Raw genomic sequence first — 119,124 nt, 5'->3', positions numbered from 1 at the left:
CAAATTGAAACACCAAGAAAGACAAGAGATCACACCAAAATTTCTTTAGTAGATGACATGTTGACAAGTATCAAATGATTAAATTTATACACTTCTGTGAAATATGGTTCCTTCCAGAATCAGTAGCCAGAGTAGCCGCCATTGTTGGAGATTACCGCTGCCACACGCCTCGGCATTGATTCAAAGAGACTTTGGATGTGTTCTTAGGGTACAGCAGACCAAGCAGCTTCCACATGTTGCCAAAGTTGACCTGTAGGGCAGCTTGGGATGTAATCTGGGTCAATCGTTCAGCAACCATGGACCACATGTTTTCTATCGATGAAAGATCCGGAGAGCGAGCTGGCCAGGGAAGCAATTCAATCTGGCGATTGACGAAGAACCCTTGGACAATGCGTACCACGTGTGGTCGCGCATTATCCTGTTGAAATATGGCTGTAGGCAAGCCTTGAAGGTAAGGAAGGACAACTGGCTCCAACACCTCGGAGATATAGCGCTGGCGGTTTAAAGTACCGGCAATGCATATTAGAGGAGTGCGAGAAATGATATCCAATAACGCCCCATACCATAATACCCGGAGCAGTATGGCGGTGCATAACGCAGCTGTTCAGCATCCTCTCTCCACAGTGTATCCAGACTCGAATCCGACCATCGTGGTGTTGCAGACAGAAGCATGATTCGTCAGTAAAGACAATTTCATTCCATTCTGCCGTCCACATCCTTCTTTCATCGCACCATTGGCGGCGGAGACATCTGTGGTTCTGCGTCAAGGGTAGACCACTCTGCTGTAAACGGCGTCGAATGGTACGCGCAGACACTGGATGATGCGTCACAGACTGAATGTGCTGTGCTAAGGTTTGCGATGTGATTGAGCGATCCGTCACTGCCATGCGCGCTATGTTCCTGTCATCACGTGAAGTGGTGCACTGAGGTGGATGCGATCAAATACGTCGGTCCATCGTACCCTCCTGCATCCAACGGTCACATATCCGCATTACAGTTGTGTGGTTTCGTCCAACACGACTACCGATTTCCCTGAAAGACAATCCACTCTCAGCAGGCCACTAGACTGTCGAACTCGGATCAAACAATGATTGTTGTTTACTACGAGATATAAATGACCATTTTTTTGAAAAAAAACCACAAGAAAACACAATTGCCGAATTTGAAATCACCGAAAACTCCAAGCCTTAAATAGCACTTTGAAGGCGCACCTGATGTGCATTTGCGCTGAAATTCTAATCATTTGCATCTTTCACCTCCGCTAATGCATGTTGTAAATTTCATGTTATTTCCAAAACAAAATCCACATGGAGCTGAACTTTTGAGTGCCAGTTTTACAAAATTTGATACTTTTAGCATAATTTTAAGCGTAGAATCTAAATATTGAGGATAAAGGGCGAGGAATCTTGATTAACAAAACATAGACACATTCACTTAGATCTTCCAGAGCCTCGACTTAATGCATCGTTCCCAAAAAGATGACACTCCATAACATAAAAATCTAAAACTGCTATCAAACCGCACAAAAGTTTCTCTTAATACCTTGTCAAGCTATCTTTGCTGCTGGAGAGACTTCCCATTTACACTCTGGGGCAACTTGTTTCTAAGAAAAGTTATCTACTATGCTTCACTTTTGTAAACGTAATAATACGGTTTTAAAAATCAATAAGTTGCGCTTTGAGTCAAGAAAAATATAATTTTGTTCACAAGAACAGGGCTTCTCAAACTCTTCCACTCGGCGACTCCTTTCACAAGATCAAATGTTTTTGTGATCCCCAGTATAGAGGTACACTGCGAAAAAAGGGGGGGGGGCAGTTTTATATCTCCCATTCTACTTGGGCTATTGATGAAATACAAATTGCTTTTTCCATGGCACGAAAGTGCGCCTTAGAATATATATATTACATTTAAATATAGCATTGTTCTAACGTAGGTATTTTGACACAAAATCGGACTTTTTCTGAAATGACATGCCAATTTTTTTTCCATATTTCGATTCTACGACCCAAATTATACCTAAATATTAAATATTGTAAAATTTGGTGTGAAATTTATTAAGAAGTTTAAAAATTTATCTTGGCCATTTTTTTCAGTTGCGCCATGAATAATTCACTTGGCGAACTTCTTAATTTATAGCAACCTATTTTCCTTTCATTGTAGATGAGAGGAAAAAAGTCATCGTTCATACTTCCAAAATAATTTTAACAAAGTGCGTAAACCACATTCGGCATTATTATGGCCTACAACAAATACCGTATACACTCGTGTAATGTCCGCACCCCAAAAACTAAAGAATTTCTTACTTTAAAATATATTTTTCTTAATATCACCTTTGTCCCTTTAGTCAATAAACATCATTAAAGAAAGAATATGCATTTGTTTTGTCTTTGGTTGGATCCAGGATGGAAAGCAGAGACTTTCCTTGCGTTCTGGTGCAGCTGTTATTCAGTCATAACATCAGAGTAAGCAATCCACTCGGCAGACGCGATAATAAATGAAGGCAGTCCAAACAGGTTTTCACCACACTGGCTTCCAGGAAATACTGTTTTGTAATGAAATTACTTTTCCCTCCTGCCTCCGAACATTTGCACATTTCAAGCTTTCTCTTTTCATTCATTTCATTCATATCATTTGGAATTCGTGGTAGTTAGCAAGTAGCGTGCTTGAAATGGAAAAATACAGCAGCTTTTAAACTGAAATCGTAGAATTTGCGCAGGAAAATAGAAAAAGAGCAGCAGCAAGAGTACATAAGGTGGACGAAAAATGTGTGCGCAATTGCAGCAAACAGCTTGATCAACTGGCGGCAACGAACAAAATAAGACATGCGTTTCGTGGTTCGAAATTTAAGTTTCCGAACTTAAAAAAAAAAAAAAAAAAAAAAAAAAAGTAGTTGCAGATGTTTGTGATATGCATGCTCAAGAATACGCAGTAACGGGGGAAATGTGCCAAGTAAGAGCGCTTGCAGCGGCACGAGAGGACATTCCTACATCGCAATTCAAGGTGAGTGAAGGCTGTTGTGGCGAATGATGAAATGAAATGAATTTTCATACAGTGCGTCATAACGGAATTTTTTTCACAGTGTAAATAACAATAAGAATACAAAACATAATAAATATATCTAGAATACATCTAAATTGATCCGGGGTTCCGAACCTTTTTGTTCCTAAGCGTATATTCCAGAATATCTGTTGGACGGCAGGCACCATTTACATTCTCAAGGTGAATTTATAAATGAATAGAGGTTGGTTACATGCACATAAAAAAATCTGATGTGTACACCACGACTTCCTTGTACGGAATATTAAATTATACACATTTTTTCTTGCATTTCATTTAACTTATTAGATTGAATTAAACCTACTTCGCCGACAGCGCATAAACTTCAATAGAATAAATGCATTCTTTAAAATTCACTTTGTTTACCATAGCGACGCTCTGGCGCTAGGTTCACTTAACAGTATTATATTTTGTTCATATTATAACTCAGAATGCACAAAATTTATATCATTTGAAGAATTATCTAATCGTTGCCACATGTTCTATTCAAATACTATAACCAAGCTAGAACAATGTATAAAAGAAATTAAGCAAACAAAACAAAAAAGAAACAGTTTTTCACAGACGATTGAGTATTTCTCATTGAATTAATTCAGTTTTCACTTTGCGACAAGGCAAAAATACATAAAAACTCAAAATATCTGTATTAAAAATTACGAAGTAAATCTTAAATACTTATTTCCTCGAAAAAATTCCAGAAAGGATTAAGCATGATTTAATTTACTTATAATGAATGAAGGCATTATTTTTGTGTTGTGAAGCTTAGTCTCTCTAGATTGGCAACAAATCTACAATTCTGCTGTTTCAAATGTAAACAAATATGTTCAACATGTTATTTAAAACTTAACCGCACTTAAACAGCTTTTAAATTGTTGATAATTGTACAAATATTGCTTATGGAATTACGAAAGGCATAAAAACTTTAACCGGAAGATAAAAACAACATAATTCAATCATTTTTAAAGCAAAAAATGTACAATTTACAAACATATAAGAGTAAAGAAACTGAGATAATTGAGCCAGGTAACAGAGTGGATATATTTATAAATATATTTATATACATTTGGCGCGGCCGATTGAAACCAAAATACGAGGTGCACATCTACATGTTATAGTAGTCTTATATACAAATTTTCAACGTTCTGAGGCTACTCGTTTTTGAGTTATGCGAGATACGTACGTACGCATGTACGTTCAGACTGACGCCACGAAAAATTCTCTTCAGAATTCATTTTAAAGCAGTTTTTTTGGAAGAAAAGAGTCTTTTATTCTGTCCTTACGTATAGATATCACACAAAAACATCGTTAAATTGCATTCGAAAGCGGTCAAAGTGGATATTTTTGTTGAAATATGCTGCCTGAAGCTTTTCGCGATTACAACACTTCCTTTTTACTTCGTACAAGGAAGTAAAAATAGATGGGTCGCATTTCGCTTTGTGTTGGTATTTGTGTTGGACGCAATTTCTATTTCATTAGAAATGAGAAAACTCTCAAATAGAATTTTATGGAAAACTAAAAAAGTGTTATTTTGATCGCACAGTGGCGGGAATAGGGTTGGGAACCTGTGGAATAGACAAACAAATTACAAAGCGTCTCTTTTCACTGACGCAAATATTTTCGCAACCCTGGGTACAGAAGTACATAAACTAAGAACACAAAATATACAATACGATACATCTGCTAGTAAATCCTAAAGTTTTTTCAAAAACATTTCTTTGTTATATATATATGGATATGTCTCCATGTATTAAAGACAAACCCTAATGAGTTGGGTGTGCTAGTTTACTTTCACGTAATGATTTGATTACTTCCAGTTGAACCTCTGGATACTCCTGGCTTTAAACCGTTCTGGTCTTGCGGCGAGTTATTGCCAACAGAAATATTCGAGTCAATCAATACAAAATGGAAATTTCACTCCCCCCCAAAAAAGCAACCGTAGTTTGGCGTAGATTTTTAAATAAAATCTCAAATTTAAATTGCATAATTTCATATGAAATATTCTCATTATAGTAAAAGCTAAGAATTAAAAACTGAGAGATTTTCTTTAGTTTACTGTAATACTTGGTACAAAGATGTAGTTTTAATCTGGATTGCTCTATCATGAGCCAAAATGTTTATTATAAATTAAGCATGTATTCCATATCACTCCGATTAACACAAGAAAACCCATAGGATCGAGAGATCATTCTATTTTCTTATGCCGATGTAGGTCCCACTTTCTATGTATTAAAACTCCTGTCAGCTACTAAAGAGGAACCTGCTGCAATATCATAACAATTTTTCTCCTTTCTGTTTAAATTTAGCCACGTATGCGTACACAAGTAAAAACATTTTTAATATTTTCTTTGCAAAATAAAAACATTGTAATAAAAAATATATTAAAAATATTATAATTATTAAGTTTTTTCACAAATTAAATTTGTTTTATTCAGAACCTACAAGAAATTTTTTTAACAAAGAAAAAATTCTTGATCTTTATATATTGATGGAAGGGGAATCGGGAAAAAACTGGCCCAAAAACCCCTTTAAAAAGAAAAAACGAATTTCCAAAACACTCATGCAATTGATTATTTCACTTGAAAAATATCTGGTTTTTATTTATATCTGGAAACAATAAAACTATACAAGATAATATTGTAGCAAATGAGAAACAGAACAAAAATATTTTTTTTCGTCCATGAAATAGGTAAAGGAGCAGATATATTAATAGTTCTGAATAGCACTTTTTTCTCATAAAAGAAACAGTTTAGCAAAAAAGAACTAATAAGCTCTGAAAAGCCTTTTTCTTTCCCAACAAAGCAAATAGATAATAGTTACGTTAATTTGAAACCAGTGCCAAAAAGAAAGTATACAAGTTTAGCATCTCTTGTTGGAGATAAAAACGTGGTGCACTGTTCAGTAAAAAATTTACTAATCGGAAGCCATCCATAGCCATCCCTGATATGAGTCCTGCTCCAATTCTATCTCAACAGAAATCTCACTCTTGGGACTATTCACGATGTCAGGGCCTTAACGAAGTTCCTTCCGGCTTTTGGCTAGAGCAGATAACTCTTTCTCTATGTATGCCAGAATAAACAACTGAAGTATCACTGATTTCAGACATTAGTCAGTAAAGGCATAGTGATCATCTCCACTAGACAAGGCGCAATACTCTTTCATTATCATCATAAACTCAAAGGCAAATTATACATGTTATATTAGCAAATTGGTTTTTGAATTGATTTTTGGCCAATGCTTGTCCAGAACTTTTTGGGGGGGGAATGGGGGGGTTACAATACCTGCGATCCTCAAATTTAGTTAGGCAACCCCACATAGGGTTGGAATCCACACTGAGAAGCACTAGACTAGAAGAGGGGTTACAAAATTACAAAACTGCTCTTATTTTCCCTCTGTGTACCTATATTTTACTGACATCACATAACACAACATTTATTAGATTAAGCTGTTTTTCCTCCATAGTATTATAAATAAAGAACTATTATTTATAAACTAACAATTCAGTTTTAAACAATGAAAGAAAATGGTCACTTTTAATGAGATAACATATATAACTGTTTCTAATTAATTTCAGTGGCTTACACAACTATTTTTATGTACGCAACTCATAATTTAACCTATATTTACCAAATAGGATAATAAAAATATATGCATCAAAGAAATATTTTAACTATTTTATAGCTTACAATTTCAAAGAGACTTTTCTTTCATAATAAATTTTCACAACTATTTTATAGCTTGCAATTCCAAAGATACTTTTTTGAAAAATTATCTTCAGAAGAAAGAGAGGAGAAAGCATGAATTCGTACTAATCAATGAAAGATGCAGGCTAAGAGAAAGAAAATGCAGTTTCCTTTATTGATGGATGTAAATTTACTCTGTTCACCAAGCTCAGAAATTACTAACAATGAGAATTTATGTAATTTTCCTGTTTGAATTTGTTTCTTTCTTTTTGAAAGCATACACCTTTGGCTTTGAACAAATACAGGTTTTATAGTTTAAAAAAATATGCACAATATTTTAGCAGTTTCATGCTATTTACTTGTGTAAATCTTAATGCGCTTTCCAGCAATTAAAAAAATATATAAAAATAAACGAAAAATAACCCAAAAAAACATCAGCTGAGAGAGCTTATAGAATAAAAGAATTTATTAATGAATTATTTTTGGGAATATATTATTTTGCTCTTAAACTTCTTTGGATTGATACCATATGCAGCCAACCTTTCATCTGATACAGCAAGTCTTTTGTCTCCTACAGGCAGCTCAAAATGTCCTTTTTTATTAGAAGAATGATTTCTTTGAGAAATGTTCTGTTTAAATAATACATTATCAGACTGCTGATGAAACTTTTTCTTTTTCTTACGTTTTCGTTTCGATGATTTTGTGTTATTCTGATTTTTCTCATCATTTAAGTCCCCATTCGCAAATGAAGTTTCAGTTTCTTCTTTTTCATTTGATGAAACAGGCACAGATTCACATTTTTTGGAATTATTTTGATTATTCTCTGTTTTGATTTTCTTTTTCTTTCTACTACTACTCTCATTTTCGGAACTAATTTCACCAGTTTCATTAATTGAAGAAATATTATGTTCTTCATTTGAAGCAGATGTTTCAACATTATTTTCACACAAATCTTTCTTTCTTTTCTTAGATTTTTTCTTCCTTTTATTACTAGTATTTTCATTCTCAAAACTGACTTCACCAACTTCAGAAGTTGAGGGAACATCATTTTTTTCATTCAAACATGATACTTCAACATTGTTTTTATCCAAATTTTTCTTCTTTTTCTTAGATTTTTTCTTCTTTCTATTATTTATATTGGATGCTGGTTCTATTTCTTTTTGATCAGGTTCTGAATACACACTGGCTAAAACCTTTTGCTTTGTGGACATATTTTGTGCTTTTTTCTTGAATGCCTGCACATCATAAAGTTCTTCATCTTCATTTCTGTATTGGCATGTTTTTTTGACAGAACACCATTGATTTAATTCTCTGTCATTAGCTGTAAGAATTTCATCAACTGTCAGTCCAAAGTCATTTGGCACTACCTTCCTATATTTGAATCTGACTGGCATATCACCAATTATATCTTCATAATCTAACCTATAATACTCGTCCAAGTAGTCATCAAATGTTTTGCCATCAGGATCAAAAATTGGTTTAGGTTTAGAAACTACTTTAGCGAATAAAGATTTCTTTCTAACCTTTTTCCTTCCTGTGTGAGTTGACTCAATCATTTCTTTCTCAAACTCTGATTTAGAATCACTTTTAGAATTTGTAACCTCAACATCTGATTCTTCAGAAGCACTTTCTTCAAGCTGTTCTTCTCCACACTCATCATTTTTACTTGGTCCAGTCCAATGGTCCCAATCTTCATTATCAAGTTCCTCATCATATGGAAAATTTGGACGTTCTTCTTCTTGAACAGCATAATAATCATCATTAAAGAGCTCTTTCATTTTCTGGTCATGTTTTTCAGGATCAAAGTCACTCTCTATATCATTTTCATCAAGGTTCAATTCATCTTGTCCAGACACTTCTTTCAACTTTAAAAATTTTTCTTCAAGTTCTTTTCTCTTTAAAGCTTTTAAACGTTTTAATTCTTCTCTTTTCTGCTCTTTCTCCTTTTTTTTCCTTTCAACGTATTCTTCACGCTTCTTCTTTCTTTTATTATCAACACGTCTGAGAGAATCTCCTATTGTCCTTGGATAGCGTTTAATGAATTCTGAATCCGGCTCTTCAAACCGAAAATTATACTTATGTTCAAACAATTCTTGCTTTTGCATATCTTTTTCATCATCACTGAGCATTGCAATATCTGTAATTTCTTCATAAGTAGGAATCTCATCATTTTTATCTTCTTCTTTATATTTCTTATCTAAAATAAAATCTCTCAAAAATTTCTCATTTTCATCCAGGTTTGGATCATTCCAAAACTTCCTCAAAAAAGACATTTCTTTCTTAATATCTTTTGGTACCTCCTTTTCTTGGCCTTTCAACCATTTTAAATAAGCAGCCTCCTCATCTTCCTCTTCTTTCTCAGTTTTCTGACGGACTTGCAGTAAATCACTTGCATCATCCTCTTCCTCTTCATCAGAACTTCCAACAGCTGCTTTAAAACTTTTTTTTACTTCTTCCAGTTCCTCTGTATAAGTAGGACCTTTAGCTGGAATGTGTTCTTCATCTTCACTAAACTGCCCATGTCTTTCCAGTACAAGTTTCCTTTCATAATCCTTCATATACAATGGTTTCGGTTTTTTAGATTTAGGTTTTTTTTCAACCTGTTCTTCTTCAAAGAATTTGGTATTCTCATCATATATCTTTGGATCTTTACTTTTTAGAAGACTCAGATTCTTTAGGAAAACTTCATCATTAATATCTGGAACTTCTTCTTCACTTTCAGATGAAGAAGTCTCACTGATATCTTTTTGGAGATCTTTAAGCTTTTGCATTTCTTCCTTATTTCTCCAGACATCATAATTATCAGCATAACTTTTATTGATTTTAATATCAAGATCTGAGTCTGAAGAGTCACTTAAAAGAGATAATTTTTCTGACATTGTAAAATCAGAGATGATTCAAATATTTAACTACAAGCAAACGGATATGTTTACCACACAAAAGTTCCAAAGAATGAGATCTCTTCACAGTTCCTGTTGAGAGAGCAAATATTTAAAGTTAGGTAAATGGTAAAGAAATCTGATACATAAATTGAAAAAAAAAATAAATAAATAAACAAACTTTATTTAAGAGAAAGGAAAGTTTCTATAAGATTTGAGATTTTATATAAAAAGGAAAGGTACAAAATACATAAAAAGTCATTCTGGGCTGTATTACAGAAACAATCTTTCATAACATAAATGTTTTGACAACTTTTAATTAAAATAAAAATCTATAAAATTACAAAATGTGGTACAAAAAGTACGACAACTTAAGCCTAGCGAGGCAGACATATCACAATAACTAGTGTGTTGTTTCTTGTTTTGTTAACAGGTTCAAAGCTCTCAGTAGGTGACTGATTGGAACAACACACATGTACAGACACGTGTAGCTTCTCACACACAACGTCGGTAGCCATGTAGCATAGATCTAATGAACACATGTGTTTGCTGTTGAGTGTTCTTTCAAGAACAAGGACTCTACAACAATATCATAGCATAAGTTCAAGCATTATTTCGATTTTAGAAGAAATAGGAAAATGCCAATGTGACAAATTATTCTGAATTCGGTGAAGAATTTATGAGCAGCTTCTTAAGCCACAATAAAGAAATCACCAAGTCACCCATGTTCTGTGTGCACTCAGGCTAATATAGAAAGGATGTAAGAGGCAATACTATGAAGTCTCAAGCATTCTGCACATCACTATGCCATGCCAGATAGAAGTGTGTGAAGGATATTACACCAGGACTTAAACTTTCATCCTACAAACTGCAATTAGTTCAATCAGTTGTAGCCTCAAGATTACAATGTAAACATTCTGTTTTGTTGATTGTTAATAGAACTAATGGAAGAGGACCCAAGCATTTTGCATAAGTTAATCATGTCTAATGAGGCATACTTCCACATCAATGGATGTGTCTATAAGTACAATTGTTGTTATTGGGCACCCCAAAACACAAGTTTGATTCATGAGGTGGCCCTCAATAAGCCAAAAGTAACAGTGTGATGCATGTTAGAATAGAGTTTTTAGACCACATTTTTTGCCAAGATGAAGATGAACATGCTGTGAATGCTGCATCCACTTAGTATGTGTCCATGCTGGAAAATTTTCTAATGCTACAACTGACAAAGTACCATCTTAGGTTTGGTTTCAACAAGATAGTCACATAGCACACAACCAATGCAACCATGATGACACTTCACAGCATGTTTCTAGGGGGGGGGATTATCTCTTGTAACAGTGATGCATAGCCAGTACATTCATCAGGTTTGTCAGCATGCGGTTTCTTTAACAAAAAAAATTCTATGTGACAATACCTGGAACCTTGCCTGATTTGTGTGACTCTATTTGACATGCAATCCACTAGACATGTTGCAAACCCACTAGACATGTTGCAAAACCCACTAGACATGTTGCAAAAAACGATGAGAGCTATGCAGCAATGTGTTTGATCTCTGAGACATTATTTTCACGAAGTAACTACCATGCATTTCACTTTTGTATGTAATGTAACTGTAACTAGAAATGAAACTGTTTGTGCAATAAAGTGACTTACATTTTGCACATAAACATCATTTAACTTTTCAGCCACACCCTGTACTTCATTTTTTTTAGTTAAACACATAGATCACTATGTGATATAGCTTTTTAGCCTTCTCCACAATTTTTTTTTTTTCAAAAGACACAACTTGCTTTCCAAAAATTTATTAAAATGCAATTCCAAATTATAATTTCCCTTTTTACAAAATCAATTATAACTCCTCATCTAAAAATTCCACTACTGAAATCATTCTTCAGCACTTAAAAAGTTCATTCTTAAAAATGTGTTTTACCAAAATAAAGCTGTCCTCATCAGAATAGCAGTTAGGGCTGGTGGTTGCAATATCGTTCATTGTGACCTTCGCGCATACTGTTGGCTGAATTTGCTTTAGACTTTCAACCAGAACTTCTGTAATTTTCAGCTGAAAAATTACTCACCCTTAAATTAATCTGTGTTGAGACTATTACAACGACAAAGCATATGACGGCAATCTACCTAAGAAAAAGAGTGCCTTTATAGAGCACTTTCTGAGGGAAACCCACATTACATCTGAGTAAAAACTCGAAAACACTCATGCAACCTGCCTGTTTGCCAGGATTTGAACCTGGGTTGAACTATTAGTGCTTAATTACTGATAGGTGATGAAAACAAGGATTTGCTACTGATAAGTGGCCATAAAAAATGTATTTCACTGTTTTCAGAATGTGGTATACAGCTTTTGCAAACATGTAATAATGACACTGTCATTGGAAGATCTGAGTGATGAAAATATTGTGATAGAAATTAACATGAGTAATGGTGTATAAAAAGATTAATCATAATTATAAATGAGTACTTCAGATGGAAACATGTAATTAGGCAAATGGGTCACTTTTATGCAAAATAATTTATCATGTAAAATTATGAACACATATTAATACTAGTAATTAACTCTTAATGTGATATTTTAAAAATCAAGTTTTATTATTAACTTCTTTTGGAAGAAATGGAATGCTAATCACTCTTTCTGTGTCATTCATCAATCAATTTTTATATTATAAGAGATGACACCTTAAAACAAAATCAGATCAGATATAGCAAATGAAACTTTGGGTCCCTTGAAATGGTTCTAGCAAGATTTCATTTCAGTAAACTACCTCAGAACTATAAAACTTTGTAACATATCAATTAAGATTAATTTTCTGAACTCCAAATTTTAATTTTTTTCCCCTAAAAATTCAGCAACTATTAAATGAGGAGCACTGATGTTGTTTCTATCATATGGATGTAGAATGAACACATTTTGAAGAAAAATGAAACTTAAAAATTTTAATCAAGTATTGCTGAACTCTAAAAGAGATATGGCAGTGGCAAATAATCAAAGAAAACCAAGTAGAATTTTTCTCTAAGGAAATTAACATAAAGTACAAGGCTCACAGAAGTACTGGGTTACTGCACATTGAATGCTGGATTTTGAGATAAAATGATGTTAAGAAATACCACCAAATGTATCTAGTATATTGAATATTAAAGTTTAAATACCTCCACATACTTTTTATTTGAGTTTTAACTTAGCCACAATGCAACAAGGCCACTCAGAAACATGGCTTGGTTTGTTTTATTAAGATTACAGCAAAGCACGCTAGGGCTATAAGTCTAAGGCAAAGTATGCTTTCGTGGAGGACTTTCAAGGGGAAACTGGATCATATACATATTACACATGGAGAAAACCACGAAAGAAAGCTCCAATGCAGCCAGCCCATTCGTCTGGGATTGAACTCAGGCGCTCAGCAACTTTACTGCTTGGCTCCTGGTAAGCGTTATTTCAGAATCAAGGAATTTTGTTACATAACATAGAGAAAGACAAGATCTTGGAAGCTCACAAATCAACCATACATCAATGGTTTGTATAATTGAATGAAAAATACATTACAAATGAGATGAAAAATATATTATTGTAGATATACAATAATCATTAACAGTCAGCCCAGCTGGTCAGGTATTACAATTAAAACATATCCCTAAAATATAAGGAAGATAATGGTGATTGCTCGGTGACTATTCCTTCTTAAAAATTGAAAAAAACTATTGATACTGAGCAGAACTGCCTCAACCTTCTGAAATGCATTAAAAGAATGCCTTGAATGATCTAGACAGGTCTACAGAGATGGAGTTATAAGGCTTCATGACAATGTGTTCTTCTTGATAAATATATTTGTCAAGAACAACAGTTAAAACTACACACACACATATATAACATATACATTATATATATATATATAACCCACACTATGAGACTTCTCCTCATCTACCACGATTATCAGACCCCCTTCCCTGAAAAAATATATTTGGATATTCTTTTTGATGCAGAAATTATTCACCCGTTGATTATTCACACCTGCCAAGGCCAAAACAATTTTAATAAAGAAATAAAAAGTTGGTTACCCCAAAAAATACTTGACAGGAAAAGCTGGTGGACAGATTTGAAATCAGGACAAAAAGTACTATTAAGAATTTGATGTCTGCAGAAAAAATACCTCATTACTACTACTATTATTATTTTATTTTTCCAGTGTCATGAATAAACAGCAAAATGACAATAAAACACCTTCAATCCTCCCAACTGCATGAATATCAGTTTGTTCCAAATAATAATAGTGGCATACACTTACCAAATAGTATTTTTGGAATAAAAAAAATCCAACTTTCTTAGCAATCACAATTCAGAAATCCTATGAACAAATTTTTGTCATAAAAATGAGGTAAAGCTTGTACAAAATTAAAAAAATATGAAATATAAGAAGCTAATTCTTAATTTCTAAAAACTAAAAACTATATAAATTCTAACAGAGAGCTCTTGAAAAGATAATTATTATGCATAATGAATCATAGTTGTTATTATACAAAATTCTTTCAGACAGTTTTTTCATTATGGTTAAAATTAACAGGTGACTCTATGTGATATTATGATTGTATTACCTTGTTACTTAGCAAAGAGAAATAAAAAGTAAATAGCAGTGAGACAGCGAATAGCAAAATATGATTTTTTATCTTTTGATGAATTATATATATATACATACATAAATCTCTCTATAGAAACTATAACAAGGTATTGTAAATAAGATATTCTAACATTAATTTTATTCCATTAACATGGAAAACTATACCTAAATAACTGAAAATTTAAAATGATTACAATGAATAGAATCATGATACCAAAAGCCAAAGTTTCAAAATTATTTACAGATTTAAGATAAATAAAAGTCTTGGCTAATCTTTGGAATATGGTAACAGATAGTTTGGCAACATTTTAGTAAGGCGATAAAGGTTACTAGCTAGGACTTTAGCAATAATCTGAGAAGTACACAGTTCGAATCACAGATTATATTGTCTTAGAGAAATGAGAGATCATGATTCATGAGACATGTAATGTGACATTTTTCGGAAAATTCCGATCGTGATTTTAACTAAAAAGCACTTAAAAACAATTTCACTGCTAAAGTGCAGAATCGCCCACTTATTTGTTTGGCGCTTTTTACAAGAGTATGAAAAATTGGATTTTTGTCAATTTTCTTAGACTTTTTCAGTGAAAATAGGTCGATGTGTACATGGATAAAGTCAAGAGTGTGCGCAATGCCATTTTTGTGTAATTCTGGGATGTTTTTTTAAGTGAAAATAGGTCGACGTGTACATGGATACCGTGTAGTATGTGCAATTCTTAAAAACGCGGCAAGCAGTGGCCGATTCTGCTTTTTCTCCCAATTTCACACCTAATCTTCGTCATGATTAAGCACCATGAGTAAGTTCCATAAAAGTTCTAGCATAAGCGTAATTCGGCTAGCAGATTGTTGGAAAAAATGTTGAGTTAAAAAAAAAAAAAAAAACTAGCAGGTTGCTGTAGCAGGGATGGTCGCCAAAAAATCGCCAAGTTACCATAATCCGAAGATTAGCTAAAGTCTTTAATACAGAAGTAAATCTTGAATTTCAAAATCTACGGAATATTCAAGCATATATGTGTGACCTGTTAAGAATATAAATTAATGGTAAATTTTTGTCTTTAGGGGGCAGAAATTCTTACATATCATTAATTGATTATACTTTTGGGACAGAACAATGCTTAAATTTTCTGGCAAAGACTTTGCACTTACCCATAAATTCCATATCTTATTTTAGCTGCTACAAGTTATAAATGATTTGCAGAAACTCATGGGTAATAAATAAAAAGAAGGGATTTGAATTTTCTACACTGCATTGCATAATACCATTAAAGGCAAAAATTTATCTTTTAATTTAATTCTCCATATCCAAAAATGGAAAAAGATGTAATGTCTTTTTTCAGCAATATGGAATCACAATTTCAAAAGTAGTAAGAAAATGACCATAACATGGCCTACTAAGTATCAGAAAATGTGTTAGGTTACATATCACAGTAAAAATTGATAAAAAATATAAAAAATATTTTATTCATCATTAAACTAGTTTCTTTTGATGAAATTTAATACTTGCATTAGCTTATAAATTATACACATTAAACTTTTAATTGTAATTTTCTCAAGAAATTAAAAAATATATATTGATTAACTATATAAGCAAATTAGCTGTCAACAGACAATTTTATTAGTGAGTGTTATGAATGTATACATAAGTATATAGTATTAATCCTTACTAATTACACCTGAAGCAGACTAGTCATACAGCAGAAGGTAGTATATTTTGTTTAGGTATTTTATACAGATGCAAAAAGCACTATGATTCAGTTTTAATGATTTGATGCCGACTGTCATGCAGATGTGCCTAAATGAAGCGCATTCATTTTCTGGTTGGCATGTCAGTGTGACAGATCATTTTCTTATTCACCCCTGTGCGTCACATATTCAAGTCAGAGTTTTGGAAGATTTTAAAAATTAATATTTTTGCCACAAGATTGCATTATATGTATGTAATAACAGGAAGGAAAAAACGGAGCAGCACCGATGCGTAATACCTAGATATTATAGATCATAGATCCATATTGAAGAGGAAAAACTCTGATTGTGTAGTATGCTAATATGTTGACTTCGTAATATCTAAAAAACTTAGCAGATGAGACAGTGTTAATTTCATTTTTATTTGCAATTGACATTTGTGACCACAGTTCACTTGGCACTCTAGTCGTGCCTATTCAAGAAAGTTTATATTTTTGATATTGTTCCCATAGGAAAAGAATAGAATGAAGTTTCAGTTCCCAATTATTACATCATCAGCACTGTGCAGGCCATACAAAATGGAATGGTGGAATTTACTATTATGTGTGTTTTTCGAGCATCCATCGTTCTAACTGTGGTATACTGAGAAATTAATCATAATCGGATTGTTGCTATAAACAGCATATAATCCAGTGAGGTAAAAAATAAGAAACTGCCCATAATGGTCCAAGTGAACATAGAAGGAAAACCGACAGCTATGGAACTGGATACAATGTGTGCAGTGTCGGTAACAAGTTTAAAAAATTTCCGGAAAATTTCGAAAAAGAAAATTCAAAATACAAGTCTGGTATTTAAAACATATAATGGAGAAAAAATGATACCTTTAGGATTTACTACATTTAAGATAGAATATAAAGGTCAAAATAAAAACTTAAAACTTTACATTGTTAAAGAAAACCTTGATACAATATCTGGTCGAGAATGGCTTTCAGAGATAAATTTAGATTGGTCCTCAATAAAGTCAATTTCTGTCTCTCAAAAGGATAGTTTAAATAAATTATTGGAACAATCTAAAGAGATTTTTGACAGAAAATTAGGTGATAAAAAAATTATGAGGTTCAACTTGAAATGAGGCCAAATGTTTCACAAAAATTTTGTAGAGCTAGGCAAGTACCACTTGCGTTAAAAGGCCGGCTAGATGAAGAAATTGATCGCTTGGAAAAAGAGGGTATAATCGAAAAGGTTGAAACATCAGAATGGACAACTCCGGTGGTACTAGTAATTAAGCCGGATGGCTCTATATGACTGTGCGCCGACTACTCAGTGACAGTAAACCCAAATATTGTTAAGCATCAACACTGTTTGCTGACCACTGAAAAAATATTTTCATGTTTGAGCGGACGAAAGCGTTTTTCAAAAACTGATTTTAAACATGCTTATTTACAAATGAAAGTACACCCCAAGACTCAAAAATTGCTAACAATAAACACACAGAAGGGATTATATAAGTGTAAGATATTAATGTTTGGGCTAAATGCAGTGCTGGCAATCTGGCAATGTTATGTAGACGGACTATTCCATGAAATAGAAGGGTGTAAAGTCTTCATGGATGATGTGCAAATAACATGGTCTGATGATGAGGCACATTTAAATACTTTAAAAAATTTCTTCGAGAAATATAAAACTCATGGACTGCAATTTAATTTAGAGAAAAGTAAATTTTTTCAGGATGAAATACAATTTTTAGGTCATAAAATTGATGCTAAAGGTTTACATAAAACCAATGACAAAATATCAGTGATTGCAAAAGCCCCAAGACCCAGAAATGTCCAGGAAATTCAAAGTTTTTTTGGGATTGGTTAATTTTTATGGAAAATTTTGCCCTAAATTAGGAACAGTCGCAAATCCCTTATACCAACTAAGAAAAACTCAAAATGGGTTTGGATGGGAATTGACAGGAGGCTTTTCTAAACATTAAAAAAGAATTGTGTTCACAAAAAATTTTGATGCATTATGATCTAAAATTACCTTTAACATTGGCAACTGATGCATCACCTGTAGGGTTAGGTGTGGTACTTTCTCACAAACTTCCTGATGGAACAGAAAGGCCAATTGCACATGCTTCTAGAACACTGACTGAAACAGAGAAAAAATATTCTCAAACCGATAAAGAAGCTTTGTCAATCATTTGGGGAACTAAAAAAATTTTTCTGTACTTAAAAGGCAGGGAATTTACGTTAACTACAGGCCATAAGCCTTTTATTGCAATTTTTGGCTTAAAGAAAGGCATGCCAGTTTTGGCAGCAACAAGACTCCTGCATTATGCTTTGGCTTTACAGTCATTCCAATTTGACATTATTTACCGTAAAACAAACGAGTATGGTAATGCTGACTTTCTATCATGATTATCGATGAACTCAAAGCAACTGTCTATTCAGGATGATGTAACTATTTTTCAATTACAGCAGATTGAAACTCTTCCAATCATTGTAAGTGATTTGGCTAAAGAAACTGAAATTGGTGCAAAAATCAGTCCTCTCCTATGAATACTTCAAAGCGACAGTGAATTGAAAGGAAAAGAGATAGAGTATAGTCTCCAAGATGGCTGTATAATGTATGGTCAATGTGCTTGTACTCTAAAATGATACCGTGAGAATGTTTTGAAAGAATTGCACCACGGACATTTAGGGAATATAAAGATGAAAGCAATTGCTAAATCTTATGTGTTTTGGAATGATATATAAAGATATTGAAAATACTTCCAAAAACTGTTCTGAATGTGCAAAACATAAAATAGATCCTCCTAAGGTAAAAGTTTATTATTGGGAGTACACGAGCGCACCAATGGAACGTATTCACATTGATTATGCAGGACCTATTTCTGAGCATATGTTTTTGATAATCATTGATACTCACTCAAAATGGCTAGAAGCCTATCCAATGAAATCAAGCTCGAATTTCAAAACAATAGAATGTTTACAAGACATTTTTGCATGATTCGGATTACCAATATTGTTAGTGAGTGATAATGGGCCACAGTTCACTTCACATGAGTTTAAGATATTTCTATAGAGTAACGGAATCAAACACAAAACTACAGCCCCATTTAAACCATCTAGTAATGGGCAGGCTGAACGGTACGTGTTTACAGCAAAAACAATCTTTAAGAACAATGCAAAATTATCCAGGAACATCGAGACAAAAACTCAGTACATTTTTTATGCAATATAAGAAAGCTCTGAATTTAACTACTATACAGAGCCCTGCAATGCTAATGCTGAAGAGGGAAATTTGAACAAGAACAGATTTATTGAGACCAGATATCAAAAAGAGGGTGGAAGACAAGAGTTCGAAAAGGAACTTACGAGTTTGCAGACTGACAATTTAGAGTTCGCGATAGAGTGGCAGTAAGAAATTATTGCCAAGGTGACAGATGATGGAGGTTTGGAACCGTCCAATCCAAGGATGGGCAGCTTCATTACTCCATAAATGTAGATGTTCAGCTATGGCAACAACATATCGATCAGATGCAAGATGGAGGAACCATAACAGATAAGGGGTTCATACGTCCATCTCCAGCTCTCGTGATTTCCACAGAGCCTGATAAGAGTGGAGTTCCAGAACCATCCGGAACATAATAGCCAACAGGCAGATGAGTCTGTGTTGTCTTCTAAGCTTTTACCTGATGTTCCATCCACTGGACCTGCTGGTGATACAACCAGCTTACCAAAGAAACCAGCAGTGCCACAACCTTAGTGTCGGTCCAGTAGAATTCAACGTCTCCCAGATAGACTGTAGTTCTGATAAAGGGGGAGGGATGTGGTATATTGAGAACTTAATCATAATCAAACTTAAAACTGGCACTGTGCCAAAAATTGCAGGCATGCGCAGTAATAGTAAACCAGAACTAAGACTGGAATGCAAGTAGTTGTAGATTACGTGTGTAAACGAGGATGATATCTTTTGTACATAATAAAAAAGCATGTAGTTTAATACAGCATCTTGTGAAATAATTATCCACCAAAGAATACACAGCACTAACTATGCAACAAAGTCTTCTAGTTATGATGCAGTCCCCTCCAACACCAATCTGTTGCAACTTTACTCTCACCAAGTCATCTTATTTCAATAGTAACGTAGTTGTATCACAATAAGAAAGCAGTTTATTACATCTAAATCATTATCACATGTACATAGGATTTGAAAAACATGTAAGTTCTACTCAAAATGAGACAAAGATGACTCACATGCACTATATAAACATAAGGCTAAAGGCATGTTCTGCACTCGCAGGCTTCCTGACAGTTCTTTAAATTCACATATGGTATTTATTGATGAATATTATGGGAGTTGTTTTTTTCCCTTTTTTCTTTTCCCACCCCCCAAAGCATTTGATGTTTGAATTTGCAGTCCAGTTGCTAATCAAGAATTATACCTTGTGTATGTGAAATGTTTCTGTTTTGAGTGTTACAATGTCAGCTTAAAAATTTAACAAATTAAATTAATCTAAATGAGGTACGGTAAGTGGCCGAGTATGGTTAAGTGGCAAATAAATCTGACCCTGAACAAATTAACTAACCAACATTATAGTGCATCAGGGCAATAAGCTATATTTTTCTTTTCATTACTCTATGCAAATTAAGAAAATAAAATTAACAAATCAGCAACTACTGGTTAGGGAATCGCTTTACATTAGAGAGAGATGAGAGGTAGTTTTTAAATCTTTAAAAAAAATAAAAAAATGAAGGATAATCAGTATTGAAAAAACATTATTTAATGAATTTTTTTTAAAAAAAAAGGTATGACAAATAATAATTCATCTTGGGATTTATTTTTGACTTCAGAAATTTTTGTTTAAAAACACATAAACATACACACACATTACAAAATTATATGATTCCTAAATTCACATTACATTACATAATATTAAATATATTTAAATGAATTAATTTTTCTCATTTCAAAACATTTAAGATATATAAGATAATACTTACACTGGAAAATATAACTGAGCTTCAGAGAAAGAGAAAATAGGCATCCAAAGCAAAGGGGCAAAAATATCCAAACAGACGACTTTTAATTACTGTAAGAAAATATTTTATGATTTACACTCTTTTTATGAAAATAATTTATAATTAAAATGAAAAGAAAATTCAGAGTACATAAATCACTTTATTTTAGAAATCGAGCAGCATCGACTACAGTTTAATATGAAAGAAATATTCTAACATAATCATTAAGAAATATCACAGACATGATCTTTGGAATGATAATTTGTTTTGGTTAGTGTTAGATAAAAGTTATCTGGTATTTTGATTGCAATGGCATCATGAATACTCAAGATTTGCTGCATTTGAACTGAGGAAAATTCACGTTTTCAGGAAAATACTTATGCATTTGCCACAGGTTTCAGAATATAAATTCCCTTTTACATTTATCCTTAAAACATTCCTCTTCATGGAAACAGTAACTAATGGCCTTATGATGCACCTGTTGATGGTTGATAGATATTATAATGTGCTGCAAATATCTTTACAAAACTTTAGTAAAATTAGTGTCCCGTATTTATGAAATTTAAGTAAAAGTGATGCACTCCAAGCTGGACATCACATACAACAGTTTTTTCTCAAATATTCCATTAATCAGTATATCAGTAAACATTCATTTTCATGGCAAGCTACCAAGTACACCAGATCTCAATTTCTATAATTTCTGGCTATGAAACACATTTGAAGAATGCATAGAAGCAGCTCTGGAACAAATAAAACAGGATACCTTACCACAAGTTAAAAGAATCACAGAGGTTCAGTTGTCATCAGCAATTAAACAGATTATTTATCACTGTCTTCAACTTTTAAAGACTTTGCAGTGTTACTGTGTATGAATCATGCATTTAAGTAAATCAAATTATGTGTTCTCTGCAATAGTTGTTTGTTTCTTAACAAAAAACATTATTATTATTTTGGGGGGGGGGTGAGAACATGCATATTACTCCAACCTTTGTAGAAATTGGCAAATTTTTAAAAATGTATCAGCATAAACCATTCTCTTATCAGTTCCTCAGTTTTAACAAAAAATTTTGCCATTTTTGTGTGCAACAAACCCTAGGAATTTAACTGCATTCTAAGTTTGTAGGGTTTTTTCTTTTTTACAGAAACAGTGATATTTTTTCCCTTAAGCTCATTTTTAACGATCTGACCAGCAAAGGTTTCACTAAGAAAGCCTGAATTTCCCAAAACTGCCATAAGAAAGAGGCATTTTCTTGACTTTAATGGCAAAATGCCCCTCCGTGCTTCATACTTGGATTTACATACTTCTAATATATTACCTTAATTTTTTTGAGATTTTTTTAAGATGCACACATATATAAAAAATATAGAATATATAAAAGATTAAATTAGCAATGTAAATTTCGCTTCTGTATCCTAAAAATAGTAGCACTGCGTCAGTCGTTTCAAAACTAATCCATGTCATATGATTCTTACGTAATTCTGATAATGGAAATGGAAGTAAAACTCTGACAGCCAATAGTAATTTTATAGCAATATTACCTATCCAATCAAAATGTTTTGAGAACCAAAACTAACTCAATCTAAATCAAGATTTCACCCTGAACATAATGCACTTTCTTTCCATGCTTCCATTATGTTTGCCTAGCTTGACTGTAGTCTGTCTGTACCTTCTTTTTTACTGAAAATCTATCAAAAATGTAAGCTTTCTGGAATAGGCACAATTAATGTGTCAACTTGATTATGGCCACAACATGTTTACTAAAATAAAAGTTGAATTAAATATACCTTGGCTGCAAATTTCTTATTCATTGCGAATCAACATATCAACATTCTATGACATCAAAATTCTCATCATTCATTACAGATCAACTGCCTCCGTCTACTACAAATTCTATTACATATAATATACAGTACAAAGTCCGTAATCCAGACGTCCATTATCCGGACCTGAAACTTTTTTTTGTATGCTTTACGCATGCGCGTTGGGAGGATGAGTCTCCAGATACATTAAAAAATGCTTGGCATAATTTATGGTCAGCTACCATATTTCATGGTGAGGACGATGAAGATGATAGCCGCAAATATGAAGGTTTTTGGACATTGCAAACTAAAGGTGAAATTTTCCAGTTATTGGATTTTGTAAAGAAATGTGGAGAAGCGGTAATAAATGAAGATGATATAACAGAAGTTTTTCATTGTGATGACAATGCCCCAATCATCAATCAATTAGCAGACGGCGAAATCTGTAGTATGGTTCTAGATCCAGAAAATACCACTTCCAATAGTGAAGAAAGTGACATACAAGTTATTGAGAACGAAAACATTTCGATTGACAAGTTAGTCGGTATTCTTGACACAGCAATTACAGAACTTGAACAGTGGAACTTTGCAACTGAACAAGAAATTATGTCTGTTTATAGAATTAAAGAGAAAGAATTAGCACAAAAAATGAAACAACTTAAACAACTTACATTGAAAGAAATGTTTAATAAAGTAAACAAATAAATATTAAGCTTTTTTTTGTACCTGTGGCAGTTGCCTGTAATGGAAAAAACTACAGTAAAAATTATGCAGGAATATAGTATTTTGTTTCAAAACTGCTAAATGGAGCAATTGCTTTGAACCACTTCTTAACCGAGATTATTGTAAAATTTTCATCAAAACAAAAGAAACAAAAATATACTTATAAATAGATTTACTGACTGATTTTTCAGAATAAATACCTGATTAAAATGTAAAATACGCACATATATACGCATAAATTCTGGTATCAATCCATTATCAGTTACAGCTACAGAACACTCAAAAAAGGCCCAATTTCATTACTGTTCCCATATAATATATATGCGGTTAATTAAATTGTTTACTTATATATATATATATATTAATGTGTAAAAGTTAAATCAATCATTTCCATAACTGAAAATTAATCAAATAAAGACAAGAATGTTAATACACTGAATGATAAATATTTAACACACATTTAAACCTGATCCGATTAAAAATTAAGGAATATTTATAAAATACATGAGAAGTAAGTGATGAATATACTTTCAGAAAGTGAATATAACTGATAAAAATAAATAAATATAATTTGATCTTATATTTAAATTCAACTTAAATACTCAACAATTTTAAACCAAACAGTTGGAATGGTTCTACTAGTTTAACCCCAGAATGCTAACCTTACTACACAGAAATGATGAAGCCAAACATTTGTAAAAAATACGACTAGTAACATTTTAATTCAAAATGTGGTTTAATTAAAAATTTTCTGAAAATATTTTACATCAAAAGGTTAATAGAAAAATATTTTCATATACAAAGAAAATAACTATTTTATCTTCTCATTACAATTTGTGTGCACCTTGTGTTCACCACACATTGCAGTACATTGTGGTCATTTGCCATTTAGAATAAGGGCAGATTGCAGTACATTGTGGTCATTTGCCATTTAGAATAAGGGCAGATTGCACATATTGTCCTCTTATTTGACTTCTCTTCTACTTGACGATGTCTTCGATCATTCACATTAAGCATTCTGCATATATCATCTCACTGAGAGTGGCTTAGAGGTGAAATCATAAAGACGTTTCTCTAGCCAAGTCTGATCTATTCTGCACCTATATTTCTCATAAATTCCCTTTGATATAAAATTCTTCCTTTTCTGATAAGCATTGGGACAATAAATAACACAGAAATATATTAAAGTTATATTTGAAATTCCATAAAAAATACAAAGGGGTTATTGCCTTGTTTTTCGACTACTAAATATTTGACTGCACATCCAGTCAAAAGTAATGCCACCTTTTGTAGAATTTTAAAAGTCTACAAAGTCCAGTTTGTAACTTTCTGCATTTATGACTTTTATCTTTATGTTATTGAAACTACTTTATTTGCCTTGGGCTTGTAAGACAGGAGAGTTATTTTGTTATGAAGGCAGATCAAGAAATGACAGATGTACCTGTTTCTAGTTTTACATTCAGACATTCATTTAGAGTTTCTCTTTTGTTCATTCATAAAATTCCAACCATGGTAAATTTAAAAGATGGTTTCAAAAGCTGAGTGGCCACTGAAACAGAAATAAACCAATTATATATGTTATATTATGATCTGATCCATGTAAAGACTTAACTAACTCTTCTACAAAATATTCAACTAATGGGAGATCCTTGGTATTTTGTAGACTTACCAACATAAGGAATAGCATCAATCATATCTGAAATATATCATTCTGAAATATTCATATATCATTCTGAAAACAAGGGACTTAAAGATAATTGAGATAAATTTCTAAATTATAACTTATGTAGAAGTTAATCATTAATAAAATTTATGAACATATCAAGTGTTGTAACTGAATAATATTAACCCTTTCAGTGGTAATGGGCACATACGTCCCAAAGATTAGATTTAATTCCCTATTGGCTAACTAAAACCCACTTTTAAATGAGTTTTTACATTTGCAGTGTTTTTAATGAATTAGGGAACAAATATACGACTAAAGAAACCTCGCTATTTGCCAAATGTGTTAAGTTGCACTTTGTAAAGACTTTACACCATATCATACTTAACTTGTACTGTAAGAATAAAATATTCGGTACATTTCATTTAACTTTATTGTTTATTCACATGCAGTGTAAAGTTATCACAATATCCTAAATGATTGGGACAAATAGCCCCATTTAACAATACGATTGGGACATATTATCCCAGGAGATTTCCAAGAAACTGGAAAAGTTAAAAACTTTAAACTCATATTACAGTCAAAAGTCGTTAATCCGGACTCATTGGGACTTCGGTGATTCCGAATTATCGATTTTTCCGGATTATAGATCATCAGTTTAAATATGGTAAGATGGCATGCAGAAGTTATAAAATTAAAAATATGAAACCGTAATTTATGAAATAAAGAACAATTATGATCTAAAGGGTATCAAAATTTACAAAAAAAAAAAAAAAAAAAAAAAAAAGCTTAATATTTATTTGTTTACTTTATTAAACATTTCTTTCAATGTAAGTTGTTTCGTTTTTTATGTGATAATACATTCTCTTTAATTCTATAAACAGACATAATTTCTTGTTCAGTTACAAAGTTTTGCTGTTCAAGTCCTATAATTGCTGTGTCGAGAATACCGACTAATTTGTCAATCGAAATTTTTTCGTTTTCAATAACCTCTGTCACTTTCTTCGCTTTCGGAAGCGAATTATAATGACGAGGAATTTGATTTAAATTATATCAAAGACGGAGTACATCAAGATGAAATACTACACTTAGTAAGGAATTATAAGCCAAATAAAATAAAAACATCGCCCTGAAGATAAGGATAGTACTGACAGATCAACTTCCAATTCATTGCACGCCACAGCATTAAAGATAAACAAAGTTTAGATAAACAAATGTTAAAGTTTAAATAAACAAAGGATATGCTCTTATCCATTTTTTGTTTAATGGACTTCGAAACATACTTTCGCTTTGTAGATCCTTTACATTAGTAAAATATATATCAGAAATTCTATTTGACATAATCGAAAGTTGAAGCTAACTTTTATAAAATTGTTTTAATAGTCTGCAAAAAATAATAAGTCGAATCCAATTCGAAGATTAAGGAACAACGCAATCTGCAACATTAACTGAATAAGATAATTTTCACTTATACCGTCTGTTATACATTAAACGCGCATTCGTAAATGTATTCGTATATTCACAGCCATAAAGGTCTTCTGCGCATGCGTCCGCAGAAAGTTTGTAGCTTTGAGGTCCGGATTATAGATCATTCCGGATTATGGGTGTCTGAATTAACGACTTTTGACTGTATACTTCTTTTAGTATGTCAACATTAAATTAAACAATTTTTCATAGTTCAATTTTAATCATGCAAAAGTCGGGTTGAAAGGGTTAAGTAAACAATCCAAGTAGCATGGAATGCAAGTTTCAATGTCAAATAGAACAGCATTTCAGTGTATACCGATGTCTCAAATAGAAAGAGCAGTTAATCTTTGGATTATGGTAACTTGGCGATTTTTTGGCGAACATTTGGCGACCAACCCTGCTACAGCAACCTGCTAGTTTTTGTTTGGACGCCATTTTGTTTTCACGAAGAAAAGGCATTTTTTTTTTTAACTCAACATTTTTTTTCAACAATCTGCTAGCCGAATTACACTTATGCTAGAACTTTTATGAAACAAAAATGCTTAATCATGACAAAGATTAGGTGTGAAATTGGGAAAAAGTGCAGAATCGAAAACTGCTTGCCGCATTTTTAAGAATTGCTCATACACGGTATCCATGTACACGCCGACCTATTTTCACTTAAAAAAACATCCCAGAATTGCACAAAAATGGCATTGCAACCACTCTTGACTTTATCCATGTACACTGCTAAAGTCCTAGCTAGTAACCTTTATCACCTTACCAAAATGTCGCCAAACTACCTGTTACCATATTCCAAAGATTAACCGAAAGAGCTACCATAAGTTCTTCTTTTGTAACAAAAAAAAAAAAAAAAAAAAAGGAAGGTTACATGAAAGGAAAAACCATTTATTCAAAGGGGAGTAAGGGAATTTAAGGAACATACCAAGTGATGTTGTAAAATTTACGAATGATTAGCTTTCTAGGATTAAGAACCAATTCTCAGAAATTTAAGACATACAGCTTAAAATCATATATTCAAAAGAGCAAAGTTGATGTACAAAATAATAAGGGAGAAACTCTGTTATGATATTATTTCCTTACATATTAAATCAGGTGGAAACTTTTATTCATTTCTCATAAAAAAAGATTCCCCCCCCCAAGATGTAGCTTTTCAAGAATTTCACTTGAATGTTTGTGCAAAGACTCAAAACAAATATTTTCAACAAGTGAAATAAAAATAATTTCTTATCAAATAAGTTATATAGTTTAACTTTCTTTGGTAGCATAAACTAGTATAAAACTCCTAATAGATGTTGAGTGAATTATCACTGTACCTGAAAAGAACTACAGTCTTGGAAAGGTTTAAAACAAACATTTTTATTAAATTAGAACTTGAATATAAAATACACTTCTCATGCTTGACAAGATCACCAACCACTTGTGGCAATGCAACTTAAAATAACAATTAAATCCAAATTAAAACTTAACTAGTAGTCAAAGATTATACAATTTAATTTAAAACTAAGTTAGCTCAGATCTTCTCACTGGTGTAACAATTAAAGTGATGGCAGCTATAAAGCAATCATGACTAAGTTTAACCTTAATAGAGATGGCAAAACCTAGTATTGTGGCCTCGAGAGGCATAAACATGCTCTATCTTACCATCTAAAAACATCAGCTTCATTACTTTCGGTTAGAGTAGACTTTAAGGTACCCTTGTATTATGGCGAAGTAGTTGTTTCATTTATCGCCAAGTTGTTGTTTCATTTATGGTAGCCTGAATAGTTGAATGTTATGGAAACTGTATTGTGACGTAATCGGGTGCATGATTCTGGGAAATTTTGAATCATGGGATGTTTTGTAAGCGCTTTTGTGGTGTGTGTTGGTTTTAGTGTTTAGATGGTAGAATGGCTGAATGTAGTAAGATTAATTTGAAGCTTCTCTACGATTTGGAACAAAAGGGAAAAAGAGCATTGACTGACTGGTGTGTAAATGAAGGTTTACTTAGTAGCCATTATAAGTGTCCTGTATGTAGCAGGATATGCATTTAGTTGAACATAAAAACCGTTTAGATAGATTTAAATGGATTTGTAGGAAGAAAGGTTTAGATGTGGCAATGCCGATATATGGATTCCAGTTCAGATAATTTTAGGAAGTTTTTGGATGTCATTAAGGAATTTTGTGTGCCACAGACTAAAGACGAAGGAATTCTAAATAGGGTAAGTGGATATTTGCTTTTTATAGTGTTGAAATGTGTAATATGTTTTTCATTTTTTTACATTATTTTTTTTTTTTTGTTTGGTTGGTTTAAAACGTAGTTTATTGATTGTTTTTTGTTTCCCTGTATTGTAGAATTGGGTGCTCCTTTGAATTTTTAAGTGAAAATGTATCGATGTATACATGGACAGAGTGAAGGGAGTGGGCAATGCAAGTTTGTACAATTCTTGGATTTTTTTTAAGTGAAAATAGATCGATGTGTAGATGGATAAAGTCAAGGGAATGTGCAATTCGGGGATTTTTTTTTAAAGTGAAAACAGGTCGGCGAAAATCGCCGTTATGCAAGGCAAAATAATAAGTCAGAGAATTGCACAAACTCGATATCCATGTACCACCAAAAATCACCAAGGGGTACCCTAAAATATACTTTCACCTTACTTTCATTACTTTATGATATTTTCATTATGGTTATTTATGTTTTTAATTTCAATAATTAATTGCTGTTTTATATAACTTTCAGCATATTGCCTGGCTACTGTTTTTCATGTGTTAGATTGGCAAAAAAGTAGTCGCCAACGATTTGTGTCTTTGCAGGAGTGCTGGGTGAATAATGCAAATACCGGGTGGCCATAATTAAACTGACAGTGCTCACAGTGTTCTGTAGCGCGATCTACTTGCGAGAATGATGTCACATTTTGTAGAAAGATTAAACAAGACGGGGGACGAAGGATTCTGCGAAAAAAATTAGTTCCAAAAGTCACCACTAGGGGAATATTTGGCGCTGTGTAATAGAAAATAGAGTGTTAACAAATGCAAATTAATACGGAATAAAATTACCTTTTATTATGGATATGCCTTACAGCACAGTATGGAAAATCTTATGAAAGATTATCAACTTCTATCCGTACAAGATCAGCCTTGTACAGGAGTTACTGTACCCCGACCATAATAAGCGATTGACTTTTGCTTTCACCTTTCTTGCCAGAATGGAGGTGGATGATGCTTGGCCATGGAAAATCTTATGGGGAGACGAGGCCCACTTTTACCTGAACGGAACTGTGAATACCCAGAACTGCCGAATTTGGGATGACAAATCACCACATGCAGTCACAGCAATTCCCTTACATTCACCAAAGGTAACTGTTTGGTGTGGGTTCACAGCGGAATTTATCGTAGGTCCATTCTTCTATGAGAACATTACTCTGACAGGACTGGAAACCTGTTCTGTTACCGGAGAGAAATATCGCCACATGTTGAACAGCTTTGCCATTCTGGCACTTCAGCAAAGACAATGCCTGGGGGAAATCATTTTCATGCAAGATGGAGCCCCTCCACACATTGCAGTATGGGTGCAACGGATGCTACGACAGAAATTCAGACCAGAGAGAGTCATTAGCCGCTACTTTCCAACTGCATGGCCACCTCGGTCGCCTGATCTTATCCTGTGTGACTTCTGGTTATGGGGTTACCTTAAGTCCAAGGTCTATCAAGGAGTGGTCCAGGACCTGGATACATTGATGGATAACATATCATGGACTGTACGGGAGATTCCTGCAGACATGTTACTTTCTGCTGTTGTGCATACTGTGCACAGAATGCAATATGTGGTCCACAACAAAGGCAGCCACATTGAACCTCATTTGAATGCAAAATAAAAGGTAATTTCCATATTGATTTGCGTGTGTTAACACACTCTATTTTCTATTACACAGCGCCAAATATTCCCCTAGTGGTGACTTTTGGAACTATTTTTTTTTTTCGGAATCCTTCGTCCCCAGTCTTGTTTAATCTTCCTACAAAATGTGGCATCATTCTCGCAAATAGATCGCGCTACAGAACACTGTGAGTTTAATTATGGCCACCCGTTACTTTACAGACGACCATAAATAAAAGTTCATGGACCCCAATGTGTATGGGTGTCATACACAAACAATAGAGCAGTTTGAAGTGTAAATGGTATAATAAATACCATCAGATCACTTGTCAATAGCACCTCGATTTTTGTCTTAATTTACATAGAACATTTACTCACACAATCCAAAAAAAAAAAAAAATTTTTTTTTCTTTGCAATGTTGGAAGAGATCATAAATGCTATGCCTTTCATTTAATGTCAATCATGTTTTATCATTTTATTTTATTTTACTTCATTTATGGATTGTAAGAAAAATTTACTATATGCAATTAACCTTGAATCTAAATTAAAGCAATATTCTTAAATAGTTATTTAGTATTATGCTTCCCTCCTTATGTTAAGGTGATTTTTATGGAGACAATAATGGAATTGTACCAAAATATTTTAATGTTATAAGCTATTAATTAGCTAGTTTTCTTGCATTATTTAATAAATAAATGGAATATAATATGTCTTGTGTTTTTACTTTCATATTCACTACATATACCCATGAAGTCCGTTTCATTTTCAGTCAATAATTTTTAATCATTAACTTCTAAAAAGGGATGTTCCACTTAGTATTACAGGTTTAAAACATTATACCATATGGAACTTTACAAGAAGTGGTTAATCTTCGAATTATGGTAACTTGGCGATTTTTTGGCGACCAAGCCTGCTACAGCAACCTGCTACTTTTTTTTTTTTTTTTTTTTTTTTTTTTTTTTTGACACCATTTTGTTTTCACAAAGTAAAGGCATTTTTTTCCAACAATCTGCTAGCTGAATTACGCTTATGCTAGAACTTTTATGGAACAAAAGGGCTAATCTTTGGAATATGGTAACAGGTAGTTTGGCAACATTTTGGTAAGGCGATAAAGGTTACTAGCTAGCACTTTAGCAGTGTACATGGATAAAGTCAAGAGTGTGCGCAATGCCATTTTTGTGCAATTCTGGGATGTTTTTTTAAGTGAAAATAGGTCGACGTGTACATGGATGATACTGTGTATGTGCAATTCTTAAAACGCGGCAAGCAGTGGGCAATTCTGCACTTTGCCCCAATTTTGCACCTAATCTTCATCATAATTAAGCAATTTTGTTCCATAAAAGTTCTAGCATAAGTGTAATTCGGCTAGCAGATTGTTGGAAAAAATGTTGAGTAAAAAAAAAAAATGCTTTTACTTCGTGAAAACAATATCATTTAATTAAAATATAATTAAATTAAAAGAAAGTGCAGAATCACAAACTCCTTGCTGCGTTTTTAAGAATGGCACATACACGGTAACCATGTACAAGACGTCGATCTATTTTCACTTAAAAGAACATCCCAGAATTGCACAAAAATGGCATTGCGCACATTCTTGACTTTATCCATGTACACTGCTGAAGTCCTAACTAGTAACCTTTATCGCCTTACCAAAATTTCACCAAACTACCTGTTACCATATTCCAAAGATTAGCCCAAGAAGCCTAGAAATAAGAACAAACCAACTTTAAACTAAATGTACATATAACACAGATATGCAATACTCTAATTTAAATAAATGTAAACTTCCGAAGCAGAAACTCGCTTGGTTTTAACTAAAAAATACTATTAAATTGCAGTTCAGTCTGTGCTAGACAATAAAGACAGTCTTCTTCCCATTCCATGTGACAGAAAAGACACATGCAGAGAGGGGAAAATTCGTCCATGCTTTCTTATAGCAGAAAGAAAGGAGGGAAATGAGGTTTTACAACTATTTACTTGTACAACACATTATTTGGTTAATGATGGTGGTATATGGATAGCATGCAGAGGAGAATGACAGCAATCATAACACTGCTCGTCTCAACTGTATTTTTTTGAATTTCTAATTCTATTAAAGTAATTAATAATGATTTTATTACACAAATGAGTTAAAAACTTAAAATTTTCTTTCCGTAATTTCTTATTCATAGGCATACGTTGCACCACTAAACTAAAACCACTATCACATCTACAGGCTATCTTTAACAGCCCCTCCAAAGAACTATTTTCCACCACTTTTGTTTTCAGGATGTCTGATTAGTGCTTCGAGTGAAACAGTTCAGTTTCAAAAGGCCTTTTTCGATCGCCAAGGATCGCACTTTTTCTCTTTAAAAGGACACTATTACAAAATGCTAAGGTTTATCAAATTGGCTGCGATAATCTTAATACAGAATCAAAAAGCGCGAATTTTTTATAACAATTTCATTACAATTCGCGCGGAATACAAACGTTTATACGTAATAAATTGTACTTACAACACTATATTTCCCATTTACAATTAGTTTATAGCATTTTCTAGCAACGCGTGCTATAATAAACACGCGACATTGTTTTGATTCCAATCACAGATATAGTAGCAGTGCCAAACAAAATCAGAAATATACTAACCAAAAATTTTATCACATCATCATATAAGAAAGATCAAATTAATTATTCTTGAAAACTGTTTTTTACGCTTAGTAATTTAGGCTATGATTTTTAAACATTCAATGCGATTTCTTGACAGAGAGATGACAGAGGGGCTGAAATCAAGACAGAATACTGCCTTATATAATTATTTATTTCCTATTGAAAAATAAGAAATACCTATAAAATTGAAATTTTGAAATATTTATTTCCCTAATGCTTAACTTTAAGCCTGAAAACAAATAACCTTCCCTTGACATAAAAATGCCTAATTTTACTTTAGGATGAATGGCAACGTTTGTAGCTCTTTTCAGTTTGCATTATTGTCTGCTAATTTATCAATTTTCAGATGTTGTTAAGATTGGTAGCGAAGAGGATTGTGATTTCGCCAGTATTTGTTAGTATTCGCAGCAAAATGGTACACAGTGCAATAATTGCATTTTTAGATATTTTTTTACTGCAACATGGAACAAAATCCATGTAATTTTTATTTTAATTTTCTTAATGTATTAGTAAAATGTAAAAATTATTAATTTGCTTTTCTAATCGTTGATTCACTTTATTCACTTGTTGGAATAGTTAGTTAGGAAATATTATTGTATTTTTTCAGTTAACATTGTTCATGTTATATCAATTTGTTATTAAAATGGTTGTTCTTTGCATAAATATTATTTGAGTATAACTGTTAAAGTGTTATATAGTTATTCTTGAATTAATTTTTTGCGCATTAATTTATTTCACGCCTAATACAAAGATCTTCGTATACGCATATATTCTTATTCTGTATTTTTATTCATTAGGATCACACATGTCCTGTTTGAGTGATGCACTTAAAATTTAATAATGAAGTCTTTATGAGATTTTTATTTTATTTTCGAATTCAGAAGTCTTGTTGGGTGTAAATGATTCTTTTACAGTATCAAGCTGTAGTAACAAGTAAAGAAATAAATTATTTTAAAATCTGTTTATGCTATTCAAAACATTTTCCTTATCAGTTAATTATCAAGTCTATTATATTGATAATGCAGGAATATATAGATACATTTGGCACAGCCAATTGCAAGCAAACAGGCAGGAGCAAAACTAGATGGGTTGATCTTTACAATATGGTAACTGGTAGTTTGGCGACATTTTGGAGGCGATAAAGGTTACTACCTGGGACTTTGGTAATAATGTGAGCAGTACTCAGTTCCGATTATGCATTATTTTGCGTGAGGGAAATGAGAGATCATGGGATATGTCATGTGATATTAATGGACGAATTATGGTTCTTTAATCGGAAAAGGGGGGAAATCGGGAAAAAATGTGGAAATTTTGTATTTAGCTTTATTCTGTGTTGTGTGAAACAGTTTTGTTTAATTTTTGGATCCCGTGGCCCTAACTAAAGTGAATTCAAAATGGGTATTTAGGCATTGTGATAAAGAGAAGTTTGCTTTTTATTTAGTGGAGGAAGTATGGAGGAAAAATTCGCAGAAAAAATCTTTCAATAATTTTATTGAATGAATTAGAAAAGTGTATCCGCCACGTAATCAAGATTCTGAAGAAGATTAGGTAAGTTAGTATTTTTAATTATTTGAGGATATTATTTTTATGCATTGTTCTAAATGTAAGATGGAAAGGAATTTGGTATTATTGGAAAAATTGTTATTAGCAATGATTTAGTTTAAAGTAATTAGGATTGTAAGGTAATTTTTATTAATTTAATGTATGTGCTCATTTATATTTTAAGTAGTGTTTTTGAATTTAATTATATTTTAATGAAATGATAGTTATTTTGTGAATTTTATGTTTGTAGGAATTTGGTATACGTTTTAGTTGAAGTAAACGTGCATGGAAATAATTTAAATATCTGACACTAAGTATTTGTAATGGTTGCGGTATGAATTCGTTGGTGACGTTTATAATATAATAGATGATTTAGAGGTAAAAGTTTTTGGATATTTTATTTATTTTATATGTGGAAATGTTCATATTTGGAAAGGGTAAATACTTTTTCGCGATCAGGTAATTTCATATATGTTCTTTTTACCGGGTTTAAAGATTGAGAAAATTGTCATGTATTTTCGTGAAATTTTTCTAATTTATGAGAAAAAAGCAGTGTACATGGATATAGTGAAGAGTGTGCGCAATGCCATTTTGGTGCAATTCTGGGATGTTTTTTTAAGTAAAAATAAGTCGACGTGTACATGGTTTAGTGATATTTTAATGAAATGATAGTTATTTTGTGAATTTTATGTTTGTAGGAATTTGGTATACGTTTAAATTGAAATAAACGTGCATGGAAATAATTTAAATATTTGATACTAAGTATTTGTAATGCTTGCGGTATGAATTCGTTGGTGACGTGTATAATGTAATAGATGATTTAGAGGTAAAAGGTTTTGGATATTTTATTTATTTTATATGTGGAAATGTTCATATTTGTAAAGGGTAAATACTTTTTCGCGATCAGGTAATTTCATATATGTTCTTTTCACCGGGTTTAAAGATTTAGAAAATTGTCATGTATTTTCGTGAAATTTTTCTAATTTATGAGAAAAAAGCAGTGTACATGGATATAGTAAAGAGAGTGCGCAATGCCATTTTTGTGCAATTCTGGGATGTTTTTTTAAGTAAAAATAAGTCGGCGTGTACATGGTTTATGTGTATGTGTTATTTTGAAAAACGCGTAAGGAGTATGGTATTGTGCACTTTTTCCCAATTTTGCAGTGAATATTTGTCATGATTAAGCAGTTTTGTTTGATAAAATTTCTAGCATAAGTGTAATTCGTCTAGTAGATTGTTGGAAGAAGTGTTCAGTAGATAAAAAGAAAAGAAACATGTCTTTACTTCGTGAAGACAAAATGGCGGCGAGGAAAAAAAAATAGAGAGTTGCTGTAGGAGAGTTGGTTGCCAAATTTTCGCCAAAAAATCGTTAAGTTACCATAATGTAAAGATCAACCACTAGATGTTATAGCAGTCGAAATTTTGACATTTGAAAGCTACTCGTTTTTGAGTTATGCGAGATAAATACATACATACATCACGCATAAGAAAGAATGTTCAAATGGTTTCGAGAGCAGTCAAATTGGATAGCTTTGTTGAAATATGGTATCAGAAATTTTTGTGATTAAAATATTTTCTTTACTTTGTACAAGGGCGTAAAAAATTCTCGTATTTTTTTACAAGAAGAAATGTTTCACAAGTTATCTTTCCTACTTTCATAGTAGTACACGCAGTTGGTTCATAGAAATTTTCAGTATTGATTTTATTTAAATCTTAATTTTGTTCTGTATATGTTGTAATTTGTTTTAATTTTGGAGATTTTTTCACACAAGACTTGCCTAAAATAAAAAATACCTATGAGCAAAAGTTTGCACCTGATGAAAATGTAAACAAAATGTGATGATAAATTGTGACAATGGAGAGGTAAATCCATTAAAAAGTAAAGTACATACTAAACCAAAGAAATATCTAATATCCTAGAACAAAAGTATAATTTTATAAATGTTTAAAAATAGCTTTAAGAAATTTATATTAGGCAAAACTCCATTAAAGTCAAAAAACAAGGTTGTTCGTAAGATCATAGCATGTAGATCCAATCACAAAATCTCACTCATTCCCTGGTTTAAAAACGTGTATGCTGTTCATCATATTTGCGTCACCATGATATGATAAATTAACCGGATCTTAGCCTTCGAAGCTTTGGGAAAGAGCCCCTATGGCCCGGTAGGCTAAAAAGTTTGGATACCCCTGGCATAGTACATGATTACCAGAATTCCTGTAAAGCCTTGACATAAAATGTTTATTTAAAACTTTTCATAATATAGCATGAAACTTTGCAACTCTTCATTGTTCATTTCTTCCAGAAATGAAACATTCTTAACTAAAATTATCTGAAACACCTGCTATAATAACATCAAGAACTAAGAATTATGAAAATTCTGCACTTTTATTTAGAATGAATGTGAAGTTTAGAAATTTTCAGAATACTTCCTAGAAAGCTATTTTGGTACTGTTCTGTTATCAGGGCCAGGTCCAGAAATGTATATATGTGTTCATATATGCATGTATATATGTACGTGCATATGTATCTGTGTACACACATATATATTTATGCACATATGTGCATACATACACTTCTGAATCTATGTCCTGATAAGAGAAGAGTACCATTATTTTCAAGACCTAAATAAGAGATATTATTGTTTTCATTACATGAATTTTGTGTCTTGGCAAAGAAATTTCGGTTGATCTTTGGATTATGGTAACTTAACGATTCTTTGGCGAAAATTTGGCGACCAACTCTGCTACAGCAACCCTCTGTTTTTTTTTTCGCCGCCATTTTGTCTTCACGAAGTAAAGACATGTTTCTTTTCTTTTTATTTACTCAACACTTTTTCCAACAATCTACTAGCCGAATTACACTTATGCTAGAAATTTTATGGAACAAAACTGCTTAATCATGACAAATATTAACTGCAAAATTGGGAAAAAGTCCACAATACCATACTTCTTACGCATTTTTCAAAATAACACATACACATAAACCATGTACACGTCGACTTATTTTTACTTAAAAAGACATCCCAGAATTACACAAAAATGGCATTGCACACACTCTTCACTATATCCATGTACACTGCTTTTTTCTCATAAATTAAAAAAATTTCACGAAAATACACGACAATTTTCTGAATCTTTAAACCCGGTAAAAAGAACATATATGAAATAACCTGATCGCGAAAAACTATATACCCTTTCCAAATATGAACATTTCCACATATAAAATAAATAAAATATCCAAAAACTTTTACCTCTAAATCATCTATTATATTATAAACGTCACCAACGAATTCATGCCGCAAGCATTACAAATACTTAGTGTCAAATATTTAAATTATTTCCATGCACGTTTACTTCCACTCAAACGTATACCAAATTGCTACAAACATATAATTCACAAAATAACTATCATTTAATTAAAATATAATTAAACCATGTACATGTCGACTTATTTTTACTTAAAAAAAAATCCCAGAATTGCACAAAAGTGGCATTGCGCACACTCTTCACTATATCCATGTACACTGCTTTTTTCTCATAAATTCGAAAAATTTCACGAAAATGCATGAAAATTTTGTGAATCTTTAAATTCGATAAAAAGGACATATATGAAATTATCTGATCGCAAAAAAGTATATACCCTTTCCAAGGATGAACATTTGCACATATAAAATAAATAAAATATCCAAAAACTTTTCCCTCTAAATTTTCTATTATAAACCTCATACCAATTTTTAACACAAACATTAAAAATGGTTCTAAATACATAGTGTCAAATACTTAAATTCTTTCCATGCACATTTACTTCTACTCAAACGTATTCCAAAATACTACAAACATATAACTCTCAAAATCGCGATCATTAAATTAAAATATAATTAAATTAAAAAACACTACTTAAAATATAAATAAGCACATACATTAAATTAATAAAAATTAGCTTACAATCGTAATTACTTTAAACTAAATCATTGCTAATAAGAATTTTCCAATAATACCAAATTAATTTATTTACTCCTTACATTTAGAACAAAGCATAAAAATAATATCCTCAAATAATTAAAAATACTAACTTACCTAATCTTCTACAAAATCTTGAGTGCATGGCGGATCACAAAATGTCCATTTTCACCAGATTTCTTGCACTGCCATTCAAACTTATCTAACGCCATTCAAACTATCTGTAATATCCTTCCTTTCATAAAATCTCATTTCATACCCACATGTTGGACATTCATAATTATCCGCAATTAAGCAATTCTTTTCAATTACACATAAACGGAATAAAAATTTTGGATTCTTTATATAGGGCCATGGGATCCAAATATTAAACAACACTGTTTCACAGAACATAGAATGAAACTAATGCTGTACAGCAGATATTTTTAAAAATTTACACCCTTTTCCGATTAAAGAACAGTGATTCGTCCATTAATGTCACATGACATATCTCATGATCTCTTATTTCCCTGACACAAAATAATGCGTAATCGGAACTCAGTACTTCTCACATTATTCCCAATGTCCTAGTAACCTTTATCGCCTCCAAAATGTCGCCAAACTACCAGTTACCATATTCCAAAGATCAGCCGAAATTTCTTAATGGGAAATATTTGTTTCAAGCCTCTTACACAAACACTATAAAAATGTATAACTCCAGCTTCAATAATTCTTTTCTTCAATCAAATAAGGTAAAAACATCTGATCCTGTATTCTATATGTTGAATTTTTGAAGACCGGTAGCTATTGTAACTGTTTACCTCCAGACTCAGGTGCTTAAATATTAAGATTGGATGCAAATTTTTAATGGTGTTAAACAGTGATCTGTTGTATAGACAGGGCCAAAGTAACCAGTGCGGCCGCACCGGCAGAAGAATTTAGGGGGACAAAATATTTAGAGTTGTCCCCCTAAATTGTTCTGTTATCAGGACTGGATTCAGAAGTGTATGTATGTACGTTAAAGAAGCATCAAACTCCAAAATTTAGAGATTATAAAAGCCTAGCGTCTTTTTTAAAGTTTTAGACTTTAGGAAAGACACTGGATAATAGAGTTTAAAGGTTGCTGAAATTTTTGAATGGGTAGAGTAGACTTTAAGGTACCCCTTGTATTATGACGAAATTGTTGTTTGATTTATCTCCAAGTTGTTGTTTCATTTATGGTAGCCTGAGTAGTTGAATGTTATGGAAACTCTATTGTGACGTAATCGGGTGCATGATTCTGGGAAATTTTGAATCATGGGATGTTTTGTAAGCGTTTTTGTGGTGTGTGTTGGTTTGATTCTTTAGACAGTAGAAAGGCCGAATGTAGTAAGATTAATTTGAAGTTTCTGTATGATTTGGAGCGAAAGGGGAAAAGAGCTTTAATTGACTGGTGTGTAAATGAAGGTTTACTTAGTAGCCATTATAAGTGTCCTCTACGTAGGAAGGATATGCGTTTAGTCGAATGTAAAGACCGTTTAGATGGGTTTGGAGAAAGAAAGTTTCAGATGGTCACTATGCAAAGCATTCGATCAGAAAGAGTACCTGGTTTGAAAAAAGTCATTTGAGTACGATTGATATTTTGATTTTTACATGGCTCTGGGTGTATGAAGCAAACTCAAAAATCATGGTAAGTGAATATTTGCTTTTGGTAGTGCTTAAATGTATAAAATGTTTTTCCTTTTTTATGTTATTTTATTGTTTGGTTTAAAATGTATTTTATTGAGATTATACATTTTTTGTTTGCCTATATTGTAGAATTTGGTGCTCCTTTGACTTTTTAAGTGAAAATATATTGATGTGTACATGGACAAAGTAAAGGGACTGCGCAATGCAAGTTTGTGCAATTCTGGGATTTTTTTTTTTTATGTGAAAATAGGTCGACGTGTACATGGATAAAGTTAAAAGAGTGCGCAATGCCATTTTTGTGCAATTCGAGGATTTTTTTTTTAAGTGAAAAAAGGTCGACGTGTACATGGATAAAGTCAAAGGAGTGCGTCATGCCATTTTTGTGCAATTCGGGGATTTTATTTTAAGTGAAAATAAGTCGATGTGTACATGGATACCAAGTTTGTGCAATTGTTTGTCTTGTTATTTTGGCTTTGTGTAGCATCGCCGCTTCGCAAGCCAAAATAACGAGTCAAAGAATTGCACAAAATTGGTATCCATGTACCGCCAAAAATCGCCAAGGGGTACCCTAAACTATACTTTTACTTTTTGAATTTTTGGAGGCATCAGGTAGCAGAATTTAGGACCTGCAGGCTGCAAAATGTTTAGTGCCTGCCCTATGCAATCAAATAGTATCTTTGTATAATAAATAGTTTCAAATTAGTAATAAAATTGGAATGCAAATAATTGCACAAAACTATTTCCACAGAAGTGGGTTGTTTAAAGTTTATAAATTTTACTGTGATTATGATATTGTATATGTCAGAGTAGTACTGTTCTGTTATTGGGACCGGATTCAGAAATGTATGAATGCATGCACGTGTCTATGTATGTATGTGCATGTATATTTGTATGTGTGTATATGTATACACACATACAATTTTACTTATATATACATAGATACATATATACATATATATATATATACATAGATACATATATACATGCATACAGTGTACATGAACATTAATACATGCATACATATATATCTGGATCTGATTCTGATAACAGAATAGTACCTGTATCACTTAAAAAAATTAACTTCGCTTCATTATACCAGCAGGAATGTATGTTATGAAAATTCATAACAAGTTTAAATACATTTCTGTATTCATTTGACACAACGTTCAAAATTTGAACAGGATGCATAGCTTTCCTGGAAATAAATCTCTTTTGGGTACAGACCAATATTAGAATAAATTCTGCTTGAATGCATAAAATATTTCTTCAGAAAAATAGACTGTAGACAAGAGTAAAGACTATAGTTTTCAATAATGTAACAGAAGACATAATTCTGTTTAGGTTTTGGGATAAATTATATTAGAAATCAGTCAAATCTTTTTTGCGTATATCAAGCACATAATCAAAAGACAAATGTTAAAAAATTTTCATTAAAAAAATATAACTTTTGTAGGATTTTGTTTTTTTGTATTGAATAAATTATACATTATATTTCATTTTCGCATTAAAATTCTAGCTCTTTATTTTATTTTATTTTTGAAAATTTTGAGTATTGTAAATAAAAAGGCATGAAAGAAATAATTTTCAACAACATAGCTAGAAAATAATTCTAAAAAGCTAGACAATGTTACATGTACATACTTTTGTAAAAAAAAAAAAAAAAAAAAAAAAAAAAAAGATACAGTCAAAAGTCTTTAATCCGGACTCATCGGGACTTCGGCGATTCCGGATTATCGATTTTTCCGGATTATAGATCATCAGTCTAAATCTGGCAAGATGGCATGCAGAAATTATAAAATTAAAAATATGAAACCGTAATTTATAAAATAATGAGCAATTATGATCTAAAGGGTATCAAAATTTACAAAAAAAGAAGCTTAATATTTATTTGTTTACTTTATTAAACATTTCTTTCAACGCGCACATGCGTAAAGCATACATTACGCATAGTCGAAATTAGAAAATTGCAACCAGAAAACTGATGTGTATTCGTGATATATATAATGACGAGGAATTTGATTTAAATCATATCAAAGACGGAGTACATCGAGATTAAATACTACATTTAATAAGGAATTATAAGCCGAATAAAATAAAAACATCTGTCCTGAAGATAACGATAGTGGTGACAGATCAACTTCCAGTTCATTGCGCGCCGCGACGTCCCCCCCCCCCCACGCAGAGCAGCGTGAAATTGATAAACAGATTTCGGAACGGTTAGATAAACAAAGGATATACCTTTATCCATTTTTTGTAGCAATTCGTTTTTTGTTTGATGGACATCGAATCATACTTTCGTTTTCTAGATCCTTTGGGAGCTTCAGCATCGGAAATTCTATTTGACATAATCGAAAGTTCAAGCTTACTTTTATAAAATTGCTCTTACAGTCTGCAAAAAATAATAAGCCGGATCCAATTCGAAGATTAAGGAACAACGCAATCATCAACATTAACTGAAATAGATAATTAGATAATTTTAGCTTATGCCGTCCGACGCGAAAACGTATTCTGCACTTGCGCAGACACATATGCGCAGTCGTAAATGTCTTGCGCGGACGCGTAAAACGCCTATGAGCATGCGTCAACGCGGCGCATGCGCAGAAAGATTTTAGCTTTGAGGTCCGGATTATAGATCATTCCGGATTATGGGTGTCCGAATTAACGACTTTTGACTGTATAATGTATTTTCTACTTTTATTGTTACTGAAGTGGAGAAGGAGATTGCAATTTAAATAAATGTATCTAACTTATTTATTCTTATATAGTTGGTAATTTCATTACAGTTTTTTTAAATTTTCTATATTTATCTTAACTGCATAATATATGATAATCTCAATCGATATAGAAAATACTGGTTACATGCTCTACAAATTACCAGTTACTGAAGTTAATTTTATGTGGTTACCTTGAACCTGTGGCAGATGTGCGTAATGAAACAATACAGTTCTAAAATTTCGGTTGCTAGTTATTATTAGTTCTAGAATCTCTATGTACTAAATATATATATATATTCATACACATCAATGCTAGTAAATAATTATGTTATTTATGCATTATTCCGTGATCCGTTAGTGGTATTTTAATCCATTCCATCATGTATTAAAAAATGCTACATTTTATCCTTTTATGACCTTCATCAATTTCCATTTCCTGTATTGTTCTTTACCTAAAAAAGGTCGATTTTTGATGCTGTTTATACATCCACAGATCTTTTATTAAAATGTTCCTTTTTGATGTGTAGTATTAGTAAATAACATTTGCTATGTTTGTACCTCTGAAGGTAATATTTATGCAGTTACTTAGATGAGGATTTGTTTTGAAAACATCAATTTAGGTATTGATGGAACACTGGAAAAACCATTCTCAGGCTTTTATGGTTCAAGCACCCCCCTTGGAAATGTGACTATAACCAGCATACACCTTACCTAAGTAGGTTAAAATTATAATGTAACAATGAAATTAAAATAAAACATGCATATAACACTCACATAAATGTATATAACAAAATATGATAGCTGTTTCAAAAAATAATTGGCAACCTCAAAATTAACATTCTAAATTTGGTGATTCCCTCCCCCCTTGGGTTCATCTCTTCTCCCAGGTTCCAGATTTTTCTGTTACGTAACGCTTTAATGCAAATGCCTCTTGTCCAGTCAAATTAATTGTAAACCAAAACACTGAACTGAAACTTTCCCACTCCCCCAACCTTCTTCCTCTGAAAGTACTATAACTCTTCCCCTTTCTCTGCATAGCTCTCCTGGCAAGACGCTTTTAAACCATGCTGCTGCTTACTTACTTAAGATGACGTTCTAATTTAAAGTACAGTTTATATATTCAAACATAATTAGGAAACATCTTGTCTGAAAAAGGATGATTTGATATGCGGGAAAAAAATAAAGATTGTAATTTTTTGAGATACGTTGTGCTAAATTGCATCAACAAGTTTTACACTCTGCCACTACCGTATTCTCGGCCATCTACCAGTATTGCAAGCTGTTAAAGTTCCAATTCCTTCATCTACGTAATTTTAAAATCATTACACACACATATATATATATATACAGTCAAAAGTCTTTAATCCGGACGTCCATAATCCGGAATGATCTATAATCTGGACCTCGATGCTACAAACTTTCTTAAATTCATATGCGCATAATAAGTTTACGCATGCGCGTTTAATGTAAAGCGGACGGTATAAGCTAAGCGAAAATTGTCTAATTATCTATTTCAGTTAATGTTGCAGATTGCGTTGTTCCTTAATCTTCTAATTGAATCCGGCTTATAATATTTTGTCGACTGTTAGAGCAATTTTATAAAAGTAAGCTTGAACGTTCGATTATATCAAAAAGAATTTCCGATTCTGGAGCTGCCAAAGGATCTTCAAAGCGAAAGCGTGTTTCGATGTCCATCAAACAAAAAGTGGAATGGCTGCAAAAATTGGATAAAGGCATATCCTTTGTTTCTCTAACCATTCCGAAATCTGTTTATCAATTTCACGCTGCTCTGCGGGGGGGGGGGGAACGTCGCGGCGCGCAATGAACTGGAAGTTGATCTGTCAGCACTATCCTTATCTTCAGGGCAGATGTTTTTATTTTATTCGGCGTATAATTCCTTACTAAATGTAGTATTTCATTTAGATGTACTCCGTCTTTGATATGATTTAAATCAAATTCCTCGTCATTATATATATCACGAATACACATCAGTTTTCTGGTTGCAATTTTCTAATTTCGACTATGCGTAATGTATGCTTTACGCATGTGCGCGTTGAAAGAAATGTTTAATAAAGTAAAGAAATAAATATTAAGCTCTTTTTTGTAAATTTTGATACCGATAGATCATAATTGCTCTTTATTTCATAAATTACGGTTTCATATTTTTAATTTTATAATTTCTGCATGCCATCTTACCAGATTTAAACTGATGATCTATAATCCGGAAAAACCGATAATATGGATTCGCCGAAGTCCCGACGAGTCCTAATTAAAGACTTGTATTTTTCTTTACCTAAAAGAGGTCGATTTTTGATGCTGTGTATACATCCACAGATCTTTTATTAAACTATTGTTAAATTGCCAGTAATAACAGTATTATTACTGGCAATTTAACAATAGTTCAAAACCAGCGTTTAAGAAATTTAATGAAAAAAGGAACAAAATTTAGACCAGTACTGAAAATTGGCAAAAATCACAGTTTTAGAAGTATTGAAAAAAATTTCGATGAGTTCACAGTTACAAATTAAATATTCCAAATTCTGTGCTTATGGCTTAGAAAGCTGAAGTGCTAGAAGAAATGAAGCAAAGAATTTGAAGGGTTGAATTTAACAGCAATTTACCATGGAATTTTCTGAATCCTCTAATGTGAGATTTTAAACAAAAATTCGTAATCACCAAAATTGACAAAGCCAGTAATAATTTCAGCATTATTTGGAAATTTTTTTATGTCTCACTAATTGAAACTGAACTGAATAATGCCATTACTTACAAACTTACTATAATACACAAGAAAATGTCATAGCAAAAAAGCTTTTAAAGCAATTCATAAGAAATTACAAATTACACAACCATCAAATTACAGTAGATTAGCAAATCTTTATGCTCTTCCTAAATTTCATAAATCACCATTCGAATTTAGATTTATATAGCAAATGGTACAAATAATTATAAAACGAATATAGATTACATCTTTGCAATTCAACTTTAAAAAAAATCTGCATTTTAATTCATCAACTAGTTAACAAGCAGCACAACTACTGTTGGATTATTTATAATAACGATCCAGTTCTCAATAAATTTAAAAGTTTAGAAATCAAGAACATGAACTGCTATGATTTTAAAAACGTTTATATTTTTCTTCCATTGTACAAAATTTTTACTAGTGTAATGCAACTACTGCAACTTTTTCCTGACATGCTAAGCATTCTTTGAATTGAAAGATAAAAAACATATCTGCACTGTGCATTATTTAATACCTACATTAAATTCAATAATAAGATCTTTCAGCAGGTTAAAGGAATTCAAGTAAGAGCAAGCAGTTCTACACAAATATGTAACTTATTTCTTTTTGCTAATGAATATAAATTCCAACTAGGTTTGAATAAAAGTGAATTAAAGTTATTTGCAAATACATTTAGATACATTGATGATATTATAACTTTCAGAAATGATTCTTCTATTGAACAATTCAAAATTTACCCAAATAGTTTAACACTTAATTGAACTAATATATATAAAGATAATATTGAATACCTAGACCTGTTCATAATTAAAACATTACAAAATTAAATTATATGATAAAAGGGGGAATTTCCAGTTTGAAAATATCAAACTAATTAATTGCAATTGCAATATTTCTAAAAGAGTAATAGGTAACACTTTTTATAGCCAAATAATTGTAATAAAAATATATATGTACTGAAATAGAAGATTTAAAGGAAGAAATAGAAAAGTTAATTAATGTTCAAGTAAATAACCAGGTTCCAACACAGTTTATTAATTTGTATATTAAAAAGGCTGGCATTAACTTTTTATTTAATTTTTTTGACTCATTATGGTATATTCTTTGAACTTTTAATTAATTAAAATTTTTGAACTTGCTTCAAAAAAATTTTTTTTCGAACTTATATTTTTACAGTCCTTAGCAGTTTGCAACATATTTTTACATTCCTTAACTGTTAGCAATATTTTTTTCACACAATGCAAATGCGAATCTTTCGCCATTTGGCCTCAGCTTCTAAGAGCTATCGCCAATCGTTCAAAGTAAGCCATTTAATTTTGAAAAAAAAAAAAAAAAAAAAAAAAAAAAAAAAAAAGTAAGGTATACCTTGTGTACACCTATCGCCCCGGGTGGGGGGTGCGTAAATGCAGCTAGACTGTGTCAGGCAATTCTGGTCGTTAAAAGTGGCCGAAGGAACGATGCTGAGCAGAAAATCAGGTCCAAGTGAGAAGTATGATAAAGCACGGGATAGAACCCGGGAAGTCAAAGTAGAGTTTTGAAAATGAGATAAGTCCTTAAATATCATCATTACGGCGATGTTACTGCTTAATCTTCATCCTCTGCGATTTTCGTGAAGTACATCGCTGTTTTAAAACCAGCGGAAAGTTTTTCTGTGCGACTGTCTTAGCTTGCCTGATTTTATCCAAGTGCATGACGATGTTACTTAGGAAGTCTTGGATTTTTTTCATCTTGGAGTCAATTCGTGGCTTCACCTGCTTTCTTTGGGATATTAAATCTTTTTCCCTTCACTTTATCACTAAACCTTGGTCTGGAACTTGGTCGTGGCGTCTGTGCGTACGTACACATATATCTCGCATAACTCGAAAACGAGTACCCTCAGAACGTTGAAATTTTGTATATAGGGACTGCTATAACCTGCACCTCGTATTTTGGTTGCAATCGGCCGCACCAAACGTATATTAATATATTTATATATATATATCCACTCTGTTACCCGGCACGGTGATCTCAGTTTCTTCACTCTTATATGTTTGTAAATTGTGCAATTTTTGGTTTAAAAATGATTGAATTATGTTGTTTTTATCTTCCGTTAAGATGCTGTTAAGATTTTATGCCTTTAGGAAATCCGCAAGTGCGGTTTAGCCTAATTCTTAAATAACATGGCGGACATGTTTGCTTACATTTGAAACAGCAGAATAATAGATTTGTTGCCCATCTGGAGAGACTAAAATTGGCAACAACAAAGATAACGCCTTCATTTATTAATGCGAGTTAAATCATGCTTAATCCTTCCTGAAATTTTTTCGAGGAAATGTTTAAGATTTTCTTCAAAATTTTTAATATAGATATTTTGAGTTTTTATGTATTTTTGCTTTGCCGCCAAGTGAGAACTGAATTAATTGAATGAGAAATACTGAATCGTCTGTGAAAACTGTTTCTTTTTTGTTTTGTTTGCCTAATTTCTTTTATACATCGTTCTAGATTTATTATAGGATTTGAATAGAATATGTGGCAACGATTAGATAATTCTTCAAATGATATAAATTTTGTGCATTCTGAGTTATAATATGAACAAAATGTAACGCTATATATAACGCTATGGTAACGCTAAATATAACGCTATGGTAAACAAATATAGTATATTTTAAAGAGTGCATTTATTTTGTTGTGCTTTATGCGCTATCGACGAATCCTATAAGTTAATTCAATCCTATAAGTTGAAATGAAATGCAAGAAAAAATGCGTATAATTTAATATTCCGTACAAGGAATTCATGTGGTGTACACATCAGATTTTTTTTGTTTCAGTGTCAACTTTTATCTTGAGGTTGGCATCTACACATAACAGTGGAACACAGTATGTGATGATTATCTAAAATTAGGACTAATCAATTAGGCATAAGCAGCAATCGTAATACAGCTCATCATCATATGTCTCCTTAATTTTCAGAGTTCGCACGAAAGTAGAGAGAAACTATAGAGAATAGCAATCTGTTTGATGTCATTTTTAATATAATTAGCAGGCAGTACTTAATTAAAAGGAAGAAAAAAAAAAAGATTTCATTGGTCTAAAGTGTCAGAGTCTGAATAAGCAGCAAGTGCTCCGTAAAGTAACAGCATGCTTATAATTAATATTTCTAATGTGTTTCATTCTTAAATTAATGATTTCATATAATGATAATAATGCGCAAATTACATAACAGCAAAAAGTGCAATATCAGATGTCCAACTTGTTGGATTTTAAAATCAATCAGATGAATGCTATTTGAGACCCGTTTGTTGAATAAGAATCATAACTAAATTAATTCTACTTCTTTAGGTGTATGCTTATATGTGATTTCTGCATGAGGCTTTCCAAAAATTAATCTTATGTACTTTATATCATTGTAATATGCTTGAAATAACTGAACATATTTTATTTCCTTTTGCTTATGCATTTCTTCTAATGATGTATGAAAACTTAGTGATCTATTCCCCCTTCTAGAATAATAAGCTGTTATTGTGGATGGGGATATAAGTGCACGAGGGGTTTTCGGCGATTTCTGTGCCCATACATCTTCATAACATTCACTAATTTTCTCATAAGAGTTGGATAAATTGTATAAGTTTTTAGGTAAAATGAGAACCACGAACGTGTAGATGACGGAATGAGGTCGAGAATTGTCAGTAGATTTAACGCAGGTCATTTACAAGCGCAGGTGGCTACACAGCTTGATGCAACACCCAATGTAGTGTGCAATTTTTAGAAACAGTTTCAAGACACTGGATTCATATCGAGAAGACCTGAAAAAATTCGACCGAGATCCACAGTGACGAATGAGGACCGTTATTTGGTCCTTTTGGTGCTGCTACAACCTCACAACTCCCATGTGAACTACCTCGTTATTTTCTTCCTTCACGTTAGTACGGGGTTTATGTGGATTTGGAGTGAATAACGACGACAGCACTTGATGGAATATCGAAACATACTTTATTTACCAATATTAATCAGGACAGGTCTAAAATACTTTTACAGTCGTCGAAGATCTACTATAAACATACTGGAGCAATCAGCGACACAGCCTTCAGGTTATCAAGCTATCACGGTGGAGACAGCTTCACTGCAAAGCACCAGAGTACAGCTCCCGCCTCTGCTTGGTCGTTCTCGGAACTCCACGTACTCTCGAGACTCTCCACGCTACAACTCGCGATGCACTCGACAACGCACAGAGCACGGCTCCCGATTGTTTGGTTCAGTCGTTCCCGGAGCTCAACACGCTCTCTCGACTATGCACTAGCCGCTATACACTAAGAGACTCTTCGATGCACTCGACGACCGACTTGGCACTCTCTGGCAGGCTGTCAACTCGATGTTCTCCGCATGGACTAACTAGATGAGAGACCAAATCGATACTAACTATCTCGCATTCCAGACGAGGCACTCGGACTGATTGACTGCGGACCAGCAGGGTTTATATAGGTTTCGGTTTGTGTTCGAGAACATTCTGGGCTAAACCGGTAAGAATTCGTTCCAGATGGTTCTCCATCCGTCCATGGTATATCGCCAAATGTCGCTAAATGTGGCAACCCTGCCTTCCCTTGCCATTTTATGGTAACCCTAAAACTGCTCTGCGGGGAAGCCATCTTACCGCGCCTGTACTCTTCGTAACTATATGATATATAAGTCTACCAAAATTGGCAAAGCTAGGTGATAGGAATAAGCACAAATCTAATAACATGAAGCATAAACTTGGAAGTAGGTCCTGAAACAGAAGTAGATTACGACAGAAGGAAAATAATTAAATAAAAATTTGATAATTCTGTTTGTCTTTTCAAGAGAATTATCAACAGAACCTCGTTTCTGAATGATACCTGAATGACCTGATTCCGAATGAAAGAAATGGAAACCTTTTAACCTATTAATGAGTATTTTATTACTCGAAATTTTTGCTATGCGAGGATCATTAAGTGGTTAAATTTTATATTTAGAGAACTTTCTCTTTCAGAGGCCTGAAATTCGTTTATGTATATATTTGAGAGTGAGACCTTTTTTAGTTGGAAATATATATCCAGAATCAATATTTGCTGAAATGAAGCCTTAACTACACTTTTGCTGAGTCTTGAGAAATTCTATTACAAGCTTTTATTGCCAAACAAGCTTTATATATCAGATATTTCTTTAAGGTGATTTGCGTATTTTCGTTTTGAAATACGTATTTGTATGATTGTTTTCTTAGCAGCTGCTATCATGTCTATATTGTATGACGTTGACATTCGCGTGAAAACTATTTAGTAAATGCACCTGCTGTTGTGTAATATTCAACACTGAATAAAAACTAGATCTTTGTCTGGTAAAAATGCTGGTGTTTGCGACAGACGCTTATTCTATCGACTGATTAAGGAACCTTTTTTTTTTTTTAAATAACCGTAAATGTAAATTATCTTACGGTGTTTGTGGAATATGCGATGTACAGAATTTAGGTTCTTGTAAAATATGAAACCTGTCAGTAGTTATATGGATTTGGTCGTTTAAATTTGTTTTGGTCTAAATCAAGGTTTCCGAAACTATTTGTATAAGCAACACCTTCAAAAATGTTCAAATTTCTTATTGATCCCTTTTACTTTACTATTACAGAATAATGATAGAATAAAATTTTAAAGAAAAATTGCTAATGGGTTTTTAGATTGCTTGTTTGTATAGTGTTTATTTTTTATTTATTTATTTTTTTTTTTTAGGTTATCACCAATCTACAAGAAAATGTTATTGCAAAAAAGCTAAAAGCATTTCATAAGAAACTGCAAATTTCACAACCATCTAGCTACAATAGATTAGCAAATCTATATGCTCTCCCAAAATTTCATAAATCACAACTCAAATTTAGATTTATTGCTAATGGTACAAATAATTATAAAAAGAATATAGATTACATATTTGCAATTATACTTAAAAAAAATCTGTAATTTAATCCAACAACTCATTAACAAACAACACAATTATAGTTGGATTATTTATAATAATGCTCCAGTTCTCAGCAATTTTAAAAGTTTAACAATCAAGAACATTAACTGCTATGACTTTGAAAACCTTTATACTTCTCTACCATTAGAAGAAATTTTTACTAGTTTAATGCAACTCCCACAACTTTTTCCTGACATACTTGACATCCTTTGTATTGAAAGATGGAATACTTATCTGAATTGTGCATTATTTAATAACTACATTAAATTCAATAATAAGATCTTTCAGCAAGTTAGAGGAATTCCTATGGGAGCAAACAGTTCTACACAAATATGTAACCTATTTCTTTTTACTTTTGAATATAAATTCCAACTAAGTTTAAATAAAAATGAATTAAAGCTATTTGCTCATACTTTTAGATACATAGATGATATTATAACTTTCAATAATAATAATTCTACTTTTGAGCAATTCAAAATGTACCCAAATTGTTTAACACTTAATAAAACGAATACGAATCAAGATACTATTGAATACCTAGACCTGCAAATTATTAAACACAGCAAAATTAAATTATTTGATAAAAAGAAGGAATTTCCATTTTCATACTATTAAACTAATTACAATTATTAACAATGTTGGGCTCAAAATTAATGACTTCAGCCCTTAAATCTTCATGTACTCCTATATCTAACTTATTTCTCTTTTTTTTTTTTTTTTTTTTTTTTTTTTTTTTTTTTGTCAAGATAGAATTAAGATGGCTAAAACCAATTTCAAGCACATGAGGGCGTGGAAGTGCAAGCACAAATGGACGTTCTACTTAAGAACTATTTATTGTAAAATATATATGTTCTTCTAAAAGTAACTTAAGGTCACATTTTTAAAAAATGCCTTCGCTTCAGTATTAACTGACGATTCTATGAATTTATCTTCTAATATACTTCCGATGTTTTTAGTTTCTGTTGAATAGGGCATTATATCCCATTTTGTAATATGCGTATTATTTAAATCCTCAAAGCGCAATTTAAAATTATCGTTCAGTTTTTAAAGATGCCTTGCATATATCTGATTGTAACGAAAGTTTTCCCCCAAAACACGTAACGTTTAACTAAACTAAACTAAAGCCGTTCTTAAGAAAGTTACGGGGGGGAAGAAAAGGGAAACATGAAAGTAGCACGTTTAATGCGGGTCGAAATCACCACCCAAATCTATGATTTTTCTGCCAACGTTCTCGTAGTTTTCCAAAGACTTCGGCTCAGAAACTTCGTGGCCGCGAGTCCAAAAACAGATCAACCTCATTTCGGACGTCCTGTGCAGAATGGAAGATAGCACCAGTAAGATGTAGCTGCAGGTGTGAAAAAATGTGGAAGTACGAAGGAGAGATGTCGGAGTTGTATGGTGGGTGTGGGAAAAGATCCCATTCGAGTCCGTACAGAGCCCAGCCGGTGAATGCAGACACATGTGATCTTGCATTATCTTGATGGAACATTTCCTTTTAGCGCCGGAACTCACTTCGACGTTTTCTCTTGATAGCAGCGTCAACACTTACTAACATCTGTCTGTACACCTTACCGTCGACGGTTTTACCTCTTTCCTGATACTCTTTAAGGATAATATCACGGCAATCCCACCAGATACAAAGCATGATCTTTTTGTTGGTGAAATTGTGCTTTGCGACGGGGTTATCGGGCGCAGATCAACACTCTATTCATGTTGAAATAAATTCACTTTTCATCACAAGTGAAGATCCGGTCCAGAATTGTGTCCTTGCATTGATGTACGAGCAGATTAGTGCAGGCCCGAACACGTCTATCCTTATCTGCTTGAGTCAGCTCACCATGCATGCGGCACCCAGCGATTGAACTTACACGTCAAGTTTATGCGATGCATATTGCGACTAATGAACAAGCTCTCGAGTGGTTGCATACCGATCTTCTTCCACAAATTCTTGCAGTACATCAGTAGGTCGGCCAGAGCGCTCTACTTCTTAAATGTCAGCAGGCGGGTTTCATCAACATCAGTAGTCTGGCCAGAGCGCTCTACTTCTTAAATGTCATAGTTCTTCTTTTTGAACTTTCGGTACCAAACTTTTATAGTGTCATATGATACAACATTAGTACCTTAAGCTGTACACATGATTTGGGGACATTCTGTAGCTGACTTGTTGCAACATAACTGGAAGTAAATGATAGTTCTAATCTGGTAGCGTAATAGTTACATTTCAGACACCTTGTATTTAATGATAACGATATTTTTTACAAATTTCATAGCCCAGTGTTTTGAAGTTCTTGCAAATGCCAAAAATCGCCTGACAAAATATGGCGAAACATGCTAATGCTATTCGTTTGCGCAGACGATGTCTGCGGTGGCGGAAAATTTTCGTTGCAAGTCGAATAACAGTTGGTCTTTAGGTTTGCAACAATGCAATTACTAAAATACAATTTTGGTTCAATAGATTTGGTAATTAAATTTTGGATACAATATTATAGAAACAGAATGAGTGTACGGAAAGAAAGTTTTATGGATATGTGTTGGTATGAACTTTCTGATCACGATACTCCGTCGATATAATTCTAGCCCTCAATCAGAATCTGTCAGGGGGGAAAGAACCGATTTTTAAGAATGACTTACTATCAAAATAAAATTTTCGAAATCCAAAGTATTTTCGGCTGAATCACATAAGAGAAGTGCCGAGGGGTCCGATACATTCCGGCTGGAATTACGATTTATTTAAAAAATTTAGCCGCCGGAGACGGACATAATATAGTAAGTCACCAAAACCAACGTCGCTGCTGCAGAAGCATGTGACATGTTGAGTATCTTTCAAGGGGATATGTTTATTACAGTTTGTGAATGTTCGTTTGAATAATTGCTGTGCATATAAAACATCGTTCCTTGTAAATATGTGGCATTAACGATAAATGTCTGTGAGGATTTATTTAATTTACTTTACAGTTCATTTTATTTTGAAGGAAACTTTCCTATCACTCTTGCTTTTAATTCAGACTTTCTTGCCAGAATGTAATTGATCTAGCGGGCGTGTATTCAAATGAGGCAAAAAGATGTCAATATTTAAGGAAACGTTTTGGAAGGCGAATTTAGAGCATGTTCTGCCTGCCTGAAAGCCACGTTGCTATCTTTGATTTACTAGCGATTAGACTTCTGCGGCGTTGAGAGCTTCTTGTTTACTCCGACTTTCGAGTCAGAGCCAGCCTGCGCGGTAAGTAACCTGTGAAGCCATCAGGCTAAACTTAACTCAATTTTATTTCAAGTTAATCATGACCTTTTTGAGTTAAGCCAAAAGTGCTGGCTTTGTAAGCACTAGTCGGTGCCATCTATGAACTTTAATATGAGTTAATAAAGGGTTATTTACATCTTTCTCGTGACTTTATTGTATCTTAAGATTTAGGGATAATTCCGTAGTCTTCTAACATCTAGCTTAGTTGATGTTACCCAAAGATACCAGACGTTGTACGTCTTTAAATAAACGACTTTTCTTACCCCATGTTCTTCGTACTTATTGTGTTTCCGCTTTTACGTTTCACCAGCCCTGTATTACGAAAATTATTACTTTAGTCATGTTCTATCACCTCTAAAGTTGGACCCTCTTTTCTTTTACACTGTGTATAAGTATATATGATCTCGTATTTAGATCTCCTTCTATGTAACCTCTTACGTTTTCTTGCAAAATGTATTCATTAGCTTCAATAATAATTTTAAATAATTCATTTCGGTAGTATAGTTAGACCGTCTCAAGCGTAACCCTGATTGGCATTCTGCCAAAACACATAGATTTGTCCAAAAGGGGTGGTGCTACTTGCTGCGACCTGAAAGGTCTTCTCTTCTTCGGAAAGAGCTATGCTGGAGGGAAAGAAAGTCCCCATTCTTCCACCCTGTTTTCAGAATAATTCGGTCTGAATGGTGCATGCGTGTTTGCGCTCATGGTCGCGGATGAGGCGGTCGAACTATAATAGTAAAATTATAATATAAAGAGTTTTAACTAGAATGGATAGATCTTCTTCGTGAATATATTCTAAAGGTTAATCATAAATATAAAGATTTTGCAGAACCGCAGTCTACAGAGCAGCTTCCGTAAAACGATTATCAAAGATACACATCTTTTAGTAATAAATATCAAAATCGTTTTTCTTTCCACTGGTTCAGATAAGCCGCTTGCAGCACGATGTAGATAAAATTGAAAGAAATAGATCAAGATTACTTTAAATTCGTGACCTTGATGACGCATTTGATAACGTAGTATCTCGTTTTAACTTCTCATTTCCACGTATTTGTGGTTGCTGGCTGACCAGTTCACTGTTACTCGACTTTCCTGTTCCGCGGACATTCTGTACGTATCCATATTTTTGGCTTGTCGCAACTCTGTTTAATTTTTTGCTTTGTTTAGTTTGCAGTATATTAAAATTGGGAGATTTCAATTGAAATGATGTGATTTTGATCTAATATTTAAATATTCGTAGAGGGTTATTTTTGTCATGGTATCTGAATATGAATAAGAGATTTTTCCTGAAGAGAAATGTCGCCTTTTGAGAAATTACATGCATAAAATCTATGCTATCATTGTTAATAGACTTCAGTGTATTGTAATTAAGATTGGGTTATATTTTCCTCAGTTGCACTAGAAACCGTGGATTGATTCCATTGTTTCTATCCAAGGAAAGATTTTATTTCATTTAATTTAAACATCAGAAATTTAATAATCAATCAAGTACTTCGCGAAGTAGATTTTCCGCTTCAGTAACAGATAAAAATAAGCATTAATTTTTTACAATGGTGGAAATATGCAAAACTGACTATTCTGTACCGAGGTACGTAATGTATGACGTTAGAAATAGCTTTTATATTAATTATAATAATGCTGCAGATAATCATAAAACTTTTATTTGCATATTATAGAAATTAAACGTGTTTAGTTTTAACTAGATATATATTATAAAATAGTAAAGTTTAAATTGTTAAGAAGTGCTCTTATTGTTTTCAAAATTCTTAAGCAATTAAAGAACGGTTATATTTAAAAAATAAATTAAAGATCTTATGATGTCGAAAGACAAAACTTTGAATATTGGTTATGCTCGAAGTGGCATATATGATACGTTAGAATATTTATATTTCGAAAAGTTGCAACATTTGCTAAGTGTGGAAGTTAAGTAAGTACATGGTAACATAATGTGACGAAAAAATTTGGAAGGACTGCCCTAATGACGATTTTTAACGTTAAAATTTACCTTTTTTTATTTTTCATTATCTTAATATCTGTTTTTGACATCTAAGTCTTGCACATTAATTCAGTTGTTAAACAAATAATTTAATTCTGAACTGTTCCTGTTCATGCTATTAGCAGAAATTTAAAGTGCTTTTTCCTTTTATATGCAATCTTATTTTCATATACTCTTCTTTCATTAAAAGCTCTTAAACTTAATTTTGATTTCTTTTCATGAAAATTGGTAATTTTTTCGGTTAGTTAAATATTAATTAAAGGAAAAATAAAATTAAATATTTAAGTATTTTAGTTTCCCTTCGGTTACTTAAAATTCACAAGGATTTTCTGTGATTTGGACGTTCTGTTCAGTTGATAAAATTCGTGGTTCAGTATTAGGAGATCCTGTATTATGTCGTAGTTATTTAATTAATGCTGCGGAATGAAGACAACATATTGCTGTTGTTATGCCTAAGTTCTTGAAGAATTTATAATGCTTAATTTTTTTTTTTTTTTTTTTTTTTTTTTTTTTTTTTTTTTTGATACAAAAATTTTCTAGACCTTATCTTAATTCTTGAAAATGCAATAGCATTCTTTGTCAGCGTAATTCATTACGTGTTGGATCAAATAAAGAAGATTTTGTACAAGAAATGTGAAACTTAACGTTAAGAAAAGAGGAAATCAGTTAATTCTAAAATCTCTAAAAATTTATTGATCTTTGAAGCATTCATTTAATTTTTTTCTGAAAAAAATCATTTGGTGTTAATTTAAATAATCAGTTAACTGATAAATTTGAGTTCATTAAAGCCTTCGCGTTAGAAATATGATATAAGGGCTTTTGATTGGCCTGTAAAATGAACATGCTGTTGGTATTGGTACTGCTGAAGTTTTATTTGTGGCTATTTCTAAACTTTTCTTGGTCGGTACGAGTTCAGTTTGAAATACATTATTCTGTAATGAAGAAAGAAGAGGCCATTTTATGAGAGGCATCGAAAAACTTTGCACTCCTGAGCGCGAAACATTGAACGAGTGCGACAGGCATTGCCTCAAGGAAAAGTCGCGAGCTATTTTTTAAAAAAAATTATCGTGTACCTATTTTTTAAGCATTAATATAAATCCTTTCAATTAAATTTATTTCATTTTTTATTTTTAAATTTTTATTTCATTTTATATTTTTAATTACAATAATATTTGGGTTTGTATTAATTATACATACTTTCTTTTAGTCTGAAATATACCTAACCCATTTTTTCCAAAGAAAGATAACTTTTTTGTCTTATTCGCAGTGTGTTGATGTAACCCACGCGTTCGGGAAGGGTAATTAATAAATATAAAAATGATGAAAATGATTTTCTCTCCGAGATTTTAAGTTTGGATGCATAAATTGCATCTGTTAAAATATCTCCTGTATTAAAAGTAAGGGGTAATCTTTGGAATATGGTAACAGGTAGTTTGGCGACATTTTGGTAAGGCGATAAAGGTTAGTAGCTAGGACTTTAGCAGTGTACATGGATAAAGTCAAGAGTGTGCGCAATGCCATTTTTGTGCAATTCTGGGATTTTTTTTTTTAAGTGAAAATAGGTCGACGTGTACATGGATATCGTGTATGTGAAATTCTTAAAAACGCGGCAAGCAGTGGGCGATTCTGCACTTTCTCCCAATTTCGCACCTAATTTTCATCATGATTAAGCACTTTTGTTTCATAAAAGTTCTAGCAGAAGCGTAATTCGGAAAAGCGTTGGAAAAAAAATGTTGAGGGGGAAAAAAAAAAAAAAAAAGAAAAAAAGGTCTTTACTTCGTGAAAACAAAATGGCTTCCCCCCCCCAAAAAAAAAACTAGCAGGTTGCTGTATCAGGGTTAGTCGCCATATTTTCGCCAAAAAATCGCCAAGTTACCATAATCCGAAGATTAACCAAAGTAAGTGGTGTGCGTGCATTTAAACTTAAAGCACTCTACTAAGGCGTTGAGAATCATATCCTGAAGTGCAGGTACAAAGAATCACAAGTTGTAATGAGCATGAATTCTTTATTTAACATTAAGGGGTATCAGCAACCCCTATACTGACAATGTTAAATTGTCCATTTTCGATGTACCTTATCTCAAAACCTGTTGTAGGTACACGCTTGAAATTTTTTGTGTAATTAAAGTATACCTATCTGATTATACTGAAATGAGCCTTTGAAACATTTTGAATTTTAAAGTAATTTACAGAATATTTTGTTAGGCATAGTAAAATTTAGCACTTTTCTCATACAAAAAAATTTTTAAATTTTGTTTTCTTAGTTTATCACAAAAAGCTCATTTCAGTAAATATTAGAAAACCTAATAAATAAGCCATAAAAATTTTAGATACCTGCGAGCAGTAGTTCCTGAGAAAAGATACATCGTCTATAAAAAAATCGCGTTTGGAGAAAAATGTGTTTTTATATAAAAATCCTCGTTTATCAAAGCATTCGATGACAAATTAAAACTAGATTTTTTTTACGTTTCTAATTTTCATAGAGTTTAAAGAATGGTATTTTTAAAAAGATAAAAGTGTAGAGAATTTGAAAATGCAAAAATCCGAAATCACCATTTTTTGAAGATTTTTATCTTCCAACACGCCTTAAAAAATACACCATCTGTCCAAAAAGTTCCGAAACTGAAACGATGAAAACTAGACAAAACTTCCGATGAAGGTTTTAAAGCGTCAGGTGTTCTACATAGTTTCTCCCACACACACACTTAAGTATAGTGCGCAGAACATTCATACAACCACATAAAACTCTCCTTGTTTGGAATATTATTCACCTTGCGTGATGTCACTGTGGCTTGAATGTCAGTTACGTCTGGATAACGTTGATCCTTCATGCGAAGTTTGATTTTCGGGTATGAAAAAGATTCACTCAGCACCGAATCGGCTGAATATGGCGGGTGTTTAAGAAATGCCACTTGTTTTTTCGCTAGAAACTGCAGCACAACACCAGCCGTGTGAGTGGGCACATTGTCGTGTAGTTAAGATCAGATCTCTCTTCTTCCATTCTTCCGGACGAATCGTCTTGCAAAACCGATCCATGACACTAGGAAATTGCATTCCCATTTTATCTCACGTATGTTTCCCGATTATTATTATATGCAGGGAAGGAAATCTGTTTCGGAAATTTTTGGACAGACAGTGTATGCTCAGCTCGAGTATGAAATGTAAAGTTGATAATTTCAGAAAAAGTAAAATTAATCATTAAGGTAAATGTTGAAAGCACTTGCATAAGGGTCTTAACACAATCCATTTGGACATGATATCAGTTCAGCTTGTTAGACGTACGGTGCTGCTTATCTCATCACAGCTCGCCAATTTTTACCCTTTGGTCCAGTGAGTTTCATTATGCAAAGTACCGAATATGCTGGCAACAAAAATGTTAAAATGAGTTTTATCGATTAATTACTGAAATCATTTTAATGAAATGTAGAGATAGTCAAAAAGATGTAAAAATCCTTCTAAGTAGTTTTTTAGTAATGTATTAAGTAATGTCCTATTAGAACCAATTCGGAATTTCTCATTTTAACGTAATAATTTTCCCCTTATACTTTTGAATTTTCCATTTTTGATAAATTCACATAATTATTATCCAACTTCTACAAAGTATCTATCTGAATTTTTGCTAGTCTCACATAAATTTCGTGTTAGATAAGAATAGGGCAAAAATTTCTTATCTGTTAAACTTCTTTCTGTATTAATATATTTAGAAAAATATGATGATGTTTTATTGCCATGATCAAACTAAGTAAAGTGCGCATACGCTTCATCAGCCCAGATTTGCTTGCTTTATATAAGGCTATCCTTTTATATTGACACATATTTTGAATTTTATACATATTATTATTACCTTATGTTTATTTGAATATAAATTATTATATATACATTCGTGAGGAAAATTAAGAGAATTCCCGAATCATGTCTGTTTTCATGAAAAGTATTGAACCAAAGGTCGCCGAAAAATTATGCTAATATTCAGAGTCGATACGTAAGTATAACACATGCATGTCTGCAGAGCTGTGATTGTAGAGGGAATATAACCACACGAGTTTTGGGCGATTTGTGTGCTAGTACTTCTTCATGACATTCGCTATGTTTCTCGCAAGAATTGGGTAAGTAAGATATCAAAAATGTGTAGCCACGAACGTATGGATAACAGAAGGAGACGGAGAGTTGTCGTGGGGGCAGGCTAATCACAAGTGCTGGTGACTACAGAGCTCATTGCAACGCCCTCTGCTGTCCGTAGTTTATGGAAACATTTTCAGAACACTCGATCCATATGGAGAAAACGTGGTGTAGGTCGACCAAAGTCTACAACAACACCTGAGGATCCTTGTTTGGCATTTTCAGTGCGGCGACGCAGGACTGCTACAGCTTCGCTGCTCTCACGGGAGCTGTATGCAGCCACTAGAAGAGTTTCACGGTCTACCATTGCTTAAGACTTCATGAGATAGGAGTGTATGCCAGAAGACCCACGTTTTGCTTGCCTCTTAGAGAAGCACACAAGAGAGCACGTTGGGCATAATGCAAACATGCTCTTTGAACCAGATACCAGTAGAGCACCGTGCCTTTTACAGATGAGTAGAGATTCGGCCTGGTGTGTGGTGTGGTGTATTTAATTATGGCAAAGCACACTAGGGCTATCTGCCTAAGGGGAGGGATGCCTTTCGTGGAGGACTTTCTAAGGGAAACTGGCTCGTATACACGTTACACATGGGGAAAACCACGAAAACGCCCATGCAGCCAGCCCGTTCGCGGGATTCGAACCTCGGACCGAACTACCAGTGTTCAGCGACTTTACCGCTCGGCCGCTGGTGGGCGATTCGGCCTGGATACTAATTCTGTGGGTACCTGTATCTGGAGAGAAAAAGGAACACGATATCATCCTCCCCATCATCAGGGAAAAAGGATTATTACGGTGATGTAAGTGTAATGGTTACGGCAGATATTTATGTTGGATGGCTACACACCATTGCATGTGTTTGACTAAGTCTTCCTGACTACTGTGAGGTATACTAATGAGATCTTGGAGTCCTGCGTTCGATTGTTCAGGAGCACAGTTTGACAATTTGTCCTGGGCTCCTGTTAATAGACGAAAAACTCGTCTAGCTGATCGAGCTGGTCGAGCATTACCTGGAAAGTGAGAATATTCGCTGCATGGATTCGCCATCCAAATTTCCTGATCTTAACTTTATAGAGCTAGTCTGGGACTCTGTTGGCAGAACTACACTCATGTCCATAAATTAAGGATAATGCAAAATCAGGCAGAGGAAGAGTTAGGATCAAAACAAATTTGACTTATTTTAAAGCTTATTTATTAAACAAAAGGTAAAGAGCAAAAAAAGATGCTATATGTTTGATATTATTAAAAAAAAATTAGCAATTTTTTTCCCCTGGAGCAAATTACAAAAAAAAAAAAAAAAAAAAAAAAAAAAAAAAACCTATTTACAAAAAAACAAATATTACATGGTTGGTATGATTTTTAATACATTGTATGTCTCCCAGACGGTGCAATACAGTCCGTACAATGCCTAGGCATGCTGAGTATCAAATTATCGATCTGATCTTGGGGCATATTACACCACTCAAAAAGCAATATTCTCCGAAGTTCCGGTAGACATGTAGGAAAAGGTTGACGGGCTGCAACTCGTCGACCAAGCGTGTCCCACACCTGCTCTACTGGATTCAAGTCCGGTGAGAATGCTGGCCAGTCCATACGGGTGATATCTTCCGATTGAAGGCATTCGCTTACGATGTTTGCACGGTGAGGACGGGCGTTGTCATCCATAAACACAAATTGTGCGCCCATGGCGCCCCGAATCAAACGTACATGTTGTTCCAGAATGACGTCCCGATAGTCATGTTTCCAATTTGAACATGCAGGTCAGTTCTGGAACCCAGAATAATTCCACCCCAAACAAGCACTCCTGCACCACCGTAACGGTGTAGTTCAGTGATGTTTTCTTGGTGGTAACGGGTACCTGGAGCTCTCCATATGAAAGTCCGGCGAGAATCAGACTGCAAGCTAAACCTGGACTCGTCGGAAAACATCAAACAAGCCCACTGTTGCGGTGTCCACAATGCATGCTCTCGACTGCAGGCTAACCGCAGGCGACAATGAGTTGCAGTAGATGGAACACAACTGACAGGTCTACGAACATATAGACCAATCTGCCCTAAGCGTCTGTACACGGTCTGCCTTGAAATTGTCGTACCAGTGACTGTAAAGAGCTGACGAGACAGGTCTGAGGCTGTGCTCCGCCTGTTTCGTTTGGCAGTAACTGCCAAATACCGGTCCTCATTCGGCGTTGTAACTCTGGGGCGACCTGTGCTGTAACGTCTACTCACATTACCATCATCTTGGAATCGTTGCCAAAGCCTGGAGATGACACTCTGCGCAATTCCAAGTTCGTCTGATACTTCCAGTTGGGTACGCCCACGTTCCAGACGGCCGATAATTCTACCACGTAAAAAATCATCCAAATGCGTCCTTTGTGTCATAACTATTCGGTTATTGCACTGAAATGCTTATAAAGCGCCTGCGGACAATTTTACTTCTTTGCCTGTATTCCTTATATATCACTCTCTTACACACTCGTCATTGTGACGTACCATCGGTGTCATCTGGTTACTTCCTGAAATTTGCATATGATTCTTGAAGATGTGTGTAGTGATTTTACAGGTGATATATTTATTTTAGAGTTCGATTTCCGCCTGACTCCGAATTATCCTTAATTTATGGACATGAGTGTATTTCATCTCGCTGTCCCCTCTCCAGGAGTTGAAAACTGCCTTGCTTGCAGGAGTGGTATAAACTGCCTCAGAGACTTCTCAACTGCATCATGTTGTTATGCCATCGCACTGTGCGACCTGTCTGGCTGTGTAGACTCAATTCAATATCACATTGTGGATTTTGGACACCCCTGCGCCATGAGCATTACTGATAGTCATGCGTACATAAAATGATTTTTTAATGGTGCATCTCTTTCTCTGATGTAAATGTACATTCATACTTAATTCCATTAAAAATCTCTCAGTTTTTTCAGAAATTCGGCATATTTGCGAATTCTCTTAATTTTGCTAGCTAGTGTATTAATATTGGTGTGATATCTTTTAATCAGGTAAGTTTTACCTATATAATTACTGTTTACGTTTCTGGTGATATTTTATTTTGATTTCTTTCCAGGCTGTTCCAAGGATGAAGTTGTCTGATGAAGAAAGGAAAACAAAACTTCAACCACTTATCGATGGAGGCTGGAGTTTAGTAGGTGGAAGAGATGCTATTTATAAAGAATTTATGTTCAAAAACTTCAATCAGGTATTTTTTTCTTTAAGTTTTACTTACATGATACATTTAAAAAATAATTTTTTATTGCAAAATTATTTTCCTAAGATAGTCTGGATAGAACTTCCCATATTTAGTCATTGGGTTTTAAAACGATTTAATAAGCTAGTCATTTACTGAAGAATTGAAAAAAAATTATACGTGATTTTTTTTCTTTTTTTTTTTTTTACTCAATCAGCGAATAAAGTTTATTTCAATGATATTTTGAGATTTTACAATAAGTCATTTCATAGTGTACACTAAATAAAAGTCTGAATTCGGTTTTTTTTTTTTTTTTTTTTTTTTTTTTAAATCTGTACTTGTTTTCTTTTTATTGAAACATAGCATAGATCAGACTTGATATCCGCAATTGTATAAAAAGTATCCGCAATTGTATGCATTAATTATCTAATTAATGCCTTCTTATACAATTGCGGTGGCAGCACTAATACTGATCTAGATAGATCTGATGACATATAAAGAAATGTTACATTTAGAATAAGTCAGATAAGAACTTAAAAGCTTAGTTATATGACGGTTAATTCCATCACTTGTTTTGCTTGGAAAGACAGACTTTGGAGAATTTGATCCAAGGCAGTAAGAAATGATTTTAGCCGTCGATGTGACACAGGCCTACAAGAACCTTTCCTAAGCGGACCGGCTGACCCGCCGGCGGAGAAAAGAAAGTTATATAGCGGTTGCATATCATGTTAATGAAATAACAACTCCTCTTACAAATGACAAAGCTAGGTAAAACCGGGATGTGTTTCGAAGTTTTAAAAGAAAATTCGGAATCAAGGCGAATTTTCCTTTAAGAAGCTTTTCTTTTCCTTTTTTTTAATATTAGATCTTGGAAATAACTGTCCCCACTGTTCCCAGCCGAACAAAGACCGAACTAAATAAAGAGCATGTTGTTCATCTGTAGCTATTGTATAACGCTTATCAGAACAGCATTAATATCGTCTGTGTTGTTGCTAAAGATCTTTGGCCCGAATTTCTGTCTTGGTAAACTTAATATTTTTTTTAATGGGCATGTGTCACTAAAATGATTCCAGCATGTTGAAGGTTCGAGAAGTCCGTGCTGTTTATACTCAAATCTTGATCCCGTCTACAGCAGAGAGAGGTAAAAATTACTCAACAGGCTGAAAATAAGGAATAATAAATTGGAAGATAGTTAAAGATTATATGTTGCGAATAAACTTGCTCCTACAGTGCCAAATAGATTACAAATTATAATCAAGCAGAATATTACCTCTCTCTGCTAGTAATCAGATTTACTGATGAGATTTTTAATTTGAAACCAGTTTATAGATCAGCATTTTTCAGATTCTTTGTCTATTCTACGCCTAGCTTTAAGGAATATGTCACGACTTTCGGGAAATAAACAAGCTGCTATCTCTTCTGGCTAAACTCATCTATTAGCGGCTCAAAAGTCTGTATTGATGCCCGTAAAAACTCAACACTCTTTGTGACGCATAACGAAGTAAAAAATTTCAAAACCGAATGCTTGATGTGCTGCAGAAATGGTGTAGCCATTCGTCACAGTAGAATATGAACTAAAGCTTCATAGTTTTGTTGCCAGGGACGTAGAAAATATTTCTTTGTATTCTTTGATATCTTTCAGATTTCTTTGGGTTTTATTGAGTCTGCATGCGTAGAGACATTTATTAGCCCAAAGGAACGTTAGCCCAGAAAGGCTATTAATCTCGAAACTGCATCTTGTGTTTAATATCTTAGAAGGAATATAAGCTTTTATTCTCGACGTAACATGTTAGGTTATTTTTTACAAAACTGACTATTTAAATTTCAGAATGCCATAATATAAATATTTTTGTTATTTAAAGGATTTTTTTTTTTTTTTTTTTTTTTTTGTGTGTGTGTGTGTTTGAAAGTATATATCTACGACTAATGGTTGCGAAAATAAATGCTGCTTTAGGACTTTTAGGACACAGTGTATACTAAGATAAATTATCACGACGAAGTTATTAAATTGGCAGACATTGTCTAACAGTTTTCTTTGACAAAAATGGGAATTCATTTTCATTGAAAGTGCGTATTATTACGCCAAAGGGACAAATAGCCCAGAAGGGCTGTTAATTTCGTTTTGGCATTTTGTGGCGTTTCACTTTTCAAATTATTGCCACCAAATATTAGAGCCCTGCATTAAAGAAATTAAATAATAAAGAATCTTCATGAATGTATGTATGTTTCTCACACTGTGAAAAAACAACGGTACTAGATATATCAAATTTTAAATAACGTTGTCCTCCACTCGAATATGAACATCTGGAAGACCAAATTTGGAATTTGTTTTATTATTTGTTTCATATTTTGTAAAACTTTAACGAATTTTCGATTAACAAACTCAACGATTTCAAAGCGAGCAATGGTAATACTGTCCACCCCTCCGAAAAAAAAAAAAATCTCCAGCGCGCGAGACTGTGTACCGAAATTCTAAAGATATGCTCTTTTTAAACTATTTTGTAATATTGCTGTTGAATTGAATTTTGTGGTTTAAGTGCGAAGAACGTGATATTTAATAAATAAAGGTAACACACAAAACATAAAAAAAAGGGGGCCCTTCATAATATAAAATTTGAAGACTTTCAGCTTTTCTTTTTTTTTTTTTTTTTTTTTTTTTTTTTTTTTTTTTTTTTTGAATTAATTTTCTTATTTGAATTTGAAGTACTTTGCACAAACTTATTATATTTGTTACGTATACATAGGGGCTGTTGTTATATTTATTATATGCGTTTGTTGCCATTAATAATATAGTCTTGTTTTGTAATTGTTTCATAATTGCAATAATTGTTGTGTTTTATTCAAGGCTTTCGGATTCATGACTCGCGTCGCAATGCAAGCTGAGAAGATGGATCATCACCCTGAATGGTTCAATGTTTACAACAAAGTTCAAATAACTCTAAGCAGCCATGATGTTAATGGTTTATCAGAAAGGGATACACAACTTGCAACCTTTATTGAAAAAGCAGCTGAATCCATGGCCGGAAAATAAAATGTTTGTCGCATTATGGGTGTCTGTAAAGTGTAACTGGTTGTTGTAAATTTTCTTGGCCTCTGTAAACTGTGTTTGTAACTGTAATGTTTACAGCAATTGTATGTCTAGTTAACAGAGATGATTGTTCCTGAAAGCTTGATGTGATTCCTAAGACCTTACATAATGTAATTCCTAACGTTTATCAAATGAAGCTGTTCTAACAATACCAGTTAAGAAACGAACAGTAAAAAGAAGTTGTTTAAAATAATATTTTATTACTTGTTTTGAAAATGATTTTTTTCTTCCAAATGTAATTTAATAAAATGCATGTAGGTTACGTAAATGTAATGACAAAATATCTTTGTATTGCATTCTTACAGCAAAAATCTTATAAATCTTTCAAAATTTCGTGAAATGCTGGAGAAAGTTGTAGATTATTGTTATGTTGAAAATAAGTTTGTAAGCTTATAAATTGTAAAATTTATTGCTATGTTTTCCCATTTATAAAACAATTTTTTTTCCTCTAGAAAATTATATTTGAAATTGTTGAAACTCTTTGTGATGAAGCTAAACTTTGTGATAAATAGTAAATAATGCTTTAAATGTTTTAAGGAATGATAATTATATGTCATTGTTATGTGTTAGATGATGCAACAGAAGTCAATGTCTGTTCTTTTTATTTTTGTATAAAAACATCTTTTACATTTAACGCCAAAAATGATTCAGATTTAAACTCAGTTCTTGTTTTATATAATAGTAATAGTGGTCTGTTACGTAAATCTTTTAAATTATGCAGTATTTTTTGTTAAAAATCTCAATTTTTTTAAGTGTTTCTTCTCTTGTCTTAAATCAGAAACGTCTGGTGATGCATTCATGAAAAAGCTAATAATAAATTTTAAAACACTCAGGGAAAGTTTATAAAAATTTCAAAGTAATCCCTTATGTGTAGTTCCTTGTTAAAACCATTTATTTATCACTTTTTATGTAAACACAATTTATTGTATAATTTCGGATAAATTTTTATTAAGACTTCATAATTTCTGTAAACTGAATAATTTAAATCACTTCATTCCCTTTTCGCAAATGTCCTTTCGCTTTTTGTTTTAAAAGAGGAGGGGGGAGATGTTGTATTCCTCTCAATTATTGTGTTGTTATACATATTTCAGCAGATTATTTTATTTTTTAATTTTTGAATAGGAAACAAGCTATATATTTTGAATTATAGATTTTGCATGAAAAATTAGTTTTAAATTTAATATTAGGCTGTGTTTTGAAGTACTTGACATGTTAAATTGTCTCATTTAGTGCCAATTTTCTTAAACGTTTTGTATGAATTTTTATTAAAGGTTTTGCTGATGTTGTATTTTACTTTTCCACTGACTGTATTTTACCATAAGTTCGGATTTAATGGAAATTGAAAAACAGGTGGTGGTGTATTTAATTATGGCAAAGCACACTAGGGCTATCTGCCTAAGAGGAGGGATGCCTTCGTGGAGGACTTTCTAAGGGAAACTGGCTCGTATACACGTTACACATGGGGAAAACCACGAAAACACCCATGCAGCCAGCCCGTTCGCGGGATTCGAACCTCGGACCAAACTGCCAGTGTTCAGTGACTACCGCTCGGCCGCTGGTGGGCCCATTGAAGAACAGTGCGTTTTCTTATCTGAGATTTTAGCTGTATACTTTATTTTATTTCAACTGAAAATTTTTAATATTTATAACTATTCTTAAATATATTTTATTTTAGTACCAATTTAAAAAAAAAAAAGACCAATTTAAAATTCAGTATATAATCACTTTTTTTCTTAAACTTTCTAACGTATATTTAGCTTGCACTTGGCTTTTAAATATTTTTAAGCTTGCAAAGAATGGAAATTTTGTTTTTACGCATCCTGTGACGAATTGTATGCCAGATCGAAGGGCGACCTCGCAAGCAGCTAGCAAACAGTAAAATAGAAAAATAAATACTGTTAAAATAAAAAGTATATAATAAGTATTTTACTCACTAGAAACTACACAAATTACTTCTTAACCAATTTGTTTTCATTTCATTGTTTATTCTATACGATTTCAAATATTTCTTTTTCGAATGCAAAACTGTGCTTTGCATTTTAAATAATAGTTTATACTATTATTAGTATTTTAAATAATAGCTATGTGTACAAAACTAATTTAAACTTTAATATGGTGATGTATTTGAAGTACTTTAAATTGTTCATTTAGTGCCAGTTTTCTTGAGAATTTATGATTAAAATTTTTGTATTATACTTTTATTTCCCGCTGACTGCATCTTACATTCAACCAACGCTTTGTTTCTGAAATTTCTATGGAAAGCCGTCAGAAGAGAAGCAAAAAAATAATTAAAGTAAGTAATAAAAAAATAAAAGTAATTAATAGTTATTGTAATTTAAAATTCAGTAGAATATAAAGAAATAAAATTTAATGAATGGTTAAATTAACGGTAACTAGTTTAAAATAAAATACCGGATCTCGTCGTGGCTCCGTCATAAATTACGGCCCACCAGGCAGCCGAGCGGTTAAGTCGCTAAACACTCGTAGTTCGGTCCATGGTTCGAATCTCGGCGAATGGGCTGGCTGCATATGCGTTTTTATGGTTTTTTCTATGTGTAACGTGTATGGGAGCCAGTTTCTTTTAAGAAGATCTCTACGAAGACATCCCTTCTCTTGAGCAAATGGCTGTCAAGTGCATTGCCGTAAATAAATAACCCAAATCATAAACCAGTTTAAATTACGATTTCATATGTATATGTGCGTGCGTATGTATGTATGTACAATAATTTAAAAATTAAGAAATAGTTGAGTTGGATTCTGGCAGAATGTAAACCCTGAATATACAGCTAGATTAAGGCCTAGACCTTGCCCGATAAGCCTATTGCACATATCCTGAATATGCGGTACTTCAATGTTCATTGTTTACAAATTGAATGTTGCTCTTATTCCAAAATGAAACAAAATTTAAAAACAGAAAATTGCATCATTTCCGTTCTCAAAGATGTGATTAGTTAACAAGGTACGGAATCACTTATCTTTAGAACGATTTCGAAGCCGTTTAGTTAATGTTCAAAATGTAAAGAATACATTTAGATGTTTGATAAATAGCCTGTTGTGATTTCCATGACAGAAGAGCTTTCCATAATATTTTCAGGGGCATTGATTTCCATTTCTCTTCCACTACTTTCCAGAGTCCCATCAGTCGGGGGGGGGGGATTGCGCTTAAAAAGAGCTACTTTCAAAAAACCAAAGACACAATAAACAAGGAGGAAACGTCAAGGAACTTCGCAGGAACATGTTGAAATGGAATATATGCAATATTAGTATCAGTCTTCATTTTCTGAAGGAAAGCAGTGGTACTTTTTGAAGCATAACTTGCTGCTTTGTCTTGATGAAGTTCCACTCTTTAAAAGTCAATGGAATAAAGAAATGAAATTTCTTCTGTAAATATTGGACGTAGGACGTTCTCTGATTTTAGCATTTTCCCCATTTTTCTTATTTTTAATTTCCCATTGTAAGATAATCCTGCAAGAATCATAAACCAGGTGCTGAAAATTTCTTTGCATTGATGGAACCAGGTTTGCAAATCTTTTAGTCTTTGTTAAATAATAAAAGACTTTCCCTCAGTCAAGGTAAACCCATGATTAAGAGTTGCAATATACACTGGTGTGCAAAACTTAAGCAACAATGTAAATTTTAATCAGATAGCCATTAAATTGTAGAAAAGGGGTTCTTGCATTCAGTACAATGAACACGCAATTCGGTAGAAAGGTGATGTGTATGCAAATGTCAAAAAACAAACGTCACAGGCTACGTGAGCGTACGCAAAACGCGTACGGTCGGCGTGCTCAACTCGAGACTACCATAAAAGGAAGGATAGAGACGCAATTAGACATTCGCTGCAAGTACAGGGAGTTCTTTCGTGAAATATGGCTAGAAGAAATGATCTGGATGACTTCACACGTGGAAAATAATCGAAAATCTGGAGTAGGGGCGAAGTGTTACCAGTATAGCAGAAGAGTTCGCAATCAACAAAAGTGTCGTTTCGCGCGCTTGAAAAGCCTTACAAACCATACGGACGGCTGTTAGAAAGGTTGGTGGTGCCCGCCCAAGGAAAACAACTGCAGTGGATGACCGATATATTGTCCTGCAGGCGAAAAGAGCCCAAAACCAATCACCACACTCCATAGTTCAACAACTGTGTACAGCAACGGGGCGACAAGTGTCGCGGTTTTACTGTGTCCAGACACCTTCACAAAAGTGACTTATTCGCCTGCCGTCCTGAACGCTGCATCCCTTTGAAAGTTGGCCATCGGCATCACCGTTTACAGTGGTGCAAGAAGGGCAAAAACTGGGCATCTCATCAATGGAGTCGTATCCTCCTTACGGATGAGAGTCGTTTTAGTGCCACAAGCGATTCTCAACACAAATTGATTTGGAGAGAGGTCGGGATACGGTTTAATCTCAGTAACATCACGGAAAGAGACCGTTACGGTGTCCTGAAGATCTCGTCTGGAGAGGCATTATGCTGAACGGGCGGACAGAGCTCCACGTTTTCGACAGAAGTTCTGTAACCGGAGATCGCTATTGTCAGGAGGTGATTCTTCCCCATGTGCGTCTGTTCCGAGGTGCCATTGGAGCAGATTTCTTTTTTATGGATAACAATGCACGGCCACACCAGACTCTTGCTGTTCAGAAGCTACTGAAAACTGAAGATATTGTTCGAATGGATTGATCAGCGTGCTGCTCTGATTTAAATCCCTTAGAACATGTGTTGGATACTTTGGGGAGATGCCTTGTGGCACGATTACATCCTCCGGGGAACACCCAGCAACTGAAACAGATGCTGATTGAGGAATGGGCATTCTTACCTCAAGATCTGTTGGACAATCTGGTGCTGAGTATGGAGAGACCTTTCGAGCAACCATTGCAGTAAGGGGAGGGCATATGCCATAGTAAGGAACATCTGCTTGTTGTTCTTCCTCATGTACAGACAATCATGTATAACGATACTATGAGTTCAATAAAGCCTATTTTTGTTTGATTTCATACTGTATGCATTGTATTCATTTGTAACGCAATTATGCTTTCGTCATCGTTTAAATACAAAATGCTGTCTCTTAATTCTGAATTTCATGTCTCTCAGATGATTTCTCGTGGAGTTATGCAAAAAAGAACACCTATTGCTTAAGTTTTGCACACCAGTGTAGATACAGGGTTCTACGAATTGTTCAGCGTTGAGCTCTGGGGAATAAGTATCAATAAAATATACAGGATATAAATAGGGCTATGTTCCTTGCTTAGCAAAGTGCCATATCATGGTTTTTAGCTATTTCAAGTTGTAAATCTTGGTTTATTATATTATTTATTGCTTTTAACGATATTTTTAAAGACTTCAGGACCGGTACCAGAGCTGGTTCAACCAGTATTATGTTTAATTATATAAATAGGACTATGTTCCTTGCTTAGCAAAGTGCCATATCATAAAAAATGCATGCACTGACGTACAGAACCGGTGCCAGAGCCGGCTCAAACGACAGACAGCAATACTTTTGAAATTTAGAAAAACATCGCGCTGTAAATTTAGGGATTGCAAGATCTATAGAATTTAAGAGAGACACTGAGCAACAGAATTTAGGAGAGGCAAAATTTTTAGAATTTAGGGAGGTACCGTTCAGCAGAATTTAGATTCCGCAGAGAATGCACTGTGTGGCAAAAAGCCTAGCGCCGAATTCCCGTATATTCATGAATTCAACAATACATGTGGAATATAAATTTAATGACTCCTGTTAGCATAATCCTGATAAGTACTTAAGCATAAGTACATTTCGAAATTTTTTTGATTATTTTTAATCATGATTATATTTTAATGAGAGCTATCATTTAAAGCATTTGAAACATTATTATAAATTTTAGGAGGAAACACTGTAGTTGAAGGTTAAATCCAAAAATCAGTAAACTTTTCTTTTTACATTGACTCTCCAAAATTGTTTTCTTTTTCCTTCACAACTGAAACGCCGCTTTAAAAATTTTCCGCCGTTTTCCGCTGAGATTCAAGTAGTTAAAGAACATCAATTTTCCCGATTGGATATAATCTTCACGAGGACAGATATCAAATTCCCAAATTCTGGTTCTTTGTAAAATTTCCATAAAAGTTATCCGAGCAGCTTTACCGCATGCATCCTGAAGACCTTCCGCCATGCAGCCGACAGCGTATGTTAGTGATCTAAGGAAAAGAATAATAACAGTTATAAGCAACAGACTCTGAAAGATGGACTCGTCTTATATTGTTGACTATTTTGCAAGGGAACTGATCATAAATGTTTTAAAATAAAAGCTGATTAGCTTTATCAACTAAGTAACAACAAATAAAACAACATATCGAGCAAAAACCATTATAGTATGCTTGCACCTTTATGAAAAACCTGAACATTAATTAACATTTACAAAGTAGGATCAAACGATTGTTTAACGCGAAATTATTGATAATTTTCAAACTCAATAAAATATACAGGAAGTTTCAACAATTCGGTTACAGACTTTCAGGAGAGATAGAGTACACCTAGACGATGGAAAAACACGTAGCAATTGCATGGTCGAAAACACTTTCCTGTCGCAGTAGTGACGACACAAAACACAAGAAAGGTAGGACACGGATAGGGTGAGAATATATGTTTATTATGCTTAGTGCAGCGGAAACCAAGAAATAAGAACAAAAGCAGAGGATCGTCATTAAAGAAGGCGTTCGAAATTAGGACCCCAAACCGTGATGTAGGAACCATACGTCATGCATCTTCCATGCGCCGGAGATGTGAGGCATCATGGTCCGGGGTCGTAATTTCGAACATCTTCTTTGATGACTATCATTGCCTATTTTTGCTCCTAGTTCTTGATTTTTTTGCTGTACTAAGCATAATCTCCCCCGCGGTTTGACTCAGGAGAATTCCTTGGAGGTACTGGCTAGGATCTGTACTTAGGCAGTCTCAACCACAGGGTATATAATTTGTCTTTACAGGACTAGAACCCGAGTTTATTCTCAGGTTAGTTCAGGCTTGGCAGGGACTGTACTGGTACTGTCGTGTCTGTTCCTCTGGCTGTGGTGGAGCTAGATTGTGGTTCTTCGACCTTTTCGACGGGGGTTAGGCCGCCAGAGTCCCAGTGCCGGGGACTGACGAAGTAAGGCCAGGCACCTATACGATTATTCAATGCCGATGGAGTGGTGCCCGGAGGCAAAGATGACCCAGCGAACATTTTTGTTAAGTAAAGCGTTTGATGCTTATCCGAGGCTACGTATAAAGCCGGGCAGGGACTGTGGGGTTTGGGCCCCGTTGAGGGGGTCTCTGAAGCTTGGATACATTAACCCTGTATGGTAAACCCGTGGTCATCCTTCAGGTCGTGGGTCCTCGCTTTGGCGCTCTGTACTAAGCATAATAAACATGTTTCCTCCCCCTATTCATGTTGTTCCATATTTGTGTTTGTCACTCCACGCCAGGAAAACCTTTTCGACCATGCATAGTTCGATCATGTAATAATGCATTCGACCATGCATTATTACATGCAATGAATAGTTAAATTATATATAAAAGTAATATAAAACTAATGACTACAAGGAAAGGATGACTTATCTCAGTTTTATAGAAGTAATGTGATTAACTTGTTACTTTTTATCATTCTTCAGATGTAATAATAAGCAAAACATTTCAAAGACAAAGAAATGAAGAATATTTACTATAAGGGCAAGGCTTTGGGCTTCAGTTTGAGCACACTGTGTTCGGCTAGGCGTATAGTAAATGATCCAGGGAGAAATGCCGCGAAAAACCCTTGTGACAATCCCATGGCTTCATTAGAGACAAAATGTGTTAGCCTATCTGTTACATGCTAGTAGAATAAATTTTGTAATTATTGAGATGTAAGAGATGGTGTTAACTTTGAAAGAAATGGCATGCAAGCAACAGAGTTAAACGTTCCATTCTATTGGTATGTTAGATATAAACTTTAAGAGATGGTGTTAACTTTGAAAGAAATGGCATGCAAGCAACAGAGTTCCATTCCATTCTATTGGCATGTTAGGTCCCAATCACATTATGTTTCGGCTACGCGGGACTTGACGTCGAAAGGGACAATTCTAAGAACCCGCGCAATTCCAGGAAACCCACGTAGCTAGGTTACTATTCTCACTTACTACAATGACTTGAACGCCAAACAGTAATCGATTATCGCTCAAATCTCTTCTCGTCTGATTATTTGTCTCTACCCGGGACCCGAGACATTTTCGGTGAGGTTTGAAAAAATCCCCCGTAGCCGCAACATTTCTTCTGTAGCTAGGCGGGACTTCGCTTCAGGCGGTGCTCTTTTTTCTAGGAAACCTCCCGTTTAAACCAGTGCAAAGAATCTCTAAGGAGAAGAAGTAAAGGTTTCCCGGGGCAAATGTGGCTCCGTCAGACCGAAGAGACACATCATGTATATCCCTGAAGCTTACTTTAAAGGGGCAAACCATTCCAAAGCTATCCACCCTCCGTACCTCACTGCGCATGTGCAAAGCAGCATCAAAGAATGCAGCATGCCGTCAGCCATGTTAGCAATCTTTTACCACGTTGTTCGAAAGCGTTCTTTGTTGTTGTAGTCAGAAGTACTTGGTTTTAGCTATGTGAAATTCTTTTAAAGACTTTTTAAATGCAATGCTGTAAGTGAAATGGTTTTGGCTATTGGGTGAAAACTTTGCTCTTGGTTTTCACAATGGTCATTCCAAATAATTGTCTAAACGTTTTCATGGTAATTTGTTTTTAAAGTTGTTGTCGGATAATTATAATGTATTTCAGTGTTTGAATTTGCTTTTAAAATTTCACTGTAAAATTTTAACTATGGATCCATAAAAATTTATTACGTTTTGTATGGCATGTGTTTTTCCCCCTTTTTAAGTTTACAGAAGAAAAGAATTAAGAAATTTATTTCATTTAAATTTTGTCTTCGTACGGCTCGCTGTTTAAATTGAAAGTAAAAATTGAACAGGATTTCTACAATTCGCCCCAAACTTCCAACTAACATCCTTTTGCTCATAAAACTCCAGAAATGTATGAAAATAAAACATTTTGAGTTATTTCAAAGTAAAATATTTACTATCTCCTCTAACTGCGCTGTTTAAATTTCACCCTGCGCTGGTGTTTCACTGCATAGCCGTGGCTCTTCGGTACAGCGGCGCAGAGCGAAACAGGTTTACATTGCGTCTATGGAAGCTTTCATTCTTCTCCTTAGAGATTCTTTGACCAGTGCTATCAGAATCTCGTTTCTCAGAAAAGGCCGTGTGTAGCCGTGTGTGATAAGGGTTTTAGAAATAAACTTTAACTGGTTTCAAGAGTATTGTTATCAATCATGTTGCTGTTCTCTAAACATATGCTAAGAACGATTCATCATCAAAATCTGATGGTTCTTAGTTCATTTTGCAGACTCAAATCATCATATTTAAATTTTCTTTTTAATGGCGGGCACTAGCAATTTTTAGGCTTTCGCCACTACTAAGGCCAGAAGTGGTGATCATTTCATTAAGGAGGCACCTAATAGATTGGCACCCTTGCCTCCTATGAGGGAACAGATAATTTACGTCCACGCATTTTCTTGGATTCGAACCCAGGCCCTTCGGTATCGCAGTCGGTTTCTTTAACCACTATACCGTCTGGGTGGTTGCATTTAAATTCTGCTGCCGTCCAAATCTGCTACCGATGTTTTTGTAAACTTCAGATTTGCAGTCCTTGCAGAAATTTCCCATTTAAACTCGTTAAGAAAAGATCCTTCCGACTATCTTGTTTCCTTTCACTTCGTCTCAATAGATTTTCACTATTATGGGATCATTGAAACCTTCCATGTTACCTTCCATGCTTAAATGTATTCCTATAAACATAAATTTTTAAGAACTCAATTCTTGATTGCAAATCAAAGGAAAGTGAGTGAGTGAGCGCCACCAAGGAAGACCACTGACCTGGCCTTAGCCTCACAGTGTGATATCTTCCTGGCAGAAACCATCTACTCTCTGCTCCACCCTGCTCCGGGAACGCAGCCGAATAAACGGCTATGAGCCTCATAAAGTCCATATGTAAGCTTGGGTGTTGTTGTACGGGGAAAGAGAATCCTGTTAGGAACTACTTAAAATTAAGCAAAGAAGCAATCAAAAGACTGTTAAGAATCGCTGTTAGAATAGACAGAAACTTGTGTTAGATAAAGTAAAGATACGAGGACTCTGCCTGAAAAATGAACTGCCGTGGATTTTCTGGACTTGCTAAATGTCTATATGCGGGTGCTAATCCTGACACAACTGTCATATATTTATGGGGCTTTTGTAAAATCGTTGGTCCTGCATGGAGGAAAGGTGCAACCTATTAAATTATTGCACATAGTACACTTAAAAAAAAAAAAAAAAAAAAAAAAAAAAAAAAAAAAAAAGAGAGAGAGAGAGATTAAAAAATTATTAAAAAAAATCCTAGCGCCCAAACATAATTTAACGCAGATTCAGATTACTTTCCTATGTGCCTGACTCTTATGTAAGAACATTTAAAAGATTGTATACCTGTTATCACTAAGATAGCAAATTCCTACATAATTTAGCTCTTTGCGCATACTTAAACTGTAGTTGTTTTACAAATTGAACCATTCACCTACATTTTCTTTCGTAGTACTTGCAGACAGGATAATACATACATAAGTACAAAACTGAATATTAAAGTGAAAAAAACTCACATGATACTGAGTACAGAAATACAGAAAGCTGATCCCTAATGCCTGCATACATAACACTTAAAAATGCATACATAATACATGGAAACTAAAACTAAAACTGATAAACATAATACATAAAACTGATCATTAAGTAATGCTATGTAGTCTAAATCCTAGCCAAGTACGAACTAACCTTCATAGTACATGCAGAGAAGGAATAAATACAGACTTGAGTACTTTAAAGTGAACATAAACAGAAAAGTACAGCACCATACTCAGTAATACTGATATCTGATTCCAAACACTTGAATACATAATGCTGATACATAATTACAAAGAGAACCTTACCTACATTAATTCCATAGTTACTTTTATCACCTTAGAACATGCACATAATTTATAAAAAACATAATTAAGCACGTAATGCTGATCACTAGGGAAGAGATTCAAACATGCAATTGATCACATAAAAACAGATATCTCTTCCCTAAAATTTACATAAAAAGTTGAATATTTATTAAAATTAAGAAGGCAAAAATGCCATACCAATAATAATATCATTCACAAACTTAAGTTGAGGTGATAACATAAGTTGACCTTGCCCTTCTTGAACCTATTTATCACAAACTTGCAATTTAAATACACGATTAGTAAGTGTAGGAAAAACTCATTGCTGTTGAAGATTTTACTGGCTCAATCTGGTCTTGCGAATCCTAGACCTGTACATTAATTGCAAAATTAAACATTTTAAAGAATATAGGCAGGTTGTTGCCATAGTCCTAATTATCTAAGTTAGTCTTGGGTTGAGAGGTCCGAGGTGTGTGCCCCGCATACTTATCAGATTGATTTAGTGTGATTTATACATTTTATGATTCAGAGCGCTAAGCACTTGATTATTTCTATTTGGGGACACTTATCGTCGTATCAGAGAATAATTTCTCTGACAATGGCTGATTACCGCTTGTAGCTTTTTATTTGCTGGTTTGTTTGTTCTCATATTTGCCGCCCATTGTGGCCAGTAAGCTTGACTTGGCTTTCTTATATGGTACTGTGCCGTGTTTGTGCAGTGGAAGACGTAGTGGTCTGGATCCCCCACCTCTCCAAATTGACATCTTTCTGTGTCACTCAGGCTGAATCTATGCAGATAGGTCAGGAATGGGCCATGACCTGTATAAAACTGTGTCTGACTACCATTGCAATTAAACTCTAGCGTTGTTTTTGGGAAGAACATATATGTTCTCCTTCCTGTATCTGCTGTGTCCCATCTGGCTTGCCATCTGTCTATCAGTTGTTTTAGAGTGATCTTTTTGAGATGTGACCTAGGTAATCCGGCAGTTCTGTTCTTGAGACCTCCTTTGCCGCTTTTTTGCCAGGGTGTCTGTTTCCTCATTGCCTTTAATGCCCACGTGAGGCATGGCCTTTCTGATGGTAGAAGACTGAGGAGGATTTTTCTAAGTTCTTGAATATACTGGCTTCTGCTTTTGTAACCTTTGATTGCGTCAAGGCTAGAGGCAGAATCACTATAAATAGTAATTTGGGTAAGTCTGTTCCTCTTCACATAATTAATCGCTGCTTTAAGTGCTGCCAGCTCAGCTTGGAATACTGAGTTCCTACTTCCAAGTCTTCTTTTCCATTTATACACAACTGCATCACCTTTTAAAACGCAGAAGCCACTGCCAGTACCCGTCTCGGTTTTTGAGCCATCTGTAAATATAGCTGTGTGATTATCTTTTGGTGTCACATAGTGGCCTAGAATACACTTTTTTAAGTTAATTTGATTCTCCTTGTCATCCTTACCACTGATATATATTAAGTTAATTTTGAAAGATTTTTGCACGCAGTTTGAGCTACTTTCTCATGTCCAGAAAGCTGCATGCAAAATGGACTTGGATACATGGACATACATGGTCAGATATCGAAGACCTTCTGAGGGGAATTGGCTCTTGGCTCTCCTCGGTCGGTACAGAGGGACGGGGATGTCTGACTTTTGTAAGTTTAGAATATATTTTAGTACTGTGAGAGGGAGTGGTGCCCGATCACGGGAACGAAGCGTTGAAGTAGTAGCCGAGGGTTGAGGATGGGCCCTGTGGATCTCTTCGTGATGGTTACCCGTCGGCCTTCTTCCTTCGCTGAATTTATCTAGGGATTTTTGTATATGTATCGACCTGACTCTGTATCGACCGAGGGGGTGGCGCCCTCTTGGATCGTCTCTGGAGTCTCAGTTCTAAAACTTTGAAAAGGGAGATCCAAGTCGTCCAGGGCAAGGACTCCGACTCTGGCGTTAATGTCAGCTTAACAAATATTCCGCTTATAGGGATATGATTTGTGCGAGTAGACGAAAACAGTCAAAGAAACTTACTTGAGTCAACATAATTTTCAGTTTTGTTACTTTTACATTACTATTAAAGGTTCCAAAATGCTTTTATTCTCTTCTGGACTTCAATGATTCTCTTTCTAGCTTTCCATTACTGAACACGTACTGAAAAATTTCATAATCTGGCATGGCGTTTTCCTAAAGACTACAACTGGGATGGCTTTTTCATAAACTGGCATGACTTTTCCCAAAACGTTTTCCTTCAATATTTTCATAACGCTAACCTTTCGTATTTAGATGCCATCGTGATTATTCACAGCAACTATGACGAACCTCTTAGATAGATACTTATTCAGACTAAAACGAAATTACTGCCCTCTTTTTGCAACTCCTCAGATGCTTACAAACTCAGAATTCTTACTCTTATCTTCATCAACATATTTATTTTTTGAAGAAGTTCGACATAGAAGGAAGTCATTTCCTTTATCATTCGATCTCTTAGAACTTTTGTCTCAATGTCGAATTTCTAAAAAAACGTTTTGATAAAATCTTTCCCGTCGACTATGGAAAATCCCTGTTCTCCGGTTTGAACTACGCTAAGCGTTAGCCCAGAAGGTCTGTTACTCTGGAACGGCATGTTTCTCGCATTGTGAAAAAACAGCGGTACCTATAGCCATCTAATTTTGAATAACATAGGCCTCCACCCAAAACTCTGCACTTGGAAGCCCGAATTTTGAATTTCGGATTTGTCTTATTATCTTTTTCATATTTCAGCTAGGAATGGGAACATTGTACTGGAAAAAGCATTTTTATCTCCAGCGTGCCAGTCTATCTGCTGGAAATTCTAAAGATATGCTGTTTTTAAATATTTTGTGCTTCAACTACGAACGTTACAAAAATAATGACCATAATATAAAATCTGAGAGGTTTCAGATTTTTATTAAATAGTGTTTCTCTATAATCTTATATAGCTATGGCACATTTTTTTGTTTATAAGAAGGCTGCAAAATTCTGTAAAGTAACAAATTAAAGAAAATCTTAGAATTTTATAACTAATTAAGATAATTTAAATTAAGCTTAGTTATAAATAAATTCACTTACAGGCACTGAGGATTTACATCAGAAGTATTTCCGCTTTGCAGAAATTTGCGAAACTCATCTCTTCCTTCTTCTATACAGTTCTCTCCAAATTTTTTTAAGTAATTATTTGCACAAGGAACAGTTTTGATGTAATCTGCGGAATGAAACAAAAAGAAACAAGAATTTCAATGTTTTTGTTACATTTCTCACATATCTATGCATTTACTATCAGAAAAAATTTTGTTGAGTCTCGTGTACTTTGGCACCATCAAATGTACAAAACATCTAATCTAAGACTTTGTAACGTTGCGCGCCTCCAACTTGCACGCAACCAAGAGATGACTGTGAAAACTGTATAAAACACAGAGTCTTGTGAAGGGTTTAAGTCCCTTTTTATTCAACGTAAAAATTACAATTGCGTGCTCTTGACGCTCACAGACTGTGCCAACTCGGCAGTCAAATAAAAATAATAACCTGAAAAGAAACTAAAGACAAGACTCTAACTACGAGGCTCTCTAAAATAACTAAGTCACCGCGTTTTACAACACCGCTGCTAATTCAGCAGACTTGAAGCTCGCTTGAACGATTAACACTACTTCCCGCCAAGCACATAGGCCGAAACGCGGGGTTCTTCAATTTCTCGCTAACTACCTCCGCGCTCGTGAAGTAAGAATATCACCCGAACTCGTTTCCTTCTATTTAAATCAGAATACTTCCGCTGATAATTTGAATCCTTGCGCGTTCTACTAAAATTTACATATTCTGGAATTGGCAGTTCCAGGGGAAAGTAAGGCTTGACAGGAAAGATAGTTTAAACTTAAAATAAATGTTAGTTAAAATAAATATAAACCCTACAACTTAAAACTGTAAAAGACCCTTTTATTTAACTGAATTAAAAGTTTAACAGAAAACACTGCCCGTGCTTACAAAACAGCCATGCTGGCTGCTTTTGCTTAAACTGATTTAAAGTAAATGCCAGCTACCCCACCGGCTTCACAGACAGAGAAACGCGCAAGTTGGCTCTGACTTAAATTCGGCGTGACAAGCTTAATGGCGGGAACAACGCAACTCTTCAGAATACTGCTCAATCAATTAGCAAACGCGGTCTTCAGCAGAAGGAACACTCTCTGATTCTACCCTCTAAAACCTTTCTTTAAACACTATCTCTTTTCTACCTCATATGAATACACGCCAACTATAAATTTACATTCTAGCAGGGAAATGGGAAGCCAGAAAGACAGTAAAGCAATTTAACATCAAATAATTGGTTAATAGACCGAAATGAATCCCTATCGTTTCTTCGGAAGAAACCTATACATTTTTAAGATAATTAAATGCTGCAGATTTTGGCGTATTGTTAATTAGAAATGCTGAAAATTATTCACTATTAAAATAAAAAAATTCTTGATAATTGTAACATTGTCCCGTATCTTTTCAAAACTACACATAGTTATAATTTTTTTTTTTTTTTTTTTTTTTTTTTTTTGTCAAACTGGCGTAGTATCGGAACCTGGTCATCAAGTTTCATGCCAACAGATTTGCCTTAAACTGCCTGGCATAGTTACAAATCAGGTCCTTTACCCTGAATAATGGGAGACGAAGAAATTAAACCCGCGAGGAACGGGACGTTCTGTCCCAGTTTTGAAGGAAAAGAACACCGTAGAACTACCCCAAGCGGACAAAAACGTTGTGGAGAAAACAACGCAAGGCGAAAACATCGTCGTACAGCACATCGTGGGAGAAAACAAAGCACGGGGGAAAACATCGTAGTATAAAAACATCCTCCTCAAAAATAATGCGGTTCAGTAATATCGCAGTTTTAAAACATCGTCGTAAAAAATATCGTGATAAAAATAAAGCACCTACAAATTATCGTATGACAGTAACGTGACAGCTATATGTTTTTCAGGTTTAAAAACTAAATATAAATCCATGTAATATATGACATAAGAAAAGCAAAATGTAGCAATGTCTATATATATACAGGGCGATTCTAAATTGTTTTTACAAATTAAAGAGGGGTGATAGTATTCATCCAGATGAGCAACAATTACCATCGAACATAGGGTCGCGTTCTATTCTGAGAGGCAGAAAAGAGGAATATTAAATTTCCAGCCTGAAGTTACAACACAATAGTGTTGGGAGAGCAAATGGAGGAGACCAAAAGTTGCTCAATCAGTTTCGTGAAAAACTCACAGAGAGTGCACAAAACGATTAAAACCGAAAACTTGGTGTCAAAAACTCAAATGCACATCTTTGGTCGGCAAAGTCTCCTCAACCTCGAAAACGATTGCAACAAGTTAATTATCTAAATTATTAGGGGGGGAATTATCTATTAGAGGGAAAAACTGCTACCGTGATATCAAGTATCAAGGTAGCAGTTTTTTCCCCTTTGCTATCTTCTATCTTGTTCTGCTGAACGTACTGTACTGCGCTCATTCTACTTAAAAGCACCCTTCTATGGAACACGAAGTTCTGATAGCCGGAACACAGGATGAATTTTTCATGCTAATCTTGGCATACAGCGGAAGTTGGAGTTAGTTGATAATATTCAGCCCTTGATTAGGTAATTAACTTGTTGCAATCGTTTGCGAGGTTGAGGCCTAGCCAACCAAAGATGTGGATTTGAGTGCTTGCCATCAAAGTCTGACTTCGAATTAACACTCGAACGCCAAGTTTTCGGTTTTATTCGTTTTGTGCACTCTCTGTGAGTTTTTCAATAAACTGATTGTGCAAGTTTTGGTCTCGTTCATTCGCTCTCCCAACACTGTTGTAAGTTCAGGGTGGAATTCTAATATTTCACTTTTCTGACTCTCCGAGTGGAATGCGACCCTATGCTCTATGGTAATTATTGCTCATTTGGATGAATACTATCATCCCTCTTAATTTGTAAAAACAATTTAGAATCACCCTGTATATGCATAAATATATATATGTGTGTATATGTAAGATATGTAAGATAAAAAAATATGAAAGCAAACATGTGTAAGATAAAAAATATGAAAGCAAACACGTGTAAGTTAAAAAATATGAAAGCAAACATGTGTAAGATAAAAAATATGAAAGCAAACATGTGTAAGTTAAAAAATATGAAAGCAAACATGTGTAAGATAAAAAATATGAAAGCAAACACGTGTAAGTTAAAAAATATGAAAGCAAACATGTGTAAGATAAAAAATATGAAAGCAAACATGTGTAAGTTAAAAAATATGAAAGCAAACATGTGTAAGATAAAAATATGACAGCAAACTTCTAAATTTAATTCACTAATAACCTCTTTTATTTTCAATTTGGGAACTTCAGCTACCTTTCCTAAAAATAGCGCTTAAGTCTAAACTGGGTCATTCAAATTAATCATGCGATCTTACGTAACCCTTAATGCAGATGCCTCTTGACCAATCACCGAATTGTAAACCATAACTGAAAACTGTTTCCCTCCCTTCTTTCTATGAACTGATGCGTCACTTTCGCTTAAGCTTTCCTCCTGGCCAGAAGCTTTGCGGCTACCTTCTTTGTTCAAGGAATATGTGCTCATCTAACAAAAATGTACAGCGCATAATACGCTCGTTCGTACGTGAACCAAATATTGCGAATCCCGACTTACTTTCCTCAATAATAAAGTTACCTTGAATCCGGACATGTTTGCCTTGGCCAGTTTCTTCGCTACTTATCTATTACGCCCCCGCCAAATTCCAAGACATTTAGTCGGTAGTATCTGCTGTCTAGAACTCCAAAGAGAAAAGTATCTGCAAGTTCATTGTTCTTAAAGTTACATATCATCGTGTATCCAAATATGGTACTTACTTCATTTTGCAAATTCTTCAGAAAAAGTGCATGGAACTAACTCCCAATGTAGTGCTTCCAAAATTTGTCCTTTCATTACATATATATTTAAATTTACATTGATGGTTAATTTGATATTTTTAAGATAAAATGCTTACTTCGGTGAAGTGTACTGCGTACATCACATAATTCTTTGACGATGCTTTCCTCACCATGTTGTTTAGCTGCTTCTGCTTTTATCAGGTCTTCTGTGGGAGGGCTTCGAGAGCATGATGATTTCTTATTATGGATGCATTTATATTGTCGAAGCTTTATTCTGCAGAAAAAAAATGAAACGAATCCTAATTTTAGTAAATATTACTTAAAGTACCGCTCCACATATATACGCATATATTGCACCGATAATAATAAGTAAAATTGCCAAAATTTACAAAATTTAATTTCTCTTAAATAGAAATAAATAATATATTTTTAATGCTTTTTAGCCCAAAGGAGTGTTAGCTCAGAAGGGCTATTAATTTCGTTTTGGCAATTTGCGTCGTCAACTATAAAACGACGTTTCACTTTTCAAATTGTTGCCACCAAATATTAGAGCCCTGTATTATATTGAAAGAAATTAAATAATAAAAAATCTGCATGAACATATGTAAGTTTCTCGCACTGAAAAAACAACGGTACCTAGAGACATCAAGTTTTCAATAACGTATAAGGTATTTCTCCCACTTCCCTAGCGGTAGCACGCTGGGTCAGTATTCCAGAGGTCCGTGGTTCGATTCCCGGCGAAGGCGGTTGCATATTTTCCATCTCTCTGGCTTCCAAGAAATTCCTAATGTTTCTACAGTGGCGCCCGAACTAAAAGGGTTGTGGATGATGATTCTCTGCGCCCAGAATTTGGCGACTAGGTCCCCTAAAACCGTAGTCGCCCTTTAAAAAGGGAGTATATAAGGTATTTCTCCCACTTCCCTAGCGTGCCTTAGTGGTGTAACGGTAGCACGCTGGGCCGATATCCAGAGGTCCGTGGCTCGATTCCCGGCGAAGGCGGTTGCATATTTTTCATCTTTTCTGCTTCCAAAAATCCTAATGATTCTACAAGTGGCGCCCGAACTAAAAGGGTGTTGGATGATGATTCTCCTCATCCAGGATTTGGCGATTGGGTCCCCTAAAAACCCCAGTCGGCCTTTAAAAGGGGGAGTATATAAGGTATTTCTCCCGCCTTCCTAGCGTCCTTCGTGATGTAGTGGTTCTGCACGCTGGGCTGGTATTCCAGAGGTCCGTGGTTCGATTCCCGGCGAAGCCGTTTGCTATTTTTCATCTTTTCTGCTTCCAATTAACCTAATGACTCTACGAATGGCGCCCTAACTAAAAGGTCTGTGGATGATGGTTCTCCGCACCCAGGATTTGGCGACTAGGACCTCTAAAACCCTAGTCGCCCTCTTCCTAGTCGTCCTCTTCCTAGTCTCCCACTTCCATAGCGTGTCTTCGTGGTGTAATGGTAGCACGTTGGGCCGGTATCCAGAGGTCTGTCGTTCGATTCCCGGCGAAGGCGTTTGCTATTTTTCATCTTTTCTGCCTCTAAAAAAAATTCCCAATGACTATACAAACGTAGTCCTCCACTATAGGATCTAGATGCCCAAGTTTTGAAATTTGAAATTTGTTTGATTATTTATTTCATATTTTGTAAAATTTTAACGAATTTTTGATTAACAAACTGAACGATTTCAAAGCGAGCAATGCCAACACCGTACGAAAAAAAAAAAAAAAAAAAACATTTTTTATCTCTAGCGCGCGAGACTGTGTATAGGAAATTCGAAAGACATGCTCCTTTTAAATATTTTGTGATACTGCTGTTGAATTGAATTCTGTTTTTTAAATGCGAAGATCTTGATGCTATTTAATAAATAAAGGTAAACGCAAAGCGTTAAAAAAACGCTTTTTTGTGTGTAATATAAAATCTGAAAGCTTTCAGATTTATTTTTTAAATTCTGTTTTGGAATTAGACGGTTTTAGATTGTTAAAGGGACATTAGCTTCTTGGTTTCTGTCATGTTAGGTTTCTTTTGAAAAAACGCTTTAAAGCAGATTCATTTCTGGTGATGGATTTTTGTAAATTACATTAGGCGCAGACACATTTCATATTTAATCTTCAGATTATTAATACGCTGCATATTTTTACCTCATAGGCTTAAATTTTGGATTTAGATTTAGATCTTCAGAAATGCCCTTATTTCTATATCGCCAGTTAACTGAGTCCACTTACAAATAATTTTACTGTGTTTGAATGAATGTTTATGCTTTTACATTGTACTGAAAAATCTTCAAATTGAAATTGTAGTAAAAAGGGCATAGTTTTATACTTACGGACACAAGTATCTGATATCCTCTTCAGTAGGTAAGATATTAAATGGTTCGAATCCTGCCGCAAATTCCGCCATACATTCATCGCAAGATTCGATAGTTTTTATCTTTGCTAAAGGTAAAATAAAATTCTCATCAGAAATAAATAATGTATTTATGCTATGTTCACTCCGTCACACAGAACAGAATTATAAATTATTTCTATAGGGAAACTGTATAGATACAAGACAGCTTCTAGAAATTTTGCCCTATAGGAAAATTGCCCCTAAACAGCCCTATAACTGAACTTGAAGCTAGCCCTTTAATTGGAAATTTAAATAATCATATTTTGGGAAACAATAAGCTAAAGAAAGTAGTCAGAGTTACTTCTTAATAACTCTTAACCCTCGAAATTATTAAAATTACAAAAATAATTTAGCAGCATCAATAATGCAAAAATATTTATGTATTCTCAATTATAGTTAAGTCATTCAGTCAATGTGATCGAAATAACAAATATTTAAATACTTTTACACAATTTTTTAAGTCAAAATCGTGCTGAGTTGTTTAAAAAATTATGCTTAAGATAACCCTGTTTAATTTTTCTAAAAGTTATATCTGACAGAAGTACTATGTATTAATCATACACATAATCAGGTTTTGCCATAACCACGAATTCTTTGCTTCGATTAAAAAAAAATCTGATGTGGCTGTCCCGTTAGGCTTAGCCGCACTTAAACAGCTTTTAAACTGTTGATAATTCTACAACTATTGCATACAGATTAACTAAAGGCATAAAAACCTTATCCGGAACACATGAACAACATACACCAATCATTTTAAAAGTAAACTATGCTCAATTTACCAACATATAAGAATAAAAACTGAGTTGCCCTAGCCGAGTAACAGATGGGGAATCTATAGACATACTTAAACTTTTTAGATTATTAAGTTGAATTATTCTGTTATTGAAATTACGTTTGTAGTCTCAATTATTATTGTTTGACGAAACGCGCTATAGGTATTAACTTAATTCGAGTTTTGAGCTGCTTTTTCCTTGATAAATCCGCCTCAAACCTCGAGTTGAGCTATTTACTATTTATTGCAGTTTTTTGTTCTTATTTACTGTGTATTTGAAATGCATTTAATTTTTACAAGAGTTCTTTTTAAAATTATTTGTGCCTTAAAATTTCTTAATTTTTTCTCACCCTTTTTGATTTTGAAGTCATCTCGATTTGTAATTTTTACATTTAGTTTTTACGAGGTAGCTTTTACTACTTTAATATTGTTTCTAGTTGTTACATGATTTTACATATTTGTTAAGGAACTATAGTGTCAAATGTATTTTTTAGCATTAGCTTTTAATCATTCCTCTTACTTATAAAATTTTAAAAGAATTTGCAGCTCAATGCGCAAAATTCTTGACCACTAAGGTCTCTTTTATTCATGTTGTCTTGATACTTTCGTATATATATATATATTCACCCTCTTTTAATTATATATATTGTAACAGAACTATTTAGCTGTAACCGAACTATTTTATTGAATGCCATCTAGTGGTGAAGAGGAACAATTTAAGACAGTCGACTTCAAGCCGTGATGACGTTAGGTTACGCTGTATTAGATGTCTCTAAAATTCAAATGATTAATGTTCCGTGTGGTATATGTTTTATTTTTATGTATACTTTCTTTGTATCCATTCCTATGTGCTTTGTGAATAAATACTTTTAAAGCTAGCCGGCGTTTGTGTTTATTGAGGAACGGCTACATTACAATATTACATATTTTTGGTGAGGCCGATTATAACCAAAAAGGGAGGTGCACAGCTAAATGCCATAGGAGTCTTATATACAAAATTCCAACTTTCTGAGGCTACTCGTTTTTGAGTTATACGAGATACATACATACCTACGTACGTACAAACATCGCGTAAAAGACACTTTTGAATCCAATTTAAACCCATTTTACAATTTGTTTTGGAAAAAAAGAGTTCTTTATTCTGTCCTTACGTTCAGACACTCAAAAACATCTTCAAATTGCATTCAATCGCCTTCAAAATAAATATTTTCGTTGAAACATAATACCCGAAATACAATACTTCATTTACTTCGTACAAGGAAGTAAAAAGCATTAAGGTAAAGGGACTAAAAGTTGACCATGCACTAGTAGTTGACCATTTCAGGGGAAAAGCTTCAAAATAAGGGATATTTTGGTTTGGAGTTCGTGCAAACCTGCTTATAAGACGCTACTGCCGTCTAGTATCACATTTTATCAATTCCCAGTTGATATGCCTATCAGTTAAGTAATGGCTGACAGTGAAACTTGAAACTTGTCCTCTCCCAGATCCTGCTAATTCTTGCCGCCTGATTACCATTTTCGGTTAGGGATTGACTTTTTTTTTTTTTTTTTTGTGTGTGTGTGTGTGTGTGTGTGTAAATACAGTTTTTGTGTAAGTACAGTTATTTATTTGTATTATTCAATTCGGCAATCAAATATTTATTAAGTGCATATATTATTGAACAAAATGACCCGTGAGTTATGTGGTTTACTCTTTATTTTTAGGTGGTCAACTACTGGAGAAGAAAGGTTTTTTACTTCCTTGTACGAAGTAAAAAGGAAGTATTGTAATCGCGAAAAGTTTCAGGCAGCATATTTCAACGAAAATATCCATTTTGACCGCTATCGAATGCAATTTAACGATGTTTTTGCGTGATATCTGTACGTAAGGACAGAATAAAAGACTCTTCTCCTCCAAAAAAATTATAAAACTGCTTTAAAATTAATTATGAAGAGAATTTTTCGTGGCGTCTGTACGAACGTATGTACGTACGTACGTATCTCGCGTAACTCAAAAACGAGTAGCCTCAGAACGTTGAAATTTTGTATATAGGACTGCTATAACATGTAGATGTGCACCTCGTATTTTGGTTGCAATCGGCCGCACCAAACATATATAAATATAGGTATTTATATATCCACTCTGTTACCCGGCTCAGTGATCTCAGTTTTACTCTCATATGTTTGTAAATTGTACATTTTTTGCTTTAAAAATGATTGAATTATGTTGTTCTTATCTTCCGGTTAAGGTTTTTATGCATTTAGTAAATCTGTATGCAATATTTTTAGAATTATCAACAAGTTTAAAGTTGTTTAAGTGCCGCTAAGCCTATTTTTTTTATGGCGGCCATTGATTGTTTACATTTGAAACAGCAGACTAGTGGATTTGTTGCCAATCTAGAGAAGCTTAGCTTCGCAACAACAAAGATAACGCATTCATTTATTATTGCCAATTAAATCATGCTTAATTCTTTCTGGAATTTTTTCGAGGAAATATGTGTTTGAGATTTACTTCGTAATTTTTAATATAGATATTTTGAGTTTTTATGCATTTTTGCCTTCTTGCGAAGTGAGAACTGAATTAATTGAATGACAAATACTCAATCGTCTGTGAAAAACTGTTTCTTTTTTGTTTTGTTTGCTTAATTTCTTCTTATACATCGTTCTAGCTTTATTATAGTATTTGAATAGAACATGTGGCAACGATTAGATAATTCTATTTTTTAAATGATATAAATTTTGTGCATTATGAGTTATAATATGAACGAAATATAATACTGTTAAATGAATCTAGCACCAGAGTGTCGCTATGGTAAACAAATACTAGAGTGAATTTTAAAGAATGCATTTATTCTATTGTGGTTTATGCGCTGTCGGCGAAGTAGATTTAATTAAATCCAATAAGTTTAAAAGAAATGCAAGAAAAAATGCGTATAATTTAATATTCCGTACGAGGTAGTCATGTGGTGTACACATCAGATTTTTTTCTAAATTATTTATAATACTTTTATAGTACAACTTTTTTCAGTAAAAAAGGTCATCACTAGCTAGGTAGGCAGTTGAAGAATTCTGTTAACTGCGAAAAATTTAATTACTGTCTCCACAGCTAATACTGTTGACAAACGAATGAGAAATTTCCCTTTAGCTGGTCAACTACTGGTGCCTTTGCTTTAAATGTTTGTTGCGCGTTAGGAGAAAATTCCAATTAAGATTCATATTCATTGATTACTTTATAAATTCATATATTGTATTCATCATTAAAATATTACATTCATCTCGTAGAATATCCTTGTCTTTCACTCTCAGGGTAATTGAAAATATTGAAAAATAACCTGTGATTCAAAATACTGAAAAATAAATAACGTGCATTTAAATGAAAAGAACACAAAATGCAGATTCTTGTTTTTACCGAGATACAAGTGAAGCTTTCCGTATTTTTTTGATTCTAAAATGTTCCATTTTCCCCATAAAACGTCGCTGAGAACGAGTTACATGTGAGAATCTATGGCATTTTTAGAATTTCAGTTTTTTGCAAATTACTAATTACTGCAAAGTATTTTGCTTTTTAAATTGTTTATTTAGATAGATATATTATTGTTATTAAAATGCAAGTAAATTTTTAAAAAATATGTTTGGTTTGTGTCTTAACGCTTTATCTGACTTCATCTCTTTTCTTTTCTTAGGATGTAAATATTTTTTTTCCCTGCTGATGCTACTGAAATGGGTAAGCCTTAGACTGGATGCGTTTAATATACGAAAAAATAGAATATTTGTCTGTACAACAAACATCAACAGAAAAGAATATTTTGAAAGCTTTAAAGTTGCGTATTGAAAGAGAAATATTCAAGTACTTTGAGTCAAAATTTTCCATACTTCAGCTAAAATAAATTTTTGCAATACTTTTCTAAAATTTAAATGTATAGATGAATATATTTCTTTACCTCTGAGTAAATCATCACACATGTAGTCCACGATAGCTTCGTTATACATGATAAACTGAATAGATCGTTTATATTCATCCTCTATCGCTATCTCTTCTAGGCTGCTCTTGTTGCATTCTCTTGTTTTTTTGCGTATACAGTAGAAGACCTTTCTCAGCAATCTTGAAAAAACAAAAATGCATTTTAAATGAAGTGAATAATTTTTGACAATTAATAAAACAATAAGAGATGAATTCAGAAGTCAAACAACAAAAATCAGCGTTATATTTTCAAATTTTCACAGGACTAGTTTCGATGGTTTTACCGAACCACCATCCTCAGCTGCAAAAACTGAAATGAACGAGATAGGATATAATGATCAGATAAGATAATAAAGTCTAGAAAGAAAATAGACTAGTGGCGTCATCTGTTGGTGAAACCAGAACTAAAACATAATTTCTTTAAAGGCCGAAGGCAAAGATGGATTGGAATTAGGATCGTTAACTAGAAAAGAAAGATTTTTTGAATGTGAAATGCCTCTAGAAAATCCAGTTCTCCAATGGAAGATGTTTTTCGAATAATTTTGGCAGAAGAAAAATTGAAAGTGTGATTTTCGAACCAACAATGTTGGGCAACAGAAGACTTCTGTGTTTCTTTTTTTCTAACATATGCCTCCTGTTCCTTGACGTTAAATTTTAAGGCTCTCTTAGTTTGGCCAATGTAAATTAAACCACACTGGCAAGAAATCCTATAAATACCCCAGGAATTCATATCCGGAATGGGGTCCTTGAGTATGGAACTCGGAATTTTATTGATAGGAGAATAAACGACCCGAAAGTTAAATTTCTGCAAAATATGTGCAACTTTATAGCTAATTGATGGAAAGAAGGGAATGAGAACAGAATTTTTATAATCTCCTAAAACAACAGTGTGCCTTTTAGTGTGTTGAGATCAGAATTTTTTAACTGCTTGATTAATAATGTTGGGTGAAAAGCCCCTGTCAATAGCTATTGCTTTTAAATAATTTAGATTCCAAACCATCTTTGATTTCAGCCTTTAACCCTTTGCGGCATGGTGGGTCAATATATGTCCCACCTAATTTATATTTATTTTCTCAGTTAGCAATTTCCGTTAGAAATTTTCTAATCTTTTAAAAATAATCTATTTTAGGTATTATTTTTCTCAGTAGATGTTACTACTATACCAGGGCTTAAGTTTATAAGCAAAAAATATTCAAAATACTATCACAAGAGTGATATCCATGTATCTTGCATTTTTCAATATTTTAAAAATTTTGGTATACAGTTTATGATATGTATGATTCTTTTTAATATTCAAAGGTATTTTATTTTCAAAAATTTTAATTGGATTCAATATTTTATAACATTAATTTTGCAGTTGAAATAAGTGGGTTAAAAATTGTCCCACCACACACTTGAATTTCTGCTCAATAGATGGCAGCACTCACGATTATTTTTCTTTTCTTTTTTGCATCTACTTTTTTCGTGATTGCGCGCGCTTTTACATCCGTTGTATGCTCTGATGTGCTAAAATGTCTAGAAAAAAGTTAACAACTCAGGAAGCTTTGGATCTTTTTGCTGAATTGCCATCCGATGCGACTTCTTCAGATGCGATTGCTTCAGATGTCAGTTCTGATTCAGGTGAAACTGAAATCCAGGAGAAAATAACTGAGGTTGAAGTTATTGCTGAAGAAGAAAGGGAAGTAGTTATAATTTGTTTCGCTTTTTAACACAGACCCATCTATGCATGTGGCTGCCATCTATGCATGTGGCACTGTAAATATGAATGGGAAGTATCTACGCAAAAATTTAAAAGACAAATTTATGTCAAGAGAATATATAGACTTTTCAGTTAGCGATGATTCAATTTATTGCATAAAATGAAAGAATAAAAGATCTGTTTCTATCCTGTCTTGCTTGGAAAAGGCAACTGAAATGAAAGAAATTAATAGAAAAGAACGAGATGGAAAGACAAAAAAAGTATTGTGCCCAAACAGCATTATTTCATACAATAAGAATATGGGATATGTCGACTGATTGATCAACTGAAAGGACTATATGAAATAGACCGCAAAAGCAAGAAATGGTGGCACATGATTTTTTTTTTTTTTTTACTTTTTAGATGCAAGTATAGTAAACGCATTTATTCTATTTAAATTTGTTCGCGAACCCGATCATGACGTAAAAACAATGAAAGATTTTATTCTCTCAGTTATAGAAAGTCTAATGGCACTTGCAGGCAAGAAAGAGCTGAAAAGAAAACTGAAATCCCCAGTTCAAATAAAAACTAAAAACCTGTTCGTACAACCAGAAAAGAGACTAAAACATGTAAGTCACATGCCAAAGAGAATGAGCAGAAGAAGATGTGCATATTGCAGCACATCAAAAGAAGAACGACGAACATTTTGGATGTGTGAAACATGGGAAGTGCCTCTATGCTTACAAAAGAATGAAACAACATGTTTTTCAAATTTTCATGAAAAATGACTTTTTTTCAATTTTAATCATATATAAATGTTTTTGAATCAAGTGCCAATTTTAATATTTTATTTAGTATCATATGTACGAGTATCAAACTTTAATCTTAAAATAATATTCAAGAAAATATTTTACTTTGTTCCTAAAATTTAAAAATATTAAATATATATATATATATGCAAAATGTGCATATGCAAAATTTTACAAGTCATGCATATATGCAATAAGTACAAAATGCATTTTAGTGTGTTTATTATGAATATTTTAGAATGCACGCTTTATTTTGTTTATTCATTCCACATATGATTTTTTTTTCCTGCTATACACCAATATGCTATAAGACATGTGCTAGTTGCATGGTGGAACAAACGGTATCCCACCTTATCCCGTAAAAAATAAAAGTGCAGAATTTTTTTCAAGCTTTAAAGGCACTTAAGTAAGTCCATCTGACTTATTCTAAGGCATTTTTTTAAAGATTAAAATATATTTTAAATATGCGTGTCGCAAAGGGTTAAAGAAATTATGTTTTAGTTCTGGTTTCACCAACAGATGGCGACACTAGCTTATTTTCTTTCCAAGCTTTCTTATCTTATCTGATCATTATACCCTATCTCGTTCATTTGAGTTTTTGCAGCTGAGGATGGTGGTTTTTGCAGCTGAGGTGGTGGTTTTGCAGCTGAGGATGGTGGTAAAACCATCGAAACTAGTCCTGTGAAAATTTGAAAATATAATGGTTTTGTTGCTTGACTTCTGAATTCGTATTTGTTCGGCGTGTTATTGTGTCTTAATAAGAAATAACTTTAATAATAATGTTCTTTTCCAAAAATATATTTTGCTCTCCTTTTTCTAATGCTCTAGCTCTAATATGACCTATGCAACTAGCTCTAATTCGAAAACGTCTTTGTCAAATTGGTCTTTGTCGACATAGAGTTCCGGTGAAAAGGATACATATCAGTGGTTACCACTGGTTTAGCTGTCGCTTCAATATTAACTCTGTTCCGATTTGAAAAATTGTTTTCTAAACAATAATACAATAATACAAGAAATGTTTAAAACAAATTCCTAGCAACAATGAAAGAAGAATTCTTTTTTGATTTGTGTTTTGTACATTTTAAGGTTCTCTAAATTAGATTTATTTTCTTATAATATTTTTTAAAAGTATTTCTCAAAGAAATAGATTTAATACTGAACATTTTGTCAGAGAATAAAACACCCCCAGTATCGAGATATCTCACCAAAACCTGACTGTGTGTTCTTATACCTCGCCACAATAGTATACCAGCATTGTATTGCATTTTTGTTCTCGCCGCGTGTTCTTATAATATTGTTGCATTCTACGAGTTTTGAATTTGGAGTGATTGATGACAACAATTGATAAAGAATCAAACACAGTTTGTTCGTCAGTATTACAGAGTTCCAAAGATGCGTTACAGTCGTTGAAAATGACAAGCAACACGGCCTGCAGACTATTATGCTTTAACTGTGAAGACAGCTTCACGTCAAAGCACTAAAGTACAGCTCCAGATTCGGAGGATCGCTCTCGGAACTCAAGACACTGTAACTGAACTCAACGTCCTCTTGATACTCTATCAAGATACACTGACGATAGATAACTTCAGGATAAACTGCTACTCCGCGTACAGGCAAGAGTTTATACAGCTTTTGGCCTGCCTTCGAGAACATTCTGGGCAAACAGATAAGAGTTCGTTCCAGATTCTTCTCTCTACGTCTACAGCATATTGCCAATTTTGTTCGCCATATGTGCGATTTCATGCCAAATCTGGCAACTCTGCCTTTCCTTGAAATTTTCAGGCAACCCTAAACCCACTTTGCGGGGAAGCTATCTTACCACAGCTGGGCATTTTGTAACAACATTCATTTTTGATGAAGCTTTCGAATTGTTTATTTAAAAATATATTAACCTTTTTTTTTGCGTGTGAATATGAGGTTAACAATCTTTAAATATGCCAAGTAATAAGGTGGATGCCACGTCATTTTCTCAAAAACTACGTCTTTTACCTGGCAAACGAGTATGCGAAAATGACCACAACATGAAACTTTATGTTAACGACGAAACCATTTGGAGGTGTAATGTTATAAATTGCAGAAAGAAGGGGCCCGTGTTCGAAATTGGTTCAGAGGTTTCACAATATCGTTAGTCACTGCTATTAGATATATGTATTCATGAGAAGAGGAGTTGTCGTCCATGAAATGGTATAACAAAAGTGCTGCAGTTGACTGGAACAATTGCATGCGGTGAAGTAGTAAATAATGATAAGGAAAAGGATTCTTAAGAATACGCCTAGGAAACGACATGTGAGTATTATTATTATTACTATATATTGTGTTGTTTATTTATATATTTGCGCTTCACGAGCTTGTCGAAATTATAGTTGAGATCTTCGCGAAAGTCTAAAATCGCCAAATATGATTGGGGGCTGCTGCAGCAAAGAAGTACCTCATGTAGAAGAAGAGAGAAGGCTTTTTTTGTTATATACACATGAAGCTTCTGACAGCGCGGTTTTTGTAGCAATGTGTGAATTCAATGTAACTTAAATTTCGCCCTAATCTGCGTAGCGGTTGTTTTACGTTTCCGGCTACAGAAAGTTTTCAATGCTGTAACCTTTTCAGATAATTTACGCTATCTTCGAGTGTGTTTTTAAATGTACGAAGATCTTCACTTTCCGAGTCGTTCTTAAAAAAGAACGATCTAATGATGCCACCCAATCCAGGTACTTGTTAGCGACGCTGATTGCCGTACCGAAGAGACCAGGTTCGAATGCGAGACAAGGTATTAATGTTTTCAAAAGTATAGTGCATGGCGGCGAGCCGAAAGTCCTGTCGAGAGGATGGAGGTAGAATAAGAAGGATGGGAGACCATCCGACCCGTAACACCCCTCGGGGTGGTCTCAATCAAAATTAGGGGAGGGGCGGAACTGAGCAAAGTCATACTGTCATCTGTGTGGGGCTCAAGGTAAGACAGGCGCAATCTTGCACTACTTGCCGCGATGAATTTCGTGGGGCTGTGCTGATGCTGCTGTCAGGAAAATGAGATAAGTCACAATAACAACGGATCTAATGATTTGGTAACAGATCATTAGGTCTCAAATTCATAAAGCAGAACCCAAACATTTGCCATGTTTCGAACCCTAGTATGTGTCCATTTGTGTCCTATAATTTCTCAATTTTTGAAGCGAATATCTCTTATACTCTGAAAATTCAAATTTCACTCTTCTGCTATTGATTATATTTGAAGCCATTCGAGATTCCCAACGAGAAGGTTCCATGCGCTAGCTTGAAATTTGGTACGGTATCTTCGCCAAGCGTTTAACTTTGTATAAGTTACATTATTCAATAATTTATTAGATTTAATATTATAGAGACACTATGGGAAAAATCATATTGTCATAATTATAGACTAGGTATCAGTAATATTTTAATAACATAGCTACCGAAGTTATGTTACAAAATTATTTTGGCAGTTAATATTGCTAAGTTAGCCTACCTAACTTATAAATAGTATAAGCATTCTAATTTAAAGTCAGCAAAAAATTTCTTTGAAATTTTACTATATAGTTCAGTATTATTAATGGTTGTGTTGGTTTATTGAATTACGGCAAAAATCTCGAGGGCTGTCTGCCCAAGGAAAGGGATGTATTCTTGGGGGACTTTCTAAGGAAAGCTGGCTCGTATACACATTACACATGGGAAAAATCACGGAAACGCCCATGCAGCCAGCTTATTCGTGGGATTCGAACCTCAGACGGACTACCAGCGACTTTTGAAAGATGTGGTGTGGTGTATTTATTTATGGCAAAACACACTAGGGCTATCTGCCTAAGGGGAAGGGATGCCTTCGGACTTTCTAAGGGGAACTGGCTCGTATACACGTTACACATGGAGAAAACCACGAAACCACCCATGCAGCAAGCCCGTCGACTTTCTAAAGGAAACTAGCTCGTATATACGTTACACACGGGAAGACCACGAAACGCTCATGCAGCCATCAGTGTTATTAATATTGTACTTTAAAGATCAAAATAAATAAATCAGACACAAAAAATGTTTGGACGAGAAACATGCCAATGGCAAAGGCATAGATTTTAAACAAACAATAAATCTATTAATTTTCGGGGCGAACTTACGCAAATCTTTCTTCTTCGTCTTCTTTATAAAAAAAAAAAAAAAAAAAATCTTTAAGGAGAGGAAAAAAAAATCTGCAGCTTGTTCGATAGATCGATAAGTCGATAGGTTTTATTTAAAGACTTACGCCAGTCTAAGATTGCGTTTTTGCCTAATTTTAAACGGTATTAATTATCCAGCAGGAATTTATTTAGCAAACATAAAAGGCATGCAAGTAATTGCACATCATATGAAAAGAAAGTTTCATACATACGGGCACATGCGTGTAAATTCCTCTGTAGTTGGCAACATGTGTGCTAACTCAGGAAGGCTGAAATCTTCATTTATTTCCGCAAAACATGTTCGTATGATGTCTCGACACATAAAACGTGTTCCACCGATGCCTTGATAAGCTGAACTTATTTCCAGAACTCCTGAAACAGAATAAAATTTGTTGTAAAAACAGTTAACATCACGGAAAATTTTTAAATAATTCAAATAATTTTTAATTATTAACTGGCTAATTTTTACCTCAACTTCTTGTAAGGCACTTGACATGTAAGAGAAGTAATATTCAAAAACAAACCGTAACTCAAACACGTAATTCTTTGTCAATATCTGAGATTGTTAAAATCTTTTACTAGTACGCAAAAGCTTCAAAAATGAAAAAGAGAATAAGTCAATTTCAAAATTAAAAATAAACGGAATTGTGTGAATTTTACTATTAATATGGCATTATTTTGCCTTTTAGCAACAGTAGTATGTTAATGGACAACTAACTTCCCAAACGAGGCTTTACCCTAGCACGCCTCTTTGTGAAGATTAAATTATTCTGCACACTTTTGAAGTTCATAATTAAACTTTAAAGGTCATCAAGAAAACAAAATTTCCAATCCCATTCACAGATTTTTTAATAGCAAAGTGTTCTGCAAGATACTTGTTGATGCTTATACATGCACTTGTGCATGCATAAGCATGCACAAATATCCACCATCATTTACAAGTATGCACTTAGCATCATGCAAAAGCATGCGCAAGTATCTAGCATGATGCACAAGTGTCTAGCATAAGCATGCACATGTTTCTTGACTTTCTCTAGCTTAAATTATTTACGCAGATATTGCATTCATATTATTTTTCTGTACCACAAAACTTTTACTTCCTATTTATACTTTTAATAATAGTACTAATTTATTTCCTATTTATAGTAAATTCTATATTTCTTTATTGGTTTTACTTAAGTACATATGAATAATGGACTCACATATTTAAATAAGAGGAAACTCACTAGCAAAATACTACAATGCAAATAAAAGTAGCGCCCTTTTAAAAACGCACTTTTCATTGGTACTGCCAGAAGACAAAGAGTAAAGAGTATACGAGGAGTTTATTTTATAAGGTATTTCTCCCGCCATCCTAGCGTGCCTTCGTGGTGTAGCGGTTCTGCACGCTGGGCCGGTATTTCCAGAGGTCCGTGGTTCGATTCCCGGCGAAGGCGTTGTATATTTTTCATCTTGCCTGCTTCCAATTAACATCATGTCTCTACAGTGGCGCCCGAACTAAAATTGTGTTGGATGAGAATTCTTCGCACCCAGGATTTGGTGATTGGGTCCCCTAAAATTTCAATAGTCCTTTAAAAAGGGGAGTATATAAGGTATTTCTCCCACTTTCCTAGCCTACCTTCGTGGTGTAGTGGTTCTGCACGCTGGAATGGTATTTCCAGAGGTCCGTGGTTCGATTCCCGGCGAAGGCGTTGCATAGTCTTCATTTCCCCGGCTTTTCCAGTTAACCAAATGTTTCTATAATTTAATGATTTATGGCAAAGCATTAACAAGGGTTATCTGCCTAAGGAGAGGGATGCTTTCGAGGAAGACTTTCTAAGGGAAACTGGTTCGTACACATGTTGCACATGGGGAAAACTACGAAAACGTGTAAGTAACAGTTCGACTGGAATCGAACCCCTGAGCGATCGCTAAGCCGCTGCTGGGCCAGTATACTGGTCAATTCAAAAATATCTGACAAAAATGTAAAGGCAGGTAGACGGGACCGAAATAAGCAGATTTTATAATGGAATGGGTTTGCAGAAATGCATAATTGAGGTGGAAGTAGGTGTTGCTGAGCTGTAGCTAAAAGCGTCTTTTCGCGTAATTTCGAAGGATATGCATCGCTACACGGAAGCAGATCTTGCCGACATGCTTCCTTCCATCTATGAGGCTAGAGTCATAAATGGAACAGCTGTTCAATGGATGTACTCGAGAATCGTTCTCTGATCTTCCTTTGAGTAGCTGCTTCTGCTTCGTTTCATTCGCAACCCCATACCCATACCATCGCATTGTTGTTGCTAACGCTCAATTGTCTGACCGATAATCAGCCCAAGCCCACGAAATTGCTCGTGGCAAGGAGCGCAAGTTTACGCCGGTCGTTGGCAACTTGAGCACCTTACAGATGACATTATGATTTAGCTCAATTCCGCCCCCAGTTTTGATGGAGAGCACCCCGGGGGAACGCGTTCAAGGGTCTCTCCATCTTTTTCCCCTACCAGCAACCTCTCAAAAGGACTCTAGAGTGCCCTCATGTCGCACGGACACTATACATTTACAAGCATCCATACCTTTTCCGGGATGCGACCCGGGCACTTTGGCACGGCAGTCAGCGACACTAACCACTATACCGACTATAGTGCATTTGCGGGGTTGAAGATTTATTCGCTGTAATAAATATGTACAAAAAAGCAACAATCGGATCCATATTTCTTATTTATTTCCTATTATTCATTCTATTCACATTTGATTTAACGGATAATTTTGAAATTTATTAAAAAATTCAGCGTGCAAGAGTTTTACTATAAGGTGTTTAAATATTTTTAAAACGGTTTCCAAGCAGTTTAATTAATGTTTAAAATGTAAAGAATATTTTTTAATGTTCGATCTGAACGCCCTTTTTCTGGACTATACGTCTGCATCGTGACTTTCATGACAGAAAAGTTGTTTTAAAATTTATAAAAGATACTCATTCCCATTTTCCTTCCACTGCTTCCCAAAGTCCTTCAATCGCTTTAGGTTTGTCCTCGGAAAGAGCACTTTTTAAAAGACCTAGAGCCACAATGTATTCCATAGGTGGAACGTCAGGGAACACCGCAGGGATACGTTGAAAAGATATATATATGCAATATTCACATCAGTGTCAAGAAGTCTCAAGGTTTTTCAAGGATGTTTTGCCTTGATGAAGCTTCACTCTTAAGCCACTATGAAAAAAGCCACTATGATTAAGAAATAGAATGTCTTTTGTAAATCCTGGACGTAAACCTTTTTCTTGATAAGTACGTTGAGTTGCTTTTGATATTTTTACTACTCTTTTTATTTTTAATTTCCTGCTGTAAGAGAGTCCTGCTGCTTTGTTGTATATATTGTAATTATCTTTGTATATATTTGTACTGTATTATGATTAACTGTATTGTAATTAAGTATCTTGTATTTTGTACTCTCTTTATGCTGTAGCTGATGACAACACAAGCACTTCAGCAATTCATGTCCATGATCGCTATTTATTGATCGAGTGAGGCTCGGTTCCCCCTTGCCTACATTCTCATTGCCTCTGGGTTCCTATGTACAGATAGATTTATGTGATGCGCCTTATGGCCTTAGATTCAATGATCCAGAGACACTGCGCTTTTGAGGTATTCTGGAATACACGAAATCAGTCAGTCAGTCAGTAAAGAACTTCTTACTGAAACTTTGTTTGCAATGGTAGAACCGAATGTGTACGTTTTTAGTCCAAAGGGATTTGAATCCCGAAGGACTATTAGTTTCGTTTTGGCATTTTGCGTCGGACTCATAAATGTCGGTTCACTTTTCAAACTGTTGCCACAAAATGCTAGAGTCCTGCATTATATTTGAAGAAATTAAATAATGAAAAATCTGCATAAATGTATGTATATTTCTCGTATTGTGATAAAACAACGGTACATAGAGTCATCGAATTTTGAATAACGTAATCCTCCAACGAATATGAGCATGTGGAAGACCAAATTTGAAATTTGAAATTTGTTTTATGATCGATTTCCTATTTTTTAAAAGTTTGACGAATTTTTGATTAACGAACTCAAGGATTTCAAAGCGAGCAATGGCAACGTTGTGCAGAAAAAACATTTTTATCTCTAGCGCGTGAGTCTCTGTATCGGAAATTCTAAAGATATGCTCGTTTTAAAACTATTTTGCGATATTGCTGTTGCACTGGATCTTATGGTTTAAGTGCGAGGAACATGATATTTAATAAAGAAAGGTAACACACAAAATGTTAAAAAACGCCCCTTTGGACGTAATTTAAAATCTGAAACATTTCAGATTTTTTTTTTTTTTTTTTTTTTTTTTTTGTCTTTTTTTCTTTTCGTTTTCCATAACAAACACATTTCTTTTGGATTCCGCTTATTTAGGAGATCCATGCTTTATCAAGAGTTCCAATGTATTGCCATTTATTTCCTGCTAAATAATTTTTATACATATTATTCCGGGTTGAGTCACATGCCTTGGTAAAAGGTGGCGAACGTTGTGTTTCTTAGCATTTTTAAGTTGTAAATTTCTATTTATTATTTTACATATTGTTGTTACAGATGTATTTAAAGTCTTTTAAAGAAATTTCTGCTTCCTCGGAATTTTTCTTGTTACCAACGTTTTAACTTTGGCGATGTATTATACACGTTGGAAGCTTATTTTATTAAAAAAATAGGTTATAAAACCACATTTGAGTGAAATATTGTTGTAAGACGTTCTACTAAAATAACTTTTTAATGAATAGCTGAGACACGTATATTTAATAATCTTGAAAAGAAATGAAAGATTTTACGTCAATCGGCAACAGTGTCTATTTATCGCGGACAGAATCTATCTGCAAACTGAAAAGATTTGTTTCTCTTCTAGGAGTTAAAAAAAAAAAAAAAAAAAAAAAAAAAAAAAAAAAGAAAACTAAAAATATGATTCTATTGCTTTTCTTTGTCTTTTGTGCAGGATATCTTGCTTGACTTCTAAATTCAAAACGATGACTACTGTCAGAATTTTTGCATTTTTAACTTAAGCTAAATGAGATATATCATATCATTTAGAAAATGGCTATTAAGCAATACAGTGGAATGTAATAAGAGATTTAGAGTTATGTTTTCTTGAGATTAAGGTTTGAATTGAAGAATTCTTTACTTAAAGAGATAAAACGGAGGTTTTATAAAATAAAATATCATTAGCTGTCAAATATTCAAAAATTTGTAGATGCTACAACACAGTAAAATTTTGAGTAAAATGTTACAAGTTGAAATTTTGATTAGTCGAAAAATTTAAATGAAAGTTAGAACTGATTTCAGTTCAGTTATTTATCTAACTGAACTGAGCAATATTTGATTCACAAATAACTTTCTTGAATTCGATTAAGATTTGTTTTAATAGCTACTTTTTCAATGCTTAAAAATTTTTACTTTTGATTTTGGAATTTTTGCGATTCAAGATTTTTCATCTTTTTAAAGCAAAAGAGGTCTAGAAAATACTAGTTTAAAATACTAATTGAAATAAGGACTAAAAGGGTTTTTTCATTTATGGTTTTAAATTTTCCGAATTAGGTTTATCAAACTGTGTACTAACAACAGATTCGAATTTTATCACTATACCTTAAAAATCTTCCACCTACTGGCAATTAGAAATAATATGCCTATAATCAATGACTAAAAGGAACTAATATAATTAATAAGTTGTTAAAAATTTACTTCAATTCGTGAGCATTTAATATTCAGTCACTTTAAAACCGTTTTTAATGGCTGCAATAGTTTAGGTGAAAAACAAATATTCGAAATACAACTCATAATATGCCTTTTTTATACTGCTTCAATACATTTTAAATATATATGCTGCCTCTTCTGTAAAACCTTCAGCTGTTAAACCCCTATTAGAAACATTATATTAAATTTTATAAGCTGAAGGAAAATTAATGAACGCTGAATTCTTTTAAAAATCATTCAACATCATTTCCATGAAAATTAAATTACTTACCTAAAGAGATCAATAGGGTCAAATATAATTTCGACATACTGAATGTCAAATAAAAATTAATAGTAAATATTGAATATACGAAATTGTCTTAATACTTTCACTGGAAATTTTATTCTGATCTTCGGGTACTGTAAGCTTTCCGATTATTTACTTATCTTAAAATGCAATCCTTTTATGCCATTGTGATACAAACCATGTTTAATTACAGGAAGTCTAATCGTTGACAGGAAGGATATCCGCACTTTTTAGCAGGATAAAGTTAATGTAACGAGCTAATAAAAAAAATGTCGCCAGAGTTTGCTTTTAAACCATCATATATATTTACAGGAATCAGAATTATAGTTTGAATTCATCATCATGGAGATGTTAGCTCATGCGAACAAAATCTAAATAGTAAGAATTTTAAAAACTACAATCTAAACTAAAGAATTAAAAAACCACAACTTAAAGACTTCAAATCACACTTTAATATAATTAATAAATTTCAAAAAGTTAAATTAAATTTTAAAAAAAGAAAAAAAAAGGGGAAAAATCTGAAAGATTTCAGATTTCATATTACGCCCAAAGGAGCGCTTTTTTAACGTTTTGTATGCTACTTTTATTTATTGAATATCATGTTCTTTGAACTTAATCCGCAAAATTTATTGAATATCATGCACTTAAACCGCAAAATTTATTGAATATCATGTTCTTTGAAATTAAACCGCAAAATTTATTGAATACCATGTTCTTTGCATTTAAACCGAAAAATTCAATTCAAAAGCAATACCACAAAATATTTAAAAGAGAGTATGTTTAGAACTTCCGATACACAGTCTCGCGCGCTGAAGATATTTTTCTTCTTTTTTTTTCGTACAATTTTCCATTGCTCGCTTTGAAATAGTTGAGTTTGTAAATCAAAAATTCGTTAATGTTTCACAAATGAAATAGTTTTGGATTAGGTAATAAAACAAATTCCGAATTAGGGCTTCCACATGCCCATATTCGGGTGAAAACGTACGTTATTCAAAATTGGAGGGCCCTAGGTACCGTCGTTTTATCACAGTATGAGAAAAATACACACATTGATTCAGATTCTTCATTATTTAATTTCTTTAAATATAATACAGGGCTCTAATTATTTGGTGGCAACAATTTGGAAAGTTCAACGCCATTTTGTAGAGGACGACGCAAAATGCCAAAGCGAAATTAATAGCCCATCTGGGCAAATTGTTCCTTTGGACTGATAAATAAAAATCAATAAATACATCTGGATAAATTAGAGTATCTGAGTAAATTAGATACATCTGGATAAATTAGAGTAATTAAGTAGAGAATGGATAAATTAGAGTACCTTCTTAATAGGACTGCCTGTACGATCGTCTCATATTCACGTTATAGAGGGAATACCACGAAAATTTCCAGCAGCCATAGTGTTAACAGAAAATTTGACAGTATTCAGTTATTTTATTTCTCTGCCGTTTGGTAAGTTATTCCTATGCAGGTGTTACGTTTTTTTCTGACACCAGTTGTTGCGTTTTTCTCTTCCTTCACGTTCGTACGGGGTTCGTGTGGATTTGGAGTGAATAATGATGACACTTCTTGATGAAGTATCGAAACACACTTTATTTAGCCAGTACTAATCAGGACAGCTCCAAAATCACGTTACAGTTGTCGAAGAAGTACTGTAAACACGCTGACGTGATCAGCGACACAGCCTTCAAGTTATCAGGCTATCACGGTGGAAACAGTTCACTGCAAAGCACCAGAATACAGCTTTCGACTCTGCTCGGTCGTTCTCGGAACTCCACGTACTCTCGAGACTCTCCAGGCTACAACTCGCGATGCACTCACGACACACGAGCACAGTTCCGGACTCTTCGGTTCAGTCGTTCCCGGAGCTCAACACGCTCTCTCGACGGTGCACTAACCGCGATACACTACGAGACTCTTTTGGTGCACTCGACAACCCACTCGACACTCGCTGCACGGCTATCAACTCGATCGATTCCGCAGGGATTGACTCGCTAGACCAGCGTTTCCAAACCTTTTTTGGCCAAGGCACACTTGTCGCGGTGAAAAAAATCACGAGGCACACCACCATTAGAAAATATTAAAAAATTAACTCTGTGCCTATATTGACTATAATAAAGTAATTCTCTTGAATAGGAATCAAATAAGCACAAAGAAAGTATTTTATAATTACTTTATTATGAAATATTAAGTAAACAGAATAGTGAAAAATTATAAAATACTTTCAGTGCGAAACCTGGGCCTGTTTGGCTGCACACAAAGCTAATATTCTGGCTGGAATCGAAGAAAGACACACACCTAGCTCTTCGTCAACAGTTCTCAGTCTCTCTCTGTATTTGGTTTTCATAGCAATCATGCTTGAAAAGTATCTCACAATCTTGAAAATAATCTCACACAGATATGTAGTGGAAAAAGGGAGCAATGTCAAAATAGCTTTGTTTGCCAGAAGGGGGAACTCCTTGGCAGTATCCAACCAAAAACTGTCCAAAGGTAGATCAGCAAATCTTAGCTTGCAACCACGATTTTGTCTCAGTTCAATTAGTTCCTCCTGCTCCTGTAAAGTCATTTCCTTTCCAACAACTGATGCTGAGCTATAAGGGTCCCTAACACAGTCAAGGCATTCAGTGGAGACTGAAGAGAAATAAAATGACAACTTCTCCTCAAGAGTTTTTAAATGCTTAACTATTATCTCACACAGTGCAGCAGTGTGAACACCTTGCCATTGCATGGTGAGTGTGAACATTTCAAGATTGCCACTTTCCACGTGTTGATGCCAGAGTTGCACCTTTGAATGGAAACCATTTATTTTATCTGTACTTATAAGCAGGTTTTCATTTCGGCCTTGCATTCGGGTGTTCAATTCATTCAGATGATGAAATATATCTGCCAGGTATGCCAGCCTTGCACACCACTCATCACTTGCAAGCTGCTTTGCGTAATCTGACCCCTCATTTGTCAGAAACACTTTAAGTTCCTCCCGCAGCTCATACACACGAACCAAGACCTTGCCACGCGACAACCACCGGACCTCCGTATGAAACAGCAAGGTTTTATGCTTTGCTCCCATCTCCTCACACAAAGCTGCAAATATGCGACTTTTCATGGATCGTGACTTTACAATGTTTACCATGCGCACAACATCATCCAACACATGAACTAAGGCTGATGGTAAAGTCTTGGCTACGAGGGCCTCGCGGTGTAAAAAACAATGCGTAATAATCACATCTGGATTTCTTTCCTTCAATCTGCTTACAAAGCCTTTGGTGCGCCCGACCATGGCTGCAGCTCCATCGGTGCAGACACTTGTGCAGTTTTCCCACTTAAGTCCTCCTTGTTCAAGGTATTCTGATGTGACCCGAAAAATTTCTTCTCCTGTTGTTTTTTCTGGCAATACCTTGCAAAAAAAGAAGTTTTCTCTAATTGCATCACCATCAACAAAACGCACATTAGCTAAGAGTTGAGCATGTCCACTGATATCAGTAGACTCGTCAAGTTGCAATGCAAATTTCTCACTGATACGGATCTTTTCCAAAACCACACTTTCGATGTCTGCAGACATGTCATTAATACGTCTGGAAATTGTGTTGTTTGAGAGAGGGACTTTGGCTATTTCCTTTGCTGCTTCAGGTCCGAGCATCTCCTCTACAATAGCTTTGCAGGCAGGAAGTATTAATGTCTCTGCCACAGTGTGCGACTTTTTTGTCTTGGCTATAAGTTCAGCAACTTGATAGCTAGCTTTAAGAGCTCTTTCATTTACCTTTGTTGTTTTTCTCATAAAAGTTGCCTGTTTCTCCATGTTGTCACGCAGGCGAACAAAATAGTCCACATTCTTGTTTTGAAGCAAAGGGTGTTTCGTTTGGAGATGGCGTTTAAGTTTGCTTGGGACCATAGCACTGTTAGCTAGCTTTTCACCACACACCACGCACAGTGGAGTTGGTTTGTGTTCATCTCCAGTGAAAGTAAATCCAACTGAAATATAGCTTTCGCTATATTGCCTTGCGCCAGAGAATTTAACCATCTTTGCTTTCTTTTGACCCCCACTCATACTCGGGCTCTCATCTGGCTCCAGATTTTGTTCAGAGTCCAGTTCTTTCCTTTTCAAAAACTTGTCCATCACTGCAGTATCAGTGTCTCTCTCCTCACAGCAGCCGTTGTCTCTCTGACACTGTGTGAGGCGTCTGCCTGCCTCTCATGGGGGCGGGGGACACGGCGGACACTTGTCAAGATTGGCAGGGGGAGGAGTTATAGCACTGCACAGCGCCGTGACCACCTATGACACTGGCGGGGGGAGTGACGGGAGGAGTTATAGCGGGCGAACAGCACCGTGACACCCAGACCCGGTGGCACACCACGGTGCTTCAGACGGCACACTGGAGTGCCGCGGAACAGCGGTTGGGAACCGCTGCGCTAGACGAGACACACTCACTCGATGAGAGACGCACACTCCCTGACTGCAGACCAGCAGGATTTATATAGCTTTCGGCTTGTGTTCGAGAGCATTCTGGGCTAAACCGGTAAGCTCTCGAAATATTCATGGTCATTCTAGACCCGAAGTAAAATCATGAAGTACCTATACAGAAAATGTATTAAGACATTAACAGAATCTCAGGAAACAATAAACGTATTAGAAAATTTCTATTACACGTAAAAGCTCTTTCCTTGAATTAAAAGCTAACATGTGCATGCGTGCAAATGTTATTTAACAAATTTCAAAACTTCCCTTTAAGTGTTGTTATCAATCTCATTTGTCTGACAATGGTTAGCACTAACCCATGACATTCATCTGTGCAAGTAGTCAAATGCGCCTGTCGTTGGCAGCAGCTTAGCGTAATAAAGGTGACAGTCTGACTTTAGCTCATTTCCGCCGCCACTTTTAAGAGAGAACACTCCTGGGCGCGTAATGGTAAACCGCACATTGAGTTGAACAGTGTTAAACGAATGTTGCATACTGCGCATGCCCAGAAAACTATTTGGCGTAATTACTATGTTGGCGCGATTTGAAAAGAAGATAAATACGGTTTATAGTAGATGTATCGCCATCTAATTGTAAACAAATCTGGCGTTTAAATCTTCGTAGAGTATAATGTAAATGTAAATTAATTACTGTGTTAAAATACTATTTTTTGCTGTACTGCTCAAACAACTAGAAAGCTGAAATTATTGCAAAGTAATGTGAAGCAGTGTTTGCATTCAAAATATAATACCTATGAAATTCTGCACATTCCTTTGGAACTGTACAAATTTTCGTTCAGAAAAAGACTGAAATTTAGGATATATTAGTTGAAAATTTATTCATTATACTTTTAAGCAATAAAAACAATTCAGGATTTACCATACGTTCCATTCGTACATACATAAAGAAACACTGAGGAATATAACAAGTGCTTGCAAATAACACTGAAGAAATTTTATAATTCCTTAATGCTAGTTATTAAATTCTTTGAAATGAGAAAATAAAAGCGCGAATATACGCTAACAAAAGCGAGACACTCCAGTTTACAATTACTGAATTATAACGTGTAAACAATTTACATTTAAATAACGAATTATTACGAACATATGTTAACAAATATTAAATGCACTCTTATTGACAAATTACAATGAAATATATATATTAGAAAAATAAGTAAGTGCAATCGGTATGGACGTTAAAATAACTAATAAGCAAAGTTCCACAACATTACAGTTGTAAGCATCATTCGAACACAATCGACAGCCATGGTGATCACGAATAAGCTAGCGTAGGGTTGCTTAGTCGCCAATATTTCTCCCCGCGCCAAAGGTACACCATCAAGCATGCGCAGTAAGCGAAATTTGCCTAACATTGTTCAACTCAATGTGTGGTCTGCCATTACGCTCCCGGGAAAGCAGTTTTAGGGCTGCCATATGATGGCAAGGGAATGCAGGGTTGCCACATTTGGCGAGAAATCGCACATTTGGCAACATTTGGTGACAAAATTGGCAATATGCCATTGACGGGTGAAGAACCTTCTGGAACGAATTCTTACCGGTTTAGCCCAGAATGTTCTCGAACACAAACCGAAAGCTATATATAAACCCTGGTGGTCCGCAGTCAGTTAGTGTGTGTTCCTCGTCTAGCGAGCTGATAGTCAGTCATTGAGCGAATGTCTCGAAGTCTAGCGCCGAGTTGGTCGTCGAGTGCATCGAGATAGTCTTTTAGTGCATCGTGAATTAGTGCATCGTCGAGTTTTGTCTTAGACTGTGCTGAGTCGAGAGCTATACTCGTGTGTATAGTCGAGTGCATCGCGTGGAGTGTCTCGAGAGTACGTGGAGTTCCGAGAACGACAAAGCAGAGTTGGGAGCTGTACTCGGGTGCTTTGCTGTGAAGCTGTCTCCATCGTTATTGCCTGACAGTGTGAAGGCTGTGTCGCTGAACGTGTCAGCGTGTTTATAACAGTTCGACGACTGTAAAAGTGATTTTGGAGCTATCTGATTAATATTGGTAAATAAAGTGTGTTTCGATACTTCATCAAGTGTCATCGTTATTCACTCCAAATCTACGAACCCCGTAACAATATACTTAGTGCTAATTTGTACTATGAAATATTTGAACTGACTGTCCCTTCAAGTAGAAAATCCTTTATATGAATTAATATCACATAAAAATACTAATAATATTCGAAACAATAATGGGTAAACTGTTAACTTCACTGTTTCTGCCAATATCAATACCATCTGTAGCACTAGAATGGCGTTTTTCGCTGTTAAGGTAAATCAATAATTGAATAACTGGATGATTAATTATATCCCGAACTATATTTTAATACGATTTTTCAAACAAAGCAAAACTGAATTATGACTATGCTATAAATTGTATTACAGTCTTAAAATTGTATAAGAATATCCACTTCAGCCCTCAAAACAAGTAAATTTTAAACTTTTATGAGGTATATTTTCATTATTTTATATGCTATGCAATATTAAAAAGTGTTAATACCAAATAATACAATATATATATATATATAAAGATAACACTCCACATATTGATAGAATTTTTTTAAAAGTATTGCATTAAGAATCGTGGGCATTCGGGATACGCTCCTAAAGTTTTTTTCACATAATTAGTTCATTTTTCTAAAACAACTAAATATGGAGTGAAGAAACAGTTCGGTTTGTAATATAACAAAATTCTTCAAAAGTCTATTCCTACTTAGGCCAACAAAGGAAAAAAAATTAAAACTACAAAATAAATAAATAAATAAATAAGTATACTCATACATGTATAATAATAATAATAATAATAATAATAAATAATTAAATAAAAATAAAAATAAAAATAAATAAATAAATAAAAATACAAAACAATTTTTTAATATGTGAAAAAACTGTATTAACATCAAGTGTTACAAGTTTAAAAAAATGCATTTGAACATGAGTGGATGAATAAAAAGTATTTTATTACGATAGAAAATCAATTAATTAAATAAAAAAATTTTAAAGACAATTCCTACTTAGGTCAACAAAGAAAAAATTTTAAAATACAAAAGAAAAGAAAATTAATATGTGAAAAAAACTGTATTAACATCAAGTGTCATCCACTACAAGTTTAAAAAAATGTATTTGAACTTGAGTGGATGAATAAAAAGTATTTTATTAACGATTGAAAATTTGAACAAGATATAGGAAGAGTGTGAGCTAATAGTAGGAATTTAATAAAAAAATTCACGTGAAAGTTAGCTATCTTTTCGGCGTTCAAGGATATAAACTTTTGCTTATTCTAAAAATTTCGGAAATGCATACAGTCTTATCGTGTACTGAAAATAAAATTATATTTATTAGTTAACCCCGCAAATATAACTTATAGAAGTTATATTAAAATTAAGTGATGGGTTATTTTTTTGAGTAAGTTATATAAACTTTTGAGCTAAAGAATTAACTTTTCCAATTTACACATTTAAAATGAAACTGCATTTTAGTTCTGCAGATGGCGCCACCAACAAAATAGTTACGCGAGCATTTCATTTGAGTGACGGGGGGGGGGAGTGAAGGTAGTTGAGAGCTTGGTTTATTTAATTATCGAGAGATGCACGCGTATTCCTGTTTGATTATGACAAAGTACATACGGTCTATCTGCCTATGAAAACTATTGCATAGAGGAAGAATCATCTCCGACCGATTTTAAACATGATATATATTATTTTATATTATAAACTGCTAAGCCTTTTGCTTACCAAACATCATTATTTTTTATGTTTTAACTTTTAAGCCTGGCAAGTCGAAATTTCGCTGAAATGAACTTTAACACATTATATGAAGTTTCTGGTTTTAAACGTGCCTAGGTGGAACAAAGAAAATAGGTAGTAAATTGAGAATATTTCTCTTTAAATAGGGTTGGAATGTATTTAAAATGATATTATTTTTTCTGTATTTTCTTAAACACTATATATGAAATCTTATTTTAAAATAGCAGATGCAGAAGTAGGTATCGATGATTATCAGTAACTGCTTTCGTACAAAAAATAAAAGAATAGTGTGCAAGAGGTACTGAACTTTAATTTTTTCCTACTGTATTTTCTTATTTTGCAATATTTTAAAGTTCATTAAAATCATTATAAAACTAGTTAGACGTCTTATATTCTTTCTTTTTAATATCTGAACTTTTTTTTTTTTTTTTTAATTTTCCTCGGTAAAAAAATTTCGATTAAAGATATTTTTGTCACAGTACTTGGATCTGGCATCCTGCCAAAATAATATTGCCATTTTGCTTGAGAGAATTTTGCAAGTGTCATATGCAAACGACTGCAGCTACAGATTCGGTAAATTAAGTATATTCTTTATTAAATAAATGGGCAAGACTACACATGGCATTCATGTATGCGAGAGCAATATTACAGAAAGTTTTTCCTTATAATATCTGGCAATGCTATTCCGAAAAGATCTTTTTAAATATACTTTTTTACATTCTAGTATTTCTTAGAGACATTTTATTGCTTGTTCAATTTTAAACTTCAAATATGACAGTGGAATTGTCATACGAAGATCTGACTGCAGATTTTAAAAATTTTACAGTGCCTTCTCTTTTTCAGTCCAAAGGGACAATTTGCCCAGAAGGGCTATTAATTTCATTTTGGCATTTTGCGTCGATTCACTATAAACAGCGAATCACTTTTTAAATTCTTGCCACCAAATATTAGAACCCTGTATTATATTTAAAGAAATTAAATAATGAAGAATCTGCATAAATGTATGTATGTTTCTCGCATTGTGATAAAACAACGGTACCTAGAGCCATCAAATTTTGAATAACGTACATCTCCAGCCGAATATTGACATCTGGAAGCTCAAAGTTGAAATTTGTTTTATTATCTACTTGTATTTCATATTTCGTAAAGGATTTATGGTTAGGTTAGGTTAGGTTATTTAATTACGGCAAAACCTCGAGGGCTATCTGCCTAAGGGAAGAGATGCCTTCGTGGACGACTTTCTGCGGGAAACTGGCTCGTATACACATTACACATGGAGAAAACCACGAAAACACCCACGCCGTCAGCCCATTCGCGGAATTCGAATCTCGGACAGAACTACCAGTGTTCAGCGACTTTACCGCTCGGCCGCTGGTGGGCTCCGTAAAGGATTTATGAGTTTTCGATTAAGAAAATCAACGATTTCAAAGTGACCAATAGTAGCATTGTACGGGAAAAAAATTATCTCCAGCGCGCGAGACTGCGTATCGGAAATTCTAAAGATGTGCTCTTTTAAATATTTTTTGATATTGCTGTTGAATTGAATTTTATGGTTTAAGTGCGAAGAACAGGGTGTTTAATAAACAAAAGTAACACTCATAACGTTAAAAAAACGCCTCTCTAGGCGTAATATAAAATCTGAAAGCTTTCAGACAGCATTCATGCAATCTCGCTCGCTGGAGATAATTTTTTTTTTTTTTTTTTTTTTTTTTCAGTGTTGCCATTGTTTGCTTTGAAATCGTTGAGTTTGTTAATCAGAAATTCGTTAAAGTGTTCCAAAATATGAAATCGATAATAAAACAAATTCCAAATTAGGGCTTCAGATGACCATACTAGGTGGAGGATTCCGTTATTCAAAATCTGATGGCTTTAGGTACCGTTGTTTTATCCCAATAAGAGAAACATACCTACATTTATGCAGATTTGTTATTATTTAATTTTTTTAAACATAATGCAGGGCGATAGTATTTGGTGGCATCAGTTTGAAAAGTGAATCGACGCAAAATGCCGTTTTGAAATTAATAGTCCTTCTGGACTAACGCCAATATTTTACTATTTGTACAACCTATTGGCTATTTAAAACAAATATGCCCACATAAAAATATTAGATTAAAAATTGGTTACTATTTTAATTAGCAACATATAAGTTATAATACTTCTGAAATTTAGTGCGAAATGGAGCCTGTTTAAGAGAAATCAATTTCTTTATGTCTGGTCATATTTCACGTAATTTTAAACGTAAATTAGAATCCAAACTTTGTTCTGTATTTATTTTTTAAATACACTGCTCAACATTGAAAATGCAACACCAAGAAGGAGTGGTCAGAAATTGATGAAATTTGGAAAAAAAGCAGAGAAAGCAAGCAGCAATAAGTGATCTTTATTTCAAAATGATAGTCAGAACACAGAGCGAGAACGGCGTCGGCGATGTAGGACCACCGCGGACAGCGATGCACGAAGAAACACGTCTGGGCATAGAGTCAATAAGACTGCGGATGATGTCCTGAGGGATGGCTCTCCATTCCGTATCAACCATTTGCCACAGTTCGTCTTCTGAAAGAGGCAGGGGCAGAGTGTGCAAATGGCGTCCAATCACATCCCACACATGTTCGATTGGTAACAGGTCAGGAGAGTACGGAGGCCAGGGAAGCATTTGTATAGCTTGCAGAGCATGTTGGCAGATGCGAGTACTTTGTGGTAGGGCGCTATCCTGCTGAAAAATTGCATTAGGCAGTTCCTGAAGGTAGGGTATTGCCACAGGCCGCAGTACATTATCCAAGTATCGTTCGGCCGTCATAGTGCCCTGAATACGAATTAGAGGTGACCTGGAATTGTAGGCAATAGCGCCCAAAACCATTATTCCACTTGTCGCACGGTGGGACGTTCTACAGTTACGTTATCCGGCAGTAACGTTCCACAGTTACTGCCGGATTAGATATGCCTCCACGTCGGCGCCACACTGGCGACTGTCACTGGATAAATAGAAGCGTGACTCATCTGAGAACACGACGTTTCGCCATTCTGTCATCCACATCGCTCCAGTCTGGCACCATTCTAAACGTTGGCGTCTATGCTGTGGGGTCAATGACAGTCTTCTTAACGGACGCCGTAAGTGCAGGTCACGTTCAACCAATCGACGGGAAATGGTTCTGGTCGACACGGGAATATCCAGGGTATCTGCGAACATGCTGCAAAATCGCGGTACAAGTGACTTGCGGGACCGCTACAGCTTGTCGGCGGATGTGTCAATCCACGGTCCACGGGTACTGACGTCACTCTGGCTGCACCTGTACCCCTCCTTCTTCCCACATTTCCTTGTTCCAACCATGTTCGCCATAGCCGATGCACCGTGCTCATATCCATGTGGGTATCAGCTGCGATTTGACGTAAGGACCAACCCGACCTTCTCAGTCCGATCACCATACCCCTCGTAAAATCGTCTATCTGCTGGAAGTGCCTTCGTTGACGGCGGCCTGGCATTCTCTCCTATTACACGTATCCTCCGGGACAAAAAGCAACTTTCTACGATAATTCGTTTGGCATAAATAACGACACGAATATTGCCCATTCTGCACGTTCCTTTCCTTATATCTTACTCCACGCGCGTCGGAGAACTGCGCATTTCACATCTTTCGCATAACTCAGTGACGTGCGTCTACTCTAAAATTTGCATAAATTTCTAACCACTCCTTCTTGGTGTTGCATTTTCAATGCCCTGCAGTGTATAACATGGAACACAATCATTATTCACACATATAGGTTGTGCTTTATTAAATTTTTATTACTTTTAAGTTCTTTTTTTCGGTTAAGCCAAAATTTAACAAGTATGTTATTTTTGAAATCTTCCGTTAGAGTTACATCACAGGAAATTTCTATCAATTTTTCTTTTTCTTCGCGAGATAAAATTTCAAGTATATTCGAACAAAATGGATTTCTAATCCAATTTTCTTTTATTAATCCTCAGGAAAACTCATGTTGAAATTATTTCTCAATGAAAAACAATGATTTTTATAATCGGATGTTAATTCTTCTTTTATTTTCAAATTATTTTCGGTTAGAAAACTTTCTAAAAGTGGCAAAAAGCTTAAAATATTATTATCCAATTCTTTTATTAAGCGAGTTTTTTTTTATTATTGCCTTTATTTTATATCTTACAGCAAACAAATTAACATATTGCCCTTGTAATCCTATGTTTAATTCATTTAACTTTCCAAAAATATCAGCTAAATATTCTAAACGCGCCAACCATAATTCACTAAATAATCATTTTTGCAATTCAAATGTTGAATCACAGAGGTAAATTTGAATTTCTGAACGAAGTTTAAAAAGTCGATTTAAAACTTTGCCTCTGGATTACCATCTTATTTCGGAATGTAACAAAAGCATTCCATGTTCGTTGCCAATCCCTTGGCATAAAATCGTAAATATTCTTGAATTTAAACCTCGGCTCCTAAATAAAATTAATAATTTTCGCAGCTTGATTTAAAACGATTTTCAGGCTTTCAGGGATTGTTTTGGCTACTAAAGCTTCACGATTTATCGAGCAGTGAGTAAATTTAGTTTCAAGTGCGACTCTCTTTATTTGAGAATTCACTCCGGAATCTTTTCCCGTTAAAACCCGAGCTCCGTCACTGCATACGGCAATGCGGTTATTCCAAGGAATATCATTGTCAGACATAAAATTGTCAATTACTTTGAAAATTTCACTTACAGTTGCTCTATCATGAAGAGATTCAGAAAATGAATACTCTTTAGCAATTCATTTATCTTCTTCGAAACGTATGTAAACTAATAAGTGAACAAAATTCGTTATATTAGTGCTTTCATCCAATTGCAATGCGAAATACTCACTGTGTTTTGTTTTTTGAAAAAATGGCTCTTTTATGGAATTTGCCATTTCATGAATTCGTCAACTTACTGTGTCATTTGATAATGGAATATTATAAAGTTTATTGGCTGCTTTTTCTTTGAATAATGTTAAAACGATATCCTTAGCCGTTGGTAATATAAGGTTTTTGTCAATAGTGGGCCCTTGCAGTTGCGTCAATAGTGGGCGCCTGCTGGGGCAATTCATAGGCTTACTAGGTAACTAGCTTCCAAAGCTTTTACACTTGAAAAAAAATTCATTACTTGTTTACTATTTGGAAACTCCGATAATTTCCACTTAAAACATTCTTCAGATTTATTCTTTAAGCTGGCATGCTTTAGATTCAAAAAGTCTTTTAGAAACGATGGTTTCAGACTTTGATTTGGATAATAGTTCACCACAAACAACACATTGAGGTTGAGGGTCCATTTGATCTCCATTCCAAGAAAACCCAAATGATAAATAACTTTCATCATATTTTCTATAAACAATTTTTCTTTTCTTTTCTTTTCAGTACGTTTAGAGGTAGTAGATTGTCCTGGACCCATCACATGTGGATCGTCACTTTTCCGTTTAGTCAATCCTAGCCTTTTAACCATTTTGAAAATATAGGTTTGATTTATTAATTTTTCACAGATATTTAAATGCGCAATATATTAAGAGTTCTTCAAAAACAACGATATTCTCAAATCGTATTTCGATATTCTCAATTACGACGATATTCTCAAATCGTACAGAAAAGTAAGGAATACAAAGCAATAAATAGACAAAATACTTGCCATTAGAGACAGAAAACCGACATAAAGAATGATTCTCATTGAAAATGGCGCAATATGAGCCCGGAAATATGGCAAATAAAGTGCTGACATGCTCTTAAAATCGTAAGAGAATTAATGAGATATTATTATCTTTTTATAGGATTTATTTTCTATTAAATACAGTATCCATTTCTATCGCTCCTTTTAAAATAATCATTTACGGCAAATTTTGTTATGTCTACGACTAAAAGAATATTTGTGAAACGTAGTGGAAGAACCATGAAAGCGTTTTCATGGAAGAACCATGAAAACTGCCACGCAGACAGATCATTCGCCTATTGCTAAAGTCTAGTAGCGGCTGTTCACAAAGCTCAGATCGCATAAATTTACGAGTGTTAGAGAAAAAAACTCAATCAGGATGTTGGGGTTTTAACTTCTTGAATTTAATAGTTAAAACACTTTGCTT

At 34.1% G+C, this 119,124-nt stretch overlaps 4 protein-coding genes across 10 annotated transcripts; 1 reads left to right on the top strand and 3 right to left on the bottom strand.

Moving 5' to 3' along the window:
- Positions 1 to 7,185: 7,185 nt before the first annotated feature.
- Positions 7,186 to 33,072, bottom strand: LOC118195319 (protein KRI1 homolog). 7 transcript variants are annotated; one of them, XM_035366610.2, is made up of 6 exons: positions 32,936 to 33,062; positions 24,898 to 25,005; positions 20,916 to 21,004; positions 17,950 to 18,057; positions 13,909 to 13,968; positions 7,186 to 9,709 (listed from the first exon to the last, which is right to left on the bottom strand). In XM_035366610.2, exon 6 carries the CDS (start codon positions 9,614 to 9,616, stop codon positions 7,214 to 7,216), a length of 2,403 nt encoding a protein of 800 aa, XP_035222501.1. In that variant the 5' UTR covers positions 9,617 to 9,709; positions 13,909 to 13,968; positions 17,950 to 18,057; positions 20,916 to 21,004; positions 24,898 to 25,005; positions 32,936 to 33,062; the 3' UTR covers positions 7,186 to 7,213. The 7 variants fall into 7 exon arrangements, with proteins under 7 accessions (XP_035222501.1, XP_035222503.1, XP_035222505.1 ...); XM_035366612.2 differs by lacking the exon at positions 24,898 to 25,005 and having other exon boundaries at positions 32,936 to 33,072; XM_035366614.2 differs by lacking the exon at positions 13,909 to 13,968.
- A 278-nt stretch (positions 33,073 to 33,350) lies between these two features.
- On the top strand, positions 33,351 to 68,542 carry Pcd (pterin-4a-carbinolamine dehydratase). Its single transcript, XM_085813933.1, has 3 exons — positions 33,351 to 33,504; positions 64,047 to 64,178; positions 67,012 to 68,542. Exons 1-3 carry the CDS (start codon positions 33,436 to 33,438, stop codon positions 67,195 to 67,197), a joined length of 387 nt encoding a protein of 128 aa, XP_085670059.1. The 5' UTR covers positions 33,351 to 33,435; the 3' UTR covers positions 67,198 to 68,542.
- A 4,412-nt stretch (positions 68,543 to 72,954) lies between these two features.
- Positions 72,955 to 104,974, bottom strand: LOC118205838 (uncharacterized). The gene is made up of 7 exons (XM_035378123.2): positions 104,818 to 104,974; positions 99,063 to 99,222; positions 92,190 to 92,350; positions 87,436 to 87,544; positions 85,237 to 85,394; positions 81,317 to 81,449; positions 72,955 to 73,420 (listed from the first exon to the last, which is right to left on the bottom strand). Exons 1-7 carry the CDS (start codon positions 104,852 to 104,854, stop codon positions 73,198 to 73,200), a joined length of 981 nt encoding a protein of 326 aa, XP_035234014.1. The 5' UTR covers positions 104,855 to 104,974; the 3' UTR covers positions 72,955 to 73,197.
- A 2,079-nt stretch (positions 104,975 to 107,053) lies between these two features.
- LOC146999063 (zinc finger BED domain-containing protein 5-like) lies at positions 107,054 to 108,943 on the bottom strand. Its single transcript, XM_085812323.1, has 2 exons — positions 107,524 to 108,943; positions 107,054 to 107,460 (listed from the first exon to the last, which is right to left on the bottom strand). Exons 1-2 carry the CDS (start codon positions 108,941 to 108,943, stop codon positions 107,054 to 107,056), a joined length of 1,827 nt encoding a protein of 608 aa, XP_085668449.1.
- Between the last annotated feature and the right edge of the window lie 10,181 nt (positions 108,944 to 119,124).

This window comes from Stegodyphus dumicola, chromosome 1 (assembly GCF_044657685.1).
Source record: "Stegodyphus dumicola isolate Sdum_Otavi_A_Nest chromosome 1, ASM4465768v1".
In the NCBI taxonomy this organism is placed as follows: domain Eukaryota; kingdom Metazoa; phylum Arthropoda; class Arachnida; order Araneae; family Eresidae; genus Stegodyphus; species Stegodyphus dumicola.
This window is presented reverse-complemented; position numbering and strand designations above follow the sequence as displayed.

What these genes read in the sequence shown, in the direction of transcription:
- LOC118195319 (XM_035366612.2), bottom strand. Translation starts at nt 9,616, where the DNA reads ATGTCAGAAAAATTATCTCTTTTAAGTGACTCTTCAGACTCAGATCTT.
- Pcd (XM_085813933.1), top strand. Translation starts at nt 33,436, where the DNA reads ATGTTGTTAAGATTGGTAGCGAAGAGGATTGTGATTTCGCCAGTATTT. An exon ending in TTAGTATTCGCAGCAAAATG is followed by an intron (nt 33,505 to 64,046) that starts GTACACAGTGCA and finishes ATTTCTTTCCAG; the next exon opens with GCTGTTCCAAGGATGAAGTT. An exon ending in TGTTCAAAAACTTCAATCAG is followed by an intron (nt 64,179 to 67,011) that starts GTATTTTTTTCT and finishes GTTTTATTCAAG; the next exon opens with GCTTTCGGATTCATGACTCG.
- LOC118205838 (XM_035378123.2), bottom strand. Translation starts at nt 104,854, where the DNA reads ATGTCGAAATTATATTTGACCCTATTGATCTCTTTAG. An exon ending in GACCCTATTGATCTCTTTAG is followed by an intron (nt 99,223 to 104,817) that starts GTAAGTAATTTA and finishes ATTCTGTTTCAG; the next exon opens with GAGTTCTGGAAATAAGTTCA. An exon ending in GAATTTACACGCATGTGCCC is followed by an intron (nt 92,351 to 99,062) that starts GTATGTATGAAA and finishes TGTTTTTTCAAG; the next exon opens with ATTGCTGAGAAAGGTCTTCT.
- LOC146999063 (XM_085812323.1), bottom strand. Translation starts at nt 108,943, where the DNA reads ATGGACAAGTTTTTGAAAAGGAAAGAACTGGACTCTGAACAAAATCTG. An exon ending in TGTTCACACTGCTGCACTGT is followed by an intron (nt 107,461 to 107,523) that starts GTGAGATAATAG and finishes ATTTCTCTTCAG; the next exon opens with TCTCCACTGAATGCCTTGAC.